At 47.1% G+C, this 144179-nt stretch overlaps 1 long non-coding RNA gene across 2 annotated transcripts; it reads left to right on the forward strand.

Moving 5' to 3' along the window:
• The first annotated feature begins 52275 nt into the window (after positions 1-52275).
• On the forward strand, positions 52276-89180 carry LOC132251135 (uncharacterized). 2 transcript variants are annotated; one of them, XR_009462986.1, is made up of 5 exons: positions 52276-54904; positions 63600-63650; positions 65030-65106; positions 86968-87046; positions 88411-89180. It is a non-coding gene; the product is annotated as an uncharacterized LOC132251135 (long non-coding RNA). The 2 variants fall into 2 exon arrangements; XR_009462987.1 differs by lacking the exon at positions 86968-87046 and having other exon boundaries at positions 52277-54904.
• The last annotated feature ends 54999 nt before the right edge of the window (positions 89181-144179 follow it).

Genomic DNA, 144179 nt, shown 5'->3' on the forward strand with positions numbered 1-144179 from the left:
TATATCTTTTAAAAAGCCAACATTCAGCAGATATGAGTTTGCCTCACTTCTTAAAAGGATGAACTTTGCCCCCAGATTAGGAATTGGAGTAGAATGCATGAAAATTTAATCTTGGACTGGATCTAACCTAGACAGTAACCTACTCTGAAATATGTATTTCCGTGACTAATTTGTAATTACATGAATAGCAACTTATATACTCGTGCATCTACATGTGCTACTAATGCTATAAACATCTTTCTTTATTTGGTTTTAAATACTGTGCAGTAAGTCTTCCCTGGGAGCATATCAACACATACTCCCTGTTGGGAGCATATCTGCTCCCAATGGGAGATGCCTAGTACAGGGCTGCTCCTACCCTGCTCTGGCCCTCTGTAGTAGCTAGGGAGAGCAGGGAGCGTGGGGGCAGGAGAGCTCTGCCAGCTGCACTGGCAGCTATCTCCTTGCCCCGTACACATTGGGAGGGGTCCTGATCTGCATGGGGCTGGGAGACAGCTGCTGTCGCAGATCTCTCCCAGCCCCGTGAACATGGCAGCTGGCCCCCATGCACATGGATTTCTCTGAGCAGCTTGGGGCTAGCTTGGAGCTTTCCCACTTCTGGGACAGCTCCCGGGCAACCCAGAGCTGCTTGGGGAAATCCCTTCACAGCCCAGGACTGGCTGGGAGTTGTCCCAGGAGTGGGAGAGCTCCTGGCCAGCCACTGGGTGCATGTGGAATTGGAAAGCTCCTGCGGGGACCTGGGAGCTGAGCAGCACCGGGACAGAGAGCTACTCTGTTCTGGTGCTGCTCGGGTCCTGGCTCCTGGGCAGAGCTAGGAGCTGAGCAGTGCCTGAACTTGGGGAGTTCCCCATCCCCTGTGGCCCCCTGGTGTTGGGGCTACACATGTCTGCTGTACAGTATCTACTGCACAGTTAGTTTATTACCTGTATTTACTAATTTATTGTACAGTAAATGGCGTGCAAATGTAGATGGTGATGCTTTACTGAGCAGTAGATTAGTCTATTGCAAAGTAAAATGTCTTGTGTGACACACCCAGTGTGACTAGTGGCTGAAGACCTAAGGTTAATGGGCTCAATTTGGATCCTATAGAAAAAAATTAGCAAGGTTGCTCCCTATTTGTTTTGCATGAACTGTTGTAACCATTTGTCAGAATGGATACACCAAACCACAGAGGGAATTGGTGAACCTTAGTGCACAGCCTCAAGGAACAAAAAGTAACTTTGCACACTAGTGGTCTCTAGATGGCAAATGGGAAGAGGGCTTGGGGAATTGAGTAAGGGCTCTCAAGATGCACTTAAATTGGAGATCTGCATGGGAAAAATGAGACACTAGCTCACATAGTTCATAGCAATTTTGTTCTATTTAAGGAACTTTATGTTTTATGCTTCAGATACTATACATTCTTGGCCTTCTAGGAACAAGTAACAGCTTGATTGTAAATCATAACAACTGCTGAGAGAATCCTGTAAGTCAGTATCATGACCTGGTATTGATATAATGATGATATTTATCAACGACCTGGAAGATGGCATAGAGTGCACCCTCAGCAAGTTTGTAGATGACACCAACCTGGGGGGAGTAGTAGATACACTGGAGGGTAGGGCTAGGATTCTGAGTAACTTAGACATATTGGCAGATTGGGCCAAAAGACATCTCATGAGGTTCAATGAGGACAAGTGCAAAGTCTTGCACTTAGGATGGAACAATCCCATGTACCACTACAGGATGAGGGCTGACTGGCTGGGCAGCAACTATGCAGAAAAGGGTCTGAGGGTAACAGTGGACAATAAGCTGAATATGAGCCAACAGAGTGATCTTGGTGCCAATAAGGCTAATGGCATACTGAGCTGCATTTGTAAGTGTGTTGCTAGCAGGTCAAGGGAAGTGATTATTCCCCTCTATTCTGCACTGCTGAGGCTACATCTGGAGTACTGTGTTCAGTTTGGGCCCCTTGTCACAGAAAGGATGTGGACAAATTGGAGAGAATCCAGTGGAGGGCAACAAAAATGGTGAGGGGGCTGGGGAACATGACTTATGAGGAAAGACTGAGGGAACTGGGCTAATTTAGTCTAAAGAAGAGGAGGCTAAGGGGATTTAATAGAAGCCTTCAACTACCTGAGGTGGGGGATCAAAAGAAGATGAAGCTGGACTGTTCTCAGTGGTGGCAGATGACAGAACAAGGAGCAATGGCCTCAAGTTGCAGCAAGAGAAGTTTAGGTTAGATATTGGGTCGTCTGGGTTTTGCTGGACATGTCCTCTGTTTTGGCCCCGTGTTGTGTTCGGGTGGCTCTTTAAAATAACAGCAAATGCCTGCGTTTTCTGCTCTCCCAGGCTGGCTGTTGGGGGCGGGGGGCAGCAGCGGGTAACATGATTTGCTGTCAGGAGTTATATGCTCCCCATGTAGGCTCTGGCAAGCTCCCAGGTAAGAGAGAGACTGTGTGTGCACAGTGTGGGAGCTGCTTGAGCAGCAGGGCTCGGGGGGTGGGGCAGGGGTCTGAGGGCTGGGAGTGAGGGGCACCAGCAGGGCTGCAGGACAGGGCAGGGAAGGGCAGGGGGTTACAGGTTGGGAGGGAGGGGCACTGGCAGGGCTGGTGGGGCATGGGTAGGGAGTGGGGGGCATCGCCAGGGCTGGGAGGGGGGCAGGGGGCTGCAGATCAGGAGTGAGGGGCACAGAGGACAGAACAGGTGACTGTGGGTTGGGTGTGTGGTGCACTGGCAGTGCCAGGGGGCTGCAGGTTGGGAGTGAGGGGCACCAGTAGGGCTGGTGGGGGGGGGCAGGGGGCTGTGGATCAGAAGCGAGGGGCACAGGGGATGGGATGGGTGACTGTGGGTTGGGTGTGCAGGGCACTGGCAGTGCCAGGGGGCTGCAAGTTGAGAGTGAGGGACACCAGGAGGGAGTGTGGAGGCAGGGTACTGTTGTTTGGGAGTGAGGGGCACTGGCAGGCTGGTGTCACTGGGTCCAGAGTGAGGGGCAGCAGCAGGGCTGGTGGGGGGTGGCCTGTCAGTGAGGTCAACAGAGTGCTCAGGGGCAGGCCACCAGCATGTCACTGCCCCCCCCCCCCCATAATATTCCCCTTGCCCCATCCCTCTCACCTCTCCACCCATGACAGGTGTCCTCTTTTTTGGACCTGGAAATATGGTAACCCTATTTAAGAAGAATTTTTTCACTAAGAGGGTAGTAAAATATTGGAACAGATTACCCAGAGAGGTGGTGGAAGCTCCATCCTTGGAGGTTTTCAAAACCCAGGTAGACAAAGCTTTGGCTGGGATAATCTAGTTGAGGTGTGTCCTACTTTGTGCAGAGGGTTGGTCCAGATGACCTCCTGAAGTCTCTGCCTACCCTAACTTGCTATGATTCTATCAAAAAATATCCTAGAAGCTACAGCAGAAATGCAATGTAGAAACGTCTCTATCCTTGCAACTGCCTTCCACAATTCCTTGGTAGTGTGTTGGAAGACAAAGAATGTCTTGAGCACTTTAATGAGCCACCCATCATGTTCCAGTTGGCTTCTTTCAAAGCCAGATTTACTAATGTGATCTAGCTCGTCCAGCAATTCAAAACAGTATATATCCAGTTAAACTATCTCTGTGGAAGACTCCATGGACAAGGAAAATCTTTTAATGGTATAGAGCTAGTGTTGCAGTAATTACCTTCACTTCACCCCAGCCTGGATAAAAAGATACACAGACAAGGTTTCCCAGTGAATGACTGACCTGCCATTGACTGAATGGCTCTTTAGAGCTATGATCAGTGGATCATGAATTAGAATGGCTGTTAGTGATGGGACCCATTTAGCACTAAAGGACAATTGGGATAAGCCAGGGAAACTGGTTTTGAGAGGTAAAAGACAGCTCTTAACTCTGTATGAAATCTATTGTAGTTTCAGATTATCACATGACCCTCAAATGGTAGCATTAAATGACTAAGCCACAGGAATCTAAGTACACAAATATTAGAGAACAAAGTCTGGGAAAGACACAAAAAAAAATCCTGTGGCTTAAGTCTTTAAAAACTGATTAAATCTGCAAAAGTGTTTGTTTGTAGACAGCTTTAGCATGTACATATTTCATGCCTGTTTTGCACTGAAATAATTCACTCTGAGTTGCCTTTCTACTGGTTGGTGGGGGAGGGTGGGAAAACTTCATAAGAAATCACTTAATTAGAAGGAAATACATAATTGCAGGACAAGTCCCCTATTCTTCCTCCTCAAGGTACAATAGGAAAAGCATGACCGTGAATTGTCTCTTGCATATGTGTACAAAAGTGCCATTCTTTCCTGTTACATTTATTTAACTTTTACAGGTGTCTGTCCTGGGGGTTTCTGATAAATTGCCTGGATATAGATTTCATATGAGAATATAGCTATAAAATCATATTAACTTAAAGCCACTTGTGAAAGTGAATTAAAATGACATTCTTACACAAACACAAAAAGCAGTCCCACAGCATACTTTATTCTTGTCTTCTGTTTATTTAACATAATACAAATATTATGGAGAGCAGCCTGTCTCCCCATCAATAATGTTGTGTCTAGGATTCTGTTATTAAACCCAGTTTTAACCTTCCTTCCCTGATTTCGACAAATTTTCCCAAATTGTATAGACCATATCAGGAATGAAAATTAAGAATTTCCCATTAAACAAATTTTATAATTTGTTTTCATCTCAAACTGGGACAAAGTCAAAATACCATTTTTTTTTTTTTTTTTTTCCATGAAAAAATTCAGAAAAATTTGAATCAGAAATATCAAAGCACGTTATCTGGTAGGGCTATGCAAAGCTTCGGGTTCTGCTTCGATTCAGAGGAGACTAGGCCTGATTTGGCTGCCAAATCTCTGAATCCAAATCAAATCAGGAGACCAATTAAAAGGTCTGAATCAATTTGAAACTCTCCACATCAATTCAGTAAATATTTGGAGAGCTTTGGCAATTCAGGCAGTCCCCGCTCGCTGCCACAGGGTGCTGGACCCGGACTCCGTGCTGGTAAGTAGGGGCCAAGGGAGGGGGAACTGGAGGAGAGGGGAGGGAACCATGGGGGGACCCCTGCCAGGCCCTATCCCCTGCCTGCTCTCCCAGCCCTGCTGAGCTCCCATGGACCCCTGCCCACTGTCCCAGCCCCACCATGGCTGCTCCACCCAGCCCCAATTCCAGGTTCTTTTAAAAAAAACAAACAAGCCCCAGACTCATCAGCTGCTGCAGTGGCCTCGGGGCTTCTGGGGAATCATGGCAGAGCCCCCTAGGTAGCATGGGGCAGCACGGTCCAATGGGGATTTGCCCCCCCCCCCCCCCGCGCCTGGCAGCAGCCAGGACTGGGGGCTTCTTTTTAAAGAGCTGGGACCAGGAGAGTGGAAAGGGGATAGGGACTCATGACAGAGCCCCTCATACAGTGGGGGGGCAGCAGGGAGCTGTGGGGATTACACCCTACTCCCCACCTGGAAGCAGCCAGTGAGTGAGAGCTGCTTTTTTTTTTTTTTTTTTTTTTTTTTTTTTAAGAGCCAGGAGCTGGGGCCAGCAGGCAGCCATGGCCAGGGGGGCTGGGAGAGCAGGAAGGGGTCGGAGGGGGGAGGGGCGGGTTGTGGCAGAGCCCCCCCCATGCAGCATGGGGCAGTAGAGGGCAACAGGGATCACCTTCCTGCCTGGTAGCAGCTGGTGAGTGCTGGGCTGTTTTTTCAAAGAGCTGGGGCTGGGTAAGAAAGCCATTGATGGGGCTGGTAGAGTGGGCGGGGGATGGGATTGATTTGGAGATTCAGCTGATTTTGTGGCAGCTGAATCTCTGAATCGGATTCAGTCGAATCAATTCTGGACAGTGATTCGAATCACTGAATCGAATCGCTGTCGCCCAAATTGGCTGAATCCAAATCTGAAGTGAATACTAGCCACTCTGCACAGGCCTAACATCTGGAGCATAGAGAAAAATGGAGGCATAATTCACCAAAACTACAGGTCCTATGAAGCATAGTGGAGACATAGAAGAAATATAATTAAAAAATAACTCAAGACAAAATGTTTCTGCTCTGCTGAACACACAGTGTTTTGATTTTATCTGGACTCAGAAACAAACTTTTTTTTTTTTTCTTTTATGGAAAACTCCGATAATATCAGTAAGATGGAATTTTTTTTTTTTTTTTTTACAAGAAGATTTGTTGTGGAAATTGTGTGTATGATGAAAAAATAATTGGGAAATTCCTGACCAGCCCCAGTCCCACTTATTTTAGGCAGAAATTCCTGCCTCAGGCAAATATGTTGAACTATACCATAATTCTTTAAGAAGACATTCAGTCTTGTTTCAAGAATAGCAAGAACAAAAGTAGCCCATGATTGTTATCTGACAAAAGCACTGTAAGCTTTGAAGTCTGACAGTAGTTCTCAACCTTTTCAAACTGAAGACAGTCTTCCATAACTCTGTGAATTGAGCAGCACTCCATTTCAAAAAAGAATTTACAGTCCTTGCAGAGGGGCCCAGCTGGAAAAACTGTGAACCTGTACTTGTTTCCTGTGCTCATCTCCTCACATGTGCCTATTAGGGCTGTGCAAAATTTCGCCAGCTGTTTTGATTTGACAGTGTTTTGACTCAAGCTTGAAACAGTGAAATCAAATCAAAATGAAGGGCTTTGAAACAGCCTCGAAACAAAATGAGGCTAGTCAAAATGTTTTGGAAGTTACCCCAGCCCGATCTAGCACGGGGGATGGGAAGTCAGCCCAGCTGACTTCCTTTCCCCAGCCCGATCTAACAAAATGTTGAAACACCATCGAACCTCCTTCACTGTTTCGATGAAGCAAAACGGAATAGCTGTTTTGAATTGAAATGAAATTCGAAATAAAATGCTGTTCTGTGGAAACCTCAAAACTCGAGGTGAAATGGAATGGTGCCATTTTGCACAGCTTTAGTGCTTATATCCTCATAGCTTAAGGTACCCTTCAAAAGATGTGGTGGCAAGCCAGGGTAATCATGCACCCTGTTTGAGAATTACTAGTTTATGAATAAGAAGTATGGAAAGTAGACTATATGTCAAAAAGCGGGAGTGATGCTACCGAATAGTGGACATATGTCCACATCATTGTCACTGCTATGACCACAGCATAACTGTGACAAAGCTGAGCCAGACTGGATATTGGTTGAAATCTTGCTGCAGCACCATGGAAACCATTATGGGCTGCAGGATTTGCACAAGAAGCTAGGTAAATATTGGGGCAATGAGTCTGTACTCAGCTCTGTGCTTTTGCAGCTATGTTGCTAGTAATTCCTAGCTAACTAGTAGACATCTCGTAGAGCTAACTATTAGAAAATGCAGATTAGACAGCAAACTGATCTGGAGGAAAATCACCTTAGCACACTATACACAATAGATGAATTTGATGCTGGAATATGTCACTTGAAGAACAGCAAAGTAAACAGACTCAATGACACCTGCACAGAGCAGATCAAGCACTTTGGTCCCAGAATTAAGTTATGGGTATTATACCTTTTTAACAATTGGTCCTCAACCCTTAGAATACCTATACTATGATGGAAAGCCTGTGTAATAGCTCTATTAGGGCTAGAGAATAATGCCTCCAGCCCAGAGAACTTCAGGCCAGTGTTGCTCCTGTGCCATCCTTGTAATGCCTTATTCTCAATCTCCTCTTACCTCATATTGAACAAAATCTAATATCAGAACAAGCTGGTTTCAGACCAGGCAAGTCCTGTACTGGCCAAATACTAAATATCACCCATCATACAGAAGATTGAATCAAGAAAGGGATGATAACATGTGCTGTGTCTGTAGACTAATTAGCAGCATACAACAGTGAACCACTGAAACCTGCTTGCCAAAGTCTATGATATGACACATGCCTACCACCTGGTGCAGCTCACCTGATCTCTTTTGGAGAAGAGACTTTTTTTGTAGATCTGTGCAAGAAACAGCCTCTATAGAGATGACCACAAAATGGCCTCCCACAGGGCAGTGTGCTAAGACCGATTCTCTTTAACATGTACACCAACGATCAATCTATATGGAGCAATAAGAGGAGCTTCGTATATGCTAATGATCTATGCATCATGTTGCAAGAGAAGGACTTTGCCACTGTTGAGAACAGACTGACATGTGCACTGACCATCCTCTTAGATTATTACACTAAGAACCAGTTTCATCCCAAACCGACCAAAATACAGGTCATAGCCTTTCACTTACATCATAGAGAAATGAAGCAGAACGTAAACATCACCTGGGATGGAATCCCACTGACTAGATGCCCTGTGTGTTTGGGGTTTACACTGTACTGAACATTTACCTTCAAAGCACATGTAGAGAAGATGAAAGGGAAAGTCAGTACCTGCAGCAACATACTTCAAAAGTTGGTCACCTAAAAGTGGGGAGTGAACCCAGCTACATTATAAACCATTGCTATTGCCTTGTTTTACTCCATTGCAGAGTATGCTATGCATGTCCAGTATGGAAAAAATTCAGGCCAAGAAACCAGATCCAATTCTAAATAACAGCTGTTATGAAATAACAGGACATCTAAAGCCAACACCAATGGGTAGCTTGTACTTATTGGCTGGCATTGCACTACCTGATATCAGAAGAAAGGTAGTGAGGCAAAAAGAAAGATCATGGCAGCTGGAACACCCCAGGCATCCACACACAAGTAACAGAACAGCTTAAAATGCAAGACTTCTGTGACCAGTATTGTGCCCTTGGACTCGTGTGATTGAGGTTATGGAAGGAAAGATTATGCACAGTCAGATGTCCTGAAATGGACTTGGAACCCCAGGAGGACCTTCCTAGAGGGGCTGATACAGACTGGTCAACATGACAATGCCTAAACTGCCTGCACATGCAAACTGGAAGTTCAAAAACAAACATGATCAAAGGGGGCTACTCTAATGACATGAATACGTGTGAGTGCAGTGAAGTGCAAATCACAGTGCACCTGCTCATTTACTGACCCCTTGGTGAGACCTGTATGAAGGAAAACCTTGCTGTAGCAATGTAAAGACTCATTGCTTATGCACAATTCTAGAAAAAAAACTATCTAATTTATGACAAGGACATGAGAAGAAGAAAAAGGAGGAGGAGGAGGAGGAGGCAGAGGAGAAGTAGGAGGAGAAATCTAGGCCTGGTTGGGTCTTTAGCTGCAGTGTATAATAACAATAATAATTTGGATTTTGTCATCATTGGATTATGTGAATGAGAATCAATATGGGATATAGATAGCCTCACTTTAGTAGTGACTTTGCCTTTTTTTTTTTTTACTGATGCTGAATGCAAGACAATGTCTTATCCTAGTGAAGTCCTGCTTGTAGCCACACAGTTCTCACAGCTCCAGTGTTCTTTCTTTTCCTCCAGAATGGTGTATGATCTTGAAAATCCCAAAACTGTAGTATTACCCAAAACTACAGCACTGGAAGCCTTTCCCTACCTCAACTTTTACAGCGTTAATTAACACGGACTAGTTCATAAATCAAGTCAACACCAGGAGATAGCAATACACTATGCCAGAGAGAGATTTAAAGAGCACTGAAGTCCCAGTAGAAGTGGACAGTATGGTTATTTTAAGTGCATGGATGAGGTTGAAAGAGACCAGATAGCAAATTTAGGTTGCAGTTTAGAAAGGGCAAGTGTTCAGGGCAGCTGGTTTTCCAGAAAGAAACCTGTTTTGACATCTTAATGGTGAGTATGTCTGGGAAAAGTTGATGAAGCTGTGATAAATTCAGCTTCCATTACTGTATGATCCCTTGGCAAGATGGGGCACTTTCAGGTTTACTCCATGCAGCAAAGTGATGCCATCACATAGCTGATATGTTGGACTGGTGCAAGGAAAATAAAATTAAGGAAAAGGAGTGACCTTCTGGACAGCATGAGAAACTGAGCAGAAAAGTGAGGATGGAAATAAGAATTTAAATCTTTCCCATCAGGGGCTGCACTGGTAGCTTGCCAGGAGCTTAATTTAGGAAATGCACATAAAATGGAGCACATGAAAGTTGCCTGCATCTTTAGTACAACCGTGGCCACTGGAAACTACTAGTTCCAGTACTTAATGCTTTTTCTGAGCTATGGGGTTGACTGTGCATTCTGGCGCTTGTATTCTCTATATGCCTCACTTCAGCTTTTCACAGAGGGTGGCAGCAGCATCCCACAGATTAGAATTCCATAGCTTTGTACAGCCTTAGAGCCTAGAAAATGGAAAGTTCCTGCTGAAGTGCCATTCCCCTCCAACAAGTGAGGCAGCAAAAATGATTCACAAGGGTCCTATGGTTATTGACACTCAGAGTTCAAAGGAACTGTGCTCCATTTAAAGAACTGTAAATTTAATCTGGAATCTGAGGGTGATCATGTGTATAGACACGTGCTCTGACATGTTCTAATTAGAATGCGTCAGAGCAGACTTGATTAATTGAGCATTATAATTAAAACACTCTAGCATCACCACAGTGTCATGTGTATAAATGGGCGCTGGGGCACTTTAACTAGAGCTCATTGAATGAGCTTTAGAAAAAGCATTCTGCGGTCACTTTTAAATGTGTGGAGGCTTAATATACATGTAGCTGCAGCATTTTAATTAGAGTGGCTCTCCAGGAACCATAGGCAACCTGAGAGTCAAACTAAGACTTTTCCTTCACATAAACAGATGAGCAACAATAAAGGCTTAGCAAACTAAACTATACCAGTTCATGTGAGTTGACTTGAGTGGGTTTGCAGCCTGAGTAATTGTTACGGGGCAACACTGGCAGGTTCTCTGGGGATTCTGCTCACCTGTGGCCATATTACCTGTAGGCAAAGCATCCTCAAGGTTCACAGTGTCTGTGTGCCCCAGGCTGCACAGAGCCCTAACAGAGACCAGTGCCTGGGTACTGGCAGTGCTACCCCAGACTTGTGGGTGTTCTCTAGGAAGTGGGACAGCCAGCTGTAGGAACCCTGTGGGAGACTCCTGAAGTGAGGTTTTTCGGCCTGGCACAATGAGGTGGGTGGATCTGTGTAATAGCATCCCCTACTGTACCGCCACACATGGTGGTAACACAGGGATCCCTCAGACTGCTGTCTGGAAGGCATAACCTGGTGGAAGGAAGCATAGTCACTGAAAACCTTTGAGCAAACAAGTCTTTGATTTGGCATCTGGTCAACTGGACAGGGTTTAGCTAGAATGGCCGATAAGTATTCTGGAATGTCCATGGAGGACCTGCTGAAGGAACTGAAGTCGAGGAGCCTCCCTGACCCCATGGGTCATAAGAGAAAGGACCTAATTAGGTCTTTGTGGGCCAACAATGAAGCCAAGAGACCTCCCACTTTGATTCCAAATGGAAGTGGAGCCAAAGGAGCTCTGTTCATTGGGCTTCAGGGAAGAAGCTCAGCAGAGCTGGAACTGCTTTTGAAGCAGAATTGCCTCTAGGCCTTAGATCTAGAAGCCCAGATAGTGCAGTGCAAGCTGGAGATGGAAGCTGAGCAGTGCAAGTGCGAGGATGAGCAACAGGAGGTGTAACATAAGCACGAGTTTGAGCTATGCCTGTGAGATCTAGAAGCCAAAGAGGCACAGCACAAGCATGAGGCCAAGCAACAGGAAGTGCACAAACTCAAGATACTTCAGTTGAAGTGAGGAGTAGAAGCCAAGGAGGCTTTGCACCATGAGTGGCTAGCTGCACCCTCCAGGGTGACCCCCCAGGACTTCACCCCGTACAAAGATGGAGAGGATCCAGAGGCATTCCTGAGTAATTTAAAAAAACAAGTGCTCCAATGGAAATTGGAAAAAGAAGAGTTCCTGAGATATATTGCTGGACTGGTAATGGGCAACATGGATGTTATCCTGGACAGCCTGCGCACTGGGTCTGAGAATAACTATGACGCCTTTAAAGAGGCTGTGTGTAAGAGGTATAGGTTGGGTCCAGATCATTTTAGGAAGAAGTTCCATGAAGCTGCCTCACAGCAGGGAAAGTCTATGGCTGAGTTTGTGGCCCAGTTGTGGGAGTCATTCCATAAGGGAGATTAAATACCTAGTCAAGGATAAGGATCTCAAATCAGCCAGTGAGACTGCTGACATTGCTGATCAGCTGTTGCTAAATCAGCAGGGGCTGAACAGAAAGTCTCCCCACTTTGGGAAGGACCAGAAAGAGTTTCAAAAAGGGGGGAAGGGAGGGCCAGTCCTGAAACGGGAGTTTGGGCCCCCCCTGCAGAGCACAGGGTGGCCCCAGATTCGGTCAATCCACCCAGCTTGGATAGGAAGTATTGCTTCAATTGTGGGGAGTCTGGTCACTTCAAGGCCAACTGCCTGAAGATGAGCAACGGCAGAAAGCCTGTCAACAGAGCAACAGCTGTACGCAAAGATAAGGGAAGCCCGAGCCACTCTGTGGGGAATACCTGTATCTTCAGGATTACAAACCAGAGGAGGCGATGGCCTCCCAAAGGGAGGAGGTAAAAGTACATGAGAGAGCCATCATTAGGGAAGTGGACTCAGGGCCCAATGTGTCATTGATTAATGCCAACCTTTTTTCACCCTCAGACATAGTCCCTAGAATGACCCTTACTATAGAAGAGGTGGGGCGCCAGTCATTCAAGGTATAGGTAGTACAGCTCCCCATTGAGTGGAGGGGCTGGGAAATGTGCCTGGAGATAGGAGTAATGGAGGATGCTCCTGCCCCCCTGCTGGTGGGGAGAGATATTACGGGACCTGAGTATATGAGAGCAGCATGGGGGAACATGGTAGAACCCCTCTGCATTAATGCAGTGACTTGCAGTCAGAGCAAGAAGGTGGAGATGAGAGGTGGAGAAGCCTCCCAGAGCCAGGTATCCCAATTGGCTATGGGGGAAAGGGGAGTAAGAGAAGGGATTCCCCCTAACTGTGACAGCCAGCCAGCCACTGAGGGAACCGACAACCCTGGGGCCAAGCTAAAAGACAGCCCTGGGGAAGGGTCCAGTCAGTCAGTAACAGAGGAAGCTGAGGCTCATGGTGAGGAGAAAGGTGCACTCCTTGGGGAAGCACTGGAACTCCCTGCTGATTGGCTAGGTGGGCAGGAGGACTTCAAGTAGGAGGTTCTAGTGGAACCCAGCTTGGAGGAACTCTGATGGATGGCCCAGGAGCAACAAACAGAGTTCACCCCCGATAAGAGAGAACAGGTAGTCTGGGATAAGGGACTCCTTTATCAGCTATGGGTGCCTAGGAACTATGCCATGTCCTGGGAGTCCTGTCCCCAGTTTGTGGTGCCATATAAATTCAGGCGACAGCTGCTTGCGATGGCCCACAATCTATCCTGTGCTGGTCACCTGGGCATGGGCCGGACTCAGCAGTGGCTGCTGGCAAACTTTTACTGGCCCAGGCTAGCCCAGAACATGATGGATTATTGCTGTGGGGTTAAACACCTCAAGACTACAGCCTTTCCCCCACAGATCAATGGGTTAGTAGAGAGGTTCAGTGGAATCCTGAAGGGTATGCTGAAGGCCTATGTGGGCTCTCACCCCAACCCCTAGGATGAGAAACTCCCTCATCTGCTCTTTGCTTAAAGGGAGGTACCTCAGGAGTCTACCAGGTTTTTGTCCTTTGAGTTGATGTTCAGGAAGTGAGTCAGGGCCCCCTCCAATCTTGTGAAAGAGGAGTGGGAAGGGAAGATCTCTTCCTCCAAAATATCAGTGGTAGAGTATGTGTTAGGCTTTCGCCAAAAGCTGGTTGACATGATGAAGGTGGTGTGAGACTCCCTGGCCCAGGTCCAGGAGAAGCAGAGTGTCTGGTATATCAAGGGGGCTTGCTCGCATGTACACCTTTGAGCTGGGGCATAAAGTTATGGTTTTCCTGCCATTAAAATCAGACAAGCTTCCGGCAGCTTGGGAAGGTCCCCATTTTATCCAGGACAAGCTGGATGATGTGACTTATGTTGTTGCCATGAATAAGCTAGGTAAAAAGCCTAGGGTGGTACATGTAAACATGCTCAAACCTTACTATGATAGGAATTATGTCATACTTTGAATTTCTTCTGCCAAGAAATCACCTGAGGAACAAGAGAAACTGGTCCTGTGTGCTGATTGGGAGAGGGAGGCAGGGGTAGAGGAGCTTCTCCTGCCTGATCATCTTTCCCCTCAGGACAAAGAGAAGCTGCGTACAGCAATCTGAGACTTTGAAACAGTGTTCTCGAACAAACTCGAATGGACCTGACAGTACACACTATAGACATGGGCAACCACCGCCCCATCTGCTCAATGCCCTCCTACTCTGTCAATGGGAAGGTGCTGGAGGAGATAAGACATGAGCTCGCTGACATGCTAGGGGTAATACGGCCTTCAATGAGTCCCTGGGCAAGACCTGTGGTACTCATCTGACAGCAGGATGGGTCCATCAAGCAGGTTCTATATGGACTACAGGAAGTTGAATGTGATCACCACCTGCAACACTTACCCTATGCCCAGGATGGACTCCCTGCTTGACACCCTGGGCCAAGCCAAGTTTATCTCTACTCTCAATCTGTCCAAAGGGTTCTAGCAGATAGCACTGGATCAGGCATGGGTCAAACTGGCTATGGCCAAATCTGCTTTTACTATACCTTTGGGACTGTATGAGTTCACAGTCCTCTCTTTCAGTTTGTGCAGTTCTCCTGCCTCCTTTCAAAGACTGATTCATAACTTGTTACAAGGATTTGAGAAGTTTGCAGTGGCTTACATCGATGACATCACCATCTTCAGCTAGGACTTTGACTCACACCTGATTAATCTAACCACTGTGCAGGAAAGGATCAAAAAGGCTGGACTAACAGTGAAAGCAAATAAATGTTAGATGGGATTGTCCAAAGTGGTGTATTTGGGACACCAGGTGGGCGGGGGCATAATCACTCTGATGTAAGATAAGATTGAGGCTATTAGAGACTGGCCACTCCTGGAAACTAAGAACCAGGTCAGAGCCTTCCTTGGTCTGGCTAGGTACTACAGAAAGTTTGTCCCCTACTTTGGGGCAATAGCCGTTCCCCTGCATGAGCTGACAAGAAAGGCGAGTCCTGATCAGGTAAGCTGGGTGCAGAAATGTCAACAGATGTTTGACACCTTGAAGGCTGCTGTGATCAGACAGCTGATTTTGAGGGCACCAGACTATGATGAGCCCTTCTATGTGGCCACTGATGCCTCAGACACTGGACTTGGAGCTGTGCTCCTGCAGGAGCACAAAGGGACATTACACCCAGTGACTTACTTAAGCAGGAAGTAGATTCCCCTCGAACGGAACCTATCTGTTGCGCAGAAGGAGTGTTTGGCAATCATCTGGGTACATGACAAGCTGAAGCTCTATTTGTGGGGACAGTAGTTCACAGTCTTAACAGACCATGCTCCACTTCAATGGCTGCAGACAATGCAGAACACCAATGCCAAGCATCAAAGGTGGGCATGGCAGCTTTAGGAGTTCAACATGAAAGTGGAACACATAAAAAGATGCCAGAATATGGTGGCAGACTCACTGTCCAGAAACGACTCTGAATAACAGGCAAGAAAATGCAGGACCACCCCAAAGTGCTCTGGCCCATGAAAACCCTAAAGCTTCCTTGTGTTTTATATGTATTGTCACAGTAGTTAGTTTTATGGCTTATGTGATTTTTGTTATGTAATGAAATACCCTCCTGAGCATACAGAAGGCAATGCTCACAGCTCTGTAAAGCTATGGGTACAGGCTTTCGAAAAAAGGGGGGAGGTGTGACATAATCCCCTTCTCTCAGCCCCTCACTTGGGCCAAACCAGAAGACCCCTTTATCTCCTAGTTTTCTTCTTGGCACAGGCTGGTCAATCAGGTGACTTGGCCAGATAAATTCCTAAGGGGAGTGGGGAGTGCTCTTCTTCCTGGTGGTGGGCATTTTGGAAAGCAACTAGCAATGTGCCTTCAGGCTGCTGCCTGGATGAACTTGTGTAAGTAAAGACTTGAAAACTAGCCAGGAGTTAGGATTTATTTTTAGACCACATGCATTTTAAAAGGATTATCATGTCCAAGACTATATAAGACTCTGATTGATTATAGATTCATAGATTCATAGATGTTAGGGTCAGAAGGGACCTCAATAGATCATCAAGTCCAACCCCCCTGCATAGGCAGGAAAGAGTGCTGGGTTCAGATGACCCCAGCCAGATACCCATCTATCCTTCTCTTGAAGACCCCCAGGGTAGGGGAGAGCACCACCTCCCTTGGAAGCCCTTTCCAGATTTTGGCCACTCTCACTGTGAAGAAGTTCCTCCTAATATCCAGTCTAAATCTGCTCTCTGCTAGCTTATGGCCATTATTTCTTGTGACCCCCAGGGGCGCCACATCCCTCTTGAAGTGTGGCACCCAAAACTGGATGCAGTATTCCAACTGCGGTCTGATCAGCGCCCGATAGAGGGGAAGTATCACCTCCTTGGTTCTGTTTGTCATGCATCTGCCGTTAGCTTTGCTGATGACTTCATCACACTGACGACTCATGTTCATCTTCATCACACCAGCACTCCAAGATCCCTTTCTGAGCAGGTCATTTCCTAGGCTGTAGGTGTGCTGGACATTTTTCCTCCCTAGGTGCAGCACTTTGCATTGCTCCTTGTTAAATTGCATTCTATGTTTGCTCAAAATGTATTCTGACTTCCTTGTTCTACCACTTACTCCCTCTGATCAATAAAGGTATTGGGTTACAGCAGGGGTGGGAAAAATACAGCCTGTGGGCCAGATCCGACCCACCAGGCCATTCTGTCTGGCCTGTGGGGCCCCTAAAAATTTAGAAAATATTTATCTGCTCCTGACTGCCTGTCAAAGATGAAAGGACCCAGAGGCAGTAGGATCCAGGGCGAGTCTCAGTAGGATGCAACACCCCAGCCCCACCCCGCCCCACCCCACCCCCAGCCATTTCCCTGCCTTCCTGCCCCTTCACTGCTCCAGCACCATGTGGTTCCTGGCTGCATTGCCTGACTGTGGGAGCACGGGGCCGTACTGATATCCTGGTGTGTGTGTGTAGGGAGGGGCTCTGTGTATGTGTGTGTAGGGAAGGGTTGTGTGTATAGGGAGTGCCTGTGTGTGTGTGTGTGTGTGTGTGTGTGTGTGTGTGTGTGCGCGTGCACGCGTGTGCGTGTGTAGGGAGGGTCTGTGTGTGTGTGAGTTCCACATGCACACCCCACCATACACATGCACCCATACCCCCTTCTCACTGCCATACACGCAGACACCTACACCCCCTCACAAACTCCAGCCACCCTCCCTCCCCACGACCCCTCACAAACCCCATACCCACCTACATCCCACATATCTACCCCCCTGCCCCCCACACCTATCCACCCACTGCAGGCACACACACACCTTCCCCCACACCCCACATACCCACAGGCCTCCAGAAACCTATACCCCCCCGTGACAGGACACTGTGTGCACCCGCCACTTTAAGGGCCTGGGGCTGGCAGCCACCAGGTGCCTGATGAGGGCAGCCATTTTGGAGTCAAGGGCTGTCTATATAAACAGGGCAGTTTGGCTGCTGGAGGCCAGGCAACAGCATTGTCTGGTTGGAGGGCTGCTGGGATCATCTGGAGGTAAGGGAGGAGCTGTAGGGGATGATAAGGAGGTTCCTGGTCCTGGGCATGACCTAAAACTGCACTCTGCCAGGAGTGGGTGACCTGGTGGGGCTCTCAGTGGCACAGGAGCCCCCAGGAAATGCCAGGCCAGTTACCAACCTGGTGAAAGGCGGGTCGGGCTGCCTTAACCCCTAGCCCCCACCACTGGGTGGGTAACCCCATTTGTGTGAAGGGAGACCCTGGGAGAGAGTGAGGGGCTAGAGACCCAACCTGAATGAGAGAGTACCTTTGACTGGCCCATGCTGGGGCCAGGACCAGGACGGTCAAAAAGGCCAGGGGCCCACCGCGAGGAACGCCGAAGAGCCGGGGGCCTGGGGTCCTGACTGGCCTGGAGGTGGGCCAGGGCTGGTAGCCAGAGGTCCCAGGGGGACCACACCTGAGAGGGGAAAATAGTTTTGGGGGGCTAGGTAGCCTGAATGAAGGTGGAGAGGCTGCCTGAATGGAGGGATCATGGAGGGGTCCTGTTAGGAGGATTCTGGGGCCCAGTGTGGGGGCTGGTGATGAGGTGAACATCAAGATGCCATCTGTGAGGCTTGGGCTGCGGTATAGGGTAGGAAAGGAGCTGCAGAGAGCGCCCCTGGCATCAGGGCAGCAAAATGGGCAGCCTCCCACTTAATTGACATCTATTAATTAATCAATTAATATCAAGGCATGGCAGGCAAGAAGGTGGGTGGTTGGCCCAAGAACAAGTGGGCGGGCCACAGAGATCGACCCAAGTAGGCCCCCTGTTACACCCCCCAAAAATATACAAGAGTAAGACTTAATTTTAAGCTATTATATACAATCACCTCTGTGTATACTACAGAAAAACATGTAAACTAGGAGAAAAATATGTTTTAAAATCAAATTAATGAATGTTTTACATGTTCATTTTTTAGACTATAATTTGGTATTTTACTGGTTCTGAGATGGCAAAACCCCTTGCTGAAAGGAGTACTTCTGGGGGCGTGGGGAGGGATTTCTGGTGGCAAAGGTCAGGGGTTAGCGGGCAACCCCCAAAATGAGCTCCTTCCACTGCTTTCTCCCCTCCCATTCTGAAGACAGTATGGAGAACAGAGCTTGTTTGCACTGACTGATGTTAATGCAGTTGTTGCGTTGACAGATCTTAATGAAGATACTTCTCTTTGGAGTGCCTTGATCTGAACCCTTATATAAGGGTTGAGATTGTTACCCGACTGTGCATTTTTAAAGTGCTCTGCAGCTGTGCCCTTCTGTCAATGCATGGCTGTAGAGTACTTTCAGTGGCTGATTGTGTGACAAACTATCATGTCCATCAGTGCCACTGTCATGTCCATCAGTGCCCATGATGTCTGGTGATAAGTGGATGTTGAATACTGAAGGGAGCCAGGGTACCCACTTCCCATCAGCAGTCAAGCCTGTGGGGGGGAGAGAAGTATGATATTCCATCAAAACAGATCATAGTGATGCAGCCGGAAATAAATATGTTCTGGCAATTTTGCATCTCTCTGTGATGTCACTTGAAGACAATGACTTGATTAGCTGATGAAAGCTGACTATCCCTCAGGATAAGAGCTGGATGAATATTGGAGTTTTTGATTTGGCAGTTTAACTGAGAAAACAAGGAAAAGGTAGGTTTTGACTGACCTGCAGGGGCGGCACTGAGAGGAGTTTGAGGGGGCCATAGCCACCCCAAAATTCACCTTAGACTCTGCCCCCAATAGCCACCTTTCCCAGCTCCATGGATGCCACTTCCTACCTGTCTGCTCCGTGCAGCTGAGCCTGCAAAGGTGCCACGTTCCTGGCAGGAGTGGCACCAGCCTCTTCCTGGTGGTGGGGCTGGGCTGGGGCTGGACTCTGAGTGGGCGGAAGTGGGGCAGACAGAGCCACATGGGGCGGGTGGGCAGTGGTGCTGCTGGGAGAGATGAAGCCTCCTGGACTGGCCCAGCCCAGCCCTGGCCCAGCCCTCCCACCAGGAAGAGGCTAGTACTGCCCCAGCTGATTTGAAAGATATTTCCCCAAAATTTTCAGTGAAACAGAAAAACAAAACCAAGTCAAATTTGATCAATCCAAAACATATTGTTTGATCCAAATGAAATTATTTTCTTCCACTGTTTGGGTTACTTTATCTCTTAGAATCTTTTTTTTTGAAACAAAAGGTAATAGGAAAATCATCATGAAATAGCAAAATAAAACATTCTAGGATTTCCAAAATGAAATGTTTCATTTTAAAAACATTTAAATAAAATGCTTTGACATTTTCAAAATGTGAATGCCCTCTTTTGACCAAAACTATTTATGAACTGAGCTAGCAAATCATTTTGATCTCCCTCAAACTGTTGTTCTGTTGATTTACTATTCATTAAAAAAACTGACCAGCTCTAGTCATGTCCTGAGTAAAGATTTGACTTTAGACCTGAGGAAGTGACAGGATGTGTAGCACTGGCTGGGAGGAACAATTTCTCTGGTAGTGATGCTATGGGAGCAGAAGGTTTTAATATGCATAGAGATATCCTGACTAAATATTTGGCCTTAGATTCACATATGTGAGATGGACTTCGGAAAGATAATTTCCACTGCAAAACTACTTAAATCCCTAATCTTGTTACATATCTAACCAAGGTTTGTATCATTGGCTCCTCAAATGGAAAAAAACCAGACTGTGATCTCCAGGGGTGACCATTTGGTCTTTTGGAATGATGGACAATCCGTTTGATGGACAAGGGCCACTTGCTTGCTAAACTAACTACACTAAGCCAGATCCTTTTTTCTATAGGAACCACATACATCTCTTTACAGCATTACTCCAGATTGCTAAGCACATCACTGGTGATACCAGCATGCAAACTGACCTACCTATTCTGTGTTTACTCTTCTTTACATATTTTGTCTTCTGGCAATTAAAACTGTATCTTTCCATTACACAGTTGTTGTGGAGGACATAGTGGTTGGAAAGAGGGAAAATAAATTATTTTGGTCTACATCGTATAGCTGTTATTTCTCCCCTGAGTCTTCTAAATATATTGAGTTGCTCCCAAAATAGGCTCCATGCTTTTTGCTAACCATGAAGCAAGTCATAGCATTTGCTTCCTTCTATTTAATCATGGATTTTGTTTCACATTGTATCCCAGGGAAATAAGAAATCTCAAAGGATATATACAAAAACCCTTCCTACTGATATCATATCACTTTGCACAGTTGTTGATGGAAGTAGAGGAAAGACTGAACTGAATGAATATGAAGTGAGGCAAACTAGAGACCAGACATGGCTGGTTTTATTAGGACTGAAAATCCCATAGAGGGGCAGAGATGAAGTAACAGATAAGTGTACTGTGGAAAAGAGAGACTTTCAACAGGGATTGTAAGAATTAGGATGAATTGGGGTTAGGCAGATCCATATTTCAACCCTCTTCTCAAAGTCTAAGGGGTGGTTAAATCTGGGATTGGGTTGTTGTCCTAATGAAAGAAGGATCTGCCATGACACATGGGTTAGGGACAGACATTCAAAAAGCCAGAGCCTGAATTGATTCAATCTTTGCAGGTTAGTCTAACATACCTAGGTTGAACCAATTTGCAAGTGCAAAGATATTCCCTCTGGACTGAGGACATGCAGGCAGATGCCTGCAGTTGCTTAGGTCAGGCGCTGGGGGGCACTAGAGCATGCATTTGGCTGCAGGGAAGCTGTGCTGGAGTTTGGGGGGGGGGGGGGGGTGCGGCCAGCCTGAGAAGTAGCCTGGACTGAACTGGCCAGGGTGAGGGATGCTCTCCCTGTCCCACCAGTACAGACCGAGGCTGGGGTCCACCGGGTGCTCTCCCCTCACTGCTGCAGCAATGGGAGCACAGCCAGACATGTTCCAGCAGGGCCCCTCTGAAGCAGAGGGGGCAGGGAGAAAGGTTTTTCCCTCCTCTACACCTGCTGTCCACAGGGAACCACAAATGGGGTCTGCCCACCCTGACCACTGCCACTGCTCACTCTGTGCATGGTGCAAAGGGCAGATTAACCCCCTCTGCCAAATGCCAGAGGGAGGGGGAATAACCCTGCTCCCTGCCCCCACAGATAAGGGTCCCTGCTGGCAGGCTTTTGCCTGCACCCCAGCCCTGGCACTGGAGCAGCGAGGGGGCAGGGCCCTGACAGGGGCTGCAGTCCCAGTCCTGGTGTCCAGGGAGTGCGAACTTCTTCCCGGTGGGGCCATGAACAGGGATCAGAGCTACTGTGGACCGTGCAGCGCTAACAGTGGCACCAGGGGGCAGAGGGGGTAATAACCAGGGGGTAGAGGGGGGAATAATCAGGGGTAGAGGGGGGAACAACCCCCCTCCCTGCCCCTGTGTTTTAGGGGCCCTGCTGTCAGGCATCTGGCTGCTCTGCCAGCACTGCACCAGCAAGTGCCCGGGTCCATGCCTGTGAGACAGGGAGGAGGGAATTAAATCCTTCCCTGGCCAGTTCAGTCCAGGCTACTGCCGGGGCCTTGCCATGCTGGCTCATCCGCTGGAGCAGCCAGCTGAGAAATGCAGGTTGGTGCTGGTGGGAAAGTGGAGGGAGGGGAGGAATAAACCTCTTCCCTGCTCCCTTCCAGGTCCAGTGTCTGGCCAGGCCCTGGGCCCTCCCTGTCCCTGCCCGTCCCTGCTTGAGCTAGGGAGCAGAGGGGCAGGGCCAGCCCTGCTCCACTTGAGCAAACAGCCCAACCCAGAGAGCATGTCGGGATGCTGTGGGACTCTGGTTTAACTTGAACCAGGAAGGGGTCTGGGACAGAAGTTGCATAAACCGGTTTGAGCTTAATCAGTTAAGTTTGATACTACATTCAACCAGGTTTAACTCAAACCATCTTTGGCCATTTTGAAACTGGTTTATGTACACTAAACTTATGTTCTGTTACAGGTTTAAACCAGCTTCTGATCACTTAAACCAGTTTATGTGTAATGTCTGTCCCTAGCTATGGAGTTGGAGGTGGGGTTAGACTACCAAATTCCCCCTCCCATAGGCTAGGTTCCCTCTAAGCTGTGTGTGTGCGTGGCCACGCACAATAAAAAACCTTGCTGTGCTGTAACTTTTTAATGCCACACACCCACCCAGAGAGGAGCTGGGCTGTGGCTTCCTGGAAACCTTGGACGCTACCCCTGGAGCGCAGAGGAGGCAGCGGGGCTAGCGCAGGACACTTAGCAGCGGTAAGTTACTGCTCGGCTGTGCGGGGGCCACTTTGCTTTGCTGTACTCCTCACCGCACCAGCATCCCTGTGGGGAGGGAGAGCGGCACGGGGCAGGCAGTGGCTCCTCCCTGAGGCAAGGCAGGGTCGGAGATGGGCACCGCATGGGCTCCACCAGCTCCAGGGAACTGCTCTGCTCCCCAGTGACTTTGGGCGAGCTTTGCTCTGAGTCCTGATGCCATGTGCCTCACTACCTGGTCTGCCCAGTGGTGGGACGCACATGGCGTCACACCACTTTCAAAGGCTTTCAAAGTGAGGCACAGAGGTGGGGAGCAGGCAGAGTGCAGCTCCTGCCTGTCATTGCCCTGCGCTCTGAGTATGGCTACAGGATGCCTTTGGTATAAATGCCTCAGCGTTCCCTATTCCTACCACTGGGGGAACTGCATTGGGAATAAATTGCAGCTACTGAGGTCAAGCAAGGCCATGATTATATGGATGATGGGCGCAAGCTGGGACTGGGAAAGGAGCTCCTTCTACAGGTATCATGAACACCACATGCTGAGTCCAACTGGCTCCTGCCCTTCATTCCCCTTTCCCATTTCCTACCTCCCAATCAGCACCCTGGCAGACTTGGGTAAAAAAAAATAAGTGGCAGGAGCACAAGAAGCCTGAAGGATGTCATTTTGCTACCAAACTACCTTAGGCCTTGTCCGCATTTACCTGGCTCTGCCAGCAGGAGTTCTGGTCAAAGCCAGCAGCCACCACTATGGAGCCCCCACAGCCTGGGCACAACCACGTGCGTCTGTAAGCTCTGTACAGCTTTACTGAGGCAGAAGTGCTACCAGGGCACCAGCTGCTGAAGGAACCCTATAGGCAGTAAAGGATGGGGAAGGAGTGTCTACATGTGTCTTCTTTTGCTCAGGAGAAAAAGCTATAGTATCATCTTTTGTTGTTATGCTGTGTTATACTGTGGGGTGGACCAAAGTGGAGTGTGCCAAAAGGGGGAGGCGGGAACAATTCAGGAATGGACCAAAGTGGTGCACTCATGGACTGAAGTGGTGCACTCACAGATCACTACACCTTAGAGGGAACATTGCCCATAGGTAAGGTCTGAGGACAGAGATAGCAATCTTCCAGGCCTTACACATGCCTGGTTTAGATGGAGAGCAGGGTGAGACAATCTTCATTTGATGAGCAGCTTTATGAATTTTCCTTGTCTTTTTACCCTTCTTTTATTTCATGTTCAGCCAACCATGGTAAATCAAGGCTTGGTGCCAGGGGAACCTGAGATTCCTGTTACACATATTCAGAGGAGACATACTTGTACAGATTCTCATCCTTGTGCTCTTCCATTAGTGCTGCCCAGGCATAGACTGGACAGTAGCTCCCAAGCAACTTCTGGATTAGGGGGCGTGTGTGGGATTGGGGAATCACTATGTTGAGTGTGGAGAGCATGCCAAGATAGAGTGCAGAGCTCTCCAGCAGTCCCCAACTGGTGGATGGGCCCATGAAGTCTCTGCCAGCTGGTGCCTGTTAAGAGCAATGCACCCACCTAATGGCTCCTTTACACTCCTGCACCCTATAGAAGGTGGTTACAGTGGAATCTGTCTTTTGATGTCTGAAGCTAAATGCATCAGAAACCTGAGGAACTGCTGATAATGTGAGGCCCACTAAAAATACAAATACTAGAACACCTCATGGGCCTGTTATTTTAAATCCTGTAACATTACCATATAAAACATGTCTAAGCACAATGTGCAATCCACATCTGTAAATTAATTTGAGTTCAAGGGGGAGAGAGGGCTGATGGAATTTGTCTATAAAATGATTGGTAGGGCCCCCAAACAGATGTGCTCAGATTTTCTATTTAAATTGTTTTGTTTATGAAGTATTTCACAAATTAAATGCAGGGCAGGGGTTCATTATGTGATAAAGGATCAAATGTATTAACTTGGCTTAATGAACTGGCCTTTAATCAAAAATAGGGAGAGTGCATTCTTTCAGAGGTGCTAGAAGCCTGTGCACAGGGGAAATCACCAGAATTCTGGGCAATAATATAAAAGAATTTGGCTCCTAAAAATATCATGGTAGCAGTTGTGGAGTGCTAAGTGAGAGGTTGCACATGTCAATTCTTTCCAGCAGGGGGCACTGTGGTATTTAAATCACCTTTCCTTAGCACAGGTAAGTAACCAAAGGTAAAAGGTGGTTTTTGTGCTTTTCCTCCCTTCTCATTTCCTTGTGTCATGTTTTGTCTTATGCCAGAGTTAAGCAGACTCAACTCCAGGTTCTGTAAAATTCACGTGGGAATTTAGGATGCCTGTAGATGAGCGCACAGGATGCTCCAATATGCTGTAATTCCAGCATTGGAGCAGACTTGATTAATTAAGTCTGCTGGGCATGGTAATTACCATGTTCCAGCAGCCTCTCGCATCTCATGTACCAGTATCTCTGCACTTCAAAATGGTGGTGGGGATGCTTGAACTAAAGCTCATTAAACATGCTTTTGTTCAAGTGCCCCAACCACCATTTGGATGCTGATATGTGAGATGCTGCAATGCTTTAATTAGAGCAGTTCTCCTCCACTTCTGACAGAGTCCTGGGACTTGCATGGCTGGAAACAGCAAAGGCAACCAGCTCCATCATGCAGGGCTTCCCCCGGTGGCCTATGTGTGCCAGGAGCTTCATGTGCCGTATGGAGGCTCATGCAATAGAGGCAGGCCAGCCTGGCTGCATTCCTTGTCACCACATGCAGCACTGGCCAAAGTCACATGGCACTGGGCGGCAGCACCTGCATGGGCCACAAGTGCCGTGAGCACCTATTGCCTGCTGCTGCTGCAGCCACTGGCGGGGGCTGTGTGTCATGGGGTGAAATGTGTGGAAGGTCTCCACAGCCTCCCATCCCCCTTAAGTTAAGTTAACATTATATAATGAAAAGAATTGTGACTGACTGATTTGGGACACGTTTGAGTAAGGGGAAGGACCCCAAGCTTTATAAAGAAGATCGGACTGTGGGAAAAAGAAAGACATTCCTCGCTTTTGGTTATTTCCTCTTTTTTTATGCTTTTTTTCCTTTTTGATTGAAGTTGTTCCTACCCATGAGGGTGAGTCCAGAAAAAGATCATCCTCAGCCCTTGGGGAAAGGACCTATACCAGGGATAAGGAAAGTGCCTAGTGCCCTGGGCTTTGTTGTTCCAAGTACTTACCTAGACTGTTTTGTTCCTTGGTTGCCGCTGTTTCCTTTAGTTTTAGTTGTGACCAAATATTCCTCTGGATGCACTTTGTGTGCTTCATCTAAAGCTGATGCTGAAGGGATTCTAAATTTAAAAGAGAAAAAGAACAGAAGATAAGTTAGAGCATCCGTCAAACAACTGGTAGGCTTCTGGAGATGTCTTAACATCTGGGTGGACTTTGGCTGAGATGTAAGGGGAGGTCAGAGCCCCAAGGATGAGTAGGCCTAATGTCCTTGAAGTGAACTCTCAGCAAGGAGAACACATCCCAATACTTATAGATTACAACAAGACGTGGCAGGTGAGAACTGGGCAAACACTGCTGTCTGATCTTAAGAGGATAAAGAGGCCTATCCCTCATGGCACAGACTCTCCAGGGGCAAGGCCAATGAGGCCCCGGCACTATCCTGAGCCTCACGGACAGTGTGAGACTCATTTTGAATAAAAAATTCAGTATATGTATTCAGTTTAAGCAAATAAATCAGTCAATTTTCCTATAGTTTCTACAAATAACTTTCTCCAAGTCAATTTTGGGTTATTTTTGACACTGCCACCATGACTGGGATGTAGGGTGGATCTTGGGGAGGAAAAAAAAAATAGCATGAGAAACCAATTCAAGATAAAATCTACAGTCTTTCTCTCCATCCTCTTAGCACAGGCAGGCTTGAGTGTTTATGAACACAAGGGCAGCAAAGACAAGGAATGAAAGTAAAGATGGTATGATTGCAAGTAAGAACCAAATTATCAAGATTCACAAACTCAAATTCAGATGGGGAAGAGAGAGAGAGCTTCCTTTTTATAAGAACCAAGGTACCCTCAGCTTCCTCCTGCAAAATGGTAGACTTATCTCTAGCCCAGCCTCAAATAAATCAGGAAACCACAAGTACATGTTGTAAAACTAAACTAGAAGTTATGTGCGGCATAAATAATATTTATTCAGAATTCCTGGATTTAACATTTCAGCTTTGCCACTGATTTAGAGGTGACATATAGTATGTCACTTAACCTCTCTGAGCCAAATCTTTCACTATCATACATTCAAAATAATTCAATTGATTTCAGCATACATCCTCTAAACTTATGCTGCAATAACTAAAATCATAATATAACCCAGAACACTATATAAATCTAGAATAACAGCACTCTCGAGATTGGCAGCACAACCATTGGAATCTGTCTCACTGTAGCATAATTAGGGAAGTGTGAGTGGGGCACCAGCTGCAGGCACCAATTTAGGAGAACTACCAGAATTGCTCCTCACCCTTGCAGAATCTGTGCATTGGCAGGAAAAGCAGCCCTATGGTGTTGCTTGTGCAGCACCATCAGGGTACATAGATACCCTACTGGTGCCCTAAGAGCAACAGTTGGGCATGCAGACCATGCTGCAGTGGCAGCAACAGCAGCAGCAGGAACACCATCAGCAGCAGTATCTGGGGACTGTTTTTGAATCTCTGGTGTAGGTAAGATTCCACCTGTGTACTGCCTGCCCTTGGAAAAAATGTGCCTCTAGCACTCCCCCAGCTGCCTCCTCACCACCTCACTCTCCTGCATGGTTTGCCCAGGACGTAACCCTGCTTGTTAAGCCTCTGCTGGCTCCTAACCTAAAAATTGCATGCAGTCATCATGTGAATGGCTCCATTAATGTGGTTCCTTATATTAGTGCTTCCAACATTCTGTAACTGAAGAGAAAGTATCCAAGGCCTGTTTCCCACTCAACTAATAACAGAAGAATTGACTTAGTGGTGATCACAGCCATTCTCTCTGTTCAGCAGGAGAATCCTGTGCGTTTGAGCTGTATCTGGTCTCCTGCTGGAAAGACCATTCTATGAAAAACAGTATTAGCAGGAAGTCTGCTTATTTCAGGCATCCTAGATTGTAAGGCTGGAAGAGACCTCGGAAGATCATTGGGTGCAGCCCCCTGCACCAAGCAGGAAAGATAACTAGGAGTCAGGTGACTCCAGCAGGGTGACTGTCTAGTCTCTCTTGAAGATTTCCAGGGTAGGTGATTGCACCACCTCTGGAGGGAGCTTATTTCACAGTCTGGACACCCTCACTGTGAAGAAGTTTTTCCTAATGTTGAGTCTGAATCGGTCTTTCAGCAGTTTGTGGCCATTACTCCTCATTTTTTTCTCGGGTGCCCTGGTGAACAGTTGCTCACTGAGCCCTTGATGTATTCCCCTAGTGTAGCGGTAAGCCATGAACAACGTGTACCCCTAGAGGCTGGGGGGCAGGGTGACCACCCACAGGCAGTGGCAGCAGTGAATGGGGACTTCACCTTGGGAGGAGCAACCCCCAACACATCTACAGGCTTGGCAGCACCAAACTGACTAGCACCATGAATGAAAGGGAACTGGGGGTACTAATAGACCATGGTATGAATATGAGCCGGCAGTGCAATGCTGTGACCAATGAGCTCTTCACCCCCACATCCAAATTGTTAATAAAGATGTTGAAAAGTACTGGACCAAGCACCAGCCCCTGTGGGACACTGCTGCCTACTTCTTGTCAGGATGACACAGATCCATTCACTATGACTCTCTGGGTCCTATCCTGCAGCCAGTTTCTGACTCACCTGACTGTCTCACAGTTAAGCTCACGATTGGCCATAGGGGGACTCTCTTTCCCTGGCAGCTGACTGGCCACTGGGGGAGCAAGTGCCCCCCTGGCTCAGGAGGCCCCAGTCACCCATGAGATTTGTCTGCCTTATGTCAGACAGTGAACATGATGGTTTCATGGTTGATGTTGCCCAGACTTCCCTCTATATTTAAGTTGGTCACCAGGTCATCTCCTTTGGCCAGGACCAAGTTTGGCAGAGTGTCACCTCTGGTTGGCCCATGCACCTCCTGAGTCAGAAAGAGCTCCTTAACACAGGCCAGGAAGGATCACTACCAATCCAGCTTGGCCGAGTGTTCCTCCCAGGAGATGTCTGGATAATTAAAATCGCCCATGGCGACCATGTCACATGCATGTGTGGACTCAGTCAATTCTTGGGTGAACTCCAGATTGAGTTCCTCCCCCTGGTTTGGTGGTCTCTCTTGCTGCGCCCCCACTCCCCCTACAGCAACCTGGAGGATTTTGAGCTGTTCTTTGGAGCCAATGTTGGCCTCCAAGGAGTTGTACTTCTCTTTCACATAGAGAGCAACACCACCACCTTTCTTCCTCACCCAGTCCCTTCTATGCAAGATGCAGCCCTCTATAGCTACACTCCAGTCATGTGAGGAGTCCCACCAGGTCTCCATAATTCCTACTAAATCATAATGCCCACTGGAGAGTAGGAAGGCTAGTTCCTTCTCCTTGTTCCCCATGCTCCTGGTGTTAGTATATAGGCACCTGAGTCCTCCTACTGAGGCCCTCATCTTCCTGTCCTGCTGATGGAGAATTATTCCCTCAGCTTCCACTGGAGTTGCTCTCCCAGTGTCCATATCTACAGGACCTACTTGTATGTTGGTCCCTGGACATGTTTGAATTTGTGTATCCCCATTTTCCAGAAATCTTAGTTTAAAGTCCTGTCCAGAAGATTGGCCATTCAGGCCATGAGCAGGCACTTACCTGTCCTGTGAGGTGGATGCCATCCCTTCCTAGGAGTCTTCTCTCCCTGAAGTGCACACCATGGTCAAGGAATCCAAAGCCTTCTTGGTGGCACCAGTGTCGGAGTCACCGTTCACTTCCTCAATGCATCCTTCCCTTCTGGGACTGCAGCCTGCAACAGAGAGCACAGACTACCTGGGCCCCCAACCCCTTGAGCCCAGCCCCCAGAGCCCTGTAGTCACTTATGACCCAATCTGGATTACTCCTGGCTGTGTCATTAGTTCCCACATGGATGAAGAGCATGGGGTAGTAGTCAGAGGGCCAGATGAGCCTGGGGATTCTCTCTGCTACATCTCAGATGCGAGCCCCTGGGAGGCAGCAGACCTCATGGGCTAGGAGTCTGGACAGCAGATGGGTCCCTCAAAGCCCCGCAGGAGGGAGTCTCCCACCACCACCACCTTGTGCCTTTTCTTAGGGGTGGCAGAAAGCTGCTTACCTTCCTCCTCTTCCAGTGTCACCATCAGAGCCTCCTCATGTGTGGAGAGGGGAATGTACCTGTTGTGCAGGGCCAGAGGAGGAGCAGCCCCGGCCCTACAATTCCTGGAGCATGAGGTGACTGTCTTCCAGGTCACTCCAGATAGGTCTTCTTGGTTAGCTATCACATTGGCCACTGTCTACATCTCTTTTTCTTCTTCCTTCTTCTGAAGGAAGGTCTGGCAAGAGCCATCAGTGAAATCTTCATGGGCCCTGATGGTGTGCAGTTGATGTATCTCTTCCTTGAGGTCCTGCACCTGGCTCTCCAGAGACTCTGCCAGGGAGCACATCCCACAAGTTGGGGTGCCCCCATGCTCAGTTACCAGCAGCTGCACCAGGCAGCCTTCACAGTCCAGGGCCACAGGCTCTGTCTGGGTGGAGGTCTCAGCAATGCCAGGATGCCTATGGGTATGACAAGTCACCACCATGGCCAAGAGCGATTGCGTGGTAATGGACTATGCTATTATCCATGAATTGGCTTGTGAACTGCCTGCAAACCGCTTCCCCTATTTGCAGTTCCTGTTCACTGGCTCCCTAGTCACAGGCTTCCTGGCCACCTGGGGAGTCTCCTTTTACACTCTACTGGGCCTTGGCTGACTCAGCCCCTACATTTTTATCAGTGTAAATGAAGCATTGACTTACAAAACAAGGTAATTATACATGAGTTGATCAACTTGATAATGGTGACAGTAGGGTTGTAGATAAGAATTCTGATGCAACCCTCTACACTTTAGAGCCAGTGATCTAGGAAGGCATGTGTAAGAGGGCTGTGTGGCCCTATCAGTGAAGCAGCTAGCCTTGGAAGTATTTGAAGAATCTATAAGGTTCTCCTCTTCAAACACTTATAGGGGAGACAGCCTTGCGGGGTATTAGCAGGTGAAATACCATGACCTGGCAATTTTCCTAGTCGCACCCAGGGATAACCGCTTTTTTGACATGGGGTAGTACCTGAAGAGGTAATGTATAGTAAACCCCCACTTGCTGCTTGAGTGGGAAGATCTTGGGTTTATGCCCACTTTATGGAAATGGGAGACTCCTCCCTAGCTTGCTCCTGTGGCCTTATGGCTGAGGGCAAGTGAAACTTGGGGGCATTTGAACCCCATGCCTCCAGGCTTGACCCTGCACATAGGATGCCTGCCAAAGGGTTTGGAAACATCTGAAGCCCCGGGTGGGGTGGAGGATATTTGCCGGTAGTAGGGCTACTTATGGTTCTTGACTGACTCATGGATTTGGAATTGGCTGATTTGGATTGGAACACGAAAATTTTTCTTAAAAAATAAAAATTAGATCTGTTACATGAGACCTGGCAAGTGCAAAGCACAAAGGCCTAGAACATTATCCAATATGTTCTCTGACTATGGGAACAAGTGAACTTTAGTAGGGACCTTTGCCAGAGAAAACCTCAAAGTTGCACAACAAATGCAGGAACAACATTATAACAAGAACATGTGGCTCTGGGTCTATCAGCATGGAGATTGGGCCCTTCTGTTGTTCCTTTTGTCAAAAAGCAAACTCCTTACTAAATGGCAGGGGCCACATGAGGTCCTAAGACAAATGGGAATGTGGACTATAAGGGCGCATCCAGATGAGCGCACACGTGCCTGGTGCAGTGTCTCAAAGCAGTTTGAGATGCTGCAAGAGACACAGTGCAAACAAAAAAAATGTTCCCTACACTGCATATTTGCAGCATGGGCTCTAAATTTGATACCTGGAAATCCAGGTATATATATATATATATATATATATATATATATATATATATATATAAAACCCATGGAGAAAAAGCAGGACAGGCCACGGTCCAGGAATGTGCCCTGAGGCAACCAGAGGTGATGGGGTCCTCTAGAGAGATTCTCCAGAGTGTCTTTATGGTGCTCCTGCTGCCTCAGCAAGCTCCCTCAGTGTGCTGGCACAAACAGGAATGAGACAAGGCTATAGCACCATCCCTGATAATTAAGGATATTGGGGTGGAGGGGCTGTGGGTGTGGGGGGTTGTGTGTGGGGGCGCTGCTCAAGGGGCATGGGTTTCCCACAGGGTGCACACCCCCACCCCTGCAGCAGCAGGAGCCATGGGGGGGTTAAGGGCCTGCTGCTGGCAGAGCCCCCCTGCAGCCCAGCCCAACGGTGAGTGGGGTGGGCTGTGCACCCTGTGGGGGGTAGGAGGCCCACCCCTCCTGAGTGGCCTCTCTGCCCCCACATAGCCCCCCACAATCCACCCACAAATCCCAAACCCCCAAACTACCCGTACACCCACCCACAACCCCTCCAAAAACCCCACCCTACCACCCACACCTTTTTTCCCCCCAAGCCCCACATCTCCCCCACAAATCTCACACCTACATGCCCAGCTGGCCACTTGGGATGGGAGAGACCTGCTGGCAGGAACAGGGGCTGCAGGGGAAACTGCCACAGTGCAACTTCCCTGTGCCCACACCAGTACTGGGACATGCAGAGCAGCCTGGGGGGACTTCTGGTATCAGGAACCCCATGGGGGGTGTGATGGACTGGGGAAAGGGGTGGAGGTGGCAGCAGGGGTGTGTGTGTGTGAGAGATAGGTGTCAGGATCGGGGATCACTCTGGGTAGGAGAAATCGCCAGAGCCAGGCTTAGAGCCCCCCTGACCCCCTAAAGCTGCCTGTGCAGTCTCTGGAGGCTGGCCTGGAAGGGAGGGCCTTGACCAGCCCAGTCCCTGAGCCCCAGTTGAGGGCTTCCCAGGAATGTCATGGGGATCACTGAGGCCTGGGCACAGGCGCAGGTAGCAGAACAGCAAGGACTGCCACTGTTCAGAGCCACAAAGCAGTGAGCAAGACAGCTGCAGCTGTACCCATGTCCTGGTGCTAGGACAGAGCTGATGTGGGGAGGGAGCTAGTGAGGTCAGGAAGGGGCTTCAGGTCAGGAGTGAGGAGACTGGGGGGCGGTGCTCTGGGTTGAGAGTAAGGGGCATGGGTAGGGGCAAGGCACCAGCATATCAGTGCTGCTCAGTGCTTCACATCCTGGTGAGCAAAGGGGGCAGAGGCAGCTCTGATTTTTCTATGTTAAAAAAACTAAAAGCAAATGCCAAAGTATATAGATATTTAGAATTTTTATGATGATGATAGTGGCACTGGTAGGTTTCCAAATTGCTTTAAAATTGTAAATATATCAATAAAACAATGCCCATCTGACTGATCGATATAGTGGCATTTCATTTAATTGTGGAAGAACAATAATTTGGGGGGTATTTTAAATAGTGAATTTCGGATTTTTTATCAGAGAATTTGCAGTTTTAAACAGGGAATGTCAGGGTTCCTGCTACTGAGGCAAGTGGTGGTACCCAGGCAGAGGAGCCTGCCTAGGGCTGGCACCGGGGACCCAGCTGGAGGGCAAATGATGTGGCTGACCTGCTTACCATCTGGGGGCAGAAAGACCTGCTTTGACAGTACAAAGCAGGCTACCACAGTGAGAACATCTTCCAGCTGATAGCTGCCCAGATGGCAGGATTGGGGCTGGATGGGGTCACACATGGCAGCAGTGCTGCATGAAGGTCAACTGTGCAGCCACAGACCAATGATAGCTGGTTCAGGGGTGAAGGAGGCTCTGCTGCAGTACCCATGCCACAGCCTAGGTGGCTGGGCAGTCCCCATCCAGGTCTGGCAGGCATGCAGACATGGAGCTGCAGGTCCAAGTGGATGGATGTTATCGCAGGTGGCAGCAGGTCACAGCCAGGCATCAGCCTCCACTGCCAGACTGCTGCAGTAGGTAGAGGGTGCAGGGTCCACTTTAGGTCAGGGCCACTGAGGCAGTCCAGCTGGCACAGGGGGCTAGTGTCCCCAGATACTAATTGGATGGGCCCAAGAAGCTACTGAGAGCAAGTATCCTTGAGCTACTTTAGCCTGGGTCAGGGCTGGATCCTGTCAGCAGTTGCCACAGAGGTTCCAGAACAATTCCTCTGCCTCCTTCTTCCTACAGGCCAGGCAGCTTGCTTCCATGCCACCAGGCCTGCAGCACCCAGGTTCTGGGGGTGAGGGACTCCCACCCATGTAGGATGCAGAGCTGGTGATGCCCTCCCCCCAGTGGTCCCCTTCGGAGAGCCGCCCCAGCCCAGGCCCCCTGCCATGCATCGGCTGTGACCCAAGCATACCCCTGGTCAAAATCACCTGGGTGAACCATGATGAGCTGTTACAGCATGCTTAGGGGAACACCACCCACTATGTCCTGATGCTGATGATCATCATGGTGCCCCAGGAGCAACTGAGAACCTGGCATGGGGCCCTGAGCTTTGATGATGCCAAAGGCAAGCCCACGCTTCCACGCAATGTTCACTGCCAACTAGAGGGGTATCTCTGTCTACATTATGTGTCCCTGACCCACATGGCTGAGGAGAATATTGCTGCTGCCATCAATAAGTTCCTCTACATGTGATGCACACCTGGCTGCCTAGCTGGGAGCCTGCAGGCTGCTCAATAGAGTCCTGAACTACCTTCTGTCTCATTATGTGTTGGGGGAGGAGGGTGAAACTGGTGGGCAGTGGGGGAACTTGGCCAGCCATGGTGGGGAGGGGAAGGAATGAAAAGAGCAGGTCCTCCCATCCCCCTCATGTGGGGCTTCTGGCTCTAGGTGTGCAGTCTGGGAGTGGGTGGGTAAGCTGGCATGGGCACTTGTGTCCATGGTGCCCCCTCCTCCCTGTGCAAGGATAACCAGATAGGTATGGTAGGTGCTCCTGGCGGTTGGACTTTGTGTCTGCCTGAAGTGAGATGGTTCAGCTGCCTATGGTGTCCTGGGGCATAGAAGCACAGCACCTTACCACCTGGACAGTGGCCCCATCCAGAGAAGAGCTGGATCTGCTCACTGCAGGGGCCATCCCTGGATTCTTCTTACTTGGGGTGTGCTGCCAGAGTTCACTGGGCAAGTTCTGGCCTGGGATGCCCGAGCTTCCAGGTAATGCTAAGGGTTGTGAGCACACCAGGACCTGGTGCTGGTACCCCAAGAGGCCCTCCCCAACTGAATCCTCCTCCTCACTTGGCCATGGTACAGGCTCTGGCAGCCCATGTATGCTTGAGAACATGTGGCTGGCCTTGCCAGAGTATCTCGGGCCCGGATACACTATGCCCACAGAGCCTTGACCTTTATGTGGCACTGCTGGACAGAGCACTGGTGGCTGCACTCCCACATGCGCTCTGCCATAGTTTGGTGCCCAGGTGGTTTTCTCTTCCATCCTACCAGTGACTGGACGAGGAAGACGGCAGGAGAACTGCATCAGAGAGACCAACTGGCGGCTTCGGCAGTGGTGTCTCGAGGCAGGCTTCGGCTTCCTGGACCATGACCCGCACATCACGACGAGGGACATGCTCAGCTGGGATGGGCTTCACCTGTCCCCCAAAGGTAAGCGTGTGTTTTCTTCTAGGTTGGCGGATCTCCTCCGGCGGGCTTTAAACTAGGGTCGTCGGGGGGAGGGGAGTACGAGGGCAGGGGAAGCTGTGGACCACCAAACCATGTGGCACCCACAAGGACAGCCCAGCCTGAAGAAGGAGAACATTGGGAACCTGAAAGCCATGGGGAGGCCAGCACAACAGAACAGGTAAGGAACAAGAAGGTAAGAAACAATGGGCCCCATGGACTGGGAGCGGGGGGGCAGCAAAGACGCCAGTCGCAGGGCTCAAGTGCCTATATACTAATGCTAGGAGCATGGGGAACAAGCAGGATGAACTAGCGCTCCTGCTTGCACTAAACACCTATGACTTAGTGGGGCTAACAGAGACCTGGTGGGATTCATCCCATGACTGGGCGGTACATATTGAGGGCTATAGATTGTATAGAAAGGACAGGTCGGGGAAGAAAGGGGGGGGTTGCACTTTATGTCAGTGAGCAATATACATCAACCCTCATCAAGACAGAATCCGAGGCTGAGGAAGTAGAAGGATTGTGGGTTAGGCTACATGGGGGGCAAGGAGAAAGGGATTTGGTGGTAGGGGTCTGTTACAGACCCCCACACCAAGGGGAAGAAATAGATGCGGGGCTCCTGAGGCAACTCTTGGAGACCATAAAAGCTAAAGAGGCGGTAGTCATGGGGGACCTAAACTACCCGGACATCTGCTGGGAGACGCAGACAGCAAGGTCCCATCACTCACGCAGGTTTCTAACTTGTGTACAGGACCTCCACCTGACACAGGAGGTGTATGGTCCCACTAGGGGGAATGCCATACTGGATCTGGTATTGGCAACGGGAGATGACATGATAGGGGACCTCCAGATCGGTAGCTATCTGGGAGACAGTGATCACCTTATGATAGAATTCAACATAAGACGGCAAGTGGGTAAGGTAACTAGTAGGGTGAAAGTGCTAGACTTTAGGAAAGCTGATCTCATTGCACTCAGGCGATTAGTCAAGGAAGCACTGCAGAGTAGGAGTTTTGATGGGATGGGTGCCCAAGAAGGGTGGCTGTGCCTAAAGGAAACGATCCTTTGGGCACAAAGCAAGACGATCCCCGAGCGAGGCAAAAGAGGGAAAGGGGCCAGGAGGCTTCCATGGCTGACCAGAGAAATCCAGGGCAGCCTAAGGGCCAAAAGGGGAGCACATAAAAAGTGGAAACAAGGTGAGATCACTAAAGATGAATATACCTCCTCTGCTCGTGCTTGTAGGGAGGCAGTTAGGCGGGCCAAAGCTACCATGGAGCTGAGGATGGCAACCCAAGTAAAGGACAACAAGAAATTGTTTTTTAGATACATAGGGAGTAAAAGGAAGGCCCAGGGAGGAATAGGACCCCTGCTAAATGGGCAGAAGCAATTGGTGACAGATAGGGGGGACAAGGCTGAACTCCTCAACGAGTTCTTTGCCTCAGTGTTCCTAAGCGAGGGGCACGACAAGTCTCTCACTGGGGTTGTAGAGAGGCAGCAGCAAGGCGCCAGTCTTCCATGCGTAGATCCTGAGGTGGTGCAGAGTCACTTGGAAGAACTGGATGCCTTTAAGTCGGCAGGCCCGGATGGGCTCCATCCGAGGGTGCTGAAGGCACTGGCCGACGTCATTGCAGAGCCACTGGCGGGAATATTCGAATGCTTGTGGCGCACAGGCCAAGTCCCGGAGGACTGGAAAAGGGCTAACGTGGTCCCCATTTTCAAAAAGGGGAGGAAGGAGGACCCGGGCAACTATAGGCCGGTCAGTCTCACCTCCATCCTTGGTAAAGTATTTGAAAAAATTATCAAGGCTCACATTTGTGAGAGCCCGGCAGGACAAATTATGCTGAGGGGAAACCAGCATGGGTTTGTGGCGGGCAGATCGTGCCTGACCAACCTAGTCTCTTTCTATGACCAGGTTACGAAACGCCTGGACACAGGAGGAGGGGTGGATGTCGTATACCTGGACTTCAGGAAGGCCTTCGATACGGTATCCCACCCCTTACTGGTGAACAAATTAATAGGCTGTGATGTGGATGACTGCACAGTCCGGTGGGTGGCGAATTGGCTAGAGGGTCGCACCCAAAGAGTCGTGGTGGATGGGTCGGTCTCGACCTGGAAGGGTGTGGGCAGTGGGGTCCCGCAGGGTTCGGTCCTTGGACCGATACTCTTTAATGTCTTCATCAGCGACTTGGACGAGGGAGTGAAATGTACTCTGTCCAAGTTTGCAGATGACACAAAGCTATGGGGAGAAGTGGACACGCCGGAGGGCAGGGAACAGCTGCAGGCAGACCTGGATAGGCTGGACAAGTGGGCAGAAAACAACAGGATGCAGTTCAACAAGGAGAAATGCAAAGTGCTGCACCTAGGGAGGAAAAATGTCCAGCACACCTACAGCCTAGGGAATGACCTGCTGGGTGGCACAGAGGTGGAAAGGGATCTTGGAGTCCTAGTGGACTTCAAGTTGAACATGAGCCGGCAGTGTGACGAAGCCATCAGAAAAGCCAATGGCACTTTATCGTGCATCAGCAGATGCATGACAAATAGGTCCAGGGAGGTGATACTTCCCCTCTATAGGGCGTTGGTCAGACCGCAGTTGGAGTACTGCGTGCAATTCTGGGCGCCACACTTCAAGAAGGATGCGGATAACCTGGAGAGGGTACAGCGAAGGGCAACTCGTATGGTCAAGGGCCTGCAGACCAAGCCCTACGAGGAGAGACTAGAGAAACTGGACCTTTTCAGCCTCCGCAAGAGAAGGTTGAGAGGCAACCTTGTGGCTGCCTATAAGTTCATCACGGGGGCACAGAAGGGAATTGGTGAGGATTTATTCACCAAGGCGCCCCCGGGGGTTACAAGAAACAATGGCCACAAGCTAGCAGAGAGCAGATTTAGACTGGACATTAGGAAGAACTTCTTCACAGTTCGAGTGGCCAAGGTCTGGAACGGGCTCCCAAGGGAGGTGGTGCTCTCCCCTACCCTGGGGGTCTTCAAGAGGAGGTTAGACGAGTATCTAGCTGGGGTCATTTAGACCCAGCACTCTTTCCTGCTTATGCAGGGGGTCGGACTTGATGATCTATTGAGGTCCCTTCCGACCCTAACATCTATGAATCTATGAATCTATGAATAGCTGCACATATATGCGTTTTGGACTGGGTGGGCCAGCCAAACTGCGCAGGACCTTTGCATCACCCCAGATTGTGATAAGGTCTGTGGTCTTCTGCTCAGTCCAGTGTGGCCCCTGGGCTGCTGTCTCCACTGTTGAGTAGGTCAATGTGGCAGTTACTGCCAGGGGCCTCAGGGGGTCAAGCTGGGGCTCCAGGTGCCAGCACTGGCTAACATGTGCCTGCTGGCATGAAGCACAGCACCTGGGAGGCAGATTCTGCTCATGTGGAGTCCTGGGGGGCAGAACTGGGGTCCACGGGGCTGTAGGGCCCAGCACGTGCTTGCACCAGTTGGGCCTGGATGCTACAGGGAAGACAGCTGCTGGCATGGGTCCCAGGAGATATAGCTGGGGTCTGCAGGGCTGTAGCACCTGGCATGTGCCTGCATTGATGAAGCATAGTGCCCAGGGGACAGGCAGAAACTGGCATGGGTCCCAGGGGTCATGCCAGGGGTCTGGAGGCCAGCTTGGGACAGCCAACAAGCAGTCCTTGCCATATGGCTGCACAAACTGCCAGCTATATAGCTCTGTACCAAACAGGAACCCTGTCCTCTACTGGTTTGGCTGACTTGGCGCAGTTTGCATCCAATGTCAGAGTCTACACGTGCAGTACCGTGCATTAGTTAATGTGCCATTTTTCTATTATCAGTATGTATTGGTACTAGCAAACAACGCATTAGACTAATCTAATGTGCAGTACTTGCCATGCACATGTAGACAGTGATGCTTTACTGTGCTTTAGGTTAGTCTAATTTGCAGTAAGGCATCTTATGTAGATACACCCTACTGGTCAGCAGTCTCCTTATGGAACAAACAGAAGTGTGACTGGGGGGTGACTAGTGTGCCCTTTGTCCTCTTCTATTTATATGTGTAATTGTCTGAAAAGATAAGTATTGAGTGGGTGATAAGTAGGGGTCTACTGAACTTGAGGTGGATGCTAGCTGATTTTGCAAGTAGATTGCGGGGCTGGCAGCCATTTTTGTGGGTTGAGTGTGGTGGGCTTCCCCACACCTCTGATTGGCTGAGGGGCCCCAGTAGTCCCACCCCTCCCCAGAAGCCATTAATTAATGTATTATTAAGCAAGGAATAATCACTTCCCTCAGTCTGCTGGCAGCTCTCCTACTAATGCAGCAGAGTATGCTGTTAGCCTTCTTGGCAACAAGGGCATATTCAACTTGGCATACTGGCACATATTCAGCTTCTTGTCCACTGTTACCCCCAGGTCCTTTTCTTAAGAGTTGCTGTTGAATCAGTTGGTCCCCAGCTAGTACCGGTGCATAGGATTGTTCTGTCCTAAGTACAGGATGTTGAGCTTGTCCTTATTGTACCTCATGTGATTATATTTAGGCCAATCCTCCAATTTGTTGAAGTCTCTCTGAATCTTAGCCCTACCTTCCAGTGTATGTACAACCCCCCCTGCCCTCCCCCTCTGGCTTTGTGTCATCTGCAGACTTACTGAGGGTGCAATCCATCCCATCTTCCAGGTCATTGAGGAAGATATTGAACAAAACTGGCCCCAGGACTAACTTCTGAGGTACTCCACTTGATACTGGCTGCCAACTAGACATCAAGCCATTGATTACTACCCTATGAGCCAACAATCCAGCAGTTTTCTATTTAACTTATAGTCCATTCATCCAACTCATACTTCCTCATCTTGTTTGAGAGAATGTTGTGGGAAACCATATCAAGAGCCTTGCTAAAGTCAAGGTATATCACATCAACTGCTCTCCCTGCATCCACAGAACTGGTCACCTCATTGTAGAAGGCAATCAGGTTAGTCAGGCATGACTTGCCCTTGGTGAATCCATGTTGGCTGTTCCTAATCACCAGGGATCCTGTTTTTCCCTGATTTAAAAAAAAAAAAATCCCAATTTTTGGTTAAAATAAAGTAAGCCCAAATCCACATTTTTCCATGATTTAAATGCAACATATATATATGCAACACTATATATATACTTAAATGCAACACTATATATACATATATATAGTGTTATATATGTATATATATGTATATATGTATGTATGTATATATGTATGTATATATGTATCTACATATACACATTAGTGTTGTTTCATTTAATCATGGAAAAATGTGGATTTGGGGTTAATTTTTTTAACCAAAAATTGGGAATTTTTTTAAATCAGAAAACCAGGATCTCTGCTAGTCACCTTTTTCTCCTCCAAGTACTTAGAAATGGATTACTTGAGGACCTGTTCCATGATTTTGCCAGGAACTGAAGCAAGGCTGACCAGTATGTATTTCTGTAAATACTCCTTCCCTTTCTTAAAGATGGGCACTTTTCCTATCATCTGGGATCAATCCTGATCACCACGAGTTTTTAAAGATGATGGCCAGTGGCTCTGAAATCACATCAGGCAACTGCCTCAGCACCATCAGATACATTGCATGCAGCCCCATGGACTTATACACATCCAGCTTTTCTAAACAGTCCCATATCTTTTCTTCTGCCATTGCTGACTGCTCACCTTCTCCCCAAATTGTGCTGCCAAGTGTATTAGTCTGGGAGCTGACCTTACCTGTGAAAACCAAGGTAAAAAGGCAGTGAGTATTTCAGCCTTTTCTGAATCATCCATCATTAGTTTGCCTCCCCCATTCAGCAAGGGACCCATGCTTTCCCTAATCTTCCTTTTGTTGTTGGCATACTTGTAGAAACCCTTCTTGTTACCTGTCATGTCCCTTACTAGCTGCAACTCCAATTGCACTTTGGCCTTCCTGATTTTATCCCTGTATGCCTGAGAAATACTCTTTTACATCTCCTTAGTTGTTTGTCCAAGTTTCCACTTGTAAGATTCCTTTTTGTGTTCTAGTTCACTGAAGAATTCTCTGCTAAGCCAAGCTGGTTTTCTGCCATGCTTGCCAGTCTTCCTGCACATTGGGATGTTTCGTTCCTGAGACCTCAGTAAGGTTTCTTTAAAATACAATTAGCTGCCCTGCACTCCTTTCTTGCTCAGACTGGCCTCCCAGGCGATCCTGACCATAAGTTCCCTGAATGAGTCAAAGACTGCTTTTCTGAAATCCAGGATTCTGCTGTTTTCTTTTCTTCCTTTCTTCAGGACCCTGAACTCAATCATCCCATGGTCACTGCTGTCCAAGTTGGCATTCACTACTACAGTCCTCACCAAAGCTTTCCTGTATGTGAGTGGCAGGTCAAGAAGAGCATTGTCCCAGCCACTTGCGGAGGGTTTGGGATTGAGAGTATGGTCGGGGGTAGAAAGGTAAGAAAGATTTATTGACTTAACAAAAACACAACTACGTGTAGTAACAAGACAAACAATGACAGACAAAAGCAATTCATGTCGGCAACTTATCGGCAGTCCTCTCTGATGCCTGATACACAGCAAGCTTCTCTTTCCACAAAGTTCAGCGAAGTCAGGCGTCCCTGAACAACACTGTCCAAAGGGGTACCGGGAAGGACCCTGGAATGCAGTCCTTGGGCTCCTCAAGGTCCACAGGCCCACTGATCCAGGCAACAACCAACTAATCCTTTTCACAGAGCTGTAACTTCCTTCTGAATGGTTTCCAGATATTCTAGCCAATTTAAAGCTTCTGAATGGTTCTGATAACGTACAACCACTCAGATTCCTTTTACTTCAACTGTCCTTAGACTGACTAATTAGCAGTACAAGCTTTGCATTCCTTTGATAAGGCAATTTTAACTACACCACAGGGCCTTACTACTTCAAGGCTTTGCTAAATATACTAGGCCTTACTTTATATTGGCCTCACTACATCTTAAACTTTAATTAGGCTCTTAGCAACAAATTAGAGCTTAATATCTAAACAAATATAGAAAAACACTTGGTCTAATCTTCATAGGGCCTTCAGCAAGCACCTTTATCACACAGACATAATTTCAGCTGTCACACTGCACCCCTTGCTTGCTGAAGCACTATGATAGCTACAATTAAAATGCTAAAGCTATATGCGCTACATCGGGAAATGGGGATGGATCTATAAATTTAACTTGCATAGCATGAACAGATTTACAACAACAATGTTTAAAACACTATTTAGCTGTTGCTACTAGGGCAACGCAAAATACTATGATGCTCAAGATGGTTAGCCACGTAGTTGAGATGACACTTGGTGACACATGAATAGTACAGATTACATCATACCATTTACAAGGCTCGGGCACATTGACAGTCCGACTGATGATTTACCCACCCTCTCAAGCAAGGAGAGCCAAATAAGTACCTTGCTGAGCTTTTGCCTCAAGACTTTGCAGCTTATTTTTTTACTTTATTTCAGTTTTCTAATGATGGCATGTCTACATCTGATACCCATGAAGTGGGTATCTTAAAGTTGAGACGTATAGTTTCGGAGGAAATTTCTGGCTATTTTAGGGTGATAGTACAGTTACTTCATTGCAGTAGAGCAATGGCTTCACTTTTAGCTCCTAAGCAACAAGAATTGCATGAAGTCTAGGTGGTACCACTTTCATGCAGCAAACGACTTGGTCTTTCCCAACAAACATATTGTTCTAGTGTTACATATGACACATTAGGTAACTCATATACGCAGGTCATGTTATGTGGGTTGGGATTTTAACTTGTAATCTCCATCAGGGTGTGGAGTTATATATGGGCAGTGTTGGGGCCTCCTGTGGGGGAACAGCCAGAGATAGTAGAGAACACCTAATTTTTTACAGATTACATTTATCCTTCCTTCTTTGGGAGCTTGTAACCATGCTTTACCTCTCAGAGAGTGAAAGAGCTCCCACTGTTGCTCATGGGGATGATGCTGTATCGGGTTAATGAAACGGCACTTCTCTGGCAGAATCATAGCAGTGATTTGCTTTAGGAATCCCACTGGTATAAAAGGATGAGGATAAGTGTTGGAAACTTGTGAATACAGCCTATTTCTGGTTGTATTAAAGTGGGTACCATTCCACCACACCTCTGTATAGGTATGATTTACAAACCATGTAATAACTTTGGTCCAACCTGTAATGCGCTCTCCCACCTGGTGAGCCTCCCACCATCACTGGAGAGTGTTGTCAGCCATAGGGATGGGAGGGGGCAGATTCTCCCATAAACACAGTAGCTCGAGAGGTTGAACAGATGCAGAATGCACTATTGGGGACACAAACTCAGGGGCGTTGAGCTCAATGGGGTTCCCCTCAGGAAGTATGTAACAACAAATTCCCAAATGAGCAGAGCTACAACAATCACCTCCCCTCCCACAGTTAGTCATTCCAGCCTTCAGGTAGGGAATGAACCCAAGATAATAACTGGTGCCACAGGTGCTCTGACAGTTACCGCCTTGCCAGTCAACTATCCTGTTTTTTCTACTCAGAGACCAAGACAATACTTGTTCTGGGGTTGCGGATTTCTTCCACCATGGATACTGCCGCTGGATCATGTGAAGGCCATCTGAACACGTTTCCGGGGGATGCTCTTTAGGGTCAGGCCACTTCTTGAGGTCTTCAGGAGCAAGTTCATTAATATCTGGGTAATAAGAAGGATAGTAGACACACCCTACCCAGGAAACACAACAAGGCGTTAATAAAAAGAGTACATTCATAACAGTTAACCACTTTATGATGCCAGTCGATTCAGAATGGTGACAGAGCAGGACTCGTCTTTACTGGCAGGCTCAATTAGAAATGGTTATGGCTGCACTTGTGGACAGATCCAATCTGTAGGAACAAGACAACAAGGAGCTTGGCTCCCGTTAGATAAATCTGACTTAAATACCAACCATGTATTATGCATACCTTTTGCTAATAGTGTCCCCTCCCATTTATTTCCTTGAGGATGCTTCACTACTACCTGATCTCCTGCCTGGAGCTTTCCCGGGTCACCACCCCTAGGTCGTTTTATTGCCGGCTTACGGGGACCAACCAATCCAAAGGCCTGTTGCATGGGGCTACCTCCTGGACGGGGTTAGTTATTGGCCCAATTGATAGCTCAATCCAGGTGCAAGTCTCAGTCTTTAAGAGCCGGGCCAGAGGCTACCCGCAAATTGCATTTGAGGATGCCATTGGCTTGCTTTACCAATCCGTTAGACTGTGGATGGTGTGGGCTGTGATATGTCCATAACATGCTATGTTTCACGGTCCAGTCATACACAAGATGATTGCAGAAGTGAGGGCCATTATTGCTCTGTAGTTCTATAGGTGGTGGATACACAGCTAGCAGAGTTTCCAGTGCTGCACAAGTATCCTGGGCTGTAGGTCTCGCTGAGACATGGGCGAATGTTATTTCTGTGATAACTTTTACAGCTACAAACATGTAGCGTTGCAACATGTCCTTGATACTAATGGATTCAATCCATGCAGGCTTATAACTTTGGATGCTTTCTGTCAAGGCTGGTAGTGATGGGATGGCAGCTATCAAGGGGTCAGTATTAGCATTCAAAGCTCAAAAGTCAATAGTCAACTGCCACCCTCCATTTGGTTTGCGCGCTGTCCACAATGGATTGTTATACGGAGAGTGGGTTCGAATAGTAGTCTCATCTTGTAACACAGTGTATCTTATAATACACTGGATAGGTTGTGTGGCCTCGGGGGGAGTTTGATACTGGGGTCTGTGCACTCCTTTCATGGGAGGCAGGGTTAGTGGGATCATTTGCATTGAGTTACAGCTGTTATAGCCATTTCTTCTGGTTCTTGGTGAGGCACTGAGCACCCAAACTGCCAATTCTTTTGATCAAGGGCAAACTGCTGTCCTCTTAGTACATTAAGTCCCAGTAAGCTTGGTCCCCCTTTAAGTATTACTGCAGCCGCTGTTACCTTAGAGTTATTAGGTAACACGAAGGTTGCTTCGACTAGGTGTTCTGGTCGTCTGGTGCCTCCAACTCTAATTACTTGATTAGGGGTTTCTTTCTCCCCCTTCCAATCTGTGGAATCCAAAATGCAAATCTGGGCACTCGTGTTTAATAGCATATCAATTGACTTTTCACTTTTACTTAATTGAATCTGTACAGGTATCCAAATTAAGGGACCAATATTAACTTAAGATACCGGTTCTCGGCTTGCTACTACCCCCATTGTAGCTCTTTTCTTTGGGGGTTGGGCTGGCCGGACTCCTTAGACATGTGATCAGGCGGGGTAAAAGCTGGAGGCTCTGCATGTGCCTGGGAAAATGTTGACAGTTTTGCTTTCAGGGCAGAGAAGCTCTCCGGTGACACTGTTGGTGGCACAAAAGGCTCTGCTTTTGGTCTTGCCCTTTTGGTACAGTGTTTAGCCCTCAGCCCTTGCAAGGCATTGATGGGCAGTCTATTGATTTGCACTTCATTGTAACAGGCAGCTAACAAGTCTTTCCATATTTTTGCTTGCGGAGTCTTAAGCCAGCCTTTCCTGGCTTTTCTCAACAATTCAGGGGGATCAGGGGGTTTATCTTTCACTGAAGCCACTGCCATGGCCTTGGCAGCTTTCATCGGCTTGGTAAGCCTTGGCTTCTGCAAAATGGGTAGAAGCTGCACTTATTGCTGGATCACATCTCTTACTGGGTAATTCACCACATCTGGCTCCAAGGCTGACAAGGCCAAGGTGCACTCTGTTGGTGGTTGCCAGCAAAACCTCCTCCACAGCAGTGCTGTCATGACTTCTGCATCTAGCGTGCGAGTCCAAACCGCTGTACAAATGATTTCAGTCAGTGATAATAGATACAAGCAGTGGACAGCCTTTTTTAAATTGGCCCATGCCCAAGAGGCAGGGTTAAGCTCTTTTTCTATATTACCATAACTGACTGCAGTGGCTTGGAGCACAGCAGAAAACAAAGTAAGATTTTCATCAGTTCTTGCAAACTGATTTAACTGGAGCTCAGGGCATAGAACCATTTGGGCTGCTTCGGCTCTATTCACTGAAATTGCAAATACCCCTTCACTATACATTTGAACTAGCCAGTCTATTACTAGGTCTCCTGGCTTGAATTTATGCTGCTTTTGAATATTTTTAATCTTTGCACAGGTAAAGGAATGCAGCTCTGTTTGGGGATTCTCTCCTTGCGGCCTTGAATGAGTTATCACCATGGGAAAAACTTGGCTGAGTTTCTCCCTCGGGGCGGGGAAGGCCTGGCGAGGTTCCTACCTCTGGGCAGGAACATACGGGGGTGTTTCAGCACCAGGCTCATCATAAATCTTCTCCTCTCCATCAATCTCTTCCCTTTGATCTTCCCAGAGTTTAACTTTTGCTTTATCTCTATACAGACACTTATGGGAGGATTGCTTCATAGTCTGCGCTAACTGCACTTTCTTCTGGAGGGCAGCGGCCACGCGTGGGACCATAATTTTTCCTTTCTTCTGTTTTAATGTTTCCAAGCAGCTCTGCGAAGCTCGCACAGCCTTGCATGCCATGCTGTTGGAATTTCTCACATCTTTTAACTCCTTACTCAGCCGAGTGACCTCTTTCCGGAGCTGGGCATTCTCTTCAGCCCGTAACTGCAGGCATGTTGCCAGCAGCCACGACAGGCACCCCTTCTCAGGCTTACCCCAGGCAGCAGCAGCAAACCTAACCCAATGGTCGGGTACAGTTCCCAGGTCACTCCAGGCAGGTCTCAACCTATCCTTATCCCACCTGGGATTCTCCATCCCCGTCACCTCCTTAAGCAAAGCTACTAACGGGGCCCACACAACTCCCTCAATTCTGACCTTTCTCTCCGGACCAGAGCCTCTCAATCCTGTTTGTGATGCCAATTTAAATCCCAGTCACCTGCGGAGGGTTTGGGATTGAGAGTATGGTCGGGGGTAGAAAGGTAAGAAAGATTTATTGACGTAACAAAAACACAACTACGTGTAGTAACAAGACAAACAATGACAGAAAAAAGCAATTTGCGTCGGCAACTTATAGGCAGTCCCCTCTGATGCCTCATACACAGCCAGCTTCTCTTTCCACAAAGTTCAGCGAAGTCAGGCGTCCCTGAACAACACTGTCCAAAGGGGTACCGGGAAGGACCCTGGAAGGCAGTCCTTGGGCTCCTCGAGGTCCACGGGCCCACTGATCCAGGCAACAGCCAACTAATCCTTTTCACAGAGCTGTATCTTCCTCCTAAATGGTTTCCAGATATTCTAGCCAATTTAAAGCTTCTAATAACGTACAACCACTCAGATTCCTTTTACTTCAACTGTCCTTAGACTGACTAATTAGCAGTACAAGCCTTGCATTCCTTTGATAAGGCAATTTCAACTACGCCACAGGGCCTTACTACTTCAAGGCTTTGCTAAATATACTAGGCCTTACTTTATATTGGCCTCACTACATCTTAAACTTTAATTAGGCTCTTAGCAACAAATTAGAGCTTAATATCTAAACAAATATAGAAAAACACTTGGTCTAATCTTCATAGGGCCTTCAGCAAGCACCTTTATCACACAGACATAATTTCAGCTGTCACAGAGCATGGCCCCTACTTGGCCTCTACAACACTTGCACCGAGAGGTTGTCCCCAAAACTCTGCAAAAACTTCCTGGCTTGCCTTTGCACTGCTGTATTGCCCTCCCAGATGTCAGGTGATTGAAGTCTTTGATGAGAACCAGGGCCTGTGACTGGGGATTTCTACTAGCTGTTTGAAGAAAGCTTTATCTTCCACTTCCTCCTGTTTGGGTGGTTTATAGAAGACACCTACCATAACCCTTGTTGCTCTCCCCTTTGAACATAATCCAGTGGCTTTCAATAGGCCTATATTCAGTTTCATAATGGAGCTCTGAGCAATCATACAGCTCTTTTACATAAAGCACAACTTCTCCTCCTCTCCTCTGCCTGTTCTTCATGAACAGTTTATACACCCATCCATAACAGTACTCCCAGTTGTGCGACCTATCACATCTTGTCTCTGTTATTCTAATCATGTCATAGGACTGTGTTAGGAGTTCCAATTCTTCCTGCTTGTTTTCCAGCTCCATGCATTTGTGTACAGACATTTGGGGTGCTGACAGATGTGTAGGCCCCTGCTCTAAGTCATGGCATGTTATATAAAGTGCCACGAGTTAGATTACCCCCCTGACCCAATAGACATTCACCTGTTGGGTCGGGGCAGGGGGGTAATCTAACCTGTTGGGTCGGGGCAGGGGGGGAGCCTGCCTGCAGGAGCCCATGGAGCCTGCCTGCAGCCAAAGAGCCACCCCTCTCCCCCAGCCACTCTTCCCCAAGTTCTGGGTCTATCTACAGAAAGGGAAGGAATAGGAGGGAGGGGGAGTGAGCTGCCAGATGGGGTTTTCCTGGCCTGAACTGAAGTGGGGGGCTGGGAGGGGGGTATGAGGCTGGGGGTCTCTAATCCACCTGACCCCATCCTGTTCAGGCCAGAAAAACACCAGCTGGCAGCTCAGTCCCCTTCTCTCCTACTACTTCTCTCTCCTGCTCCCTCCCTTCCTGAATCAGCTCAGCTCCAATCATAGCACAAATTAATCCTAGGGAACACAAGTTCCCTAAGGTGCTCCAAAATGGAGTGCCTTCATTGGATATCTCATTTGATGAGGGTTAATTTGTTGTGTGATTGGCTACTTTAAAAGTGCTCTGCAGCCATACACATGTGTCATAGCATGACTGTAGAGCGGTTTCAGGGGGCTGATCATATAAAAAATATAAGTTCTGTCTGCACCCCTGAAGCAACTAGCCAATTGCTTTACTTTCTCAGGAAGAATGAGAAGGCCTCTTCTGTCTCCTCCTCCTGCTTGTGCTTCCTCCAGGTCACCCATTTCCCCACTTACTTCAGGCCAATGCGGTTTGTGTTTTTTGTTTGTTTGTTTGTTTGTTTCAATCCCTATGTTTGAATAATACATTTTGTTAAATTTAGGTTTTTTAGTGGGGAAATGGGAAATTTATTTGTGTTTTGTTTTGTTGAAGTGGGATAGATATTTCTTAATATTAGAATTTGATGGGTTATTGAGTTTAGTGCAAAGTTTCTCTTAAAAAAAGGGAAATGTTTTACATTTTTGATGTAATAATAATAATAATAATAATACTGCTTATCTGCCTTTGTGCCTTGATTCTAGATCTGACCACCCATTGTTGACCCTACCTGGACTTCAACCTCTGCCTCTGCCTTATGTATTGGATCATCGGAACTTGGCTTTCACAGGTACCTAACGCAGCTCACTCCCTGATCCTGCTCTGACTAGCACTTCAGCCTTGATTTGGCCTCTGACCTTCTGGCTTTAACCCTTGCTACTCCTGAGAACTTTGGCTATTGGCTAGTGCTAATCATTTGTTAGACCATCTGTGCTGTGGTGTGTGACAGTGGTGGTGTTCACTGGCACTTGGAAAAAACATCTTTATCAGGGCTGTCCTACAATCCCTCTGGATTGCATGCCTGACAGCCAATCCAGAAAAGTGTTGTCTAGGTTGTTGGGAGGCTATTTGAGCTATGGTTTTGGAAATGGCAAGATTAGACCTTTTGTTGACAAGATTGTTCAATTGGTGAGATAGGAGGAACAGATAGGAATGAGTTTTTTTGTATCTATATTCCAGAACATGGACAAGAACATTTAATAGATTTCATAGAAGTTAGGGGCTGGAAGGGACCTTATGAGATCATTGGGTCCAGCCCTGCCCCCCCCCCCCCCCCCATGGCGGGAAGTCAGCTGGGATCAAGTGACCCCAGCAAGAAATAAATCCACCTGTTTTTTGAAGGAGTACAGAGTAGGTGCTGGCACCACTTCTGGGGGGAAGTTTGTCCCAGACCCTAGACACATGCAATGTAAAGAACTTTTTTCTTATGTATAGTCTAAATCAGCCTTCATGCCCATTAGACTTTGTTGTCCCTTGGGGAGCTCTGGTGAACAGGTGTTCTCCCAGGTCCTGATGTTCCCCTCTTATGTAATTGTAGGCTGCCACCAAGTGCCCCCTGAGCCTTCTCTTCTCCAAACTGAAGAGTTTGAAGTCCCTCAGCCTCTCCTCATACAGCCTTCCCTCCAGGCCTTGGATCATATGTGTGGCTCTCCTCTGGACTCTCTCAAGCTTCTCCACATCCTTCCTGAAGTGGGGGGCCTAATACTGAATGCAGTACTCCAACTGTGGTCTCACCAGGGCCAAGTAAAGCGGGAGGATGACTTCCCTGGTTTTGCTTGAGATGCATCGGTGGATGCACACCAGAGTTTGGTTAGTTTTGCCAGCCACAGCATCACATTGGTGGCTCATATTCATCTTGTGGTCTATCAAGACCCCCAAGTCCCTTTCGGTCATGGTGCTAGCGAGTGTAGCACTGCCAAGCTTGTAAGTATGCTTGGGGTTCTTCAAACTGAGGTGTGGTGGTGTGACCACCCTCCCCCATAATTTGGTATTGTTCATGAACTTGGCCAGTTCACATCTGACTCCTGAATCCAGATCATTGATGAAAATGTTAAAGAGTACCGAGTACTGAGCCATAAGGGACTTCACTGGTAACCCTGTATCATGTTGATTTGCTCCCTTCAACTAGTACTCTTTGTGTCCAACCCCATAGCCAGTTCTCCCATTTGGACTATAGGCAGGCACAAGAGGGACATCAGTTCACCAACAGTTACCAACTGTTACCAACTAGGTGCCAACCTAGTAAAGGGGCACTTGGAGGGGCTGGACATGTTCAAATCAGCAAACCCAGATGATCTTTATCCAAGGGTGCTGAAGGAATTGGCCAGTGTCATAGCTGAACCAGTGGCATGACTGTTTGAGCACTCATGGCATGCAGGACAGGTCCCAGAGGACTGGAAAAAGGCCAATGTGGTTCCTGTTCTCAAGAAGGGAAGAAAAGAGGATCTGGGTAACTATAGGCCAGTTAGTCTTACCTCTATCCTCGGGAAAACTTCTGAAAAAATTATTAAGGTCCACATTTGTGGGAGTCCAGTGGGAAAAATAATTCTGAAGGGCAACCAGCATGGACTCATAGCAGGTAGATCCTACCTGACTCACCTTGTTTCTTTTTATGATCAGGTCATCAAATGTTTAGATGAAGGAATTGAAGTAGATGTCATTTACTTAGATTTCAAAAAGGCATTTGATATGCTGTCTCATCCCGTTCTTATAAATAAACTAGAATGGCTGTTTGTCATAAATGATTACACAGTCAGGTGGGTGGCAAATTGGCTCATGGGATGCCCCCAGAGAGTGGTGGTGGATGGGTCGGTATTGACCTGGAAAGATGTTGGCAGTGGATTCCCCCAAGGTTCGGGCCTTGGATCAGTGCTTTTCAATATCTTCATCAGTGACTTGGATGAGGGTGTGGCGAGCACTCTGTCCAAATTCATAGGTGTCACCAAATTATGGGGCAAAGTAAACACACTGGAGGGTAGGGAATGGATTCAGGTGGATTTGGACACACTGGAGAAGTGGGGAGAACAAAACAGGATGCAGTTTAACAGGGATAGGTTCAAGGTACTGCACCTGGGGAGGAGGAATCACCAACTCACTTACAGATTGGGAGATGACTTTCTAAGCAACACAGCAGCATAGAGGGACCTTGGAGTCATAGTTGACTCCAAGATGAACATGAGTTGACAATGCGATGAAGTGATCAATAGAGCTAATTACACTTTACCGTGCATTAACAGGTGCATCATGAACAGGTCTAAGGAGGTGATACTTCCCTTCTATGCGGCACTGGCGAGGCCGCAGCCAGAGTACTGCATCTAGTTTTGGACATTGCACTTCAGGAGGGATGTGGATAATCTTCAGAGGGTCCAGAGGAGTGCCACTGATATGGTTAAGGGCCTGCAGGTAAGTTCCTAAGAGGAGAGATTGAGAGACCTGGACCTCTTCCACAAGAGAAGACTGAGAGATGATCTTGTGACCATTTATAAATTCATTGGGGGGAGAGGGGAGCAGCAAAAAATATGAGATACTCTGTTTACCAGAATGCCCCTCGAGGTAATGAGGAGCAATGGCCACAAACTGACAGAGAGAAGATTTAGATTAGATATCAGGAAGAACTTCTTTATGGTAAGGGCGATTGTGAAGGAGTGAGAGAGGGTAAACAGAGCCCCCAGGGTGCCTTATGTGCCAGGCAGCTGAGACTAAGTGAGGAAGAGCAGCCAGCAGTGACAGCGAGGGAAAATGAAAGTAAACAGAGCTTACAGCGTGAGCAGGTCATGAGGCTGCAACTGGAGACCAGAGAAAAGGAAAAGCAATCACAGCAACACTTCCAGAGCAGCATCTCACTCCAGATTGGAGGAGAGAAGCTGTTAGGAGATATTTCTGGGTCTGGAGAGGGGCAGAGAGGGTTAATTCCCTGCAAGCTGCGGAGAGGAGTGGTTGAGAGTTCCTACAAGCAGATATTGCTGATTCTGCCAGAGAAACACTGCAGGAGTGACCAAAAGAAGGAGGCATGCGGACACATCTCTATACGAGGATTTTGATAAGTACTGAAGTGGAGTAGCTGCTGAGGATCCTGGAGGGAAGCAAGGGAGACTTCTTTTTCAGGTTAGAGCCTCCCTGGTAGGGCTTTGCTGTGCTCAGAAGAGAGATCCTACCGGGGACTGTGTATGCTCACCAGTAAATCTGCGCGGATCTATACCGAGCAGCATTAGATTGACTTGTTTCTTTGGATATGAGAGATTGGTCCCCAGACAAATGGGGCACAGACTGAATCTAAAGAAAGACTGAAACTGTTGTGTTTTTGGGGTGTCTGAGCCATCCCTTGATGGTGTGTGTGTTGGACTAAAACTACATTCATCCAAGTGGCAAGCTACAGAGGGATGAGCATTAGACAATAGGGCAACATCAAAACCAGGCTGAAGAGAAACTTTGAATTCCATCTGGAGTGGCTAGGGTGGGAGGTTTGGAGCCCCACAGAAGAAGACAGAGATCAAGACCTGAAGGATCACCTCAGGGTATTGCCTCCTATCAACATTGTACTAACAAAGTCATGGCAGAAAAGAAAAAGTAGGATCAATCTCCCAGCAGACTGGGTGATCTGAGGTTGAGGTCCATCCTGTCACTGTCTGTAGGTAAATGAACTCTCAGCAGTAGCAGTAAGCTCTATAATACCTACAGTCGTCACATTGGTGCATTGGCTGGGAAAGCAGAAGCCACCCCAGGGGTAGAGTAGGAGTTAGATCCGCCAATAGGGGGTCACAAAAGGTGCAGAGGCCATACAACAGACCTTGGGCCTGGTAGTGCAGTTATTACAGCAGCAGCAGCAACAGGCAGTCAGACAGATGGTGGTAGATGAGCAACTGATGAGACAACAGGAGTTAATACAGCGCAATTTGGTGGATTTTCAGGTACCAAAAATGACACTCGAGGATGATCCCAAAGCATTTTTAGAGAGTTTTGAAAGGGTCAGTGGTGGCAGGATTAGATCCATCAAAATGGGCAGCCAAGTTAGGAGTACTTTTAGATGGACAGGCACAGGCGGCATACAGTAATATGTCACAGTTGGATGCTCAAAATTATGAGAGGCTCAAGGACGAAATTTTAAATCATTTGGATATCACCCCAGAGAGATATGGACAAATGTTCAGAGTGTGAAAAAAGAAAGAAGAGAAAACTCCTAGGGCCCCGCTACAGAGACTAGCGAATTTGTTGAATAGGTGGCTTAAGCCAGCAGTCACATCCTTGGAGAAGGTGATTGACAGAGTCTTGTTAGAACAGTTCCTTACTGGCCTACAGGAAGGTACTCAGAGGTGGGTAAGGTGTCATTGCCCCAAGACCTCTAGAGAGGCAATGTGATTGGCAAAGGATTTTGATTGAGCACAGGGGGAAGGGCCTTGAGAAAAAATTGGTAGACCCAACAGTAGTATGAGTGGTAGAACCAGAGAGCTCCAGGGGGAACGTGACAGTAAGGGGCTTAACTGGACAATAGTGGCTGGAGTCACTTGCTTTAGATGTGGTAAGAAAGGGCATAAGGCTAGAGGCTGCCTGAGTAACCCACGTCTATATAGTTCTGAATTTTATGCGCAGCAAGAAGGGAAAAATGAGTCAATGGGGAAACAGGAACCACCTCCAGTGGAGATGATGGATTGTAGTTTGGGAAGAGTGCTAGGGGGAGGATGATGAGCTAAGTCATCAGTGTTGGCGGAAGTGGCTGGGCAAGTGGTCTGGGCAATTATAGATACAGGGTGTGATCAAACCTTGGTGCAAAAAGGGTTAATACCCCTAAGTGGAGGAGTGAAACTGACACCTATCCAGATGGTATGCTTACATGGACAAGGCTGCATGTACTTGAGGATGAGAGTGTGACTACCAGTAAAAGGGGGCACTCTGGAATGGCCAGTAGGGATAGCAGATGACCTGTTGTACCCTATGATCTTAGGCCAAGATTGGCCAGAGATCTATCAATTCTTAGCAAAGGAACAGGAGCAAATAGCCCCTAAGGAAGGTCTTATAGGCCAGGAAGATGCATAGGGATCAGAAAGTGAGGACTCTAATCTATGGGATATGAGTACATTCACGGCGGAGTGCAATTCCGGGAAGCCAAACAGGAAAAGCCAACATTCCGAGCCATGTGGGAGTCAGAGATTGCCAAAAGAGAGCAACAGGTGATATGTCCAGAACTGTGCGATCAACTGCCATGTTGCAAGGTGAGGAAGGGTTTGTTGTACCAACTTAAAAGGGAGTGGTGGGAGGATGTGCTAGCCCACATTATGGTGCCTCTGTCCCATCATCATGATTTATTGCAATTGGCTCATGCCAACCCACTAGGTGGTCACTTAGGTAAAGAGAAAACTATAGCGTAATTTCTTCTGACCAGGGTGCTATCAAGATATGGACCAGTTTTGTAATAGATGTCCTGAGTGTCAAAGGGTAAAGAAGCCTCCAAGGGTACCCTTGCAGGTTATGCCCATAATAGCTGAACCATTCACACATACAGCCCTGGATGTGATAGGTCCACTCCCAAAAAGTGCAGGAGGGCATCAGTTCATATTAGTGTTGATTGATTACATGACCAGATACCTGGAGGCAGTTCCAGTAAGGGCTGTCAGGAGTCTGAAGGTGGTGGAGGAATTGTTGAAATGGATTTCGAGGGTAGGGTAAGCTGCTACCAGGTCCCCTCTCAGCCTTCTCTTTTTCAGGCTGAAGAGTCCCAGGTCCCTCAGCATTTCCTCATATGGCTTGTCGTGCAAGTCTCTGGTTATATAGGTAGCCCTTCTCTGGATTCCGCAAGCTTTACCATGTCCTTGTTAAAGTGCAGAGCCCAGAAATGGACACAGTATTCCAGCTGTGGTCTCACCAATGCCAAGTAGAGCCGCGTAGAGCAGGAGAATCACTTCTTTGCAATGGTTTTGCTGGAGATGCATCAATTGATGCATGCCACCATATTGTTGGCCCTGCTGGCTACAGCATTGCACTGCCGGCTTATGTTCATACTGTGGTCAATTATTACCCCAAGGTCTTGGTGGCAAGTGATGGGTGATCTCCAGTCCTGCTGCCTGATGAGAGGCAGCAGTTGCACAAGCACCCATGTCACAAGTTTTGCTTGTCAGCAGCTAGGGGTGCAGGGCCCCAGAAACCCCCTGCACCTATATCCTTAATATTGGGCAGGCTTTGTGGCTGCAGCAGGGCCTAGCAGCCAGGCCTTCAGTGGTTTCCCTCCCCACTCTGCCCCAAGACAGGCGCAGTTGCACAAGCACCCATGACACGAGTTTTGCCTGCCTACGGCCAGAAGTGCAGGGCCCCAGAACCCCTGCATCTATCTCCTTGAAAGCTGGCAGGCTTCATGGCCTCAGCAGGGGCTAGCAGGCCTGCAGCTTCCACCCTGCTGTGCCTTAACACAAATGGTGTCAGCTGTCATGAGTTTTGCTTGTCTGCAGCTTGAGGTGCAGTTTCCCCCAACCCCCTGCATCTATCTCCTTAAAACTTGGCAGACTTCATGGCCTCAGCAGGGGCTAGCATTTCTGCAGTTTTGACCCCAGTGTGGCTTAACACACACACGTGACATTAGTTTTGCTTTCAAGATTTTGCAGTGCAGTTTCCCCGAACCCTCTGCACCTACCTCTTTGAAGCTTGGCAGGCTTTGTGGCCTCCACAGGGGATAGCTGGCCTGAAGTTTTGACCCTGCTGTGGCTTAACACGTATATGTGACATGAGTTTTGCTTTCAGGATTTTGGGGTGCAGTTTCATCCAAATCAGGCCAGAAATGACAACGTTATAGCCTGTTTCAACCTTCCCCATTATATCCTATGGGCAAAACATTGAAATAGGGTCGAAACGGCAAAATGTTTCGATTGAACAGGATAGAACAGCCGTTTTGACTCAAAACAAAAGTCAAAACAGAATACTGTTCCGTTGAAATGTCAAAACGGTGGTTGAAATGGAATGCTTCCATTTCACAGAGCCTTACTATCTAACTCTTGAGACCCACCAAAGCCTGAGCTTGGACATCTGTCAGAAGCACTGGAAGACCTTCCTGTTTGGAAAGGCATTTAGGCAAATGAAACTAGGCTGGGGTATTGTCTAGGAGATGTTTCTAGAGGGGGACAGTGTTCTATGTTGATATTTTAGTTGTCTTTTAAGGTGTTTTGTTCTCTTGTTTATTTTCCTGTTTTAAATGTTATTCTGTTCTCTTTCTGTAAGCCTCCCCAAGCATTTGTTGGAAAAGCAGAATATAAATTGAATAAATAAAAAAAATTAAAAGAGTATTGCTGACACCAACACATATTACACATAACTAGATAATAATGTGCTTGCTTGTGTCTCTGTGCATTTGGTTGGATTTGTAAAAGGAATTCTTCTGCTATAGTAGGCAAATGATAAAAGGCCTTTAGAGAACAGTATGGATGTCAGTTTTTGCACTTATGTATGCTTTGACTCTAAAACTGCATTCTTATAGAAATGACAACTGTCTTAGTAAGGTGGCATTGATGAATATTCAGGGAATGCACTGCAGCAAATCCATACCACCTTTAATTTACTATTGTCATGGTGATGCATAATTTAGCCAATCAGAACTTCATGGTGACAGGAACACTAAAATCCTTACCATCCTGCTCTGAGCCTCCCCTAGCAGCTCATTACAGCAATTAATTATTCTCTATTTTTTTCTCTGACTCTTCATATTGCTCCCTGCTACTTCTAAACTATGTAGCCATTCACTGCCAAGGGATGAATCATGTCCAGTAGGGCTGTGTGAAGCTTCAGTCACTGATTCGATTTGGTCGAGATTCAGCCCGATTTGGTGGCCAAATCTCCAAATCCAAATTGAAGCAAGAGACCCTTTAATTTCTCTGAATTTAATCAGAACCCTCTGAATTGATTCAGAGAGATTCAGAAAGATTCAGTGATTCGGACATAGACACAGCTTTAAATGTTTTTTCTACATACCTCAAGGTACCAGGCAGCTCATCAACACTGCGATGCTGGGGCAGATGGAGCATCCCACAGGATCGGGGGGGCGGTCCCCAGTGCGCTTAGCAGCAGGCCCAGAAGTGGACCAGAAGCACTTCTGGTCCACTTCCAGGTCCACCTGGGAAAGCATTGGGAGGCCCCTCCATGCCCCCACAGGTAGGTGACTTGTGCCTCCTGGGTCTGGGGGGGCACCCAGGGTCCCCCCGCAGCCGATCGCAAAGCTGGGGGGGGGGGCCTGTGCGCTCCCTGTTCCCCATGCTCTTGTGGGATGCTCCATCCATCCCATCATTGCAGCATTCATGAGCCCCACCTGGTACCTTGAGGTATGTAGAAAAAATATTTAAAGCTGTGTCTATGGCCAAATTGGTGATTCTCCAAATCAGCATCGAATCTTCAGATTCAGATTTGGCTGAATCGAATCAGGGACAGTGATCCAAATCAATGAATCGAATCACTGTCCCTGATTCAGGCTGAATCCAAATTGAATAGGGCCCATTTCACATACCCCTAATGTCCAGACCCAGCCAGAGCTCTGTGGCTGTTCATGCTCCCTTCTCTTTCTGAAGACCTTTAATTCCATAGGTCTAGTCATGTCAACCTGGCCAAACCCTCTAGCTACAAGTAGAAGCAGTTGCCATCCTTGTTTGGAGGCTGTGCTCCACCGGAGATGAAATGGGAATACAGATTTGGATAGCCTGTTCTCTACAAGCTGCCTGCAGCCACAGTAGTACTTTCTCTCAATTCCAAGTCTTTTCAGGGAGGAATGTGCAGTCTCAGGCAATGGCAGGTGGGTGCTGGCTGCATTTCCATAAATGACACTGTTTTAGGGCCATGGCTTTATTAATTCTATTGCTGTGTTTGACTCTCAGGGCACTGACAGGGCAGATACAGGAAATGTCTGTGAAGTCAGTAGCAAAGCCCATAAAATGGGTGCCTCTGGCCATGTAAGGACCATAATTTACTAAAACCATATTCAAAGGAGTTGTCCATGCCCCTAGATTAAGCTACTACTGCTCCCACAATGTGGGAAGGAGACTAAGGGGATGTCTATGTACCAATTGGGACTAATAATGCAAGGCACAGACAAAAGTGAAGCTTTCCGCTGTAACGGCTTCCTGCAAAGCATGCTCATTCTGAGTTACAATGATCCCCTGGACCAAACAGAAGTTCACTCTTGGTTCTAGGGAGAAAGAAAATCTAGCTGCTGGCGGCCAGTATGAAGCCAGTTTCCCATAGCAATGGCCCCTCCTCCCTGAGAGGCTGCAAATTTTTCAGAATGGGAGCGGGGAAAGGGAGGAGATGAAACTCATTCTAAGTGTTCCCCAGTCAGCTCTGGAGGGTGGGGTGGGTGAATTGGACCCCCCTCCACCTGGGGGGGAGGGCAATACACCTGTCCCACCCTCCAGTGGGGGCTGAAAAACCCTTAGACTGAACTCCCTCCAGTCCCTTTCCCCATTCCCTTTCTGAAAACAGTGACAAGCTGGCAGGCAGCGCTGACACAAGTTGCAGAAGATGCTCTGTTTTGAAACATCTTCATCTGGCTCCTCATGCATTTCCTTGAAGATTAATATAAATTTCATTCCAAGTGGCAATGCATGGAATTTGTCTTCTTACTTACCTTGCCTGCACAATACAAACAGTCCAAAGAGGTTTATATGTATTCAGGGACTCTCTATTAGCATTCTTTACGCAGCAGTTTCATATTGTGTTGAGAGATCCAGTGACATGTTGTAAACAGGAGGAAAATGACATTTTCTAGCATTAAAGGTTCCTTGTTTTATGGCTGAAAATGTTTTGGCTCCACTGGATTTTAAACTTGTCTGGGTGATTGAAAAATGTTCAGATTTAATATAATTGATTCAAAATCCCAACCAAAGCTCTGTGTAAAATCCTCTTATGAGATAAATGTCTGGGTTTACAGCTTATTAAGAATGTTTCCAAACACACTCCAGGTCTAAAGACAATTTAAGGTGCCAGTTTCTACAGATATCAGATTGCTGCCAGTGTCAGAATTGGAAATCAATGTCAAATCTGCTGAATAGATATTGTTCACAGAATGCTGCTGGGAATTATTTCTTGCAAACTTGCCTTAACAGTCCTTTATTTTATGAAATGAAGGATGATGTATTTCATTCAGAGATTAATTATAGCAGCCACCAAGTGAACATGCAGGAAAGAAAAAGGAAAACACAGGAGCTAAGAAAAGGGCCCTTTAAAAAAGTATTACATGATTACATTTCATGGATTCAGAGATCTTCAGACCAGAAGAAAATATTACAATTATCTTATCTGACTTCCTGAAGAACATGGCCCAGAAATTTCACATAGTGAGTCCTGCATAAAGCCCATCACTTCTGCTTGAACTGGGCCACATTTTCCCCATTTTTTTCCTTTGCCTCTCTTCTTAGATCCATATGGTGGATCTTGGGTCTAATGTCTTGCTTTTTTATGGCCTAACTTTGCTTGTCCTAACTTAGTCTTCATCCACAGTGAACTCCCAGTGGGCCAGATTCTGTTCTCCTTTACACCAGGGTAAATTAAGTGTAATCCCACTATTAATAAATAGTCTAGGTTAAAAATGAGATTTGTCTGAGTTAGCAGTGACTGAGGAGCTTCTGGTCAGATCCACTATTGACTTATTGGGTGTGACCATGGGCGTGCCTATATTATGTCAGCAGCAGGGCTTGTGAAAGATAGGACTGAACATGCATCACTTACCTGAGTCCACTAATGCACTCCAGAGTCAGAAGTTTGTCCATGAGACTACTCTGCACTTATCCCTAGCACTTGGTCTCTGGTGGGTGTGAGAGAAGGTACTGGAGAGAAGAATGGCCTAGTTTCCATTTCATCCTCTTCAAGAACCATGGCTGATGTAGCATAGACAAGCCCCTAATTGACCATCCCACTGATTGCAATAGTGGGCCACTGACTTCCAAGGGTCTTCTTTAGCATAAATGTTGGTGTTGTAGGTTGTGGGTCCTTTCTCTTCTTACTGCTGTCAGGTTAAGTCATTTACATATGCCTGCTGTAAGGGGAGAGACTATCACAATCAAAAAACACTCTGAAGCTCTCTGAATGGAATTTTACCTTTAACTTGCCTTTGGTCTGATCAAGAATTGTTAGAAGTTGAGATCAAGTGACCTTTGCTTCTTGGTTGGATATGAGTGGTAGTTAGAAGCACCACGCATAGAAAAGCATCCATCCATAAAATGTTATTTTTACTTTAGAAAATGACCTAAAATTGGGGCATGGAGGTAAGTCATAATTCATTGGTTACTAAAGAAAATGTTTTCTTTTTTGGTCAGTGCAATATATTTTTAATTGACAAATCTCAGCGAACAGAGTGCAACGCAGGGTGAAGCAAACAATTCTCTATAGTCCACTAAGGGAAGAACAGCTCATTACCACAGGCAAAGCTGGAGTTCAGGCTTGGTTATTTTTGGCTTACAGTTCCTCAGTTGTGGGAAAGAGCTTTTTTTCAGCTTTTAATAAAATCTGCACATTGTTATTTGCCTCGCTCTGATGAGGGTCTGGATTGATATTTTTACATGCTCCTTGCCAGATTTGTAACATTCTGTTTTTTTCTTTTTCTTCTGTTTAAAAGGGTGAAAGAGCTAATTCTGAAACCCCAAGGACTTTGCCAACATGTGGGGATGAATAAATACTGGATATGTCTGTAACTTCTCTTACTGTTATGCTGCTATAGCTGTTACAGCTGCCAGGGTTAGAAATGAAGAAAAAATGAAGTAGAAAAAAGTAAAAAGTGTGTGTGTGTGTGTGTGTGAATAAGGTGAAAAGAGAAGGGCTTGGGAGAGAGAGAGAGAGAGGAAAAATACAGTGTGGGTGCTCTGGGGGGCAGGAGAGATTGCTAATAAGAAACACATTTATGAAGGAACAATAGCATTATTTTTACTGTGCAGATTTACAGGTCCACAGACAGAGAGTTTGGTGCACAGATATTTTTCAGACTAATTATTCATAGTATGCAGGGGGCAAACTTTCAAATCTTACTCTGGAAAACTCCTGTTTGAGTTCCATGGGAATTTTGGATCAGTACACGTGGTGGGGTGACGTACATAACCAAATTTTGATTTTGAAGAGTTGCACGAAATTACAGTTAACTTCAGTGTTTAATGGGAGTTGTGTTAAGTGTGCTTTGAGGACAAGATTTTGCCCAAAGTAGAGGCTACATAGGGTTTTGTCTTAAAGGCTGCAAATGGACATCACATTTATTCTGAGATAAACCATATTATCTTGGGATAAAGTGCAAGCATAGGGCATTTATAGACATGTGCTGGGAGAAGGGGGGGGGCACTTTAATTAGCACAGCTCTGAGAGCTGCACTAATTAAAAGCACCTGAAGCATCATGTATATCAGTGTCTCCGCGCTAAAGAATGGTGGTGGGGTGCTTTGAACTAAAGCTTGTCAAATGAGTTTTCATTTAAAGCATCCCACCACCATTTTTCAGTGCAGGGATGCTGTCACATGTGAGGTTGGAGTCTTCTGGAGCACAGTAATTACCATGCTCCAGCAGACTCGATTAATCAAGTCTGCTCTGATACACTGTAATTACAACATGTTGGAGCAGCCTCCCTGCACATGTGTAGGAGCCCATACAGACATCCATGTCCATTGTCCTGGGATAAAAGTTTCCCAGGTAAGAGGCAGTAGTAGTTTATCCTTAGATATTGGACAGTACATCTGTACAGTTATTCCAGGATTGCATAGTTGAATCTATGGCAGAAAAATGCCACTAGCTTCAGTTGTTCACCAATCTCTGATTAGAAGGGCAATTTGTGTATACACCAATTGGGGGATATTTTTGTCCCAGGACAAACACCGGCACAACTTATCCTGGCATAAATGCAATGTCTGTTCTTAGCCAAAGAAGCTCTTTGCTCTGTCCTCATTATGGAATTTCTATACAATAACTTTCAAATGAACTTTTCAATTTCATATCAATACTGCCCACAAAAACAGTTGTAGTAGTTGATGGTTATGCTGCCACTGTTGGCGCTGATGTCTCCAATCCCTTATGTGCCCCTTTTCCTGAAGGATCTCAAAGGTCTTGGTAAACTGATTTACAAATTTGTATCATCTCTGAGTAATGGGCAGAAATCACATCACCATTGGTCAAAATGAAGCATTCCAGTTTCTGTGGGGGTGTGATGTGGCCCCAAAGGTGTGATGTGGCCAGCATTGCATCCAGCCACCTTTGCTGTTCCACCCTAGCCCAAATAACCAAATGACCAGCCACCCAGTGACAGCATAGTAAACTAGGGGCATTGTTTGCTATTAGTTCAAAGGCTCAGATTCATATCTTTAGATCTAAAGCAAGATCCAAACCACTTTGCCACTGCAGCTTTTACCACTGTGTGCATTGCAGGAACCATGCAGACAGTGTCAGAATTGTCCCACTAACATGAAGCTTCTACTGTCACAGAGGACAGAAGCTAATTGGCATACAGTGTCTCAGCAGCAACACTGAGAAGGGACATTTTGACTATGGACACTGGGGAAACTTTTACTTACTATCTCACAGGGCCCCAAAAACTATGCAGAGCAGACAGGATGAGTTTTACAGCCATTCTTGGAAAGGCTACTCAGCAATAGGCTTAACAAAAGCCTAGTTCTCATCATTAAGGGGAAGGGTGCCCTCCCTCCTCGCTCCGCTGAGGAACTCTCCTGCCACATCTTTGATGGGAAAAATTAAGATGGTTAATCCCGCATGGTACAATACCAGCTGGACTTCTGGTGCTTAACTGAAACAGCCATAGGCTTTATTATACTCACTCCCACCCAGCCAACTACAGGCTCAGAGGCCTGGGTGGTTACAGAGAGGAGCTCTTTGGTACAACCCAGAAACAAGGTAAGTATTTGGGAGCTGCCGTGCTCCTACCTCACAGTCTCTTTCCTTCTTTCTCTTTCAGGTCTTGTGCAAGTTGATCTCCCCACTGTCCTGCTCGATGCCGACAGCCTGGGTAAGTAACTGACACCGACTCCCATGTAATAACCAAAGATGAGCACAGGTTGTGCTTTTTTTCAAGAACCCCTTACATTGCTTAGCAGGCCTGTGCGAAGTGGCTAGTATTTGCTTTGGATTCAGATTCAGCCGATTTGGGGGACAGTGATTCGATTTGGTGATTTGAATTGCTGTCCCAAATTGATTTGGCCGAATCTAATTCAGAGATTCAGCTGCTGCCGAATCAGCTGAATCTCTGAATCTCACAGGCCCATCCCCCACCTGCTCTCAATGGCTGCCCTACCTGCCCCAGCTTCCAGCTCTTTGGAGAAAAAAGCCCCCACTCACCAGCTCCTGCCTGGTGGGGGGTGATCCCCACTGCCCCACGCCATGTTGGGGGCTCTTCCGTGAGCCGCCAACTCCCCCCCCCCCCGCCACGCTCACAGGCTCCCATAGCTGCCCTGCCTGCCCTAGCTCCCAGCTCTTTAAAAAAACTCAAAAACCTTGGTCTCACCAGCTCCTGCCCAGCAGGGGTGATCCCTGCTGCCCCCACTGCCCCATGCTGCATGGGGGGGGGCTCTTCCATGAGCACCCGAAACCGTGAGGCTGCTGCAGGAGCTGGTGAGTCTGAGCTTTTGTTTTCCTTTTTTTTAAAGGGCCAGGAACTGGGACAAGTGGGGCAGCCATGGGGGGGGCTAGAAGAGTGGGCCTGGGTTGGGGGGCTCATGGAAGAGCCCCCCACACAGCATGGGGCAGCAGGGGGCAGTGAGGTTCCCCCCCCCATGCCTGGCAGCAGCTGGTGAGTAAGGGCTTTTTTTTAAAGACCTGGAAGCTGGGACCAGGCAGAGCAGCCATGGGGTGGGGGGTTGGGACAGTGGACAGGGGTTGGGGGGTGCTCAGGGGGATTGGGGGAGCAGGCAGGGGATGAGGCCCGGCCAAGGTCCCCCGTGGTCCCCTCCCCGCTCCTCCACCCTACTTACCAGCTAGGATTCTGGGTTTAGCTCCCTGCTGCCTGCAGCAGGGACTGCCTGAATCACCAAAGCTTTCCAAATCTTTCTGAATCAATTCAGAGAGCTTTGAATCAATTCAGACCTTTTAATTGGTCCCCTGATTCGATTCGGATTCAGAGATTTGGCCACCGAATCTGGCTGTATCTCCTCTGAATCAAATCAGCACCAGAAGCTTCACGCAGCCCTACTGCTTAGGTTTTAGTGACCAAACAAAAGTGATTTTGACCATCACAGACGTCCATTCAACTGTGGTCATCTACCTAAATCCTTGTTATAACAAATCTCATGCCCAGATACCAGTCACATTTTTTACTGACTGTGATTGATCTTTTACATTAGCAGCTTTAGACAGATACAGGAAATCCAAACTTCTTTATTGTTCCTAAAGTGCGTGGAGAGTCAAACTGTCAAGTTGAAGGTCACCACAGCAGGAAGACAGTGCCTTGGACTGGCATTGCTGCCATGGTAAATAGTTATTTTTGTTCAAATGTTAGCTAACAAATCTTGTATTAATTAAAAGAACTTTAATTTTCTTTATTATGTGTGGTAGTGTATTTTGAAAAACATATTTTAAAAAGGGGGTTAGTTTTTATAAAACAAAGACCAAATCTGAATTTTTAACCAATAATTTGTTCAGAAAGGAAAGCCTGACTCTTTAAATAAAACAGAAAAAATAAAAGAAATTAAAATTATCTTTGAAAATGATGGTACTTATAGGAAAACAATTACATTTTCTGACCAGCACCTAGATTTATGCCAATACCCAGAGGGAGCACTGAGAAGTCCATTAAAATATTAGCTATTGAAGGAGCACCTTTTTATTCTGTGTTCTAAATTATCTAACTGTGATGATGGACGTCTCGAGTCCGGTATCACCCGTCATCTAGGTAGCCACTCCCCTCATCCCTCCTGCCACGACTTTGCTGTTATGCTTGATTTGTGAGAGGGTTTCAGTGGAGTTCTTTAATTAAGGGGTTCTCCGGTACTCACGGTTGACACTTCTGTTGTTCCATGGGGCTCCGCCACCCCTACACCCCATCCACTCGCCAACCAATCACATGCTGGTGGTATGGTGGCCTGCGGTGCACTGCAGGCTTGCCGTTGGTTTCCTCCACCTTGCCTCAGCTTCAGTGTGGGTCCGGCACAGCCTTGCTGGTGCCTTTCCCAAGGGGGAGCTGCAGCACACCGGTCGTGCTGCCCGCCTTCTCCTTCTCTCTCTCGCTCCCCCTGCCCGCGGGTGCTGCCGGGGATTTTGAACTCTCCCACGGCGGCCGTGGCAGCCACCGCGATTGGCTCAGCTGTTTCCCTCACTGGGAACAGCTGCTTAAATAACCGGTGTAATGCCGGCTCGCGCAGCTGTAATTGCAGCTGCTGCTGCGGTTTCGGCTTCGCCGCCGCCGTCTCTCCCGGAGGTAAGTAACCCCACCCAGAGCTCTGTCTCGGGGTTGTGTCTGCCCCGCAACTCTTCCTGCCCTTAGTCTGTGCCCATGATGGCGGCACGCCGCCGTCACATTAACACACTGGAGCAATAGCACCCAGGTCCACAATGGGGGTTTCTGAGGCACTTCAATAACAATAACAATTTGTAGTAACCATGTTCTTTTGTGTGAACTGTTCATAGGCATTTGCCAGGTTCAGTTCTACTGGTAAGAATCGTTGCAAAGAACCTGTAAACGTGGAACTACAGTTAATAATCCCATGTGTGAATATTCACATATGAAATAGTTGTGTGCTCAGTGACGGAACATAAAACAATACCATGTCTTTTCTGACCAATCAAAACAAATACTGTGTGACTGCAGCCCAATCACAACTAATCAACCTAGCTTCTCTACCTAGCAAATGCTAAACAGACTAGAAAAAATGTTTATGTAATAAATTCAAGGAATGCTGTGAGTTGCTTGCTGACAGTCTTATAACCAGTTGTTTATTTTTCTGATCACAATGATTTGCTCAGGGTCAGTGAGAAAGCACTCAGGTGAGCAAGATGTGAAAGGGGTAAATCCTGCTCACCCACTTGTTTTGTAGAATCTGCAGCAAAGCCAGGGAGTGTGCTGCTAACTGCAAGAAAACACATGCAGGAGCAGGATCTTGCACTGTGCTAGTCTTTAGGGAACAGTAACATTAATTAGAAAGAACATAATTTTGCGTAGGCAGGGATTTATCTAAACAAATTCTTTCAGAGGGTAAATCAGGGAGAAGAAATAAAAAGGCATTCAAGTTAAATGGGAATTTGTGAGGGAAAGGGAACCTTGAATTCATGCACAAAGCAGCCTGTTCTTCCTGCCAGCAGATGGATATGGGAGAAAAGCCCTCTAGAGGGTCACTGTACCAGATAAAGCTGGAAAAAGCTTTCTGGAGTCTCACTTGTACCTACAACAAGCTATGGGAGCCCCCTGAAGGCTCTCTTTCCCTTCTGAATTCCATCTCTGTGCAAATAGAAATGTAGAAAGCTTGCGACTTAGTGGGCGTAGCTACATGAGACTTTACTGTGGAGCTGCCTAATTAGCTCTGAAGTAAAGTCTCAGCATCCACATGTGTGGCCCTATTAGGTCACAGGAAACTAATTAACTCTGCCATAGGTTAGTACCTGTCAACACAAGTACTATCCTACAGTGGCTTTCTTTGGTGCTGAGCAACACATGTAGACACTGATGGGGCTGGCTGGGGCATGAGGGTGCTTCAGTGAATGGGCTGCCTGCTGGCTAGCCCTGTACTAAAGCAGCCAGCCCCTTTGCAGCACAGTGAGCCAGTCAAAGGAAATCTCTTGAACAAGGCTGATAAAAATATGGGAAAACAACTTGCCCTCTCTCCTGGAATTTTAAAATAAAGGGCTGGCCCATCAAGGATGCTTTATATCCTCTTTATTGGTTGCAGGCACCCAAAACAGCTCTTCATTTAAGCTGCCAGAACCCTGAGGCAATCTACTGTAATCATAGGCCTGTGCTGGCTCTTCTAGTCACCTAAGGATTTTTCTGTTGGGTCAGAGTCTTAGCTGGAGTTGGAGTACCCTTTGGAAGTTCCACCTCTTGTCTGGAGATTGCAGTCTCAAAGGGTACACAGGAGGAAAGAAAGCAGCAGTGGTATAGATATGTAATAATATAACAGCTGATTCTCAATCTATCTCATGCATCAGAGACTGCATCTCTCCAGAGCTCAACAGCTTCTAGAGAGAAACAATAATGGATATTACTTAGCAAAGGCAAGGAAAGCACCCCACAGCATCCAGGATCATGGCCATGAATTCTAGTTTTTCTTCTGAACAATAAGAGGCCTCTGTAGAATGAAAGAGAAAGACCTAAGTAAACAGTAACTTTTTAGTATATGTGTCCCCAGACACTCCAGTATATTTGTCAAGTAGTTGCTTTGCTATTTTAAATCCTGATTGAAATGTGGTCACAATAAACTTGCATAGTCAATGAATTTCTAGCATATGTAGGTGTCTTAATTAATTAGGAGCAAAGAAAAGTAAAATACCCAGCACCAGAAAAAATCATCCAAACTCATGGAAAAGAAACTCTCTTACAGTTCTGCTGTTTCCTTTCCAGTGGCAGGCTCAAGGACTGTAATTAATCATTCTGTTTTCTAGAGACTTATTATTCTAATGCATGTATAATTTAAAAAATAAGGAGGAGGGAAAGAGAAACTTTTTTTGTTTTTGTTTTTTAACTTGTAAGAAATGTTTATTCTGGGGAGGGTGACAAATGGGGGGCAGCAAAGACCCAACAGATTGACCTGAAGGTCTGGGCCTCAAGGTCAAGGCCTGGGCTCATGGTCTGCAAGGCCTGCCTGCACACTCTAGACAAAAACAAAAAACCAAAAAACCCACAAGGGACAAAATAAGTATATACATATATACAGTTCTATAGTGGAGATAACCAGAGGGGCCTCAGGACATCAGGGGTCAGCCAGCACGGACAAAGCCCGAGGTCTCGGCTCACTGGACCTGCCCCTGCACCCTAAGCAGGTGCTGGTGTCACAGTGCAAGGAGCAGGCATCCCCCCTTGACTTGGCACAGTGCCCCCTCGATGGCCCAGCCTTTCTCAAAGGTGAGCACCGTCTGCCGGAGGACCGCATGCTCGAACTCAAGTGAGAGGTGGGCCCGCACCAGCAGGCAGAAGAGCTGCAGGGTGTTGTCCATCCCAGTCCCAGTGAACTGGTTTTGCCATCTCTTCAGGGTGGCCATCTTGGCCTGGCCTACCCAAAGGTGCCAGTTGCCAAGATGCCATGCACCAATCTCCACTGGAGGTCACCGGTCTTCTTGGCAGTGGGCGCCTTGTACAGTGTATACCACGCTGGGGTCTCGGGCAACACCAGGCGCTGCCGCCACACGGTGTCGGGGCGGACAGCCAGCACCTGGGCATGCTGGGTGGGTACAACCCATGCATAGAGTCCCCTCCAGGGCAGTGTGCTGAAGAAGCAGCCCATGTTGCTTCCGGGAGGCACAGGGAGCCTCAGCAGTGTGTCAGGCCAGTCAGCCAGCTCACTGCTGGTCATTCCAGTGGTGGCCAGTGAGCTGGTGTGCACCTTGATGGGGGCGGCCACAAGGCTGGCAGAGGCCAGACTTAACACGACATGCTGCAGGGCCGGGTTGTATACTGGGGTTCATGTAGTAGCTGCAGGAACCACAGGCTCCTGGCCTGGGGACAAACATGGAAGGCAGCCCCCCAGGCCCACACCATGCTGCGGTAAAACAGGGGAAGGACTGCCCCATTCAGGAAGGTGAGGTCCAGCAAAAACAGCTCCCAGTCAAAGCCAAGGTCCCCCACCCAGTGCAGGAACCGACATGCCAGCTGCCACTACGGAAGGTGGCCCTCGGCATACAGGAGCCACTGAAGGGCTTGCAGGTGGTAGGTGGCCACCCTGCTGACCAGGTCAATCAGGCCCTGGCCCCACTCAGTGGTGGGTAGGTAAAGGGCAACCCGCAGGAGCCAGTGGTGTCCATTGCAAAAGAAGCTTACTAGGCATCGCTGCAGCGTCTCGAGCAGCTCCGGTAGGGGGTAGAGCATAGCACAGCAGTGCCACAGGGTCACTGCCACCAGGTTGTTGGTGATGAGGACCCGGCCATGGTAGGAAAGGGCAGGCAAGCGCCAGCACTGCAGGTGGGCCTCCACTCCCTCCGCAGCAGTACTGCAGCTGCGGTGAGAGGAGGGTCACCACCCTTGCACTGAGGTTGGTACTGTGGCTTAGAAACAAGCGGCCTCTCCAGGCAGCATGCCAGTCTGCTTGGTTGTACACATTGCTGTGCATCTCCAGGAGGAAGGCAATCGCTAGCCGCTTCTGCCTCAAACCCTCCAGGACGACCACCCGCTGCACCGGGTCCCTGCAGCCATTGGTGTTCAGTGAGGCAATTGTGGTAGCAGCCATAAGCAGGAGAATAGAGAGGAAGGATAGTCAGGGTATAGACGGGAGAGCAGGGGATAGAGCAGGGCAAAACCACAGAGACAGAGAAAGGACTATCCTTGCCCTATTATATTCTGTGGACCTGCCCTGGCCCCACACCTTCCTCACCTGGGTCACCAGCTTGTCAAGCCAGAAGGCATGTTGACGTGTGCCCGGATCACAGTGCACGAAACTTGCTGCATCACTGGCACCGCGGGCAAATTGCGCGGGGTCTGGGCACCACTACCTGATACTTTCTGCCATGTTCCTCTGGACATTGGTCTGCTCTAAGAGGTTGAGGAGGCCTGCATAGCTGAGGGCCACCCAGGGCGATTCTCCACCAGGAGCTGGATGTTCCCGACTGAGGACCATTGGGGCCTTACCTAGGGAGGGGATCTACCAGTGAGGCCGGTGAAATGCCTTCAATGGCCAGGCTCCCTAGCAGGCCCTCCTCAGCATCTGGGTCGAGGACCGTCTCCAGGATTTTGATCCCCATCCACTTCGGGGGGCAAATGTCGTCCCACTCCTGGGGCCACTTGTGGTGCTTGGAGGGCAGGTACTCTACCTCCTCATCGTTGGCCTTGGTGGGCAGGGGAGTGAGTGAGGCAGTGGTGGGCCCCTCTGCCCTCTTCTGCGTCTGACGCCAGAGAGGAAGGCATTTTATCTCTGCCCCGCTGCTCACGAGGCCCACAGGTTGGGATGGGGGTGAGGGGTTGCCAGACCCCTCCAGCATGGCCCACTCTTCTGGGACATAATCAGTCATGGCCTGAGGCAGCAGGGTCGCTGAGGTGGGGGGGAGGGGGCAGGCAGGGTGGGGTCAGGCTTCCTGGCTACATTCTCCCAGGCACTGGCAGAGGTGGGCCCTAAAGGGGCTGGGGCTCCTTGGGAAGCTCCCATCTGCCTCTTGTTCTTGGCTTTCTTAGGTAGGTGGCACCTCCCCCACAGGGGGGGCGGGTGGCTTGGGGCTCACCACCTCCGGGCCCACCACATCAACTGAGGCAGGGGTGGAGGGAAGCGGAGAGGGAGTCTTGGTTGTTCCACTCAATGGGGCCCCAGCGCCCGAGTCGCTAGCCACCTTGGGTAGAACTGGGACAGGGGGGGACTGGAAGGATGTCCCAGCTGCTCCACCAAATGAAGCCCCTGCGCTGTAGGGAGGGCAGCCCCACCAGGTGGGTGGAGGGAGGCTGAGAGGAGGCCACAGTTGCCACACCCGGTGGGGCGTCAGCGCTGAGGCACCAGCTACCCCAGAGGAGGGGGCAGGAGGGGGCTGGGAGGAGTTCCCAGCCCCTCCACTGGGTGGGGCATCAGCCCTGACAGGGGCAGGAGGAGCCTGGGAGGAGGTCCCAGCCCCCCCCCCCCCTTGGTGGCACGCTCATGTCAGAGGTGTTGATCCTTAAACAGATGGAGCAGAGGTGGAAGGGGGCTGAGAGAAGCCCCCAGCCCCACCCTTTGATGAGGCTGCTACACCAGAGGTGGACACACCATTTCCCTGTGTGGGTGCAACAGCTGGTTTCATAGATTTCATAGATTTCATAGACATTAGGGCTGGAAGGGACCTTGGAAGATCATCGAGTCCAGCCCCCCGCCCAAAGAGCAGGAAGTCAGCTGGGGTCATAGGATCCCAGCAAGATAAGCATCCAGTTTCATCTTGAAGGTGTTCAATGAAGGCGCTTGAACCACCTCCGGTGGCAGGCTGTTCCAGACCTTGGGGGCTCGGACAGTAAAGAAATTCTTCCTTATGTCCAGCCTGAAACGATCTTGTAGTAGTTTGTGACCATTCGTCCTCGTCATCCCTTGGGGCGCTCTGGTGAACAAACGTTCCCCCAGATACTGGTGGTCACCCCTGATAAACTTGTAGGTGGCCATCAGATCACCCCTGAGCCTGCGCTTTTCCAGGCTAAAGAGCCCCAGGGCTCTCAGCCTGTCATTGTAGGGTCTGCTTCCCTGACCTCTGATCATGCACGTGGCTCTTCTCTGGACTCTCTCAAGCTTCTCCACATCCTTTTTGAATTGTGGTGTCCTAGCTGACTCCCCCAGTGGGCACTGGGCAGCCAGGTGGGAACTGCTTCCTCAGCGGTGGCATGCGATCCCACCCTGGGAAAAGTAGACCACGTATGGCCTCCCATCCACCACAAAGGTCATGGAGAGAGGCAGGGTCTGGGGCCCCCTCTGAGGAGCATGAATGCCTGCCTCCGGGAGGACAGAACATGCCTGAGCCTGGGGTCCCTGCTCTCCATGGTCAGCCTGCTCCAGGGGCTGGTGAGGATGCCATAGTGCTCAAGCGCTTTGGTGAGGTCCCAGTTTGGCAGGTGTTGGTTGACATTGGAGGCCCAGGGGACCAAGTAGTGGATGCCCGAGATTTCCAGCCCTGCCGCACATACCTCCCTCACCAGGCTGGGAGAGCTCAGGTACATGACAGGCACTGAGTTTACCCAGGAGGCATATCAGACACTCCAGCATTCCAGCAGGTCCACCAGAGCACCGGCGCAGGCCTCCACTATGACATGGAGAGGGGCGTGCACCCGCAGGCCATGGCTGAGTGTCAGGTCTGCAGAGACATCCCCATGCCATGTGCCCTGGCTGCTGGCAGCCATGCTGGACAGGAGAGGGTTAACTCTCCAACAGAAGCTGCTATGGGGTGGGGGGGGGGGGAAGCCTCAGACTGAAGCTGGGGACGGGGAGGGGGCAAAACAGCCCCAAAGTCAGCCCCAGTGGGGGCAGAACAGCCCTGCAGGGGCTGAAGGCAAGCCCTAAGGCAGGATCCCCTGGTCTGCCAGGAAGTTGATCTGGTGTTTCTCACCTGCCACGACTTTGATGAAATTATATCCCTAGGAGGCAATGCCCATGCTGATACTACCCAGTCTCAATCCCTCTTTTTCTTCTGTGGGGCTCCAAAACCTCCCCTTTATCCTACCCTCGCCTCTCCAGATGGTACTCGAAGTCCTCTGCAGCCAGCTCTTAATCCTGCCTGGTAGTCTATTGTTCTGCCTTCTGCCACCAGGGTGACTGTTGGCTTTGGTTAGGTGTACCCTTCCAGGGCTGACCTTGAACTGCGCTCAAATATCCAAAAAAAAAGGAAAAAAAACCCAAAAACCAACCCCCCTGACTGCTCTCAGTCTTCTTGCTAGGCTCAGTCCATGTCCCCTTCACCTGGGATCAGGCTTTCATGTCCCAATTGCACCAGAAAGAAATCAATTAGTCCAATCACTATTCTGCCTAGGCCTGCCCGGCTTACTTGTGAACATTCACAGTCCCAGTGGGATCTCTCCCATGTGCAGCAAGGCTCTAACCTGAGACAGCAGTTCTTCTGTCCTCTTCCCTGGATCCTCAGCTGTCACTCCGCTCTGGAGATTATCAAAAGCCATGTATGCAGGCCTCCACCTTCCTCCTTCTCAGGGTCACACCCAGGCTTCCACTCTGTCTCCTTCTCAGGGTTTCAGGGTTCCTCTGGCAAGTTTTGCAACACTTGCCTGCTGAGATACTCAGCCGCTCCTCTCTCTGTGGCTTGCAAGGAATTGGCCCCCCTCTGCCTCTCTCCAGAGCTGGAAATACCTCTGGGCAGCCTCCTTCCTCCAATCCAGAGTGAGATGCTGCTTTGGAAGTGTGGCGAGTGTTTCTCTTCTCTTCCAGTCTCCAGCTACAGCCCTGCTGGCCCTCCATGCTGTAAGCATTGTTTGTTTTCACCTTCCCTGTCTGTAGCTGTCGGCTGCTTTTCTTCTCCTGCCCTCCCTTGCTCAGCATGTAAAGCACCTCGGGGCTTTTGTTTGCTTTCTCTCACCCTTTCACATATCCCCCCTCCCCCCCCTTAAGATGCCATCAGGCGCTCTTTTTTGCTCATAAGGGGAACTTTCTTCCTGGACTGTCACCTGCTCTCCTGGCATTCTCTGTGTTTTGAGGGACTCCCTTGAGTGGCAATGAGAGAGAAAATCAGCCACCACATTGTCTTTACCTGGTTTATATTTGACCATAAACTGAAATGGCTGCAAAGCCAAGTCCCACCTTGTTATACGGGCATTGTTTGTCTTGTGATTTTAGCCATTTCAGTGGTGTGTGATCTGTTATAACTATGAATTCCTGCCCCAACAGGTAGTACCGAAAATATGCACACCCCACTTTACCACTAACCACTCGCTTTCTACTGCGGTGTACCTTCTTTCATGGTCATTTAATCTCCTACTGGTGTAGGCTATCAGTCTTTCTTGTCTCTCAATCCTTTGGGAAAGTATGGGCCCTAACGCCTGTCCCAATGCATCTACCTGAAGCATGAAGGGCAGTGCAAAAGTAGATATGTGTAGTATATCATCCTTATATAAGGCCTGCTTAACCACCTCAAAGGCTCATTGTTGTATCTCCTTCCAATGTATAGGGCCATTCCCCTTACCCTTGATCAAGTTAGTGAGTGGGACTGCTAATTCTGCAAAATTTGGAAAAAATCTTGGCTAGTAACCTGCTAAACCTAGAAACCTGCCTCTAGACATTTCATAGACAAAAAGAATCATCGCTAGAAACTGATTCACTCAGGGCACTGACAGAAGTGACGGTCTGTTGCGCAACCGGACTCCTGAAGCACTCTACAGCCATGCAGTAACAGAAGTGCACAGCTGCAGAGGGTTTTACAAATGCCTGATCATGTGACAATCTGTTGGCCCATGTTCATTTTGACACCTGCGTCCAAGGATTTTGTGACCTGGTCATAAAAGGCCACCAGGTTGGTCTGACAGGACCTGCCTCTAATGAACCTATGTTGGTTGCCCTTAAGCATACAGTCCCCTGCTTGTCCCTCACAGATGTGCACCTGGATACTTTTCTCAAAGAGCTTCCCCAGGACCGAGGTAAGACTAACAGGCCTATAATTTCCTGGATCCTCCTCCCTCCCTTTTTTGAAAATGGGGATCACATTGGCTTTTTTCTAGTCCTCTGGCACCTCACCAGAGCACCACAAGTGCTCGTAAAGCTGTGCCAGGTGTCCCGCAATGATTTCTGCTAATTCCCTCAGCACTCTGGGGTGGAGATTGTCAGGACCTGCTGATTTGAACGCATCCAGTCCCACCAGAATTTCCCTGACTAGGTCCTCTCTGACCCTGGACCTGGCTGCGCCTCCCCTGGGACCATCAGGGATCCCAGTGGAGGGCATGACCTGGTCCCTGCTCAGAAAAATGGAGGCAAAGAAATTGTTAAATAGGTTAGCTTTGTCGTCTGGTGAGACCACCAGATTTCCAAGCATGTCCTGCAGAGGCCCCATGTTACTCAGAACCTTCTTTTTACCCCCTATGTATTTGAAAAAGGATTTCTTGTTATCCTTGATCCGGGTTGCTAGTCCCAGTTCCATCTCCACCTTGGCCTTCCTAACAGCCCCCCTGCAATCCCGAGCAATGGAGGTATAGTCCTCCCTGGTGATGACCTCTCTCTTCCATTGGGTGTACGCCTCCTTTTTAGCTTTGAGATGTTCCTGGATGCTTTTGGTTAGCCATGGGGGCTTTTGAGCACTCTTGCCCACTTTGATCCATGTTGGGATTGCCACCTTTTGGGCTTGGAGGATTGTCTCCTTCAGGAACGACCACTCTTCTTGGACTCCCAACTCCCCATCCCTCCAGAACCTCAGTGTCTTCCCGACTAGTCTCCTTAGCTCAATGAAATCTGCCCTCCTGAAGTCTAGGGCTGCTGTCTTGCTGCAGGCCTTTGCCACCCTGCTCTGGATGGTGAATTCCAGTAGGCAATGATCGCTATCGCCCAGGTGATCGAGCACCTGCAGTCCCCTCACCAGGTCATCGGTTGTAGCCAGGACCAGGTCTAACAAGGCATTTCTCCTGGTGGGACTGTGTACCTCCTGAGTTAGATGGAGATCCTGTAACATGGCTAGGAACCTATGTGAGGTCTCAATTATTCCCCTATCCCTCCAGAACCTTCTGGAGGTCTTAATTATTCCCTGTTGGAGCTTCTTCCCTATCTCATCCTTTACTGCCTGATAATGGTGGTGTGTTATCCTTCTCCACCTTTCCTGCACAATAGCCCCTTCTGGTGTTTTAATCCCATACACTGCATCCTTTGTTCTTCCTGGAATTTCACTGAATACATTGGCAAATTTCTCTAGTACCTGGTTCAGCTGTCTTAGTTGCCTCTCCATCAAACTAGAACCTGTAACTATTGCCCCAAAGTTGAACCTGTCTGTCCCCACATCTCCTAACTCTCTTCCAAACTCCTCTTTCTCTGGGATAGGAGTTGCCAACAATACCTCAGGTTCCTTCCACAACTTCAGCAGGTTAATATGAAATATCTGCCTGTCCCTCTGATGCCCCGGCTGTGATACTTCATAGTCTACCAGACCAACCTGGTGTATGATCTGGAATGGCCCTTGCCAACAAGTCAGAAATTTATTAGTTGAACTGGGTAACAGGACCAATACTCTCTGCCCAACCTGAAACTCTCTTTCTTTGGCTCCTCAATCATCCTGTTTCTGGTTTACTTGGGCCTTCCTCAGGTGATCGCTCATCAACTGATTCACCTTTATAAGTCATTCTCTGAGAGTTGTCACATATTGGGATGGGGTTGTTCCTTCATCTTCCTCCTTTTCTCACCCTTCATGAACTACATCTAACAAGCTTCATGGGGAATGCCCATACACCAATTCAAAAGGAGGCTACCAGGTGGTTTATTGGCCTGGAGTATGATTTGCACTTAGGGTGCAAAAGTTCCTGGGTTCAAATCCTGGATGAGCCCAATTTGGTTGCACCATTTTTGACCTGGAGGGATGTGGGCAGTGGAGTACCCCAGGGCTTGGTCGTGGGGCCTGTACTGTTCAACATCTTTATCAGTGATCTAGATGTAGGTATGGAAAGCACCCTGTCCAAATTTGCTGACACCAAGATATGGGGTAAGGTGGGCATGCTGGAGGGGAGGGACAGATTACAGAGGTGGGCGGATGACAATAGGATGGAATTCAATGCAGACAAGTGCAGGGTACTGCATCTAGGGAGAAGGAACCAGCAACACACCTATAGGCTGAGGAACACCTTTCTTATCAACACAGTGGCAGAAAGGGATCTTGGAGTCATTGCTGACTCCAGGATGAACATGAGCCACCAATGCGAGGAAGCAGTCAGTAAGATTAATTGCACCTTGTCATGCATCTACAGATGCATCGCAAGCAGGTCCAGAAAGGTGATCCTGCCCTTCTATGCAGCATTGGTCAGGCCACAGTTGGAGTACTGCATCCAGTTTTGGGCACCTCACTTCAAGAGGGATGTGGCTAGCATTGAGAGGGTCCAGAGGAGGGCCACTCACATGGTCAAGGGGCATCAGGTCAGGCCCTATGAAGAGAGGGTAAAGGCATGAATCTATTTAGCTTCCACAAGAGAAGGCTGAGGGGGGATCTCGTGGCCATTTATAAGCTCACTAGGGGGGACCAGCAGAAATTGAGTGAGGCTCTGTTCTCTCGGGCACCACCAGGGGTTACTAGGAATAACGATAGAGAGTAGGTTCAGGCTGTACATCAGGAGGTATTACTTTATGGTTAGGGCTTCCAGGCTCTGGAATGGACTCCCAAAGGAGGTGGTGCTCTCTCCTAACTTGGGGGTCTTCAAGAGGAGGCTGGATAGATATGGCTGGGGTGTTATGACTACAGCACTCATTCTTGCCTGGGGTAGGGGGTCAGGCCTGATGATCTGTTTATGTCCCTTCTGACCCTAAGTGCTAATGATGCTTGGGATGCTTCTCTAACTGCAAACAGTAAAGGCAAAATCAACAAATCCCATCAAGGGTCCTCCTGGGCACACCTCCTCAACATGGCTTTTAATGTCCTATTAAAATGCTCCAACAGAGCATTAGTCTGAGGGTGATAGATTTCTGTCTGCAAATGCTTTATGCGTAATACCTAGCCCAATCCCTTTTTCATATGGGACATAAAATTAATTCCCTGGTCAGTAATGATCTCCCACGGCAGCCCCACCCTCAAAATCCATTTCAACAATTCCTCTGCCACTTTTGGACTTGTGACCACCCTTAATGGAACTGCCTCAGGATACCTGGTCACGTAATCAATCAGTACTAATATGAATGGATGCCCTCCCATGCTTTTTTGGAGTGGGCCTATCACGTCCAGGGCTACACACATGAATGGTTTGGCTATTATGGGCATAACTTGCAAGGGCTCCCTTGGAGGCTTCATTACACTGACCCTCTGACACTCAGGGCATCAGTTACAAAACTGTTCCACATCTTGATAACACCCCGGCCAAAAGAAACTACATGTCACCCAGGCTATAGCTTTCTTTTTACCCAAGTGACCCCATAGTGGGCAGGCATGGGTTAGTCAGAATAAATCATGGTGATAAGACTGTGGTACCATAATATGGGTTAGCACTTCATCATCCTGCCACTCCCTTTTAAGATGGTACAACAAACCCTTCCTCACCTCACAACATGGCAGTTGGTCGCACAGTTCTGGATGTATCACCTGGTGCTCCCTTTTGGCAATCTCTGACTCCCAGAAAGCTCAGAACACAGGTGCCTCCTGTTGAGCTTCCCGGAATTGCACCCCCTCAGTGAACGTACTCATATCCCATAGATCAGCATCCTCCCTATCTGATCCTTCTGCATTTTCCTGGCCTACCAACCCCTCACTAGGGGCCATTTGCTCCTGTCCCTTTGCTAACAATTGATACATCTTTGGCAAATCTTGGTCTAAAATCACAGGGTACAACACGTCATCGGCTACCTCTACTGGCCATTCCCAAGTGACCCCTTTTACTGTGAGCCGTACTTTCATCCTTGGGTACCTGCAGCCTTGTCCATGCAAACATACCATCTATATATGTGTCAGCCTTGCTCTGTCACTCAAGGGTACTAATGCTTTTTGGACCAAGGCTTGATCACATCCTGTATCTATTATTGCCTGGACAACATGCCCCGCCACTTCCATCAACACTGACGACTTGACTCATCATCCTCCCTCTAATACTCTCCCCAAGCTACAGTCCATAATTTCAACTGGAGGTGGTTCCCATTCCCCTATTTGACTCATTTTTCCCTTCATGCCACATATAAAATTTGGAACTATATAGGCATGGATTATTTGGGCAATCTCTAGCCATGTGCCCTTTCCTCCCACATCTAAAGCAGGTGACTCCCATCACTATTGGCCGGTTAAGCCCCTTACTATCACATTCCCCAGTCTTACCACTCATACTACTGTTGGGCCTATCCATCTTTTCTCAGGGCCCTTCCATGTGTGCACACTTAAAATCCTCTGCTAACTGCAGAGCCTCTCTAGAGGTCTTGGGGCAATGACACCTTAGCCACCTCTGTGTGCCTTCCTCTAGGTCAGCAAGGAACTGTTCTAATAGGATTATGTCAGTCACCTCCTCCAGGGACATGACTGCCAGCTTCAACCACCTATTCAATAAAACTGCTAACCTCTGTAGCAGGGCACTCAGGGTTTTCTCCTCTTTTTTTTCCCGCACCCTGAACATTTGTCTCTCTCTCTCTGGGGTAATATCCAAATGGTACACAATTTCTTCCTTAACCTTCCCATAATTCTGTGTGTCTATTCATGACATGTTACTATATGCCACCTGTGCCTGGCCTACTAGCAATACCCCTAACTTGGCAGCCCATTTTGATGGCTCTGATCCTTCTGCCATAGCAGCTCTTTCAAAACTCTCCAAAAAGGCTTCAGGGTCATCTTCCAGTGTCATTTTTGGTGCCCGAAAAGCTACCAAATGACCCTGCATTAACTCCTGTTGTGTCATCAGCTGCTCATTCACTTCCATTAGGATGCAATTCAACAAGGATAAATGCAAGGTGTTGCACCTGGGGAGAAAGAATTTCCAACACACCTATAGACTGGGGGTACCATTCTGAGTACCACAACAGTGGAAAGAGATCTCGGAGTCCTGGTTGAGGCAAAATGAACATGATTCACTAGTGCGATGAGGTAATAAGCAAGGCTAACCGCACTCTTTCTTGCATCAGCAGGAGCATCATGAGCAGGTCTAGGGAAGTGATAATTCCCCTCTATGCGGCATTGGTGAGGCCACAGATGCAGTACTGCATCCAGTTTTGGCCACTGCACTTCAAGAGGGATGTGGATAACCTTGAGAGGGTACAGAGAAAGGCTACTTGTATGGTTAAGGGCCTGCAGGTAAGACCCTATGAAGACAGACTGAGGAATCTGAATCTCTTCATCCTTCACAAGAGAAGGCTGAGGCAATCTTGTGGCTGCCTACAAATTCATCGGGGGGCGGGGAGGGGGCAGCAGGAAATAGGGGACACTCTGTTTACCAGGGTGCCCCTTGGGATTTCCAGAAATAATGTCCACAAACTGAAGGAGAACAGACTTAGATTGGACATAAGGAAGAAACTCTTTATGGTAAAGGTTGCCAAAATATGGAATGGCCTTCCAAGGGAGGTGGTGCTTTCCCCTACCCTGGAGATGTTCAAGAGGAGATTAGGCAGGCATCTTGCTGGGGTTATCTAACCCCAGCACTCTTTCCTGAGTGGAGCAGGGGGTCGGACCCGATGATCTACCAGGTCCCTTCTGACTCCAGAAATCTATGAAATTCATGATATCTGGGGTGGTTTGGCGGGGGGGCGGCAGGGAGGGGGGTTGCTCTCCTGGGCTGAGCACTCTTGCTTCTGGAGCCTCTTGCAGCTCCCAGAAGACCCAACATCCATGTCAACCTTATCAGGCTCAAGGAGCTGAGAGGTGGGAGGAGGGCCATCAGACTCTCCCACCAATCTCCCCTACTCCCAGGTCACACCTGAGCATGACAGGGTTGGGGGAAAGGGTTGCTGAGGCGGCAGGCAGAGGGGGGGGGGGGGGCCTGGTCACTAAAATCCCCTTCACTTGAAGTTGTGGGGAGGTCTTGAAAAGGGATAATGAGGCCTTTTTAGAAGACCCCTTTTTTCTGGGACTTTCCCTTCCCAGCAGGAGGGGGCAAATCCCTCTCTGAGTGGGGAGGAAAAGAGGGGGCCGGGTCCATCGCCATAGAGCTAGCTGACTCCGATGAATTGGGGAATGACTGGGAGGAAGGCCCTTCCCCACCACCCAATGGGGCTGCTGCACCAGAGGCAGATGAGCCACCATTAGGTGCAATTCCACCTAACATTAAGTTCCAGTTTTTATTGATATTATTTTATTATTGTAACCTCTACAATCCTTAATGAAGATTAGAGCTTGCCAGTGCTAATTGCTGCATATACAATTAATAAAACACATTTCTTGCCTCAAATAATTTATAAAGAGACATGACAGATGAATGATAGATGAAAACAAGGAATATAATCTGCATTTGTCATCTTGGGGAATGAGGTACAGAAAGAATAAATAATTGCACAAAGTCAAGTTAAAGAATAAACAACATGCACAAAGCTTGATAGGGCTGCATATGGAGATTGGACTCACACTTCTGGAGTTCCAGACTAGGTAATAACTTGCACTTACCCTCTAACACTTGATGCTGAACACATTCCAGGCTGTGCTCTGAATTCAAATATTGTGTAGCAGTAGCTTTCTTTTCTAAGGAAAGTTGTGCAAACTCCTTGGGAATTCATTCCTATTGCAAATGTTTTCTTTGCTATTGATTCACAAATCCAAGATTTGAGGGGCTACATTTACTGAAAATCAAGTATTTTGGAGTCAAAAGAGGTTTTCTTATACTTCTGACATAAAGTGACAAATCAGCCCGAGTACTAGGTCTGGGATCATTTGCAAACATCCATAAACCTTGAGGAACCTGGTATAAATCCTGAATTTGTAGTAAAACTAAGAGAAAGATCAATGTTAAAAGTTCCCTGTTTGTCCTGGTGTGAAAAAATGTCCCTTTGGTGCATATGTTTACCTTTTATCAAAGAATGATATGGATAAAAGCATCTCTAGAAACAGGCAACTAGTTTAATCATAAAAACCAAATGCAACAATGTCACAAAGAACCAAGGTAATTTGTTACCTTGTAATCTCCCTGGGTTTCAAGGCACAAACTAATCAACAGAGCAACTCTCACTTGAGAACATCTTTAAAAATTCTACACCAAGATCTCACTTTTCTTTAAGTGCCACTCCCCAAACCAAAAGTCAACTATGGTCCTTTTTACTGCGTCTGCCCTCAGATATGTGTGTGGTAAAGACAGCTGATTTCAAATGCATGAGCACCTTAGGTCAAATGCATAGGCAACTTAGATCAACAACCTCTTTAATAGAAAGGATAGTTCACTAACTAAGGGCACTTTTACATGTACTCTGGGCGTGTACAAATTAAAGTGCCACAGCATCTCATATCAGGGTCCCCCACACTTCAAAATGGGGGATATTGCAAATGCTTCAAAACAGGAAGCTGCACGGCAAGAGACCTGATACATCCTGTCCAAAGGGAACCTGGGATGGAGAGTGGTTTCCTGATCCTGGGGCGCCCATGTGCCAGAACTTTTAAAAACTAGTTTTGAATATCCCTGGTAGCTTTATGACATCCCTGGTACATGAGGATCCCAGGTTTAGAGAGCCACTCCCACATTCCAGGGCCCTGGCACACTGGGACCTTAAAAACCCATGTATGCAGCTAGGCAGCACATGAGGTCTTTTGACATTCCAGTACATGGGGCTCTGGGAGCTGGCTGAAGACTCTGGTGCAGCCCTGGGGTTGGTTTCAGCAACCAGCTGATTGTCAGTCCCTATAGGAGAACAGATCCTATCACACCATTCAATGAACATGTGCCAGGGGCCTTAATCTCTGTGCTGCAATTTGCTGGTGGGTAATAGCATTTTCCTCCATCATAAGGATATTTTAAGGACTACATTACATTACATAAACTACATTACAAATATTCAGATACTAGAGCAACTGAATCATAAATGTACTTAAAATTGGCATATTTGAATTGTCAGGTATTCTTCACGCACCTGAAACTTGTATCAATATCAGATATCAATATCAGATGAAAGGAACCGTAGCATTTCAGAATCGTGTTCGCCTTAGGACAAGTTTTGTGAGAAATTGGAATGAACTTCAGTGAACGCCAGTCAGAACTTCTGCAGGGAACTGACCCCCAACACCAGAGTCCTCTGTTAGCACCCTAACTACTGAATCAGGCTTCCTTGCTGCATGACTAATACGTGGTTTGAAGCAGAAATCACATGAAGCATAGAGATTTCAACAGAACTTGGATGTTTTGGCTTGTCTTTGTGTTGAATTTTTGGTTTCACTCAAAATTCTGGGCAATACTTGGTCAAGGTTGGATACAAAGCAAAAAAACCCAAAACAAACAAACAAAAACAAACAAAAACAAAAAAAAAAACCCAACGCCCCCCAAAAAAACAAAAACCCAAACACAATATAAAAATTCCAATGGTGCAAAAAATCTGGTTTTATAAAATTTCAGTGGAAACTCAAATGCATAGACCAACATTCTGTTGGTTTATGCATGGCAAATCCCATAAAATGCATTAAATGTATGCCCCAAGACTGATTGTTACAATATAATAACTTCCAGTTAGGGCACCAGATGAACATGTTATTTCTCTGTACAAACATCCCATAACAGTCTGCTCTTCAATGGCCATAAACAATAGGAAATATGGTGGAGGGCATTCATAAAAATATGCTGCAACTGCTTGGAGTAAGCATAACAACGCCTTAAAAAGCAATCAAATATTTGTAAAATATACAAAGAGTGAGCTGCTCTCATCTGAGTACAGCTCAGTTGGAAAAAAAACCCTTGTCTTGCACATCCTGTAATAAAGTTGCTGCCTCTGGCCCATGTTTTAAGGTCAAATCTTTTCTGGATGTGGTAACATGCAGGGACCTGGCTATGAGGGGACTTTGTAATTGGTTAAATCTGTACTGGTATACAGCCTCAAGACAGGAGATATAACATTATCCAAAGAGGTGAAATTTTAAACGCAACCTGAAAGACTTTACTTTCACTTGGCAGTGAATTCCAAGCCTGATAATATAACAGCTTTGTAAATATTGCTAAAGCAAGGCCAGAAAGTATGGGATATATGCAACCTTATATGTCTGTAATTTTACTGACATCAAACAAGGGAAGACCTCTAACCTAGCAGTAATTGCAGACATAGCTTGTAACCTCTTGCTGAAAAGAGCTGAGAGACTGAAGGATATGAGTTGGGTAAGACACAGATTGAGGGCTGGGTATTAAAAGCACATTGGTGTAGGCCTCACTGGGGCACTGATCAATATATGCTGCTCACACAAAGGCTTTGCTAAAGTGCTGGCCAGAGTAGGCCTCACCAGCAAACCTGACCGATGCATGAACTCCTCACATAAACAAAACTTGGCCTGTGAGCCAGATGTGAATTCTTAACAAGAAATGGAAGGGGGGAAATGATAGTATCCCCCATTTCCATTAGTTCCCTCATTCCCATTACCTTAGAGCTGTGACTTTCAACCATTTTAGACTCAGGCCACCCATCAGAAAATGCCAGTTCTTACTTTCCACTCACTTTTTTGACTACAGAAAAGTAAAAGAGCAATTCTTCTGTTGCAAAGAGCTCAGAAATACCACAACAGATCACTATGTATTTATTTGACACTATGGGTTCCTAGCTGAAATCTCTGGGTTTATCTTGTGAATTGTGTGTGTTTTTACATCTAACATTGATAATACTGAATAGCACCCTTAAAAGGATCTCACAGCACCATGGGATGCCACAGCTTCCTGTCTGAAAATCTTTGATGTGAAGGGGTGACAACATGAAAGCCTCATCCTTCCCAGGAAAAAGAAGCAGCGCTACCATTTGGGAACTCTCTGAGAAGTAGCAGCCATGCTGGAGTACCAGTGCTGAAACCTGCAGGGCAGTTAACACCACATTATGGTCAATTAGATAGATTTAAATAATGTGGCCACTTTACCACAGTCTTTGATTAAATCAATTGTCTAACATGAATAACATTAAGGCCTTGCTTCCAATGCTAAGCCTGACAACAGTATAATAGAGGCCCAAGAAATCTGTGGAATCCAAAGTGTAGTTGAAGCTGCTCCATCTCCAGTCTGTAAAATAGCTTTTCTTTGACAAAGGGGTACTGAGATAACTATGAGAATGCTAAAGTACTAAGATGGTTGCTGATGGATGTCAGTTTGCTGTAAGGGGTGTAGGTTGTAGCTGTGATGCTTCCTCAGCCTGATGAAGGGCGCTTGTGCCCAAAAGCTTGCTAAGAAGAATTTTCCCCACTATTTGAGTTGGTTTAATAAAAACTATTGGATTTACCCAAAGAACCTTATCTTCAGTTTGCTGTAAAGAAGGTAGTGGTAAAATAGTGAAAGTGCTTTACAGCTATGCTGTGACAGAAATGCATGGCTGCAGAGTGCTTTGAAAGTGACCAGTCACATGACAAATTAACTCTTATGTAATGAAGGATCCAATGAAGGTGTTCCAAAGCAGAGCACTGTCATCTAACTTCTTTCAGTCCCCACGCATGATCAGGGTTGGGCCGATACAGGCCATCCCCATCTCTGCTGTGGTTTGCAGGAAGGGAGCGGGGATGAAGGAAGGGGAGCACAATGCAGGCTAGGGTTTACCCTGCCTGAGCTGGAAGCGGGGGCGGGGGCTGTGAATTGGAGCCCCCTTGCCTTGTGGCCTCCCCAGACCCTCCCTCCAGTTCAGGATAGGCAAACCCTAGTCCACAGTGTGCTCCCCATCCCTCACCCCCCCCTCCCTTCCTGCAGACAGCTCTGGAGCTGGAAGGTTGGAGAGGGGGCAGGGCTAGGGGACAGAGGCTGGGCTACAGGCAGGCAGCTTCTCCCCTAGATCACTTTCAAAGTGGACCTCAATCCCCCTCCCTAACCAGCCAAACAGTGAACTTCTGTTGAATCAGGGGGAGGAGGGGGGAGGAATGCTTTAACTCATGGTGCTTTCTGTTAAGCACCATGAATTAAAGTAAGGAGATGCACATCTACCACACACTTTTTTGTACAGGTTGATATTTGGAGATCTTCTTTCTCTGCAATATGTTTGTTCCAAAAGGAAGGGATAAGGAAGTCCTTGATAGCAAATTTTTGTGGGTAGTTTTTTGAATCAGTAGGCGGTCTGGTTTTTGGCTTCCAGTGCTTTATCTGATCTTTTTCCAGTGCTCTTTCCAAAGGATCTTCACTTTGTCATTGTCTGTGACTGGTTCAGATTTGTAGCAGCAGTAATAATTGTACCTGGAACCAGTATGTAGATCTACTCCAAACAGTTTCCATTTTGTGATCTTATATCTCATACTTTTTGCCCCATGCCCACATCCACATTTTATTTAATTTAGGTTCTGGCCTTGCATTCAAATCCCGTAGAACAATCCCTTGTATTCCTCACCTAAGGAAATGGTATTCCAGTCATGCTAGCAGACATGATTGTAGGATTTCTAGTTCTGACTAGCAGCAAAACACCATACATACATGCAGTGCTACAAAAGTAAAAAACCTACTACTTATAAATTAAATTGATGTGTAATTTGCCATGCCGGTCCTTAGTCCCACTCTTTGATTTTTCTACCTGGCTAACACTGTCTGCTGCCTTGTGAGCTGATGGCTTGGCCAGTAATGTAGACTATTAAAGCCACTGAGGGTTTTCATCTACCATGTCCTTGATGTGAAATAATTTTAGGAAGGATGGTTTTGATTCCTCTTCCTGCGACAATTTTATAGATCCACATATTGTTGCGTGGACCTGAGGCTCTGCCTTCCCTGCATCCCACCTAGGTCAACCTGATGGTGCAATGTTGAGTCTGGTAAATCCTTGCCCTGCCCTCCTCAGTTGGAGAATCATTGTCACAATAATAGTGGCAAGGGTGCCCCGGCTCAGGGTCCTACTATGAATATCCTTACTTAGACTCAGACCCCCATATATATCACTTCTCTACTCATGGCATGTTGAGCTGGAACACACGTTTAACATGTCACCTGCCTTCTCACTCACAGTTTTACCAGTCCCTTCTCTCTTCTTGTCTTTCAGGCTCATCACTGATCTAGCTCAGCTTGCCAACATCTGGCTTCCATGGACTCTGCTCTGCTAAGTACACTGATTCCTCCAAGTCAGTCCTGGTGAACAGCCTTTCAACTGTAGGCTTCCACCACTCACCCCTGCTGGGGCATTCTATTTTTCTGAATGATTCCAGGTGATGCGGGGAACTCACTTCTGGTTCCCCTGAGAAGTTTTCCCATCAAGGCTTTTAACTAGCATCTGCATTATGCCCCATGAATTGGTGCCGGCATGTGTTTACAAGGCGTGCCCTTGCTGGGGCCCGATGTTCCCTTTCCTTCCCTTCTTCCACTGCTGGCAGCCAGACTGCTTGCTGCCTCAGTGTTTCCTGTAATTCCTGCTGCATGGCAGTCTCTCTCTCTCTGCCACATATCCTCCCAATTAAGTTGCCTTGTGGTGTCGAGGAGTTTGCGTCTCTATGGTGTGGTTTGTCATCTTCTCGACTTTGTTCATCTCTCAGATTTGTTGCAACTTCGCTGCATTGGGACCAAAAATCAGTGACTTTGTTGGATAACCCTAGCCTGTAACTAATGGAGAATTTGAAAGACTGTAAGGAGAGTACCCAGCGCATTATATTTTCATTATCACTTTTAGACTTGTGCAACCATTGTAGCGGGGTGTGGTCTGTCAGCAGGGTAAATTCCCACCCGATCAAATAATAATGAAAATATGTCACTGCCCACTTAATGAAGAGAGTGTCTTGCCATTCTTTGTACCTTCATTCTGCCGCATTCAATTTTTTACTTGCATATGCTACTGGTCTCTCGGCTCTCTCCTTTTCTTGGTATAATACTGCCCCAACAGCCGTTTAGGATGCTTCCGTCTGCAGGATAAAAGGTTTAGAAAAATCAAGGGTTACCATAAAAACATCGTTGCATAATGCCTTCTTAATGTTGTAAAAAGCCTCTTCCATTTTAGGTGTCCAACTTATTACACCACACACTCTACCCCTTATGGAATCTGTTAACGGTGCTTCCATTTCCACAAAACTGGGGATAAATCTTTGATAATAGTTTGATAGCTCAATAAAAGAATGCATTTGCAAACCCAGATACTTGGTTTAATGCATGCCCAATGCACATTTTTGGGGGTTTGCCATCATGCTAATGCTACGTAACTCCTGTAGCACTGCCTCCAAATGCTGCACACGTTCAGCCTATGATTGGGAATAAATAACAATATCATCAATGTATGCAACTGCATACCTGGTATTCAGTGTTAAAATATGGTCCATCAATCATTGAAATGAAGCCACAGCACCATGTAAGCCAAACGGCATTCTGGTGAACTCAAACAACCCCCATGGCATACCAAAAGCTGCTTTGTGCTGATCTCTCCCTGACATAGGGATCTGCCAATATCCCTTTGACAGATCTATAGTAGAAATGTATTTTGTTGGCCTATCTGTTCCAACAGTTCCTCAACATGGGGCATTGGTGTCCCAGGGGCACCCAGGATGGAGACAGTCCTCCCCTGCAAGAAAAGCCAGGATGAACTTACCTGTTCCAGGCCAGGAAGAGATGGGCAAGCCACACCAGCATGGAGCACCTGGGAAGTTTGTGAGCTGTGTTTATTTCCAGTTAAAAGCAGCATGGGTGGATCTTAATCTCAGAATGCCACCCAGACCAAATAAAAGCTGGCTGCAAGAAGACCGTGGTGGAAGCACTGCAGGGAGCAGGCAGCAAAAGTGCTTCCTGCATTGGGCATGGGCACTGCCAGTGACCATCAAGGGATCCAGGGACAGACCCATTGGAGGGGTCCACAGTGAGGGGAAGGAGTGAGGACAGTGTTGAGAGACTGCAGGAGCCACAGACACTGGGCCAGTGAGTGGGGGCAGGCCATGGCCCTACTCCCTTGTCCTTTCTGTTAATTTCTTCTTTTTCTTTTACTTTCAGAGATTGCCTGGAGGGACCCAAAGATGAAGGTCAGAGCTATGGGCAGTGCTCTGGGATTCGGAGTGGCCAGGATAGCACAGCAGACAGCCAAGCCATAACAAAAGACCCAGCAGAAGAGCAGGGATGGCTTTACGTCCCAAAGAGAAATAGGGCTGGGAGAGGTCATCTGTAGCCCAGCCGACAAGAAGAAAATGGGATTTGACACTCGAAGACGATCCATCTGACCATCAAGTGGCCATCCTCGTGGCTGGAGCATGGATGGGGTGTAGGGGAGGTGGAGCCCCACGAATACCCGCCAGGAAGTACGACTGATCCAAGAGGGACCACAGGAGGGGACCCCACCACTGAAGGAAAGATCAAATTCATGGCAGGCAAGTTTCTGGGTTTCCCTCAGGGAGATCGTAGGCCCTCTCTGAGACCGCTGGAACAAATGAAGTGGCCAATCCCGGGTGCACACTCCAAGGTGGCATGAGAGTGCCTCCTCGAGACCAGTGGGCACAATTGGAAATGCATCAAAATGTGGCATTTTATTTATTCTCCTAAAGTCTACACACATTCTAAAGGACCTATCTGTCTTCCACATGATTACCATGGGGCTACGCCATGGGGTTTGGGAAGGTATTATAATTTTCTGTTTCAGCATTTTCTGTGTTTCTTCATATACCTTTCCCTGCAGATGATGTGGCACTGGTCTCCACCTTTCTCTCACAATTCCGCCTTTTGCTGTATTTATCTCATGTACAATACCTTTAGCTTTCCCTGGTGCCTCATTAAATACATCCCTAAACCTGGCAATAATAGTCCCCAGTTCATTTTATTGTTCTTTCATTAAACTAGTTCCTCTTATAATTCCTTCCTTCTGTAATCCTTCCCCAATTTCAGGCCCCAATTCATCCTATGCTTCCTCCGGGCTAAGTAACTAACCCTCCAGCTCTCTCCATGCTTTTGATACATTGACATGGTATATCTGATGTTCCCTTACATGCCTGGGACGGTGTATGTCATAATCTATGGGCCCCACCTTTCTAGTTATTTCAAACAGTCCTAGCCACTTAGTTAATAGTTTATTAGCAGAGGTAGGGAGTAATACTAACACTTTGTCTCCTATTTGAAATTCTCTTTCCTGTGCCTTTTGAACATAACTAGCCTTTTGGCACTGCTGAGCTCCTTCCATGTTCTCATATGCTAACTGCCATACCCATCTAAGCCGTTGGACCATGTCTTGCCTATACTGCCAAGCCCCAACCCCTTATGTCCTGAATATTCCCAATCCTCCCATACAATCTGAAGTAAGCTCCTAGGCTTATGGCAAAATATCAATTAAAATGGTGAGAACTGAGTTGATGCTTTGGGGGTGTCTCTTACCGCAAACATCAGAGGTGTTAACAGTAGGTTCCATTTCCTGGGATCTCTCTGAATACATTGCTGTAGTATGCATTTTATTGTGCCATTTAGACGCTCTACTAGACCATTGGTTTTTGGATGATAAATTTATGTTCTTAGGTGTTTAATCCCTAATACTTGACATATTGCCTTTAACACTCCCAACATGAAATTAGTGCCTTGATCATTTATGATTTTTCTAGGCACTCCAACCAACAAAATCCACTTCAACAATTTTTCTGCAATTTGGGGGTCTGTTGCTTCTCTGAGGGGAATTGCCTCTGTATATTGTGTCACATAGTCAATCAGGACAAGAATATATTGATGCTCTGTTTTACTTTTAGACAGTGGGCCTACAATATCCAGCACCACCCGGTCAAACCGTGTACCTACAATAGTCATGATTTGGAGGGGAGCCGTAGGCGGTCACCTTTCCTCAACCCTTTGGCATTCCCTGCAGGACTCACATTGGAGCGTTATTTCTTCCCTCATACCAGGCCAAAAGAACCATTGTCCAATCTTGGCCAATGTTTTGTCTCACCCAAAATGCCCACCTATGGGTGTGGAATGGGATATGTCCCACACCATTCTCCTAAATGGCTGTGGCACCAGTAATTGTTGCATGCATTCATTCCCCCCTGACTTATTCTTCACATGGTACAATAAACCTTTACATACTTCAAAGTAATTGTCACTTACATGCAAATCTGGTCTCACAACTTGGTCCTCTATGCTGGCCACTTCATTCTCCTGCATCTCTGAGAATTCTCCTTCCTTGTCCTGTGCTATCTTGAACCGGGGTCCCATTGTGCCAGACCCCAGGTTAACAAACGATGCATCCTCCGAGGAAGTGGCCTCCTCCTCTTCTGCAATCCACCCCTCCGCTCAGGGCCATCTTTTCCTCCCTAGTTCAGCCTATTTTACTTCCTCTAAGACATTATACAGGGGTGGCCAGTCTCTCCCAATTATCATTTTCCCATCGAGCTCCAGGGTATATCTACCTCTCATTAATCCTATTCTAGTTGCTACTTTTATATCAACATAGCCCCTCTGGTATTGCTCCACACCACCATGGATACAACACACCTGTACTGGTTTACACCATTCTATAGCATCATCAGGGACCAAGTCAGCCATGAGTAATGCCTGTGAACACCCTGTGCCAAGGGTGGCTTGAACTGCCTTACCTGCCACCCAGGCCATGACTACTGGCCGGTCCTATACAGTTACCTTGTACCTCCAACTGAAACTACAGTCCATTTCTTCAATGACATGACCATCCCCACATTTGTCCCATCCTATCTGGGTACCCCCAGCCTGTTTCCATTGGTTGTGAGCCCCTTGTGTACACTCTAGAGCCACATGCCCTGGATGGCCACACCTATAGCACATCATACCCTTCCCAAGATATTTCAGTGCCCCTTGATGCTGCTTATCCTCTTGGTGCTACTTGCCTCTCTCATTCCTATTCACCCATTCCTTACTAGGTTCAATTTCAGTGGTTGGAAAAGCTTCTGCAATCCTAAGAGCTTCCTCTACCGACCGAAGCAAGTGACATCTAACCCATAGTTGCGTCCCTTCCTCAAGGTCTCTTAGGAACTGTTCTAATAATATTTGGTCCACTAGTACTTCTCTACTAATACTAGCAGGAGGCACTTATCCAGAAGGTCCTTTAATAGCTGCATTAAGACCCTTGGATTCTTATCCTCCTTTTCTTTCCTAACCCTAAAAAGCTGCCTAAAATGCTCAAGTGTCATTTCTAATTTGTGTAGTATGACCATCTTAACTTTGTAGTTGTATGCCTCTTCCCTATAAGCAGTCTGAACCTTTCCTATCAATAATGAGCCTAATTGGACAGCTCACAAGGCCCAATCCAACACAGTTTGTATCAAATTTCTTTCAAAAGACTCAATATACGCTTTTCTGTATTGTCTTCCCTCATCATTTTACGCATCTTGGAGGAGGACCAATTACGTCTAAGCCACTCATGTTTTTGTAGTGCTTGCAGCTGCTGAACCTCCAAGACTTTCATTATAGCCTGCAACATTTGACCCGACAAATTGACCTGGGACACCATATTAACCTCCATCTCTACATCAGCCTCCAGGGTGGTATCACTTCTCTCATTCCTGGCCAATGCCTTTTGTCTTTCAGGCTCATTGCTGATCCAGCTCAGCTTGCCAACATATGGCTTCCATGGACTCTGCTCTGATAAGTACACTGATTCCTTCAAGTCAGCCCTGGTGAACAGCCTTTCAACTGTAGGCTTCCACCACTTGCCCCTGCCGGGGCATTCTACTTTCCTGAACCATTCTGGGTGATGCAGGAATACACTTCTGGTTCCCCAAGAAGTTGTCCCACGGTGGCTTTGAACTGGCATCTGCATTCTGCCTTATGAATCAGCACCAGCATGTGTTTACAAGGCATACCCATACTGGGGCTGGATGTTCCCTTTCCTTCCCTTCTTCCACCGCTGACAGTCTGTCTGCTTGCTGCCCCAGCGTTTCCCCTAAGTCTTGCTGCGTGGGAGTCTTTTTCTCTCTGCCACAGATGAAAACCATGGTGGATAATAATCCAGTTGTCATAGAGACCATACAGCTCAGTGTTGCGATATGATGTTAAAAGCTTTGTTTACGTTGCAATGTCTTCCTGTACAAGTGGAATACTCATTTAGATCCTCAAAGGGGGTGAACTTGGCCTATGCAGTCCAACCAAAACCCTGCAAACAGGTTTTAAGTAATATAGAGTTCCCCTTATCTAGGTTTGGAACATGAATAGTGACAGCTGTAGCAGCAGGTGATTGTGTATCATCAATCATACTGTATGCTAATTTTTTAGGGCAGGTATCAGAGGAAAAGTACACTAAAGAAACCTTTGTGCTAAAGAAACTTTTGTTGCCATTCTGTCTGTTACAGAGTGACTTTGAACAAGTCAGCAATAGCTTCATGCACCAATTAATGCAGTTGTTAAACTGAGAAGAAACAAAACTGAAAAACATATGTGACATCTGACTTGAATTACTCTGGCTAATGATCTAGGTAGAGAAAAAACAAAACAGATGGACAAACAAAAAAACAACAGACTTTTTTCCTTGAAAATTTATATTTAGTGAAAAACCCATTTTGACAGAAACTTTTTGACCAGCTCTAGGCAGAGCTTTTTAGGACACAAAGAGAGAACAAGATCTTTTGCTGCCCATACTCCATGTGTCTTTTGTTTTCCTTTGCAAAGGTTAAAAATGAGCTTGCATCTTTTTTTTTTTTCTTTATGCTGTAAGAAGACACAGGAGAATTTAATAATACTAGATCTTGCCTTCCTGGTGGCTGAACAATCTGGCATGCAAGATTTCTCGGCTCTTGCTTGAAAGTGAGGTAATGAGAACTGACCAGAGACCAGGCTTTCTGGTTCATGGAAATTTTATTTTCTTAAATTACCAGGAAACTGGAAAGTTGGAGAAAAATTCGTTTAGAAAACACAGACATGTGATGTTTCCTAAATGAAATAATCTCCCTTGATCTTGCCACTGCTCAGTGGACTTGCCTTTCCTGTCAATTTCAGTGAAGGGAACCCTTTCATAGGTTCAGCAAACTTGGAAAACCTGAAATATTTCAGATGATATTTTTTAGGTTCAAGAAATTGTTGTTTGCTGATAATACTTTGTTTAGCCAATTTAACAAGTGAATTTATGGCCAGCTCCAACAGTAGTCTTGCATAATTCACATACACTTTTTTGTCCCTAGTTTTTGTGCTAAACAGGTGTCATCAAATATGAATTTTAAAGAAGAGTTTTAAGGATTTTGACTAAAAATTATTTCCCTCTTTTCTGATGCTACCTAAAGGACTCATATATAATTTGAAAACATAATTGATAAGATCATCCTCTGAAGACTATTGCCAGAGTCAACATTCCTGAACCACGAGGGGAGATTACGCTTAGGGGCAACCAACATGGGTTCATTAGAGGCAGGTCCTGTCAGACCAACCTGGTTGCCTTCCATGACCAGGTCACAAAATCCTTGGATGCAGGTGTTGTGGTGGACATAGACTTTCTGGACTTTAGGAAGGCCTTCAACACTGTCTCCCACCCCATTCTCATCAAAAAATTAGGTGACTGGAGTGAATGCCTACACAGTCAGATGAGTTGCCAGTTGGCTGGAGGGCCACACCCAGAGAGTGGTGGTGGACGGTTGATTTTTGACCTGAAGGGATGTGGGCAGCGGGGTCCCCCAGGGCTTGGTCCCGCACTGTTCAACACGTTCAGCAGCAACTTGGACGAGAGGGTGAAAAGCACATTGTTCAAGTTCGTGGATGACACTAAGATGTGGGGAGAAGTGGGCACATTAGAAGGGAGGGACAGGCTACAACTAGATCTGAACAGGTTACAGATGAGACTAGGATGGGTTTCATTACTGACAAGTACAAGGTACTACACCTGGGGAGGAAGAACCAGCAGCATACCTACAGGCTGGGGAACTCCCTTCTAGTCAGCACAGAGGCAGAAAAGGATCTTGGAGTCATTAGTGATGCCAGGATGAACATGGGCCATCATGTGAGGACACAGTCAGTAAGGCCAACTGCACCTTGTCATGCATCCACAGATGCATCACGAGCAGGTGCAAGGAGGTGATCCTCCCCCTCTGTGTGACATTGGTCAGGCTGCAGTTGGAGTACTGTGTCCAGTTCTGGGCGCTGAACTTCAGGAGGGATGTGGACAGCATTGAGAGGGTCCAGAGGAGGGCCACACGCATGATCAGGGGGCAACAGAGCAGGCCCTAGGAGGGGAGGCTACGGGACCTGAACCTGGTCAGCCTGCACAAGAGAAGGCTCGGAGGGGATCTGGTGGCTGTCTATAAACTTACCAAGGGGGACCAGTGGGGAATGGGAGAGACTCTGTTCCCCCGAGCACTACTGGGAATAACTAGGAATAACAGCCATAAGTTGACTGAGAGTAGGTTCAGGCTGGACATCAGGAAACACTACTTCACAGTCAGGTTGGCTAGGACCTGGAACCAACTTCACCTGGCTGGGGTCATTTGACCCCAGTACTCTTTCCTACCATGGCAGGGGGTCAGACTTGATGATCTGTTCAGGTCCTTTCTAACCCTACCAACTATAAAACTATGAGATAGACAAAGTCCAGCTCTCAGCCCAATGGAGAAGTTCAGGTTCAGAACTTCTGTACTCCTGTCTCTGGGGAAACTGGACACTGAACTCAGACTACAGTCTCTGAAACCAGCAATTCTGTATCCAAATAAGAATGCTTCTCAGAAATCTCAGAATAACTTCAAATGCCAGCCCCCCCCCCCCCCATACATTTTTGCTTCTGGTCCTGACAACAGCACGGTTATACAAAAACTAAAACAAAAGAGATAAAAAAATGGATGATGAAGTAGTTCATGGGTGGGCAAAATATGACCCACAGGCTGGATCAGGCCCACCAGGTCATTCTATCTGGCCCATGGGTCCCCTAAAAAAATTCAGAAAATTAATTATTATCTGTCCCTGGCTGCCTGTCAAAGATGACAAGGCACCAGCATCAGTAGGACCTAGAGGCAACAGGACCCAGCAGCCACAGCAATAAGGCCCACGCAGCCCCATATCCCCCCAGCCCCAATCAGAAGCCTTTGCCCAGCAGTCTTCTGGTTTGGCAACCATGGGTCTGTCCCTGCCTCTCTCCCTCTGGGAGTGGAACGCAGCTAAGTACTGAGGTGGAGGGGAGGAGAGAAGGACCACTGGTGATTACCCCAGCTGGACCAGATTCTGTTGCTTCCTGTGGGCCTGGTGATATGGCTGGGAACTGCATGATGCTGGAGTGGCTAGCAGGCAGTCAGAAGGGTGGGGGTAAGTGGCAGTGGTGAGCAGGAAAGCAGGGATATTGCTATGGCAGTGGTGGTAGGTGGGGAGGGAGTGGTAGCGGGTGGGAACACAGGGCCTGTGCCAGTGCCCTGGGGCCAGGGCCAACGGGGGCCCAGGGCAGGGCAGCAGGAGCGTGGGGACTGGGCTTGCATAGGTTCTATGGATCTGGGCTAGGCTGCACCAGTAGGGAAAGGGGGAAGCCAGCCCAGTTCCATAGAGCCCCTGCCACCCTGGGTCCAGTGCTCCTGCTGCCTAGCCCTGGACCCCCACTGGCTCTGGCCCCAAGACACTGGTGCAGGCCACCCCTCCCACCCACTACCACTCCCCCCTGCCTGCCACCACTGCCAATGCCATTTCCCCAATCTCTCACCTGCTGCTGCTGCTTCTCCCCACCCCCCTATCTGCATGCCAGCTGCTCCAACACCACACAGTTCCCAGTTGTATTGCCAGGACCACAGGATGCAGTAGGAGCTGGCCCAGCCCAGCCCCCACAATTCCTGGCTGGCTCTGTGAGGTGCTGGCTGGGCCAGCTCCTGCTGTGTTCTGCATTCCCTCTCGTGCAGCCAGGAACTGCATGGCGCTGAAGCAGAGGGTGGGGGTGGGAGGGGGGGCAGGGAAGTGGTGGTGAATGGCAAGGTAGGGAAGCAGGAGGAAAAGGGCAGTGGTGGCAGATGGGTGGGGGGTAGAAGTGGCAGCAAGTGGGAGTGCAGGGCTTGCACCAGTGCCCCAGACGCCAGGGGAAGTAGGAGCACTGAGGCCTGGCTGGCAGGAGGGCTGGCAGGGGCTCCACCTGCTACTAGTCCTTAGCACCATGAGGCCTCATGGCCTGCTGCTGCCGTGCTGGCAGGGGCTGTGGGAACCCACACCAGCTCATACACCCCCTCCACACATGCCACAATCCTCCCCAGCCACCCTCCCCCCACACACTCACAGCCCCCTATAAACTCCATACCCACCCAAACCCCACATATTCACACCCACCTGCACCACCATCTCACATACACACACACCCACACCCCCTAAACTCCATACACACCCACACCCCCACACCTATCCATCCCCCGACAAGTCCTCCACACACCCTCCTCCACACCCCACATACAAGCATATCCACACACCCACAGCCTCCCACAAACCTATATCCAGCCACCCATATCCCCCACACTCCCCCCACAATAGACCAGAGTAAAACTTCATTTTAAGCCATTATACAATCACCTCTATGTACAGTATGCCGTTATACAATCACCTCTATGTACAGTATGCAAACACAAGTAAATCAGGACAAAAATATTTTTTGAAATCAAATTAATGAATGTTGTAGTAGATGTTTGATTTTTAGACTATAGTTTGGTATTTTTGTGGTTCTGAGATTGCAAACCTCTTGGCCAAAAGGAGTATTTTTGGGGACAAGGGGAGGGACTTCTGGTGGCAAAGGTCAGGGGTTAATGGATGAGACTTCTGGTCCCAAGATGGTGACCAGAGGGCAGGGCACCTGTCAAGGGTGAGGCTACCTGTGCAGCCCTCGACAGCTTGCTAAAACTTGGTAAGTGGCCCTACAGCTGAAATAATTGCCTTCCCCTACAGTAGGTCAATGAGGCTTGAGGCAGACACTTTGTTATCATGTTCCTGCATCTACACAACCTGTTCCAGTGAAGAAAATTCTGCTGTTCTTATATGGGCAAGAATTCAACTGTCCTGGGAGATAGAAAAGAAATATGTGGTGCAGTAGAAAAATGAAATTTGGGAGCCCAGAACCATTATCTAATGACTAAATAGCAATGGAGTCCTTTTTTCCTATGTGCCTATTCAATCACCTTAACAGAATACTAATTCTTTCTTGGGTGACACTTTCTGCAGTATTTTATGTTCCTGATGCTCAGTCCAATGTGGTCCCTTTGAGAAGATTCCAGATAACTTATCAAGAAGCCTGACTTATGCTGTTCACACAAAAATCAACTTGTACTATTCAGAGAAACGTGGGGTTTATTTCCAAAGAAGCTGTCTAGACTCAGGCAGAAAGCCAGGGAAAGACAAGTGATTAATTACAAATTACTGTAACTTGATACAAAGATGAACAAAGTATTTCTTATGAAAGTGCTTCTCAGATACTGAGCACTTCAGTGATTAAGCAACCCTAAAATGCAGAGCCAGCACTGATAACTATTTAGTGGTCTCTCTTACTGAGGTTTTGGATTAATTGATGAGTCTATTGAAAAAGTTAGCCTGTGGGGTTAACTGTTGAAGGTAGTCATTGGATTAAACACTCTGACTGGACTGAAGAAATGGCTGGACAGTTTTATGGCCAACAATAGGATGCGTAGATATAGGGTGCCTATACATGTACTTCATTTGACCTGCTTTACTTAAATTGCTCCCACCACCATTTTGAAACATGGGATGCTGAATACATGAGATGCTGCAGCACACTGGAGCGTTCTGATTAGAAAGCTCCAGCAGACCTGAATCAGCTCTAACATGTTCAAATCAGAACGTGTTGGAGTACATGTATAGGCACCCATAATGCCTAGATCAGAGTAATCCAGCCCCAGGCTACAGTGTGTAAATGGTTCATTTAACTTAAAACTATGCTGTCTTCAAAGAATTAGAATATGTTCTGGATGGGGGAGCTTTTCCATCTGTAAGTTCTATAAGGTCAGGAAAGAGATAGAGAGGAATACAGATTCATCACTTATATAATTCAGGGTGTTAGTAGCTGGGTAATGTGTCCCAGTGACTAGCAAGCACAGATGAGAATCAGGAAAACAGATTTATTTCTGGTTCTGCCACAGTGCAAATGTATGACTTTGAGAAAGTTACTTAAATTTCTCTGTGCTTCACTTTCCCCAGCTGTGAATGGGCATAAAGGTCCTGGTCTCCTTTGTCACGCACTTTGAGGTGGATTCCTGAAAAAAGGTGAGTATTATTATTAGCTGTCTTATAGGACTGGGAAAATAGTTTCTCATGGTTGAGAAGAGCCAGGTATTGGACTTAAGGAACCCAAAGGAGATTTATTATTGAGGATACTGGACACACAAGACAGATTTTTACATAATTTTGTGCACCCAGTTGTGTAACTGCCAGTTAATGCATAGTTTGCAATCCTATTCCATATGCAATATGGAGGCACAGGTATCCACAATGCTATTGAAGATGCAAAGTAGACTGCACAATGGCTGGGAAGATATGTGGTTGTATATATGCATCCTTGGGCAAGTGTAGAATCCATGACTTGCAGAGAAGGAGAACTTCCCCAAGACTGGGCCAATAACCTGATATTTAGGGGCATTCAGCCAGAAAGCAAGAGACTCAATTTCTAGACCCCCTCATGCACAAAGGGCCACAAATCTACTCCCCTTTCAAAGCTGAGCCATTGTTGAATGACTGAAGGAGGGCAGTAGAGAAATTTATACCCAGGGGCACATCTACATATGCAATGAATGCGTTATGATAAACTCTGGAGCTGTTTGCACTGGACTCAACTGCTCCTGGGCACAGCATCTGCACATGCATCTGAGACAGCAGCAGTTTGAGCTGGATCAGAACAGCTCTGGGCTACCAACAACCTCTGGGGGTCAGTCCTGGGCTCCAGGTGGTGGTGTCAGGTGGCAGAGGGGTTGGCTGCGGCATGTGTGTGCTAAAGTGTACAGTTGCGCAGCAGGAAGCCTCCACACTTTAGCACCTTTGTTCCCCAGCCAGCCCCTGTTACAGTCTACATGTGCTTTTTGGTGGAGTAAGTAACTGCATCATAAGATAGTACTGGCCTCAGTGTATAGATGTGCCCAGGATTTCCTGTTTTTCAGTGTAGTATCCATTTAATTGAACTACATATGAATATAGGAGTATCTTAATATCTTTTCTAAACCTCATGGTTTCAGAGAAAAACATGACTCAAGGGCCCCATAAATATTTAAAAAAAAACAGAAGGACCCCAAGGAACCCAAAATGTATTTAAAATAAATAAATAAATACATACATACATATAGAAAAAACAGAGGATAGGCAATACTTCTCCTCTACCATGAAACACATATGCACATCTCTGCTAACCACAGGAAACCAAGCTCTCACTGTGCTCATGATATTTGTATGCTTTCCTGTCAGCCCCAGGACAGATGCTTCACAGTGCTCTGAGTGACACCCTGCAATGGGGTCAGTTACTGTATTTAGAAGGCCTAGAGTAAAAAATGGTCTTGTTGGTCTTAGTCTGTCTAATGATACAGTCTTAATCATATGAAGACATGTGAAGTCTCTAGGGAGTTCCAGAGGCCACTTCTAGCATCTGCTTCTTTGGCACAATCAGAGACATAAGATGCCAGAACAAACAGCTCTTTCCCTTTTACACTTGGCTGCCTGGATGCATAATACATTTCCCTTGAATAATAGTTCACAAGAGAGAATTCCACAGAACCTGAAATGGCTAGTTCACACCTTGTGCCTAATTAGGATAATGTAAATGTAAGCTGGTTTGCATTTGTAACCAGAAGTTACATGAATTTGTTACTGGCTTCCCCTCTACTAACAACACTTCTCATCAAGCAACTCCTCAGGCAAGCTGGAGTCAATCTATTTGGGCTTCTCTGATATCAGGTGAGATACAGGATTATGAGCCATTCATACCAGGGAGAAGAAAATCCAGCTCTATGGTATGCTTATGTCTCTCATTTTACAGTAACTATCTCCCAACTTTGATTTTTTCATCCTTTTAGCACACTGGGATGTAAAGTGGTGATGCTTTCCCCATTCTACACATGGGAAACTGATGCACACAGAGATCTATAAATAAGAGAGATCCAGAAGAAGGATGTATGTACCTAAAATGGGACTTAAGATTTAGCTACTAAATTTTGCATACCTAAAAGTTTACTTTTGCTTGTTCTCCTTCTGGTCTCATGTCTCTTGCATTCCTGGCTGCTGAAAGGCCCAGTTTCAACAGGAGAGGAGAATATGCTCCCCTTCCCCTACCCTTTTTTTTTTCCAGTTGAGTGGTTTTCAACCTTTTTTCATTTGCAGACCCCTAAAAAGTTTTCAATGGAGGTGCAGACCGCTTTGATTGTAAGTGTGGGTATACTTTTGATTGATCATAGTCATCTTTCATGGACCCCTTAGACATTCTACAGACCACAGGTTGAAAACCACTGCTTTAGCTTGATGGTTAGATTACTGTCTTGGGAAAGCAGAAATATGGATTGCCCAGTTCAAAAAACACTTTTCTCCAAGCAACTTTTCTGTTTCTGGAAGAATGATTTTCCTGTTAGACTGGCCAGGGTGACCAAAGAACACAGAGGAATATAAAAATTTCATTGACTACTCCTGTTTCAGAGCCCTAGTTTAAACTGATCAATATTTTACCTTGAGAATGCTTGATTATGTGTGTCTCTTCAGTCCCTAGCTAGACTTATTATGCCAGGGAGGCTGAAGTTGACAGCAGTAGCTTTGTGATTCATGGCCCCACTGGCTTCAGAAGGTAGGAATGGAGGGGATAAGAACTCTGCTGCAAGTGAAATACCCCATTACTTTGTCTTAAACAAAGGGCCAATAAGAAATACTTTGAAATACTTTGAGTAATATAAACGTTTTGCTAGGTGCTGTCTGTCAGTAAAAAAGCAAAAACAAAACACTAGATCCATATTCTAAGGGCTCCTACTAACAAATTCCAAATAATACCTCCAAACAAAAATCTGGGGAAATTAAATTACATCTTCCAGGCTCCCATGATGCACATTGTTTCCCACCTCACAAGCAATGAGTCCCAGGTTTTAACCAGATCCAACTTCATTAAAAGGAAAAGGGAGACACAAAGCTTGAATAAACCTGAATCAACGATAAGTAAAACCTACCCCAGAGTACCTGGGGAATCATCTTGAATGTAATCTTCCTCATCCCTGAGAGGCTGGTGAGGTAGTTGCCTCCCTTCCTTTGTTACAGCGCACTTATTGTTCATTATTTAAACTCAGAGGATTCCACATTTTGAACAGCTGTTTGCATTTCAAGGGGGCTCCCCAGACTATGTGATCACAGATGACTATGGTGGATAGTGAGAGCCTTCATGCTGTCTTCTGCTCTTAGCGGCTTCAATTTAAGCATTTGCTGATTGGCTATGCTGCTCTGGCATCTGTACTACTTCTGACCAACAATCCACTGAAACAGTACTTAAGGGGGAGGGTGGGGAAGACTGGGGGAAAAAAACTAAGGGGTGTGACTAGGGAGGAGCAAAAATACCAGCTGCTGGTGAGCCACTACTGCTACCACTGACAGCTGGGTTGCTGCCACTGTCCCACATACCACTGCCACTTAGGATGCAGAACTGCCCTGTTACACCCCTGGTCCATTGCTCTGTTTCCACTCCTGTGTTACTGCTCATTGTAAGGCTTCTGTGCTACAGTCAAGCATCTAGGTCAGCAACAGTTAACTCCTCTAAGCAGGGCCAGCTGAACCTCAGTCTGCTGATTGGTTACTTGGCTACTTTTAAGGAGTTCTTGCAGCACCTGCTCCCTGATGCACAACAGGAGAGGGGAATGGCTTCAGTCTGTGTGTAGCTCTCACTTGTGTGACTTCCCTGACAAATGTTTCTGCATTCAGAAATACCATGATGACCACGGTGGTTTTACCAGGGACTGGGAATAACTGCTTTTCTGGCATGGGGTAGTACCCGCAGAGGTAATGTCCGTTGCCCATGGGAAGATATTGGCTTTATGCTCACTTTATGGAAATGCAAGACTCCTCCCTAGTTTGCTCCTGCAGCCAAATGGCTGAGGGCAAGTCAAACTCAGGGGCTCTTTCAATAATTTTGAAATGTCTCATTTTACTTTCATCTACTTGCAAACATCTTAATTTTTGACCTGTAGAACTGTCAAAATTAGCCTTCCTTAGGGAAAAATAGTTTAATGAATTGGCATTTTCCAAAGAAAAAGGTTTGAATGAATTCAGTTCATTCTTCTATACCTTCCTGGGGAGGAAAAGAGGCAGTATGAGTGCTAGGTAGCTCCAAGCTAAGCTCACTTCCAGAGTTCCCTTTGTAGCAGTGTAGTTACCACGTGTCAGTGCTTTACTGGAACAATCTGTCTCAAAGATATTCAGCTCTCCTGGGGAATGCCTGGCTGTTGCCTAAGATACTGAGCAGAACCATACGTAGGCTCTCATTGTATTATGCAATGAGAGAGGATGGATTAATATCTATGCTTGAAATGGTGAAGCTGTCCTTTTAGGCCAAACCTCAAGAGACAGAATCAAATTACATGACTGACATGGGTATTAAGAATCTACTGTCAATGTGGAATCAAATGTTCCCACTGAAGGAATACTTACCTTCCCTGATATTTTTAGGTCAACACAAGCCTGAAAATGCCAACTTTACTTTATCAGCAACTACCAGATCCTAAGGCTGAATTTATGATCTAATTTCCATGTAAATGTCTCTCACATTTTTGGGGAAAAGATCCGGTCTATCAGACACTAATCAACTTACAATTTTCATTAGGGAGAAGACAAATCAGATACAGTTGGGATCATCTCCCATGTTCTTGAGGATTTCTGTTCTCCACAGTTTAGAAGCTCAGCCTTTGGAGATAATAGATATGAAAAACTATAAATTGTATATTTCAGGTTTACAGGCTTCATTTTACAGTGACTTTCAATTATATTGCTGGAGTTTCAAACACATCTGAAGAGAGAAGGTGGATATGCAATTGATTAAGAATTTGGGATTTTTTAAAAAAATTTTGTTGCTTCTGAATTTTTTTTAATTTATTTTTTTACTAGAATTACATACTCTTCCACTTGTGGGGTGGGAGGTATTATATAAAGCTGTGGAATGGTTTGAACTCTTAGCTGTGTGCTTAGACTTCTTTTTGATAATGAATTCTGGTAAGTATTTGTGCTCTTATCTCATTTTCTATGCTTAGGGCTTGATTCAGTGAAAGACACAGATTCCTAGAAGATAGGATCAATCTACAGTCCAAACTCTTTCTTCACTTAACATCAGTCACTGAATTAAAAACAGGAGGAGTCCAGTAAGCAAAGGCCAGAACTGAGTCTTTTCCTTATATAAGTACCCTAATGTTGGGATACATAGTTGGGCTCTTTCCAATGCCTTATCTGGTCCCATGAATCTTGTTTTCCTTTCTGCACAGTATCTCAGTTTCAATAGGAGATGTGGAGTGTACTCTCCTCCCCAGGAGCCTACAGTATGGTGGTTAGAACACTTAGGAAATATGGGGTTGAACCCTTTTAGGCTGAGGGAACTGAGCACATGTCTCTTACTTCCTGGTTGAGTGCACTGACCACTAGGGAATTATCTAAAAGGTTGGTAACATGGGCCCACCATTTTGGAAGAAAGTGGCTAGCATTTTATGAGGTGGTTGATCCTGTCAGTGTTGTTAGGTGTGCTCAGAATGTGCTGAGCAGTCAGAATGTCCAGTCAGAATGTGCTGACTGGATTGGGCCCTTATTGGCTTGTCCACACTGCAGCAGCAGCCTATCCCAGGGAGAATGGGGCAGAGCACCCACCTGACTCCACAGGTACATGCAGAAGTTTCCCATGAGTCTGCTCTGGGATGCTCCCAGTGGCTGCTCTTGAACCCTCAGTATCCAACAGGCCTGAGGTCAGCCACTAAGAATAAGTCCAAGGTGCAGAAGCCTAACTAAGAGAGCAGGGATGGAGGTGCTGAGTGCCAGCGAGTGGGGACAGATGGAAGGAGGCGCCAAGCTGCTGCAGCTATTGTATAGACTCTGTGGGGGCTGCCATTCTGATACCCCCTCTCAACTGGTACTCCAAACTGATGCCCACTCACCTATTCCTAGTTATGCTACTGCCTGTCCGTGCGTAAACCGGGTGTGTCTGGTTGTGTACCCGCTTCTCCAGTTGAAGGGAGATGTTGGCAGGGCAGGTATGCGGGGGGGGGGGGAACTGCTGGCTGCACACAGCTTCCTTCCTTCCCCTATGGAAAGCCAAACCGGGACACTATATATCTTAACTATATACAAGTTTATTAATATTTACAAAGCATTAAGAGATAAATATGCATATAAACACAAACACATGTATATACATTTACATATCCTGTAAGATTATTACCCTGCTCTCTCTATATTCACATTACTAAGGGAAAACAGGTGAATCAAAGATAAATACTACAGTGGAGGATCCGTGCTGGGCCTCACTAAAAGTCACACACTTTAACTTCTATCATATTATAGATTTACAAATATAATGATACACAAAATATATAATACAATATTGAACTCCATTTAAATCTAAATTCACATAAACATTGAATATTCATATACTAACATATACACTTCTATACCTCCATTTTAAACAAATACTCAGACCCACAAGATAAAACTAATATTTCAGTACAAATGACACAACCTTAAACTCTATTAACTCACAGCTACATAACTATAAACATACAAAACCAGAGAGTCCAGAGAAGAGCCACGCGCATGATCAGAGGTCAGGGAAGCAGACCCTACGATGACAGGCTGAGAGCCCTGGGGCTCTTTAGCCTGGAAAAGTGCAGGCTCAGGGGTGATCTGATGGCCACCTACAAGTTTATCAGGGGTGACCACCAGTATCTAGGGGAACGTTTGTTCACCAGAGCGCCCCAAGGGATGACGAGGATGAATGGTCACAAACTACTACAAGATCGTTTCAGGCTGGACATAAGGAAGAATTTCTTTACTGTCCGAGCCCCCAAGGTCTGGAACAGCCTGCCACCGGAGGTTGTTCAAGCGCCTTCATTGAACACCTTCAAGATGAAACTGGATGCTTATCTTGCTGGGATCCTATGACTCCAGCTGACGTCCTGCCCTTTGGGCAGGGGGCTGGACTCGATGATCTTCCGAGGTCCCTTCCAGCCCTAATGTCTATGAAATGAAAAACATAAGGCGCCCTCTCACAGAATATAAGGCACAGCAACCCTTGAACTCAAGTTAACTTTACAGGCACATGAAGGCTGCTCTGGAGCCTTGGCTGCATTCCTGTGGCTGAGAGGGGGAGGGTAGAAGTTTCCCTGGTGCCCTGTAGGCTTCCCCCTAGTCCAGCCAAAATATTTCTCAATACCCTAAAACTCCAAATCAGGGAGCCCTGTCCCTCTAGGCTTCCCTTGCAATGGTCAGACCTACCGACCCGGGTATATTCACCCTCCCCTGAGGGAGTCCTTTGCCCTGGTAACTCATGACTCCGGGGTTGTGCTGGAGGGTCCTTCTCTCTCTCTTAGGGACCATGTGGCTCATAAGGCCTGGTTTTGTTCCTGGATCCACCATGCAGTACCACCTGCACTGAGTCTCCCTGGCCTCATGTCAGGAGTGGGAGACCCGAGTCACCTCATACGGCTCCAGGGTCCCGGTCCTGCGTGCACCACACTGTGCACCATCTGAGCACCAAGGAGCTGCCACTTGCCAGGGGATGGGGACCTGAGCTTCTCCATGCAGCTCCCAGGGTCTGGGTCCATTCCCAGACCACTCCATGCAGCACTACCTGCACCACTCTGCCATGGCCACATGCCAGGGCTGGGGACCCGAGCCACCTCATGCGGCTCCCAGGGTTCCACCCCATATACCAGGCTGTGCACCATTCCTCGCTCCTCAGTGGTGGGGCTAGGATGTGGCCACTCACCACTCCCCATCTGGCAACGAGAAGGGGTCTTTGGGCTCTTCTGGGGCTGCCGCATTCACCCCACTTGGCAACTCTCCCCAGCTCTTCTTTAGTCCACCTTCCCTTTTCTCCATCTCTCGCAGTTGTGTCTGTGTGCTGGGCATGTTGTTCTTTTATAGCCTCCGGAGGCTCTGCCCCAGGATTGCAAAACAGACCAATCAGGCTGAGGGGCAGTAGGGTCCTCACCCAGGTCCAGGCTCTTCGCCTCACCCTGGGCAGGGGCAGTGCAGCCTCTCCTCCATTGTCTCCTGATTGTTGGGCAAGTTCCACCAATGGCTCAAAGCCCTTCCTTTCCAGCCAGCAAGCTGGGCTGCTACCGGCATGACCACCACACATGTCTCCACTATATACATGTTCTGCTTGACTCCATGGATACACTTCAGAACAAACAGCTGACTGGTGACTTGCTGGCTCTGAAGTATGTCCACAAAGTAGGCAGTGTGTGGGTGAGGCATGGACAGGGCATGCTTAATTCTGTATTCTCTGGGATCCACCAGTGCCATTGGATAGATACATGTTTCCTGATAGGGCTAAGGCAGGATTTAAGCACTGAGCTGCTCAGACTGGGGCAGTTCTGGAAATGTCCAGAAGGAAAAATATGGGTGTAGTGGACTTAAAGTCAAATAGAAAAGTATCTCTAGGGCCAGGCAGCAGCTAATCAGGCATTTTTTTGGAACACAGTTTTTGATTTAAGTGCTTAGTTTTTGCTGATGTTTTGCATTAGACACCTGTGTGGAATGATCACAGAATCCTTGGTCTGTCACATCTATTAGGGAGGACTAAAAGGCCGCTCTATGGGACAGAAATAAAGATCACAGTGCCACTGTAGGGTTTGAGCAGGGGGCACATTACAACCCACAATATGTGTGTGGGTGTGTGCGTATGTCTCTCTCGCTCTCCTCTCCTCACACTACAACCTGAGGTAATGCTTCTGTTGAAGCCTGCAGTGTTTTCTAGACACAGAAACAGCCTAGCTCATAAGCTGGAAGTAGCTTGCCCATGGCAGCACAAAGCTCCACATGGACTGGGTTACCCTGCCAGGTAAATTAGCTCATTCAGAGCTCTGCATTTTCCTGGGTCAGCTGCTGCCCATAGCTTTATCAGATCTAGCTTGTACTATCCTATTGTGTGTTTGTACCAGGAAGCATTCATTTCTCTTGCAAAAAGTCTTGATTTCACTTATGCCAGAACAAATACAGAATATTTCCACTGACTTGAGGAGTTGCTCTAGAATTACTAGTGTGTGCATGACAACAGGACTTGTCTCTTTGTGTGTGATTTAGGTTTTAAAATACAGCCCTACCTATTGTTAGTGATAATCACTGATTTAATAGTCCTTCACATTTATGTGGCACCTTGCAAATTTTAATCAGTCCCCATGATGCTCAGCTGAATTAGGTGCTATTATGCACATTTAAAAGAGGAAAACTGAGACAAGGAGAGATTATGTGTAATGCCAATGGCCACAGCACAAGTTAAATTTAGAGTAAGGATATGTGCAGGACAACCTCATTATAGCAATTCCTGTTTATAACAAATCCCTGTTTTTAATGATCTTAACAGCAGGAATCAATTTTTCTTTCATTATTAGGACACAGCAAATTGGTTAACACTGCTAAGGCAAACACTCTCTTTTAATGAACTTTACTCTTGGTCCCACTGGGGTTCATTATAATGAAGTGATACAGTATTTATCTGGGTCTTTAGTTAATAATTAACCTAGACTTTCTTCATTTATGTATGAGACAAAGACTTTTTGTGATAACTTTCTTTTACAGGACCCACTGTATAGTTGAAAGAGCTCTTGCACAAGCTTTCAGGCATGAAGTGCCCTTCCTCAGGGCACTTAGGGTGCCTATATATGAGCAGGGAGGTTGCTCCAATGTGCTGTAATTCCAGCACGTCAGAGCAGGTTTGATGGAACGTGGCAATTACCGCATTCCAGCAGCCTCCCGCACCTCATGTTTCAGCATCCCTGTGCTTCAAAATGGTGGTGGGGGTCACTTTATCTAAAACTTGTTCACTGAGCTTTAGATAAAGTGCCCCCACTGCCATTTTGAAGCACAGGGATGCTGACAGATGAGATGCTCTGGGTGCTTTAATTACAGTGGCTCTCAGAAGCGCACCTCCCCACCCTCCAGTCCAGAGCACATGTATAAACACCCTTAGGTAATAACAAAAATAAAGTAGAAATGGTTGAAAACAGAATTTCATGTTAAGATGGGATAATCTGGGCTTTACACATCCCCACTACTTTGGAGCCTGATAAATGAATGACTAGGATTATATTCTGCGATTGCCTGTGATAGCAGTGGACTGTATTTGCTGACTCAGAATGTCCTATGTTCAGAATACCTCAAACTTCCTAGGAGGAACCATGCCAAAGCTCACTTCCAGTTCATGTGTTAAGGTCATGGTTGTGACATAAATCAGCCCTTAATTATTACACTATACTGAAAAGAAGTCTTAGAGCTGGCTTTTATGTGAGGGAACAGTAATAGGCTTAATATAGGCCTGCAGTGATAGGATAAACATTTTAAAATCACAAATATTGCATTCCTTTTATTTTCCATTAGTTTCTGAGCTCACACACAAGTAACTTTTTCAAATCCCAGGACTTCACAAGCTAGGGTTTTAAGAAAACCACTGGATTTCACAACCGTTGCATTAAAATTGTGAAAGATGGCAACTGCGGTTATCTTTAAGGCAGGAGTGTCAAACTTCTCCTGATAACTGGGCCAGATCCAGCCTGCAGGGTTCCTTGCAGGCTGGATCCAGGTCTAATGGTGGCAAAGTTGGTGGCTGCATCAGTGGCAGCAGTTGTGGAGGCAGTGGTGGAGACAGCAGCAGGGCCAGTGGTGAGACAGTGATGGTTTCTAGGGCTGTGGGAAGCTTCGGGTGGTGATTCGATTCAGAGGAGATTCGGCCTGATTTGGTGGCTGAACCTCCAAATCTGAATCAAATCAGGGGACCAATTTAAAGGTCCAAATTGATTCAAACTTCTCTGAATCTTTGGAAAAGATTCAGAGAGCTTTGATGATTTGGGCAATCCCCAGTGGCTGCCACAGAGAGTTGCAGCTGACTCCGAGCTGGTAAGCAGTAGGGGCAGAGCAGGTGAGGCTGGGGGAGGGGACCATGGGGGGACCCCTGCCAGTCCCTGCTAGCCCCCCCCCCACCCCCCTCAACTCCCCCAGCCTCTAGAAACCTTGAGATGATTATGGAAAAATTTGCCTGAAAGGAAAGTTTCTCCCTAATCCTCTTTCAGTCTGAGGTTGGTTTACATTCTGAATGCTATCATACAGGTGCTCATTAGGCCTGTGTGAAGCAGCAAGTATTCACTTTGGATTTAGATTTGGCTGATTTGGAGGGACGGTGATTCGATTTGGTGATTCAAATCACGGTCCCGATTTGATTCGACCAATTTGGATTCAGAGATTCGATGCTGATTCCAAGATTTGGCCATAGACAATAATGGGCAATCACTAAAATACCTATAACTTTGTCATTTTTTTTTGAAGATTCAGATGAAAAGAGTAGAGATGGCATCCCCTTTTGAGGGCATGAAGCCTGCCAAGTTTCAAGGAGATAAGTGTAGGGGTTTCTGTGAAAGTGCACCGCAAACTGTTGAAAGAGTCCACATCCTAGGTGAGATAGATAGCCACTGAGGCCTCCATGCTACCTGCCTGATGGTGGGGTCTGGTGCCTCTGGACCCTAACATTGAAGCCATGCCCTTGGCCCACATTGGAAGCAGCTTTGGTGGAGGAGATTGGCTCGTGGTTGGACTGCTGGCATGGGAAAGTGGCTCCCCCTCTTCCATGTTCCCCTGCTTCTGCTCTTCTGCCTCCCTGACTCTGTTCACCAGCACCTCTGTCCAGTGATTGAGGGTTTTACTGCTGCAGACACTCCCCTTCACCCTCGGGTCACACATGCCCACCAGCACATGGACTATACTGGACCACAACAGATCCAGCCATTTTTTGATGCCCTCCTCAAGCTGCTTCACCAGTGCCTGCACCTCTGGTGGAAGTGGCTTGCCCCAGCCAGGAACATCAATCCACTGGAACTTCTCCAATTCATTCTCAAGCTCTTTCACTATGCAGATCACCTGGATAAGGAGGGCATTGCCAGCGCTGAGGCTCTTGGTGCCCTTGAGGATTGGCTTGAGGACCACCAAAGTCTCGGAGATGGTACCCCACCTTGTTTTGTTAAGGGGGCCACTGATCTCAATCTCTCCAACCAAAGCCATCTAATGGATGGCCTTCTGTTGCTTGACCAGCCTTCCCAGCATCAAGTATGTGGAGTTCCACTGAGTCTCCATATCCTGCATGATTTTGTGCTGCGGGATGCTCAGTTCTGCCTGTTTGTCCCACAGCATCTTGCCCCGCTTGAAGCTCTGGTCGAAGAAGTCACCACCTTCCTGCATTTTGAAATGAGCTGGCTGGTAGTAATGGTGCCATCACCAGAAGCCATGTCCCCCTCCAACATGTCCCTGACTATGAGGTAGAACCTGTGTGCCACAGTGAATGCCAACAAAGTTGGCATCGCGCACTGCCTTGACAATATTTGCCCCATTGTTATTGAACATGACTCATGGGTGAGCTTTCCCTGCCCAACAAGCCACCCCTGCACCATGTGGTTCATGGCCCCCATGATCTCCCTTGATATGTGGGACTCATCCAGCACCTCAGCTTAAAGGAGAGCCCATTGATGCCCTGACTGATCACACAGTGCCCTGTGAGGGAGAGGTCGGCATTAGGGCTGTGTGAAACAGCAGCATTCCATTTTGACTTGTGTTTTGACATTTTGACAGAACAGCATTCCATTTTGAATTTTGTTTAGATTCAAAACGTTTGTTCTGTTCCATTTCGTCAAAACAGTTTCGCCATTTTGACGCTGTTTCGAGGTTTCACCTGTAAGCTGTAATGGGGAAGGTTGAAACAGCCTATAACTGTCATTTATGGCCTGATTTGGATGAAACTTGCAGGAATGGTAGCCCCTTCTGAGGGCATAAAGGCTTTTCAGTTTCAAGGAGATAGATGCAGGGGGTTCGAGGAAACTGCACCCCAAATTCTTGAAAGCCAAACTCATGTCATGTGTTAAGCCAAAGTGAGGTCAAAACTGCAGGCAAGCACCCCTGCTGAGGCCACAAAGTCTGACAAGTTTCAACGAGATAGGTGCAGTGGTTTGGAGGAAACTGTACCTCAAGCTGCGGACAAGCAAAACTCGTGACATGGATGACACTGTGCGTTAAGGTGCAGCAGGGTGAAAACTTTACAGCAGTGTTGTGAGAATAAGTTCATTAAACAACTGTGAGGTACTATGGCAGGCTTCGTGGCCACAACAGGGCCTAACAAGCCTGTAGTTTTCACCCCCCTCTGCTCCAAGACAGACACAGTCAGTTGCACAAGCACCCATGTCACGAGTTTTGTCTGTCAGCAGCTAGGAGTGCAGGGCCCCAGAACCCCTGCACCTATGTCCTTGACAGCTGGCAGGCTTTGTGGCCTCAGCAGGGGCTATCAGGCCTGCAGCTTTCACCCTGCTGCACCTGAACACACACAGTGTCAGCCATGTCATGGGTTTTGCTTGTCCACAGCTTGAGTTACAGTTTCCAGCAAACCCCTGCACCTATCTCCTTGAAACTTGGCAGCTTTGTGGGCTAGCATGCCTGCAGTTTTGACCACACTGTGGCTTAACATAAACATGTGACATGAGTTATGCTTTCAAGATTTTGGGGTGCAGTTTCCCTCAACCCCCTGCACCTATCTCCTTGAAACTGAGTAAGCTTCATGCCTTCAGAAGGGGATACCATTCCTGAAAGTTTCATCCAAATTACACTAGAAATGACAAAGTTGTAGGCTGTTTCGACCTTCCCAATTATACACTATGGGCGAAATGTTTCAACTTGCCTCCTTTTGTTTCAAGGCTGTTTTGATGAGATATGTTTCATTTCAATTTTGCTGTTTCAATCTCAAAATGAGTCAAAACAACATCAAAACAAAACTGGCGGCAAAATTTTGCACAGCCCTAGTAGGCATGATCTCCACCTTGGCTGCTCCAGATGTCGGTGGTGAAGAGCAAGGCTACCTGAGGACCTGCCCTTACACAGCTCCTCCCTTAAGTACTCTCTGCATGCCTCATACAGAGAGGGCACCACTGTCCTGCTAAGGGTGCTGTGTGCCGGCACTTGGTAGGATGGGGCCATGAGTTGCCTGAACCCTGGATGCTCAACAAAGGAGAAGGGCTGGCCATCCAGAGCAAGCATCTCCCCAATGCTCTGGGTGACCTCGCTCGCCTTGGGAATGCACCCACCTTTGTCCCCACCTTTCCCCCACTGGTCCTGGGTGGCCTGCCTCTGCTTCATGGAGACAGGGGCTTTGTAGCAAGAGGGGGACTTTTTTTTGGCCATGCTCCCACTGGTGCCAGGCTGAGGAGGAGGAAGGGCAAGGGGTGCTTCTTCCTGAGATGAAGCAACATCACTGTGGTGGTGAAGTGCTTCACCTCCTTGCCGTGGCTGATCTACCTTCAGCAGTGCCAGCAGGTAGCATACCTGGGATCATCTGCCACTTCAAAATGATCCCACACCTTCTGGGTTGAGGGTGGGGATCCTGCTTTATGCCCCTCCTCATCAGTCAGAGGCACAACAACAGGAGGAGCTGAGCCACCTGCCCCCACAACCTCCTCTGAAATGTCTTCCAGAGAAAGAGACCTGCCTCTAGGGGGAACTTTGAGGGGTGTGGAGCACAAACTCAGTTTCCCCCTCCTTCCCCAGAGTTTCCTTTGCTATGGCCCTCCGCTCATTTGCTTCCGGTTCCAGCTCCTCTTCTGGCACTGGAAGGCTCATGCTGGGAATGGAATTGGGGTGGAGAATCTCATGCTGCTCCTGGTTAGTGTTGTTAGTGGTGGTGTAGTGCAGGCACTGCTACCACCTCCTTGCTCCCACTAGCAGCAGAACACTCATTGCTGCCAGGAAAGAGGGTGCATCAGTGTTTAGGGATGGGGGAACTTGCAGCTCTCCTCTTTCCCTTCTCCCTCCCCTGCCAGAAAACCTGACACCTGCCTTTCCAGCAAACTTCATGTTTGGTGTGCTGCAAAATGTGTGTGTATATGTAATATATGTTGTGCTTTCCTGCACAGTGATGACACACTGTCAGGGTAAACACAGATTTCTTTTTGTGGGGGGAGAGAATCAAGACAGACTAACAAGAAGAGGATTTGGGGGGAAGAATAAGTTGAAAGGAATGGATAGGGATAACAATGGGGATTGTAGGCAAGGGTAAGTAGGAAAGGACTGGATACAACTTACAAGAAGAGACACTAGGTAGCAAGAGACTAGCTAGCAAGACAGAGCCTTTCAGACATTGCTATACAAGACAGCCACAGCTCACAAAAGGCACAGATCATTTCAGACACAGCTTTATATGTTGTTTCTACATCCCTCCCCCAGAGCACTGTAATTGGAAGGGAACTCAGAGAAAGATCACAGTTACTGGGCAGCTAAGATGTCAGTATCAGAGAAGTCTCCCCCCGGCCCCCCACTCTGTTTCAGCCTTTTCCATATATGGAAGATCACCCCATCCCCCTCCCTCTTCTCACTTTCTGTTTGCTGCAAGCCTTCTGAATCTCTCCAAATTGATTTGGAGGCTCCTCATTCGATTCAGATCTTTTAATAGGTCTCCTGATTTAATTCAGATTTGGCTGCCAAATTGGGCCGAATCTCGTCTGAATTGAATTGGCTACTGAAGCTTTGCACAGCCCTAGTGCTCGTATCCATTGTCCCTAGATTAACCATAAAATTTCCCAGGTAAGAGGTAGCAACAGTTTATCCCACGGTATTGCGAAGTACATCTCTAAAGTTATTCCAGGATTGCATCATTGGATCAATGGCAGAAAAATGACACTGCCTTCAGCTGTTCACTAAACCCTGATTAGAAGGGTGATGTGATGCCAATCCAGGAATATTTTTGTTCTAGGACAAATACAGGGACAAATGCTATGTCCATTATTAGGCAGATGAGGTTCTTTGGGTAAATGTGATATCTTTTAGTAAACCAACTAAATAGTAGGTTCAGGCATAGGGAGAGTCTGTTGGTATCTGTGTGTTCTCCTGGGTGGAATAGAAGCTTAATTCAATATGCAAAATGCAGGTCTGTGAAAATGCCAAATATGTGGCAGGGAAGATCAGAGAGGATGGGAATTAATAGGTGCAAGACAGGTAGGTGGGAGGGGTGGGGAAAGGGGGAAAGAGGGGAATGTTGACCAGTGATAAAATGTAACTGGTAAAATATAGAGAGGTTACCTGGGGTTACTGGATGGCAGGCAGGTTATAATGTGCCATAAATTCAATGCCTATATTTAGTCAATGATTTTTTGTATCCAGTAGATTTATGTAGTGAAGTTCATAGGCTTGTCTATAAAAGGTGTTTTGTAAATTCCCTTTGAGGATTAGAGCTGAGAGATTGGAGAGAGAGTGGTTGTCTTGTGAGAAATGTGCACCCACAGGTAATTGGGTATTTTTGTCTTTGATAGATTTTTGCTGTGCATTCCTTTTGGTCTGTGGGTGTTAATTGATTTTTTGTAGTTAGTGTGAAGAGGGAAGATATAGTGATAGAATTGATAATTTAGAGATGCTTCATAACTGGAGACTGAGGCAACTGGGAATTGGGAGACTGGTCCCTGAGTTGGGGAGCAGTTAGATATTGAGTGGGTGCATCTACAAGTGCTATTAATATGAAGCAGTAAAACCTCTGGTGCTTATTGTCCTGAAGTTTATTGCTTCTGGGCATGCTGTTTAAACATGTGCCCAGGACTGAAGCATATTGAGAAGGTCAGAGCAGCCCTGTCTGGGAGGTGGTCCTGGGGTTCAGCCAGCCAAGCCAGGGCTGATCCAACCCAGTTCAGTGTGCTGAGGAGAGGCTGGCTGGGGCACAAGGGTGCTCCAGTGCAGGGATAGCCAGCAGACAGCCCCGCCACAGTGAAGGACTCTCATGCCCTAGCCATCCCCTCCAGTGTCTACATGTGCAACACTATGGAGTAAAAAAAAATACAAGTAGTATCCTGTTGCGGAGTTAATTAGCTTGCTCCTACCTAATAGTACTGCATGTGTAGATGTGAGATGTTTACTGTGGAGCTAATTAGTCAAGTCCACAGTAGATATTTCATGTAGACCCACCCCAAAGGGTCCACAGAGAAAAGGGATCTGCAGAGGTTGCCTACTGCTCCAATTAAAGTTTGTTGTTTAGTTTTTCTCATTCATTGTGTGCCTGTATATTTGAACCCAGTGATCACTACAAAACCTTCTTCAGATTGGGTCCTACCAACCTCAAGACTAAATCTCTTGTCTCCTTTTTGTTTTACCCTCTTACCTCACAGTGCCCTCCATTCTCTTCTCTCATAGGCTGTGGGTCAGCCCTTTTGAGAATTTTATGATGAAATGTATTTTTGTCAGAAAATGCCACTTTGTCCAGACTGGAACATTCTTGTGTGAACGTACTAGTTAGAATGAAGATTTCATCAGGATTTCATCAGGAAAGGGTCTTTAACCTCAATTTTTTCTTATTAAACCATGAGACTTATCCCAGAAAGCCAACAGTCCACTGGTGACGGCACTTAGCTAGGGTGTGGGAGATACAGTTCTTAGTTCTTTCTCTGTGATGAACTTTAGCCTCTGCCATCCTCATTGAATGCCCTGACACAGGAAGAGAGGATGGGAAGAAACACCATGGGGATCAAGTTCTGTCCCCTGCTAATGCAGCCAACCACATGAATCCCATCAGAATCCCGCCAGATTATTTGCTAATCCAGGGTTGGCATTGCTAAGCAGAAAACCCAGATCCCACCACCAGAATGCCACTCACATGCAGTAGCTGCCACTGTCACACCACTGCCGTGCCCTGTATCACCTGCCTGCATCCAGCTGGGGGAAGCAGCGTGGGGTGCAGTGGAGGCTGCCGTATGCAAGCAGCTGGGTGGTGGCAGTGCAGTGGCGGGAGTGTGGTGTGGTAATGACTGCTGGCGATGGTGGTGTGGTTGCAGTGGCAGCTGCCACTATGCCCCTTGCCCATGGCTGGCTGTGGTCAAGCAGCATGGGGCACAGTGATTGTGGTGCAGTGGCGGCTGCCGTGTGCGAGCCCACCCTGCCCCATGGCCGGGCAGGCATGTGCTGCGCACAGTGGGGCACCACTGCCCTCAACCCCCAGCTCTGCTCCTGGGAATGGGCACAGAGACATACTCCACCTCCCCTTCCTCGATATGGCCCACCCCCGGTCCCTTCCTTTTCACCTGCCCACCCCTCCCCATACACACACCTACCTGCTGGTGTGTGTGTGTGTGTGCCTGCATGTGTGGGGCTGGGGGGATGTTGTGGGGGGAGGGGCACAAGCAAGGCTGGGAGGGCTATGGGGGGCAGCGAGGGGCACCAGCAGGGCTTGGGAGCACTTTAATTTTAATAACAGATTTAGAGGTTTTATCAGAGAATTTGCAATTTTTAATCGGGGAAACCCAGGATCCCTGGTCAGCACCTATACTGGCCCCAGGATCCTTACCTTCTGAGGGAGCAGTGGTGGTGATCCAGGTGCATGAAGCCTGGCTGGTAGCTGGAGCATGGCTCTGGCCAGACAAGATCCAGTTTCAGGTGGCATATGCTGGCACTATGTGCACCACCCCACTTTTTCTGGTGCATTTTTTTTTTACACTGGGACATCCCAGTCTCAAAACCCCCCACCACACTGCACATTTGTAGTGCAGAGAATGCCTGCATGTGTGGTGTGTGTGGTTTATGGCACCACAGATGGGTTTGTGGTGCCACAAACCACACATGCACACTCATCTGGCTGTGCCCATGAGTGTGATCTGGATAATACAATCAAAGAAAGTGAGAACTCAGCGAACAGAATTTGCACCAGATACATCAGTCACCTAAATGGCTGTGGCACATGGCAAGTGGAAGGCTGGTGAAAATGGCAAAGCAGGGTATCTTAAAGCTATCTGGTTTTCTTTGGGTGCATCTACATGTGCAAATGCTGCTGGATGGGTTTACCCCAGAGTAATTTACCCTTGAGTAAACTCACCCTGGGTAGGCATTTACACATGAACCCATTTTGGGGCAGATTTGCTGCTCGTGGCAGCAGTCTGCTCCCACCCCTACCAGCCCTGTACTGGCCCCTGGCAGCAGCCAGAGGGAGCTCTAGACTCCCTCTGGGTGCTAACCCAGGGGTTGGCAGGGAGCTTGGAGCCAGGAGACAGCTGTCTTCTGGTGGGAGCTGGGACATTGCTCCCTGCCCCCAGGAGCTGCTTGCTGCAGGGCAGTCTCCAGTGGCAGAGCCTGGGCAACAACCATGTCCCCCCACCCAGAAGTAGGGAGTTCCAGGCCCTGGCTTCCTTACTGGGGGCAGGAGGCTTGAAAAGAGCTGCAGGGAAGCAGCAGATCCCAGCTCCCTGCCTTGATCCACTGGTGGGGCAGCTAGCAGTGAGTCCCTGGCTGAGTGGGGATCCCCTGCACATCTGGGGACTCCCTGCTAGCTGCCCCACCAATGGATTGGGGTAGGGGGCTGGGACCTGCCCCTCCCCCACAGCTCTTTCCAAGCCCCATGTCTTGATCACTGCCCAAAATGTGAGTGTCCCCAGCCAGCTTGAGGCTTCATGTGCAGACTTCTTCACACAACCTGGGGCTGGCCAGGAACTGTCCTGGTATGGCAGAGGTCCCAGCCAGCTTCAGGCTGGGTAAGGAACTCTCCCCATGTAGGGAGCTCCTTGTCTCTTCTCTGTGATTGCAATCACAGAGTTAGGGAAGGGAACAGTCTCCCAGCACTCGCTCCATATTCATGGAGATGGAGCAGGGAGCAATGTCCCAGCCCGAATTCCACAATCTGGGGGCTTGCACCTCTGGGAGGGCTGCCGGGCTGTGCTGGACTCCTTCCAGGGGTGTAAGCCCCCAGATCTGCATGCCGGATGAGAGGAGCTGGGCATGGACTGTGCCCAGTGCTGGTCCTAGGTGGCAGTAGCAGTCTTCTCTCATCCGGCACACAGATCTGGGGGCCTGCACCTCAGGGAGAAGTCCAGCACAGTCCCACAGCCCTCCTTGGGGTTCCAAAACCCGGATCTGTGCGCCAGATGAGAGGAGGCTGCTGCTGCCAGCAAGTGTCAGGAATAGTGTTTTGAAGAGTTTGAGGTGCAGTTTCCCAGAAACCCTGCACCTATCTCCTTGAAATGTGGCAGGCTTCATGCCCTCAGAAGGGGCTACCATCCCTACAATCTGTATCCAAATTAGGCAAGAAATGACAAAGTTTTAAGCATTTTCATGATTCCCCATTATAGCCTATGGGCGAAACAGGAAAACAGTTTAGAGGAAACGGAATGGGACAGTGCTTCGAAATGAAAGAAAATGACAAAACGAAACACTGTCCCTCTGAAATGCTGAAACTCACACAGCCCTAATGTATATGTCCTTGGCCAGTTTCTAGCCTACTATGTTTGCTTAGTCTATATGTGTACACCTATGTGTCCACACCGCAGAGAGATCAGAATCACTAGCTGTGCCAAAATGTCGCTTACATGGCTAGAAAGCTGCCACCTAGATTTGAAAAGAAAAATAGAATTCCACCCCAAAGCTGTAGGCTCCCTTGAGTTAAGCTTGCATATAGAAATGAAGCTCACAATGGTAAAGATATTGCCTACCATTGTTTAAAATGGCACTGAAGCCAGGGTAGCCTCAGGGAAGATGGACACTATGGTTTGGAAACTGGAGCAGAAGCTATTAAAAACCTAGGGAACTAGCGGAAAGGGGAAAGGTGAGAGAATAGGGAAGAATTAAGAAAAGGCTGGGAGATTTGGAGGGACAAAAGAGGAAGAAGAGAAATATGGATGTCAGTGTTCTGCACTATTGGCCGCATTGCTCAACTTTGGTATACCTTAGTTTCCAGTCTATAAAATTAAGACAATATGACTTCTTTTTCCCTCAGGGCAATTGTGACAATAAATACATAAAAGATTCTGAAGTTCTCAAGCATTATAATAAAAGATACCCTGGATAGCTATAATACATATAATAATTTTGTGTTATTGGACATGGTGGAGTTATGCTATCCCAAATATGAGGGGTGATTTGCAATGGTTCTCTCAGGTGGAAAAATCCACCTGTTTTTTTGGTTTGGTTTGGTTTGGTTTGGTTTTTTTTAAATGAATGGCAGACACTGTTACTTTTATTGTCTGTTTCTTCTATTTATTATTACATGTGGGGCAAAATAGTCTTCTCAGAATGTAAAAATTGCATTGCAAAAAATGGAGGCTGAGGTGAGGCATTAAAAATACAGGCCACCAGATGGAAGGTGACTGAAGACAGGAAGTGGCCCAGCAGCAGAATCTACTTCTTCAGAATTAATTTACGTGACTAGGATGAAGTGCAAAAATCTGTTTGGAATTTCCTGCAGCTCTGAGTCCTTCCCATTTGTCAACATCTTCCTGTTGCTAGTGGAGTGAAATCGTCAAGTAGAGCTGCTTGAAAAATGGAATTGCTGTCCCATGGAAGCTCAGCTCCACAGGATATTTGCTGCAATATGGGAGCATGTTGTCCAGTTCAGAAAGTGGGTCCATGTGGAAGATAGGGTTTGAGTGAACTATAGCTATAACTTCCCTAAGGACTTATTGTTTGGATGCAGCAATTAATGTCTGCTCCATGATGCATTCTGTTAAAGATTTTTCTCAAAATTCTACTGAAATTGATCTTTTCCATTGTAAATTTTAAGTTTCATAGATTTCATAGATTTCACAGACGTTAGGACTGGAAGGGACCTTGTGAGATCATTGGGTCCAGTACCCTGCCCAAGGGGCAGGAAGTCAGCTGGGGTCAGATCACCCTAGCAAAATGAAAATCCAAGCATTTCTTAAAGGTATGCAGAGTAGGTGGTTGCACCACTTCCAGGGGGAATCTATTCCAGACTCTGGAGACCTGGACACTAAAGAAGGTTTTCCTTATGTCCAGTCTAAAATGGTCTTCCAGCAGTTTGTGATCGTTAGACCTTGTCTTCCCTTGGGGTGTCCTGGTGAACAGATGCTCTCCCAGTTTCTGATGCACACCCCTTATGTACTTATAGGCTGCCACCAAATTACCCCTGAGCCTTCATTTCTCCAGGCTGAAGAGTCCCATGCCTCTCAGCCTCTCCTCATAAGGTCTATGCATGTGGCTCTCCTCTGGATTCTCTCAAGCTTCTCCACATCCTTTCTAAAGTGTGGAGCCCAGAATTGGACACAGTACTCCAGCTGCGGCCTCACCAAGGCTGAGTAAAGCAGGAGGATGACTTCTTGGGTCTTGCTTGAGATGCATTGGTAAATGCAAGCCAGTGTTTTAATTGCTTTGCCAGCTGCAGCATTGCATTGGTAGCTCATGTTCACCTTGTGGTCAGTCATGATCCCCAAGACTCTTTCGGTCATGGTGCTAGTGAGTGTAGCACTGCCGAGCCTATAAGTAAAAGTATGAAACCCAATTTTCTAATAAAAAGTCTTTTAAATTTTGCCAGTCATTACTAAGCTTTTTTGAGTCCCAGAGAAGGCAGGGTAAATTTGAACCTTATAGACTAACTAAAGCAAAAATGCATAAGCTTTCATAAGTAGCAGTTTATTTCATCTGATGCTGTGAAGGGACCGCAAGAAGCAGAATTTCTAAATAGAAAGCAGTCATTAGAACACGAAGGTTAGGGAAGAAGGAGGAAAGAGGGGGTACTACTGAGAGAGGCAAGGTGGGTAGGAGAGAGAAAAACAAACCAGTTAACCCACTGAGCAACAAAGGGGTTATAAAAGCTAATCCAAGTAATGGAATAAGGATCCATAGCTTTGGTTCAGATCATATTTAACATAATTCAGTTGGTTGATGATTTCTTTTTCTGAAATTTCCCATTCAAGTTGTTTTTTAATGTTTTGTTGTGTAAGAACATCTATTCTGAGGTCAGCGATGGAATGATCAGGGAGGTTAAGCTGTTCTGCCACAGGCTTGTGCAACTTTCTGGAATTGTCGTCAGATCTACGTTCATTCATTGCTTAAGGATCATAGAATCATAGAAAATTAGGGTTGGAAGGGACACCAGGTCCTCTAGTCCAACCCGCTGCTCAAAGCAGGACCACCCCAACTAGATTATCCCAGCCAAAGCTTTGTTTAGCCAGGTCTTAAAAACCTCCAAGGATGGAGCTTCCACTACCTCTCTGGGTAAGCTGTTCCAGTGTTTTACTACCCTAAACTTCCCTTGCTGCAACTCGAGATCATTGCTCCTTGTTCTAACAGCCACCCCCACTGAGAATAGTCTATCTCCATCTTCTTTCGAACCCCTCTTCAGGTAGTTGAAGGTTGCTATTAAATCCCCTCTCAGTCTTCTCTTCTCTAGACTAAATAAGCTCAGTTCCATCAGCCTCTCATAAGACGTGTGCCCCAGCCCCCAAATCATTTTTGTTGCTTTCCACTGGTCTCTCTTCCATTTGTCCACATCCTTTCTGTAGTGGAGGGCCCAAACCTGAACACAGTACACCAAATGTGGCCTCACCAGTGCTGAATAAAAGGGAATAATCACTTTCCTTGACCTGCTGGCAACACACCTACCAATGCAGCACAGTATGCTATTAGCCTTCTTGGCAACAAGGGCACACTGCTGGCTCATATTCAGCTTATTGTCCACTGTAATCCCTAGGTCCTTTTCTGCAGAGCTGCTGCCCAGCCAGTAAGCCCCCAGCCTGTAGTTGTGCATGGGATTGTTCTGTCCCAAGTGCAGGACTTTGGACTTGTCCTTGTTGAACCTCATGAGATTCCTTTTGGCCCAATCCTCCAATTTGGCTCAGTCACTCTGAATCCTACCCTTACCCTCCAGCTCATGTATACCCCTCCCCCCCCTCCAGCTTGGTGCCTGCAAACTTGCTGAGGGCACACTCTATGCCATCTTCCAGTTCGTTGGTAAAGATATTGAAAAAAACAGCCCCAGGACCAACCCCTGGGGCACTCCACTTGATACTAGCTGCCAACTAGACATCGAGCCATTGATAATTACCCTTTGAGTCTGATGCTCCAGCCAGTTTTTTAACCACCTTACAGTCCATCCATCCAGCCCATACTTCCTTAGTTTGCCTGGGAGAATGCTGTGGGAGATCATATCAAAAGCCTTGCTAAAATCAAGGTACACCACAAGGTACGCCACTGGTCTCCCCACATCCACAGAGCCAGTTACCTTATCATAGAAGGCAATCAAGTTGGTCAGGCATGACTTGCCCTTGGTGAATCCATGCTGACTGTTCCGAATCACATCTTTCTTCTCCAAGTGCTTAGAAATGGATTCCTTGAGGATCTTCTCCATGATTTTTCCACGGGCTGAGGTGAGGCTGATTGATCTGTAGCTTTCTGGATCCTCCTTTTTCACTTTCTTAAATATGGGCACCATGTTTGCTGTTTTCCAATTATCTGGGAGTTCTCCTGACCATCATGGGTTTCTAAAGATGGTAGCCAATGGCTCTGCAATCACATCAGCCAAAATCCTCAGAACCCGTGGGTTAATCCCATCTGGCCCCATGGACTTGTACACATTCAGCTTCTCTAAATAGTCCGTAACCTGTTTTTTTGCCACTGCTGGCTGCTCCCATCCTCCCCAAACTGTGCTGCGTGGTTCTGTAGTCTAGCAGCTGACCTCACCTGTGAAGACTGAGGTGAAAAAGGCATTGAGCACTTTAGCCTTTTCTGCATACTTTGTCACAAGGTTGCCTCCGTCATTCAGTAAGGGACTAAGACTTACCCTGATCCTCCTCTTGCTACCAGCATACTTGTAGAAACCCTTCTTGTTACCCTTCACATCCCTTGCTAACTGCAACTCCAATTGTGCTTTGGCCTTCCTGTCTCCCTCCCTGCATGCCCGAGCAATGCTCTTATACTTCTCCCTAGTTATTTGTCCAAGTTTCAACTTCCACTTCAGATCATCCTGTCTGTTCAGGATAGACAGAAAAGATGCACTATAAACAGATGACATAGCTGAGCAGGTAAATGAACCTTGTATGTTAAAATCTGTATTTTTTTGGTCTGGTGGCTATGTGGTCTGTGTTGATTTCATAGATTTCATAGACATTAGGGCTGGAAGGGACCTCGGAAGATTATCGAGTCCAGCCCCCTGCCCAAAGGGCAGGAAGTCAGCTGGCGTCATAGGATCCCAGCAAGATAAGCATCCAGTTTTCTCTTGAAGGTGTTCAATGAAGGCGCTTGAACCACCTCCGGTGGCAGGCTGTTCCAGACCTTGGGGGCTTGGACAGTAAAGAAATTCTTCCTTATGTCCAGCCTGAAACGGTCTTGTAGTAGTTTATGACCGTTCGACCTAGTCGTCATCCCTTGGGGCGCTCTGGTGAACAAACGTTCCCCCAGATACTGGTGGTCACCCCTGATAAACTTATAGGTGGCCATCAGATCACCCCTGAGCCTGCGCTTTTCCAGGCTAAAGAGCCCCAGGGCTCTCAGCCTGTCGTCATAGGGTCTGCTTCCCTGACCTCTGATCACGTGCGTGGCTGTTCTCTGGACTGTCTCAAGCTTCTCCACATCCTTTTTGAATTGTGGAGCCCAAAACTGGACGTAGTACTCCAGCTGTGGCCTCACAGTGCCGAGTACAGGGGGAGAATGACGTCCCGGGATTTGCTTGAGAAGCATCTATGGATGCAAGCCAGCGTTTTGATCGCTTTACTAGCTGCAGCATCGCACTGCAGGCTCATGTTCATCTTGTGGTCAATGATGACCCCCAAGTCTCTTTCTTCCATAGTGCTAGCCAACATAGCACTGCCGAGCCTATAAGGATGCTGCGGGTTTTTTTTCCCAAGGTGGAGAACCTTGCATTTATCGATGTTGAACACCATCAGATTCTCATCCGCCCACTTGCTGAGCCTGTCCAGGTCAGCCTGGATCACCCGCCTGTCTTCTGGCGTGGATGCTTTGCCCCAAAGTTTGGTGTCATCGGCGAACTTGGCCAGTCCGCTTCTGACTCCAGTGTCCACATCATTAATGAAGATATTGAACAGTATGGGTCCAAGGACAGAGCCTTGGGGGACCCCACTGGTCACAGGACACCATGATGAGTGACTTCCATCAATTACTACCCTCTGGGTCCGACCACAGAGCCAATTTTCCAGCCAGTGGATTGTGGAGGACCCAAGGCGACAATTGGCCAGTTTCTCCAAGAGGTGATCATGGGACACCAGATCGAAGGCTTTTTTGAAGTCAAGATATATGACATCAATCTCTTCTCCCTTGTCCAGGTGATAGGTCACCTGGTCATAGAAGGAAATGAGATTGGTCAAGCAAGACCTACCCGCAACAAACCCGTGCTGGCTATCCCTTAAGATGTTGGCGTCGGCCAGTCCATTAAGGATGGCCTCTTTAATAAACTTTTCTAAGATCTTCCCCGGGATAGAAATCAGGCTAATGGGCCTATAGTTAGCTGGATCCACTTTCCTCCCTTTCTTGAAGATAGGCACCACATTGGTCTTCTTCCAGTCTTCGGGCACTACACCAGAGCGCCAAGAGTTTTCAAAGATCTGCGCTAGAGGCTGGGCTATGATGCTCGCCAGCTCCTTGAGTACTCTGGGGTGAAGATTGTCAGGGCCGGCTAACTTGAATGTATCCAGCTTCTCAAGATGTTCCTTCATGAAGTCAGCATTAATGGAGGGCAGGGGATCACCCTCACCCGGACTTCTCTGTCCCGTAGCGGGCATGGGCGTCCCATGGGACTGATGAAAGACGAACGCAAAGTACCTATTTAATAGGTTGGCATTTTCCTGGGCGTCAGTTGTCAGTTGCCCCATCTGGTTCAGCAGGGGTCCAATGTTGCCCCTGCTTTTCCTCCTTTTTTACGTGTTGATGAAGGGACACAGCTAGCATCTGGGTCTGGAGCAGTCTGGTCCTTGGTGAGAATAGGAGTTCCTATGAGAAGTTTCAGGGAGAAAAATAGCTCTGTTCAGTTGATTATTAGGCCTGTGCAAAGTGGCTAGTATTTGCTTCAGATTCAGATTCGGCTGATTTGGGGTGGACTGATTCAATTCAGTGATTCAAATCACAGTCCTGAATCAATTCTGCTGAATCTGATTCAGAGATTTGGCCATTGCTGAACTGGCCAAATCTCTGAATCAAACAGGCCCCATTCCCCACCCACTCTTCCAGCCCCATCAATGGCTGCCACTACCCAGCTCCAGCTCCAGCTCTTGAAAAAAAGCCCTGGATTCACTGGCTGCTGCTAGGTGGTAGGTAATCCCTGCTGGCCCCCACTGCCCTGCACTGTGTGGGGAGCTCTGGACCAAGCCCCCAGAAGCCCTTACAGCTGCTGCTGCAGCTGGTGAGTGCAGGCTTTTTTTTTAAAGAACCGGGAGCTGGGGCTAGGTGGGGCAGCTATGGTGGGGCCTGGGAGAGTGGGCAGGGGTTGGGGGCTCATGGCAGAGCGCCCCCCCATGCAGTGTGGGGCAGTGGGGATTGCCTCCCCCCCAACCTGGCAGCATCCAGTGAACCAGAGCTTTTTTTTTTTTTTTTTTAAGAGCCGGGAGCTGGGCCCAGGTGGGGCAGCCATGTGGGGTGGGGCTGGGAGAGTGGGCAGGGTTTGGGGGGCACTCAGGGGGCCTGGGGGAGTAGGCAGATGATGGGGCCTGGTAGGGATTGCCCCATGGTCCCCTCCCCCCTCCTCCAGCACCCCCCTTTCCCCATCCCCTACTTACCGGAACAGAGTCCAGGTCCAACTCCCTGCAGCAGTGAGTGAGGACTGCCCAAATCTCTGAAGCTCTCCATATCTTTTCAGACTCAATTCAGAGAGCTTTGAATTGATTTGGACCTTTTTATTGGTCTCCTGATTCGATTTGGATTTAGAGATTCGGCCGCTGAATCGGGCTGAATCTCCTCCAAATTGAATCAGCACCTGAAGCTTCACACAGCCCTACCAATTATCCTATAATTGCCTACTGCACAGTTTTTTCTTCAGAATGTTTTCATAGAATCATAGAAGCATAGAACATTAGGGTTGGAAGGGACCTCAGGAGGCCATCTAGTTCAACCCCTTGCTCAAAGCAGAACCCCCCACTCAAAGCAAGCTGTGCCAACACTGGGTGTGAACTGGGAGGCTCAAGGGCAAAAGGAACAGTCCTTTAATCTTAAGCTAAAGCGTTGGTTTCTGTAGCACTCTGCTGTAACAGACTCATATCCTCTGTAGATTGGGAAGCAAGGGGAACACTTGAAATCAGCTGTTCAAAAGGTAGCATTCTTATCAAATACCAGGACTTCGATGTCTTAGAAAGCTAGGCTGGAAAACCTAGCTCCATTCAGTACAACTAGATTTGGTTGGGAAATAGTTTGGGATGTTTTCCTAATGAAAAATTTTCTTTGTAATTTTTTTTGTCAAAAAAACTGAACATTCAAAGTTTAAAAGACATATTTTTCATGAAAATGTCCATTTTATTGAAAATGGATTCCAGCTGGAAAAAAATATTTTGAGGAAAAAATATCAGCCAACTCTATTAATGACCCCAGGAGTCATTAGAATCTGATCATAATGGGTGATCACTCACGAACAAGTAAGAATGTCTTCCAAGGATCTTAATAGTGAGTCCACAGGTGGTTCCATAGCCCCATTCTAGATCCACATGTGTTGTCGCAGTGAGGACAAATGTTTCCAGGAGGGATGGGCACTGCATTGTGTTGGATGTTCTGATGTTCTTTTTGCCTGTTCCTCCTTTCCTTTTCTGCCTGTCAATGAACTGTTTCAAAGTGTTGAGGTCCCTCCCAAAGGGTCTTCCTCCATTTTGGTTGGTCCTGAGCAAGGATCTCCCAAGTGTTGATGTCGATGTTACACCTCTTCATGTTTGCCTTCAGGGTGTCTTTGAAGCTCTTTGTCCTCTGCTACTTTGTTGACCTTCTTTCAGCTGTGAGAAAAAGATTCTCTTTGGAAGGCAGGAGTCAGGCATGAGAACAGCATGACCTGTCCAGTGAAGTTGATTTTGGATGATCATGGCCTCAATGATGTTGGAATTTGCTTCAACCGAGATGCTGATGTTTGTGTGTTTATCCTCCCAGCTAATCTGAAGGATCTTGTGAAGGCACCATTGGTGCTACTTTTCCAAGCTCTTGAGATATCTTCTGTATGTGGTCCAAGTTTCCAAGCCATACAACAGAGTTGGAATGATAATGGCTTGATTAACCAAGAGCTTCATTTCAGCAAGGATGTCATGATTTAAGAAGACTCTCTTAGACGTTCAAAGGCTGCACTCACACATTTCAAGTGGTGTTTTATTTCCGTGTTGATGTCTGCCTTTGATGAAAGATGGCTTCCAAGATAGGTGAAGTGATCCATGTTCTCCAGCAATTTTCCATTTATTTGAAGGGTGGGGTAGGGGGATTGTTTCTCCATTTGAAGCAGGTTGATAAAGGACTTGCATTTTACTGATGCTTAGAGTTAGGCCAATACTCTCATAGACTTCTGAGAATACATTAAGAATGGTTTGGAGGTCCATTTCAGATTGAGCAATGACAGCATTGTCATCTGCATACTGGAGCTCCATTATGGATGTTGTCGTGGTCTTTGTTTTGAACTAGAGTCTGTTGAGGTTGAAGAGTCTTCTGTCCAACCTATACACAATTTCAATTCCAGGTTGGAGCTTTCTGTTGATGAGGTGCATTATGGTGGAGATGAAGATGGAAAACAAAGTTAGAGCGATGAGGCAATGTTGATTCGCTCCAGTTTTCACCTCAAATGGTTTTGTTTGATTCCCATTGCTGAGAACCCATGCTGACATGTTGTTGTAGACAACTCTCAGAACACTGATGAACTTGTTTGGGTAGCCAATTTTAGACAGGATTTTCCATAGGGCATCACAGTTTACATAATCAAAAGCTTTAGAGAGTTCAATGAAGGCCAAATAGAGAGGTCAGTTTTGCTCATGACACTTCTGGATTTGACATGCTGTAAAGATCATGTCCAAAGTTCCTCAAGATGGTCTGAAGCCTCTTTGAGATTCTGGAAGAATTTCTTCCGTAAGTGGGAGAAGGCAGTTAGCAAGGATATGGGTGATGACTTTCCAGCAGTGGCCAACAATGAGATGTCTCAGTAGTTTTCACAATCAGCGCTGTCTCGCTTCTTGAAGACAGTAACAATAAAGGCATCACTTACGTTGGCTGGGATTTCTTCCTTGTTCCAGATTTTAAGGATGAGGACATGAAGCTGACATGTAAGTTGTTCTCCTCCTCCTCTGAAAATCTCTGCAGGTATTCCCTCAACACCAGCTGCCTTGTTATTTTTCATTTTCTCGATGGCACTCCTGACCTCTGCCAGGGTTGGCAGCAAACCAAGGTCTTCTCTGATTGCTTTTTGCAGAAAGTTGTTGATCTTATCTTCATAGATAGTTGAATCATAATTCAGAAGGTCCTGGAAATATTCTTTTCAGAGAGCATTGATGGATTCGCTGTCTTTCATGAGTGTTGATCCACCCTTTGATCTTAGAGGATTAAGGCCTAGGGTGCTAGGGCTGTAGACAGCTTTGGTAGTGCTGAGGAAGCCACGAGTGTCATGAATGTCAGCAAAATGTTGGATTTCTTTGGATTTCTGAGTCTACCACTCATTCTTCAGTTCTTGTGTTCTCCCCTACACCTCTGCTTTTGCTTGTTGGTGTACATTTTTCTGGATGGCAGAGTTGAAGTCATTCTTCCAGGCACAGAAAACTTTGTTTCCTGTCGATGAGACCTTGAATTTCAGTGTCTTTTTCATCAAATCAGTCTTGATGTTTCCTGGTGTTGTATGCTATGGTATTTTCACAGGATTTTCACACACTATAGCAAGTGCTTAGTAACCTAGAAGAAATGAATTGTGAACATGTCCACTTCATAAAACATCATGTGTTATCCCCTATCACATGATTATCCCCTTCACTGGAAGGCTGAGTGAAGAGATAATGGACTAGATTCATGCAGACTGAATTCCCTTCTTTCTTTTTGAGGCCAGCTGTGCAGCACAGCAATGGAACTGTAGGGAAACCTTAATCTGTTGCCATACGTGTTGCACCTATTTGCTAGATAAAGAGAGGATTTCAGTTCACAAAATTCTCATTTTGCTTCTTTTCACAACAATAAAAAATCCTATTAAATTTTTTCTTTAGTTTAATGTTCATTCATTATTTTAAAATCTGTTAGCCTGTCAACTTGATGTTCTTTGCAGTTATTCAGATTCTAACCCCCTGGAAAATAGGGGTCAACAGAAATAACTGCAGGCCCTCAGCTTCAAACTTCACTGCAATTCACACTACAGTATGAATTATTTTCTGCTTTACAAGCTGGTGGTATCATTCTTTGAAAGACCTTGCTGTGTACCAGAAAACTACCAGAAATACGAGCAATGAACTGTATTTTGTTCTGCAAAAATATAGGGCCTGAACTGTTTTCAACAGGCATCTGCATCTTTCCAAGGATTCTTTAGATAATAGATTTAATAGATTTTTAGGGTTGGAAGGACCTCAGTAGATCATCGAGTCCAACCCTCTGCCCTGGGCAGGAAAGAATGCTGGGGTCAGATGACCCCAGCCAGGTGTTTGTCCAATCTCTTCTTAAAGACCTCCAAAGTATGGGAGAGCACCACTTCACTTGGAAGCCTAATCCAGATTCTGGTAACCTTTACCATAAAGAAGTTTTTCCTAATGTCTAGTCTAAATCTGCCTCCTGTCAATTTGTGGCCATTTGTTCCTAGTTACCCCAAGGGGTGCCCTGGCAAACAGAGTATCTCCTATTCCTTGCTGCACCCCTGACCAACTTGTAGATGGCCACTAGATCACCTGTCAGCCTTATCTTATGGAGGCTGAAGAGATCCAGGTCCCTCAATCTCTTCTCATAGGACCTTACCTGCAGGCCCCTAACCATATGAGTGGCCCTCCTCTGGACCCTCTCAAAGTTATCAACATCCCTCTTGAAGTGCAGAGCCCAAAACTAGATGCAGTACTCCAGCTGTGGCCTCACCAATGCTGCCTAGAGGGGAAGTATCACCTCCTTAGACCTGTTTATGATGCACCTGTTAATGCACGATAAAGTGCAATTAGCTCTATTGATCAGGTTGTCACATTGTTGACTCATGTTCATCTTGGAATCAGCTATGACTGAGATCCCTCTCTGCTGCTGCGCTGTTTAGAAAGTCATCTCCCAATCTATAAGTGTGTTGGTGATTCTTCCTTCTCAGGTGTAGTACCTTGAACTTACCCTTGTTCAACTGCATCCTGTTTTGTTCTCCCCACTTTTCCAGCCTGTCCAAATCTGCCTGAATCCATTCCGTACCCTCCAGTGTACTTTGCCCCATAATTTGATGTCATCCATGAACTAAGACAGCATGCGCTCCATGCCCTCGCCCAAGTCACTGATGAAGATATTGAATAGCACAGGTCCAAGGATGGAGCCTTGGGGGACCCCACTGCCCACATCTTCCCAGGTCAATACTGACCCATCCACCACCAATCTCTGGGTGTGTCCCATAAGCCAATTCACCACCCATCTAACTGTGTAATTATTTAAGTCACAGCCGCTTAGGTATTTTTTTTATGAGAATGGGATGTTACACTGTATCAAAGGCTTTTTTTAATCCAAGTATATGACATTCACCTTGATTTCTACATCTAAGCAGTTTATGACCTGGTCGTAAAAAGAAACAAGGCTTGTCAGGTGGGATCTACCTGCTACGAATCCATTCTGGTTGCCCTTCAGCATTATTTTTCCTGCTGGATTTCTACAAATGTAATCCTTAATAATTGTTTCAAAGATTTTCCCAAGGATAAAGGTGAGGCTAACTGGTCTATAATTACCTGGATCCTCCTTCTTCCTTTTTTTTTTAAATTGGGACCACAATGGCCCTTTTTCAGTCTTCTGGGACTTGTCCTGAGCACCATGAGTGCTCAAACAGTCTTGCCAGTGGTTCTGCTATGGCACCAATTCTTTCAGCACCCTTGGATAAAGATCATCTGGACCTGCTGACTGGAACACATCAAGCCCCTCCAAGTGTCCCTTCACTAAGTCGGTGCTAAGCGTTGGTAGGCTGGTGTCTCTGCTGTGCCTGTCTATGATCAAATTTGGAGATCTGTCTTTGTCCGTATTCAGGAATACTGATGCAAAAAACTCACTGAAGAGCTCGGCCCTGTCCCTCCTATCCATCGCTTTTGTCCCAGCCTGTCCTGTAGAGGTCCTACGTTACCAATCACCTTCTTTTTGCTCCCTATATACCTGAAAAAGAGCTCTTGGTTTTTGTTGCCAGCCTAAGTTCCATTGCTGCCTTGGCCTTTCTAACTGACTCCCTGCAAGTGCAAGCCAAGTAGGCATATTCCTCCTTGGTGGCAACCCCTTGCTTCCAGAGTCTGAATGCCTCCTTTTTCATCCCTACGCTTTCCTGGATTTCCCTGTTCAGCCAAGAGGGTTTCATGGCTCATTTGCCCCCCTTTATACACAATGTGATTGTCTCCTGTGCCCGAAGGATCGTTCCCTTGAAGAACAACCACCCTTCCTGGACTCCCATCTCTCCTATGCTTTTGTGTTTCAGAACAATAATGTTCTCTTCTTAAGAAAATTAAGTGATCATGTTTGCAAGAGCTCATCCTGTGGGGCATGCTTGGTAGGCTTTGGGGTAACCAAGCAACTTTTGGTGGAGTGCTATATAGAAATTGATTTTAGAAGCATCAGTTTCTATTGAACAGAAGGGCAACAGGAGGTGCAAAAAGGTTTGTTGTCCTTCCTCAGTTCATTCTACAATCTTTAGGATCCATCTGGTTTGCAGAGTACAGGGACATTCAGAAGGAACATCTGTGAGGACTCCAGCTCATTATACTTCCAAAGCCAACAGTAAAGGCATTGGCACTATCCAGGGTTTTCAAGCATGAACTTTGTCTGCAATGTGTTTGGACAGATGGTTTGCTACTGTATAGAGCATCTTCAGGGAATTTACTCCTATTCTCAACGTCACAGTTACTGTAGGCCCAGGACTGGCTTTCTCCTGCTGCGTCTCTGAACAGTGTTTGTTTTTGCTTTATGAAATTCTGTCTCAGATTTTTTAGTGATTACATTGTGCTGTGTTCTGCCATGCTTTGAAAAGGGATCAAATTTCTTTTCCCTTAGTGTTTACTTACAAAACATATAATGAGCTAAATCTTAAATTTTCTTTTTACTTACTTATTTCCCATTAAAGTCAATGAGAGCTTTGCCTAAATAAGTCTGGGTGAAAGCCAACCAAGAAGCTCAGGTTTTGATTTCAGAACATCAGCCTGCAGCAACAAAAGCTTTTATTTTCTTTTAAACAGTGAAACACAAATACATGGGGATTTCCCTGAGTGAGAAATTTTTGAGATAAGGATTGTCATTTCGAGTTAGACATTAGAGAAGATCAAAATCCCGGATTTCCAGTTCAAGAAAAAAAATATTTTTGTTTTGTTCCTTTTCCTAAAATTGATTTTCTGTCTGAACTGGACTAAGACCAACACTTTTTGAAATTTAGAGAAAACCAGAAGTTTCCCAATTTATCAGTTTTACCAACCATCTGCATTTGGCAGTTTCACAGTTAACAGCAGACATTCACCAGGCAGATTCACAGAGTAGCTCCAGGAGTCCTTCAGGACTCTGGCTCCTAGGTAGATATGCCAGAAATCCAGGCAGGACTCCTGCAGCGGGCCTCATTACATGGGACACTTAATACCTACTATATTTAGATTGTAGTAAGTATTAATACAACTCAGTAAATTGTCTGAGCAATTGCTTGTTAATGCTTATTACAGTCTAAATAGGGTTGAGTTCTGGGATGGCACCAGAGCCAGTTCAGAACTCCAGTGCAGTCCCAGGAATGAGACTGATACACTTTAAATGCAGGTGTCCAAGCATTCTAGTAGGTGCTCAGTGTTACATATAACAACCTCAGAAACTTGCCTTGGGTGTGGCAAAAGTTCACTGAACCTGCCACACAGGGCTAAGCCAAACAGGGACCAAAAAAACTTCTAAACCATTTTAGGAAGTTCAGCAGCAGTCAGTCTGGTGCTTCAATTTGCCATCAAATACATTCCCATTGGTATGATGCCTAATTCTGGAGGTACATTAGCAGGGATTCAGGTTTTCCATTTGCTGCAGAAAAGCACAATTTTTTTCCCTTAAAGAAAATGGCAGCCTCTCTTTGGTGGCCATGGTAACACAGCACTCCCTCCCATGCCAGGTCCTGGGCCGTGGAGGCAGCTTCTACTTGGAACTGGTCCAGGTCAGCTGCAGCCCTGGGCCCTGGTGTGGGTGCAGAAATCTGAAGGGGCACATGCCATCCTTGCCCCATTGCCTGTGCCCTCTCTGCCCCCCATTGCATCACCTGTGGCTCCCCACACACCCCTCCATGTTTTGTCTGTGCTCACACCCCTCCTCCCCACACATCCACCCCCTTCCTCACACATTGGGGGCCTGGGTGTGGGGCAAGCACATCAAGAGTGAGGGCCACCAGCAAGGCTGGGGGCCTGTGGCTTGGAATGGGGGGCAACAGCAGGGGCAGAGGCAGGGTACTGGAATATCAGGGCTGCTCAGTGCCACAAATTGGGGGGGAGGGAGGGAATGATAACCTCAGCTAGACCTGTGTCCTGCTGAGTGAAGGGGGCAGGGGGAACTTTTCCATGATAAAAAAAAAACAAAAAAAACAAAAAACCAAATGCCAAAATGTATAGGTATTTAGAATTTATTTTATTATAATGATTGAGGTGCTGGTAGGCTTCCAAATTGCTTTAAATTTGTATATATATCATTAAAACATTGTGTTCAACCGATGCCTATGTATATAGTGGTGTTTCATTTTAATTGAAGAAAGAAGCAGCCTTGGGGGGGGGGAGGGGTTAAATCACAGAATTTTGGATTTTTATCAGAGAATTTGGGACTTTTAAAACAGAGATAACCAGGTGACAGGGAGCCTTGGAGCCTTGTCATTTTTCTTTCCCTCTGCTTAACAATTGTTAGCAAAACAATTGTTAACAAATTGTTAGGTACCTCCTGGGACCTTTAATGTGTCAGAGAGTTTTATGTCACAGACAGACACTATGGGCACTTACACACAAGGAGGAAAGCTGCCCTGAAATGCTGTAATTACAGTGCGTCAGAGCAGACTTGATTAATCGAGTCTGCTGAAGCATGGTAATTACTGCGCTCCAGCAGACTCCAGTACCTTATGTATCAGTGTGGGGATGCTGATACACGAGACGCTTTGGGAGATTAAATTAGAGTAGTTCTCAGATCCGCTCTAATTAAAGTGTCCCCCCCACTCCCAGGGCACATGTATAAATGTGCCACTATAATTCATTTACTTTGAAGGAAATCTGAGTCCTTAGAAGAACAGTCTAAAGCTAAACTCCCAGTCTAGAATGTATCATGAAATTTTGTTTCAACACTTGTCAAAGAATACAGGGCAGTGCCCAAATAGACATAAAACTTCCATAAGATTTCCAGGATAGACAGCCCCATTGCAGGATGGAGAAGCATTCAATCAATGCACTTTATAAATTAATCAATGAACACTGGTCATGTTATCCCCCAAATTATTGTGGCTGGAGTAGAGCCAGCCAAGGCCTAATTAACCTGCTTTATATTTTGTATGACCATCTCCTCCCAGTGATCCAGTATTAATTGTGCTTGAATTGTGGAGCACAGGACAGCTTTAAATGACTCCAGTTTCATGTAATTCCAATGAGCAGTGAAAACAAACTAATCATTGGACATCATAGGAACTGAACAAAGGGGAAGTGTGAGTTATGCAAGTCTGTAACTAGTGCAAGCAAGTTAATTAGGATCAGATGCCTAAATTTTCCTAATGTTTACATGAAGAGAACAAATTGCCTGGTGGCAGCAAAAGCCATCTGTAAAAGGCCTTCCAGCTTCATTACTTGACTTGTTTTCATTATCTTCCTAATTTGCATCTACAGACTAAATTGCAACTATGTATACCCACTGGAAAGAAGGCTATGCAGCAAGAGCAATGCCTTGGGTCTGGACCATGTCACCTCACAGCTCTGTAACCCTTTCAAATTTTCTGCTGAGGATTAAGATGCTGTCCATAAAATATTTTGGAATATTTTTTCTGTCTTCAAAACATAACATTCATAGAGGCCGCATGAGCAGGAGATGTTATTCTTCTTGGATTGCCAAGAAAAGGAACATGATTTTGCTAGTAAATAAATTATTCTCTATCTTTTCTCATTGCCACTAGACGAGAAAAAATAAATGAGTCGTTAAAACATTGGTGTCATGTTAAGCAGTAATGTTCTCAAGGTATGAAAACATACCTCCCCCTTCTAGAATCCAGTTCCTTCTCAAAATAATGAGCAGTAAAACACTAGGGATCTTTTCATGTAAATCGTATGTGCCCCACACAGTAGAAAGACCTGTCCAGTCCCACAGATGTCAGCCAGGATACAAAAAGCTTATTTTGGCTTCTCTTGCTCAGTTCTCCTGCAGCGTACTATAATGCCCCGCTCCACCACCTGTGTACTACATCGATTGCTCTAAAAACAGATCTCAGGCTGTGGGCTGTAGAAGCAATTATTTATTTCTGGAAGTAAATCTACTGTAGCTTGAGTCTGAGTTTAGTACTGGTGCATTAAATCAGGACAGAAAGGCACTGTCATTGTACTAAGGCTATTGTTCCTCTGTAAGATTCCTGTCTTCCACTAAACATCTGTTGTATATGACTACCTAACCTCATACCCCTACATGAAGGCAAAACTTTACCTTCATATCATTTGTATCTTTGTAATGTCTAGGAAACTTGATCTGAAATTCAAAGGTATAAAGTCCAGAAGAGACTATTACTGTATTTTTCTGAATCCAAGATAAGTTCAAATTTAAAATGCGCCCCCCGAGTAATTAGATACTATACATGGAAAATCATACATACAATCTGTACCTGCCCCCTGCCTTCCAGATGTCTGCCTCCAGGCCATGTGCCTCTCATGCTTGTGCCTGACCCCTGCCACCTGTCCCCCACCCAGTTCTATGCTGACTGCACCACTCCACTGCTTACCTTTTTTAGCAGCTCTGCTCTGGCCCTGGGGCAGTCAGCGATGGTAACCTCATCCCCAGCCCTGGCCCAGTCCAGCCAGGCAGAAGCAGCAGTCACAGCTCTGGACCCAGCTAGGTCAGGGCTGGAGGGGTCTCATCTGGAGCAGATGGTATGCAGCAAGGGAAAAGAGGCTGCATAGTCCCCCCACAAGCTGCATACCTCAGGTCTCCCATACACATCCCCCACCATGCACCTTTCACCCCCATTGCACTGTCTCCCCCCATGCCATGAATGATGCCAGAGTTTATTCAGTCAAATTACTAGCACATGCAGATACTCCCAATAATACTAAGTTATAGTAACTCCACTGTTTTCAGTTCAGGGTAGTTAGCAGCAGAATCCTGTATTTTGTACATTGTTTTTAATTTTCATTTCAGAAAAACTTGATAAAATATTTAAAACTGAAAAATATAGTCTTATAAATTCCACATATAGGATCTCTCAGATGAACAGCAATGGGCACATATACATGTCACCATATGGCAATGTTGCTATGGCACCATGCTTTAGTAATTCCTTTTGGAAATATAAAGCATGGTACAGTATGGGTGGTTACTGCACCGTGCACATGGCGCATGGGTAGATTTCATTGCTACATCTCCATAGCTGTGTGCTATACCTGGGGAGTGTGCCACTATGGTGACATAGCTGGCAATCACATGTAAACACACGTGATTGCTGTCACCATAGCGCGCCATATGGCAATATACCGCATTGCTATGTTACCATAGGCTGATGTGTAGACACCCCTAGTATGTACTTAACTCTCTGTTGGCTTAACTTTGCCATGTCAGAAGCTAACCTTTCTCTATCATGGCCATTTTCATAGACAGCTGCTTGTTTATATTCAGTCAAACTCTGCTGTCCTCCTGGCTTGTACATTTCTTTCTGCCTGGTGGTCCATGTTCAACTGGACATAGGGCAGGTGGTGGCTCAGTTCTGACCTCAGCCCCAGGCCCTGGGCCAAATCCAGAGCTTAACTGATGTCTTCTCTGGTCTGGTACTTGAATATAAAACAAGGCTTCCCCCCCGCCCCCACACCCCCAATGTTGACTGGAAAAAAAAAATCTTGGATTTAATAAATATGGTAGATCATCTCATGTGACCACCTGTATAGCAGAGGCCATTAAATTTTAGTTATACTTCTTATTAGCTAAAGTATAACTTCCAGATGACCATCCAGTCTTGATTATAAGACCTCAAGAGATGGAGACATCACCACTTCCCTTGGTAATTTGCTTCAGTGATTAATCACCCTCACTGTTAAAAAGTCGTGACCAATTTCTAATTTGAATTAGCCTGCCTTCATAGATCTGTAGGCTATATCTGACCCACAAGCCAGAGGCTGGGCACCCTTGAAGTAGAACATTTTTGTAGCTGATTTCTACTAAGCTTTAATTTGAACATATGGCATGTCACACAGAGTGATAGTGTTTGGCAAGGTCCTCCAGCCTCCTCTCTTTCTCCCTCCTGCCTCCTGTCCTGCAAGGGGGCTATGTGATTCATGTGAAACTCTTCTGCCCCAGGGTGCCTCAGCAGGATATGCCATAGCTCACTACCCCTCCTCCCTTTCCCCAACCAACCTTCAGAGCTGCTTCTTTATGGAGCTATTAGCAGCTCCTAGCAAGAAATAGACAATGATGACAACAATGAAGGCAGCAGAGATGACATGAGAGAAGACAATAGCAACAACAGCAATGAGTAAAAGAACTGGAAAAAAATGGCTTTTTTTTTGGCTGATGTGGCATATAATGTGACCGATAAATACCCTGTGCATGCGTGCAGTCACAGTACAGTGCAGCCTGGAAGTGTGGAGAGCAGCCGGGTTCGGCTAGTAAGTCTGTTGTGAGGGAAGGAGTGGTGGGCAGGGGCAGGGAGGACCCAGCAGTGAGGGAGGGAGTAGTGTAGCATGAAATGAACTAATGTAGCTGATGTTAACATAGAGTGTAATAGTAGTGAACTGAAACCATGTTAGTCTTGTCTTATAAGTAACTTGAAAACTCCATTTTGTATTCTTTTGCTTGACATAAGTAAATGTACTCTGCATGCCCTTTATATATGAGTGTATGTGAAAGGGTGAATGGTGAGAGAATGGCATAGAGACAGGGAAAGATGATTTAACTGTGTTTGTAAGCAACATGGCGTCAAATGTGTAAGTTACCAGTCAGTAAACTAATTAATAGATGGCTGAAGAATCCCTTTGAGGCATAGGGCACAAAGCAGATAACGAGGAGGAGGAATGCACACATCCTGAAAGATGGGCAGCAATGACACTCCAAGGCTGAAATACCAACTTTTACGACCAAACTGACCATGGGCTGAGATAAGCAGAAGATGGATGAGAAACAACTGCAAAAACAGAAACTGGGTATGGAAAAACCCCAAAGTACAAAACAAAGGATGCCAATCCCTATAAAAGAGAACCCTGGAATATACCGGGTTGGGTGAGTCTCTCTCAACTGCTGCTTTTTCATAGCACAGATGCATCTGTTCACCCCGCTCCAGCCTGCTATCTGCATCTTCTCTCAATAGGCCTGGGCCGGCCATCCAGTACTCCTATTGAACAACTGCTGCTGGTAACTATAATATCTGAATGGAATGGTTGTTTTGTGTTTGTGTATGTTTGAGTGTAATGATGTGTAGGGTGATTGTGTGTGTCTGTATGTGTGGTGTGTCTGAACCTCTATGTCTAATTCATGTAATCAATAAACACAGCATTTTGCATTTGCCTTATCCCCCTTTATAAGTTCTTGCTCTTGATTTAATAAACTGGTAATTCAAAGTAACAGTAGGGCTGGGGCTGGGGCTAGGACTGGGGCAGGGGCAGGGGCAGGGGCAGGTGCTACACAGCCAGGGCAGAGCATGGGATGGAGCTGCAAGCAGCTTGTCTAGGTGGCGCAGGGTGAGGGGGTGGCTCCCACTGCTGCATGCTCCCCAGGAGGGCATGGGGGATGTGTGCCCCTGGATCTGTGTGTGTAGTGAGGGCAGGGTGCCACTGTGGGCTGGGGCTGGGGACAGCACTGGGCTTTATCCGGTGAGGGGTTGGGCCAAGGCTACTCTTGGGGAGGGTGGTGGCGGCACTGAGGGGGGAGAGGGATCAGGGAGACTACAGCAAATTTTGAGGTAGCTGCAGCTTGCTGCTGTAGCCCTGCTCCCAGCACTGCCGCTGTCCACCCCAAGCACAGCCCGGCCCAGCCCTATCCAAGAAGAGCTCAGCACCACTCTGGCCCCAACCCACAGTGGGCAGCCCACCCTTGCCCTGTGCACAGATCTGGGGGCACATGCCCCCCATGCCCTCCTGGGGTGCGTGCAGTGGAGGGAGCTGCCCCACCCCTACGCCTCCCAGACAAGCTGCTTGCGACTCCATCCTGCACTCTGCCCCGGCTGCTCAGCCCCTGCCCCAGCCCGTCCCACCTCCACTCCCTTCCTCACTGTGGGGGGCCTCGACCTGCCCCCCCATCCCTTCCCTCCCCCCTTGCCCCTTCCCCTACGATAGACTTACTAGCCAGATCTACGTATCGGCAATCAGATCACTATTAGCTGATCTGGCTCCTTAAAAATCGGCCATCAGTATCAGCCCTCAGAATCTGTCAGTGTACCCATATCAACCATACAGTTGGTCCAATAAAAGATATCACCCATAAGAATTCTTGCCTTACATACATTAGCAATCTGAGAGACTGGGAGATAATTTGTTTGGAAAGCTGCAGGTGGGGACAAGATGGAGAGAGAGGAAAAGCACATACACAAAAGCATCTCATAAGATGTTTCAGGAGACTTTGAGCCCTACTGCTGCACCTCCTTGCACCCCATACACAGACTTTGCATGAATCTCCCTACTGCTCCACAGTAAAAGTTGTTTAATTATTCTCATTCATGGCTGTCTTTACTGAACCCAGTGATCACTACGGTTACAGTCAGGCTGCAACTTGAATGCTGTCCTCCTGGCTCTTGCATTCCTTTCTTCCTAGTGGCCCATGTTCAACAGGAGCAATGGAGGATTGCCCCACAGGATGAGCTCTTGCAAACATGATCACTTAATTTTCTTAAGAAGAGAACATTATTGTTCTGAAACACAAAAGCATAGGAGAGATGGGAGTCCAGGAAGGGTGGTTGTTCTTCAAGGGAACGATCCTTCGGGCACAGGAGACAATCACATTGTGTATAAAGGGGGGCAAATGAGCCATGAAACCCTCTTGGCTGAACAGGGAAATCCAGGAAAGCGTAGGGATGAAAAAGGAGGCATTCAGACTCTGGAAGCAAGGGGTTGCCACCAAGGAGGAATATGCCTACTTGGCTTGCACTTGCAGGGAGTCAGTTAGAAAGGCCAAGGCAGCAATGGAACTTAGGCTGGCAACAAAAACCAAGAGCTCTTTTTCAGGTATATAGGGAGCAAAAAGAAGGTGATTGGTAACGTAGGACCTCTACAGGACAGGCTGGGACAAAAGCGATGGATAGGAGGGACAGGGCCGAGCTCTTCAGTGAGTTTTTTGCATCAGTATTCCTGAATACGGACAAAGACAGATCTCCAAATTTGATCATAGACAGGCACAGCAGAGACACCAGCCTACCAACGCTTAGCACCGACTTAGTGAAGGGACACTTGGAGGGGCTTGATGTGTTCCAGTCAGCAGGTCCAGATGATCTTTATCCAAGGGTGCTGAAAGAATTGGTGCCATAGCAGAACCACTGGCAAGACTGTTTGAGCACTCATGGTGCTCAGGACAAGTCCCAGAAGACTGAAAAAGGGCCATTGTGGTCCCAATTTAAAAAAAAAAGGCTTAGTTTGTACCTGGTGGCTTAAGGTTATTTTTGGAAAATGGGACACATGTTCAAAATCCTGTGTCCAGAGGGCATGGAACCCAGGTCTCCTACTTCTTAGGCAAATGCCCTTGGTACTAGGTTATTGGGCAAAACATGAGTGATATTTCTGGGGACATTGTAACAAAAATGGATGTGTTAGTAGTTTCACAGAGACATAAGCAGAGTGGAATAGGCCAATATTTGGGATGCAGGAAGTCCAGAACCCAGGACCTTGATATGTTCTAGGTGAATTTCCAAGTCACTCAGCTATTTCAGGGAAAAGAGTGGTAGTGGTGTCTCATTTTGTTGTTTGCAGTCTGCACTACTTTGTAGTTGTTCATGTGTGTCCCAGGAACAGAAATCTCTTAGGTGTGTAAAAATGCCCTGTAGTGGCTAAAAATGGCTGTTTAGATGAATAGGAAAAATAGAATGCCACGTGTACTGGCTAAGCTGTCTGCTTTACAGGCATTAGGCTTGAACCCTGATAAGGAGATATTTTCATCACAGTATTTAGTGAAGTATACATTTTCTCTTGTCCCAATGGACGTCAGTGTAATCTCACCATTTTTTTTTTTAATAAATGAAGAAATTCACAAAAGATAATGAAGGGCAAAGTAAGAACTAACAGAGTTTGATTGACTATAAATAAGCAGCAGTCTATGAACGTGGCCATGATAGAGAAAGGTTAGCTTTTGACATGGCAACGTTAAGCCAACAGAGAGTTAAGTACATAATTTACTTAACAGAATTAAAAACAATGTACAAAATACAGGATATACTGCTGCTAACTACCATGGTATAAAGATACTGAACTGAAAACATTGGAGTTACTCTAACTTAACATTGGTGGGGGTGTCTGCATGTGTTATTAATTTCACTGAATAAATGCTGGAACCATTCATGCCAGGAGGAGGGGGCTTGTAGTAAGGGAAGCATGGGGGAAGACAATGCAGTGGAGGTGAAAGGTGCATGGGGGAAACAGTGGTGGGGCTGGGGGATGTGCAGGGGACACCTGAGGTGTGCAGCTTGTGGGGGGAGTACAGAGGGGACTATGCAGCCTGTCCTCCCCTGCTGCTTACCTTCTGCTCCAGGTGAGACCCCCTCCAGCCCTGACCTACCTGGGTCCAGAGCTGCCACTGCTGCTTCTGCCTGGCTGGATTAATCATGCCATTCATTGAATGTGTGTTTAGGGGGACCTGTGCCCCTGTGCCTGGGAGCCCCATCAGCTGATCAAAGCTCCTAGCTGAGGGGGCATGTGTCCCCCTAAACTTGGGAGCTCCCAGCTGGCATTGGCTCCCAACAATGAGAACACATGTCACTGAGATTGGGAGCCCCATAACTACCCCATGTACCCCTGTTGCTGGGAGACCATGACTTACCCTTTTTCTCAGCCACATGAAGCACCCCTGCAGCTGGGACATTGCATCAGCTGCAAGCTGTCTCCCACAGGGACCCCTGGTATACTCCTGTGCCTGGAAACCTGGGTCAGCTGATGGAGCTCCCAACCACAGGAGCTTGCTTCTTCTTGGTTCAGGGGGATCCTGAGAGGCATGATGGGATTTGATTCAGGATCCTATTATCCATGCCTCTTATCATGCATGTGTGGCATGGCAGGAGGTGCAATTGTGTGTATCATGCATTAAGCCTTTACTTGCATGTGTAGAGGGATCCTCAGACTTCCTGGGTAAGTGTTCTAGTTAATAAGCTTTTATGTCAAACCTGGTCCCCACCTTTGCCCATATTTTTGAGATAAAGTTATCATGGGCACTAAGTGTTGAGAACTCAGTGTTGTCCATGTATTATGTGTGCTCATAGCATGCTTCACAGATTGGGCCTCACCAGGGATGCAGGCAGCATTCAGGTAGTGCCCTGACTCCATTTGGGGTTGTGTTGGAGCTTCAGTGAGAGTTTGACATCTAGTTAGTGAGACTGGATCACTTCTGCACATGCTTGTGTTCTATCCTGGGTGCTGATCAGGCTTCAGTACATGCGTAGGCGTCTAAATTTAGGAACCTATGAAATTTTGAAGTCACCCAAGGGCTTTTGTGGCTGCTGGAGCAGAATTATTCTGAATACCTTTTTGCTATGTAACTGCCTAAGTTCTTAAATCCTATTTAGATGTCTGTTTAACTGTTTTAGATCTAAAACCAAGTCTTTGGAGATTGCTCAGATCAAAGAGAAGAATTTAGCACTCCAGGGCTAACTGATCACTCAACTGGGTTTTTTTGGATCACAACTCTGGGTTTAGGAGTGCAAAGTCCACTTAAGTTCTCTTTTGACACCCAAATCCTTACGTGGATCTAGCCTTAGAAGTTTAATAACCAACTAAAGGATGTGTTCTCTCGTCTCTGTGCCAATATCACACAATCCCAATGGTTCATGGATTATCACTATAATTACATGTGTAGTTGAAATCTTGGCTCTACTGTGGTAGGACTGGCTCAGAATACTACAGAGCCAGGTTTTCACCCAAAATTCATCCTTTTTCTCTGAACACTCCCACACTTACCAGAATGTAGGAATATTTT

This window comes from Alligator mississippiensis, chromosome 6, assembly GCF_030867095.1.
Source record: "Alligator mississippiensis isolate rAllMis1 chromosome 6, rAllMis1, whole genome shotgun sequence".
Taxonomy (NCBI): Eukaryota; Metazoa; Chordata; order Crocodylia; family Alligatoridae; genus Alligator; species Alligator mississippiensis.